At 42.4% G+C, this 103,125-nt stretch overlaps 3 protein-coding genes across 3 annotated transcripts; all 3 read right to left on the bottom strand.

Moving 5' to 3' along the window:
- Positions 1-26,529: 26,529 nt before the first annotated feature.
- Positions 26,530-38,685, bottom strand: gad2 (glutamate decarboxylase 2; the record flags this gene model as incomplete). Its single annotated transcript, XM_079234342.1, has 16 exons — positions 26,530-26,703; positions 28,297-28,386; positions 30,152-30,259; positions 31,000-31,149; positions 31,259-31,337; positions 31,427-31,491; positions 32,649-32,765; positions 32,923-32,977; positions 33,621-33,700; positions 33,992-34,107; positions 34,592-34,704; positions 35,585-35,675; positions 36,988-37,221; positions 37,867-38,025; positions 38,235-38,297; positions 38,610-38,685. 16 exons carry the CDS (start codon positions 38,683-38,685, stop codon positions 26,530-26,532), a joined length of 1,770 nt encoding a protein of 589 aa, XP_079090468.1.
- A 2,275-nt stretch (positions 38,686-40,960) lies between these two features.
- On the bottom strand, positions 40,961-65,667 carry myo3a (myosin IIIA; the record flags this gene model as incomplete). The annotated part of the gene is made up of 25 exons (XM_079234221.1): positions 40,961-41,075; positions 42,215-42,460; positions 44,654-44,694; positions 46,148-46,248; positions 49,050-49,158; positions 49,309-50,668; positions 50,746-50,869; positions 50,962-51,048; positions 51,144-51,306; positions 52,851-52,962; positions 53,058-53,263; positions 54,174-54,254; positions 56,563-56,645; positions 57,022-57,151; positions 57,597-57,746; positions 58,683-58,830; positions 59,652-59,862; positions 60,189-60,315; positions 61,676-61,790; positions 61,910-62,104; positions 63,374-63,576; positions 63,943-64,026; positions 64,238-64,342; positions 64,543-64,659; positions 65,605-65,667. The coding sequence occupies 25 exons, from the start codon at positions 65,665-65,667 to the stop codon at positions 40,961-40,963; spliced, it is 4,476 nt and encodes a 1,491-aa protein (XP_079090347.1).
- Positions 65,668-70,376: 4,709 nt separating this feature from the next.
- On the bottom strand, positions 70,377-87,362 carry LOC306750895 (myosin-IIIa-like; the record flags this gene model as incomplete). Its single annotated transcript, XM_079234374.1, has 6 exons — positions 70,377-70,526; positions 72,929-73,005; positions 76,928-77,027; positions 77,189-77,293; positions 84,730-84,864; positions 87,195-87,362. The coding sequence occupies 6 exons, from the start codon at positions 87,360-87,362 to the stop codon at positions 70,377-70,379; spliced, it is 735 nt and encodes a 244-aa protein (XP_079090500.1).
- Positions 87,363-103,125: the final 15,763 nt, after the last annotated feature.

Here is a 103,125-nt window from a genome sequence, read left to right as displayed (position 1 = left end):
ATGATGTTCCTCATTTGAATGGGAAATGGATCAATATTGTTCCAACGTAGAACAGATGGCGCGTGCATGTATGGTTTGAAGCAAGATGAGGAAAAAGTGTATTTTAAACCATAAATGGTTTTGTGCAGACTATCAATAAAAACCTGAAAAAAAATCTTTTTTACGACGCCATTTTGACTCCATAGGGCGACGTATTTTCAATAATGACGTAAGTTCTTTGGGTGTCAGGCAGTAATTTCCACGTGAGGCGTACGTGTAGGTCTTTCTAACTGTGTGGCCCCGCTCCTCCGCCCTTTTACAAAAATGGCTTTCCCCGAGGAGGAAGTGGTACACGGCGAACTTCCTGTCATGTGATGTTGAAATCGCAATGTTGACATGAGCAGCCACCTGCAACCTTAATGCTGTTTCCTGCACTCACATTGTGTCACATTGTTAGGGTCTGAAAACACAACTTCTATGGATAGTATGTGAAAGCCTCATAAGGGCACAACAAAACAACTTAAATTAAAGCTATTGCAAACTCAAAAATGCTTGATATAAAACCCTCATTATGTAAAAATTTATTAAAACCACTTAATTTCCAACTTCCTCCAGTGGTTTCACATTTTATTTTGTGCTATGACAACCGCAATACGACAGATTTCACAGTTTTGGTACAAGTCAGCTCTTTGCTCGCAAACAACCACACAGAAGAAGTAACCACTGTGAGCGTCTGATGCCACTTCCATTGTGCATTTTTAAAGTCACACAAGGGAAAGATTAGCGTCAGTAAGGTCAGCGGCTTTAAGAGGCCAAAAGCATAAAAGCGCTCATCCAGCCAAGAGAAGTCAGAGAGGGCGAGCGTGGAAAATAAACAGGCGTCTGCTGATGGAGGCAAAGCACATTTCAGTGACGTTTATAATCACTTCTTGCGCACATAAATGCATGATTGTATTCTCGTCTCCCTTCACACATCAACATTAAACTTAAGAAAGTAGCCCTACTACACTGTTCTCCATGTGTCCGTATGACATTGCAAACAAAACACAAAGGAGAACCACAGGGAAGGTGCTAATCGTAAAGTGGTGTCGTAACAACGGTAGAGGCTGTTTGTTTTTCTGAAAGATAAGTGTATTTGCTTTTCCGCTGAGAGTCATAGAAGAAGATTGATACCACTCTCATGTCTGTAGAACGTGAAGCGAGAGCCAGGAGGTGATTAGCTTAGCTTAGCATAGGGACTGGTAACAGGGGTAATAATTAGCCTGTAGAAGCCTAAATAATGAAAAAAATAAGATATAATTGTCAGTGTTAACTAGTGGGCTCAGAGGTGCTAGCTATTTCCCCCTGTTTCCAGTCTGTATGGTACACTAAGCTAAGCTAGGCTAACTGTCTCCTGGCTGTAGCTTCATATTTTGACTGATATCAATCTTATTTAACCTTCAGCAAGTAAGTGGACAAGTGTATTTCCTAACATGTTTTCTTCTTTTAAAGACCATGAATAAAAATAACTGGCTCAAGGCACTGAAAGATTACCAGGATCTGTTGTGAAATCATGCAAAAGGTTTTTATCAGCAATATTGGAGAAACTTCATAGTTGGAAGAGAACCGTTGGCTTGGCTAATGCTATTTGACAAGAGCATTAGTGATGCATAAAATGCTCGGGAGTGGGCTGAGTTTTTCCATTTCAATCGGACGAACTGGTGACAAGTGTTGACAGCAGTGTAAAGTGAGATGGAGAAAAACAATGGGATCGCTTCATTTCCCGTCAATATCTGCATTTACTGGAAAAACAACGTTTGCCATCGTGATCCTTCATTTGACTTTGGACGACGCCGCAGCCTGAAAGAAGACAATCATAAAAGTATGCCACTGTTCCTTTGCATCCTTTCTACTTTCTTTCCAGAAACCGCTCTGAAAATATGTGACGAGTCAGCATTTGTGAATAGCATTGGAAACACTCGTGCTTTGGAATCTGGCGCCGTATCAAACCTCCACTATGCATTGTGGAAAACATACCACTCTGGTGTCCGAAGAAATAAAAAGTAAAAAAAAATATTGCCTGCAAGCGACTTTTACATTCCTAAATAATCTTTAAATCTTTTTTTTTAATACATGCACATGCGTGTAACTCAAGTTTCAGGCGAGACAATGGAAACCAGACAACAACCCTGAGTGGCCGTATCAAAGCACTGCATGTTTACCATGATGTACAAAAAACTCCCTCTCTTACTCGACTCAAATATCTTTACTTACAGATGTGTTTACAGAAGTGGACGCGCTCTACTGTAAGAGAAGTAAGCACATTTGAGGGTTTGGCCGCCGAAAAACAAAGCGCTGAAGGGCAGAAAAATCAAGAATCATAACTGACATTTCGCAATACACAAGATCGTATCAATGTGTGCTGAAGGGAGTCTGTGCTCTTGTAGAAATCAAACATGGACACTAATTTCCACTCAGGTTATATTTACATAATCCTTCAATTCTTCCCCCCCCCCTCCCCTATAAAATCCCCTCTGCACATGAGTCATTGGACAGTCTGTCTAAACACACTGTGCATCGCAACGTTTTCTGGCTCGACAGCATCGAAAAACAGAAAACTGTCAACTGAAAGGTTTTTACTACAGCGGACGCTCGCAATGATACAAAGCTTCTAAGTGATTCAGTCCATTTTTCTGTGATTTAATCTCATCTCAAAAAGCCAAATGTACAAAATGTTCCTATCATCGGTGACAGCGCTATTAGCTTCAAAACAAGAGGCCAAGCGTATCGGTTTCATGTGGTTATTGAGTCATATAGCAGTCTGGAATTAGAGTCGGGTCCACCCAGTTGGAAAGAGCACATATGAACACCCTTTTTATTATATTAGAATAATGATTTATCTTATCGCTGTACAGGAACCTAATTAAGCCTTATCGCATGAGTACAAAAACATCTTGGGTGACAATAGACGTTTTGTACTGTTATAATTTGACAACTTTTAAAAGTCTGTATCTAGGAGGAGGTTTTAAATTTAAAAAAGTCTGTATATATATACGATTTTCAGTTCTGTATTATGAACATTATCTATATTATCCTTCCAGCTGGAGTGAGAAAACATGATTTTATTTGACAGATAGAGACAACAAAGAGTCGCAAAGTCAAAGTCACGCTCAGAGAGAAGCAGCCGTGTGTGTTCACCGTTAACTGAAGGTACAAGATCTAATTTAGCCGAGGTGGAACTCACCTTTTCAAATGTATTAATCCTTGTTTCACCAGTTAGTTTCAAGCTTCATGGACATCAGATCCCCCTGAACGTATTATTCTCTAATAAAGCTCAACACCAGAAAGACACAAGCGGGCAGATTAGGGTGTGCTGATGTGGATTGCATCTGTCTTCACGATTGACTTCTTCCTGCTTAATGCGGAAGTTCAGGTCTCAGCCTGCCACTGCATTCCTTCTAAAAAAGCTCAACACTTTCACAACAGTCTTGTCTGGGCAACGCTGGGCCGTCCCACCCAACATACACTGCTAACTGTTTTGTACGAGGACAGAGAAATCTGCAGTTTTTTGCTGTGACTTCCAACCATGTAGCTGATTGACAAGCACTTGAGTGTTTGGAAGAAGAAGAAAAAACAACATAAAAGCGAGGTCTCGGCGGGATCGAGAGAACGGCTGAGTCAGCAGGAGGAATGTGACGGCCTCGGTTAATAATTCACCTCTCTGAAGCTGATTTACTGCAGGTCTTTAGGCGGGAGTGGTAACACTGCACGTCACAGCGGTGAGCACCAGACTCCAGCTGAGCTCCTGTGATCTAAATTATTCTGAAATACACAGCATCACCTCTGGACACATCCATAAACTCTGAAGTATTTTGCTGTACAGTCATCTTTCCTGCACCTGAGGCGTGCAGAAGTTGCTCCCACTTACATTCAAGCTTTTTTTTTCCCGTCACTTAGAATCAGGAAGGAGTTGAGACACTGGTGTGGTGCAACAAGGTCAGTTATCTTCAGGGGGGGAACCAAGCAGAGAGAGAGCCAAGCTGTCAAGCTATGAATAGCCTCTGGCTCTTATCTGACCAGGCAGATACAGATAGCTCTGTTTATTTGCATTTCTCCTTGAGCCAACCTGGGAGGCCAAAAAAACGACATAGATTTCACATCTTTTTATTTATTTTCGAGACGTCAAAACATTCGGAAAAGGTCAAAAAGGTCAAAAAGTAGCGAGGAATGAGATTCATGATGCAGAATTATGCTGAGGAGAACAGCTTCGCCCTGTCTCGAGACTCCTTTTCCTTTTAATCTGTTTATAAAGTAAAATATCACTTCCCATTTGCATTATTTTGCTATTATTGTCCTATTCTCCCCGAGGCAGACCACCCATTCTATGGCGAAACCCTGTCATCGGGCAGCGGAGCCGAGCACCACGGGGGGCAAACCAAATAACCTTGAGTGCGTCCAAGAGCCTTCTGTGACTCGTGATGTATTAAACGAACACTCCGGGTACAGGCATGTGTCCCACCCACCCTCATTTCCTCCCCCCCCCCCCCCACCCTTCTTAGGGGTTGACAAGCAGATGGACACGGTAGGCAGCCTCCCATTAGCTGCAAGCATCTCCTGAACACGAGCACCCCGGTGCCTCGGAGGACATTTCTCAAGTAGATACGCTGATTAACGGGATCGTGGAGCTCGACAGCAAGGAGAGAGAGGTGACTTTTGTACTTTGTTGTATCTTCGCAGCCACTCTTCAGTCACTGAGGGTCCAACCGAGTGGATACCCATCAACGTGTGAGCTGCCGCTCATACTTCTCAGCACGGAGTCAACCGAGAGGATCGGTGTGCTTTTTATGCAGATGTTGTGCATTTTAAATAAAGTGAGAGCTGCAATTTTAATGCGCTACAGGTTGCAAAACAAAGCCCTACTATTTTTGTTTTTGTTATGAAGTATAGCAGAACTGCAGATGGTAAGGTGTGAGGCGTAAGAGAAAAGCACGCTTTGAAGCCATTAGTTTCCATCATATTTAATCAGAGTGCTCCAACACACCTCTGGAAACCTTTATTGAGCTGGTGTGCTCCAAAAGAACAGGGGGTGATAATGGAAACCAGTGGGCATTTGTCAAATGTACTACTGCAGAGGACAAACTGTCACAATGATGATGTGAAAAGTGATGCATTATAGTGCTGTAGTGCCCTCTGTTTGTACTCTGCTGTACTAAACGCTGCTGCTCAGTGGGTGGGTGTGGTGCAGGTCATGCTACCTGCACCACTTATTGTCTTTGTGCAGCGCTGATCCACTCTGCATGTTTACACCAGAAACATAACAAACAGTTTAATGGATTTTTTTGATTTTTTTGTATGTATAAATGCAACTAATTTAATTTTCCAAGCAGCTCTGCTGTGCTTGGCAGGATGTGTTTGCCAACATAATTTATTCAACAATAAACCAAATGTTTGTTTCTCATTAACATGAGTCAAACGTGCCTCTCAATAGAGGCTCATTTCTTCCACGTAAAAAAAAAGATGAAGAAAAACACCAGAAAGGGAGCGTTTTTTTTTTTTTTTCAGAGCAAGAGAGAGAAAGCATTATGCGCACATACATGTGTGTTTGCTTTTGGACTAGAAAATAAAATCCACAGCAGACTTCTTTACTGTCTGAGTACAACCCAACTGAATTAATGCATCAGTGGACTTTTGATGTTTGTTTGTTGTTGAAGGAAATCTTTTTTTGACTAGTGGCCGCAAAAATAATAGAGTCAAATTCCTTTCCGATATCCAAACCACATATCTTATTACTGAGTCGATCCCAGCTGAAATTGGGCGAAGGCAGGTCACAGGGAGACGGGTCACAGGGCTCATATAGAAACAGACAACCATTCACATTCACAGGCAATTTATAGCCTCCAATTAACCTGAGCTGCATGTCTTTGAACCCACGCTGAGACTCCAGACAGATGGACCGTCTGGGATCGGGGCTCGAACCCGGGGTCCTCTTGCTGTGAATTCTCAATTACAGCCACTACTCCACTGTGCAGCCCTAAGTCAAATGTATGTATTTAATACTTGTGAAATCGTAAGTCAACAGGTACAAAAACAATAGTTATAACAAATAGTTGTATTAAGTCAATACAACAAATATATATATATTAAAATTAAGAGAAACCAGGGAAGAAATATATGTCAGAAGTCAGAATATTGAGGTAATAAGTCGTCATTTTTAAGTCAAATTATGAGACAGTTATATATATTTAAAAAAAATGAGATAAGTCAAAGAAGATGTCTTTTTGTCTTTTACTTAATTTGTCAGTTTTCTCCTCTTTCTTGCCGGATATTAGCTTCCATACAGGCCTGACCTTGAAGTAAAGAACCCAGAAAATGACCTCAGAACCCACCAAACTACAAACCCCCACCACACGTCGGCCTCGGATAACCTCCGGCTGGACATGAAAATGAGAGGCTTCAAAAACCAGCTGTGCGCCTCACATTCTTGACTCCTGCCATTCTGTCCCTTCAACAAAAGCTTGACCTCTGTTGGCTCAGTGGTCTGTAAAGAGGAGCTCGGCGTTGACAAGGCCAGTATAACCAGGAGGACACTGGGTTGAGGACCAGCAGCTGTCTCAACATTCTGCCACTTTTTTTTTTTGCAACTTGGATGTCCATAAGGTCCCACAGGGACGTCTTTTGTTTCTTTTTTTAACAAGAAAATCTGAGCAAATATTTCATTTTAGAACAATTCTGCGTTCTTTCACCACAATGGGGGGATTCCTGCAAGTGGGAAGGTGAAGGGTTAATTTGTGGCCGGGGAAACCTGATGCTAATTAAGTCTGAGGAATGCCACATACTGACATTGTGTTGCAGAGCGCCCTCAGAGCGGCTCAGGCATGGAGGCAGCCGGCGGTAACGCGCGTGTCTGATGGTTTTATTCCGTACTGACAGTCGGTAAAGACAGTCTCACAGAACCCTACAGCTGAACGTAACGCTCTGTCAAGAAGTGCACATCAAGAGTCTCTTGTGTCAACTTTGTGTTCAGTTTCATCTGAAAGAAGAAGATCAGTGATGGACTTTGAGGCTCTTTTTTAGTTTGGAGATTTTTTTCTCTCCAGATTTAACCTTTGGTGATCAAAAGCTTAACTCGCCTTTTCTTTTTTTTTGCAGGCATAGCGATTTATATCACCAAAAAAAATGTTTTTATTAACACCAGTCCTGTTGCTGCTGTTGCCTTGGGTCTCACTGCGAGCTGTCGCAGAGATCTGCCGGGGGACGCACTGCTACGGCGCGGAAACCGGCGATCCAAGACCGTGCACCGGAGCGCACTGCCCGGGGAGCAGATCCTCCAGACCGCCGCGGCAGTTCAACCCCACGACGCAGGGCAGAGCGGCGCAGATCGTCGCCAGCCAACACTACGCGTACCCGAGCTCCCCGCGAGCGGCGTCGGACGCGCACCCCGCCGCCCAGCCGCCGCGCTTGCGGCACAGCGACAGCAGCAGCAGCAGCGGCGGCGGAAGGCGCATGAGAGCGCCAGAAGTTGTACCTGCAGGATGCACGGATGCGGACTGCGCCGCTCTCCTGAAACAATCTCAGCCCACTAATGACACCCGAGATTGTAAGGGCATCGAGTGCAGGCTGCCGCTGAGGATACGGCCGAGAGCTCGCGCGAAGTCCTGTGTGGGAGAGGGTTGCAGTTCGGAGGAGAGTGCCAGCCAGCTTCCTCCTGTCCATCTGTCCGACAGAGCCGCGCAGTTTCTGGGAGACTTCCCGGAGCTCGGGTACCCGTCGTCGGAACTTGGCGGCGCGCCTTTAGGTGTCCAGCTCACGTGTGACATCAAGCCAGGTCTGCTATCATCATCATCATCATCATCATCATCATCAGCATCGCCTTCTCATCTAACACTTTAACTGTTGCGTTCAGACGATTACAGGCATGATTAACTTCCCCCAAATGCCCTCTGTGCTCAATCGTGCACCAGTCTAACCACTGCGGGACATTTCTGGTTGAGTGACAAGCTTCAAAAGAAGTTGATGAATTATTATCTTGCTCTGGAAACGGTGTGTCTTTAATGTAGCCATGCATGTAACCCTTTATTGACTGTAACCCCCAAAATGGGATTACGCACAAAAAGCAAAAGGAAGACTCTTTGTTGACCTTCAGCCCAAAATGATATCAGCACAGCTACCAGAGCAGATGAACTGGAAACATGTCTGCGAGTCAGTTGTCCAGAAAATGTTGAGTGCTTTGATGTTGGTCCACAAAGGAAACTTTCATTGCACTTGCCAGTTAGGCCAATACAACAGGGCCAATGGGTCTCTTTTAATCCCTTCCTCCATGGCGGTGTTGAACAATAACAACTTGTCTGCTCACATATTTCATTTTGCATTACTTTCCCCCCAGGGGAGAACGAGGTCCCCTCAGAAGATGCCCTCATCTTGCACCTCCAGCTGGCAAAAGGGCAGGAGAAGCTGGTGGAGGCCCTGCGCGGCCAGCAGACGATCATCCGCGAGCTGCAGCAGAAGCTCGCCGACCAACAGGAGGCGCTGCTGTCCCAGCAGAGGGAGATCCTGGACCAGCAGAGGCGCATGTACGAGCAGATGGACGTGGTGAAGGCCCAGTACGGCCTCCTCTCAGACACCGTCAAGCAGGTCTCCTTCCAGGGCCTGCAGGGCGAGCTGCAGAGCTACTTCGAGAGCCACCTGGCGGGTCTGCAGAGCCAGGCCCGCAGCCACCTGCAGAAGTCCTACGCCGTGCACAAGATGGACATCGACTCAAAGGTGGTGGACGTAGTCGGAGAGGCTCACTTTCCTCAACCTCTGCTGGGTTGCCCTTCACCTTGTGGGCAGGACGAGTTCTGTGACTTTCAGAGGGACCCACCGCAGTGTGAGAAGTGCACCATGTGTCCACCGGGATTCTTTCTGATCTCACAGTGTTCTCCCACTGCGGACAGGATGTGCCAGGTATTGTCCTTTTAGAATACTGGTGTATTCACCCCCTTTTTACCCTCATTTAAAACACACTGCTGTCTGTTTTCAGACGGTGAGATTGATATCCGTACTTATCTAACGTGTGAATGGGTTTCAGCTGAAAGTTAAAGCTTGATTATGGTGGAATCAGTCAGTTTCCACACATATGACAGCAATGCCCAAACATAATAACAGCTGATTTTGAGGGTGGATGCTCACACTCATCCCTTATCAGAATAAAGCAATAATTAATAGTAAAAACGTATTCACAATGACTATTTGTATTGCAGGACAGAGATGAATGCCTTGAAGTACCAACCATTTGTGGAGAGCGAGTGAAGTGCCTTAATACTCCTGGTAGCACATTGTTTCTTTTTGGATACTTAAAACAATAATCTCCTAATTGTAGGCCGTGTGGGAAAAACAGTATTTCCCTCTGAATACTTCCTTGGTTTCTCTAATCTCTTTGGTCTTTACCTGCACAGGGGGCTTCAGGTGTCTGGGGGTCTCTCAGAGAGACGCGGGGATGGGTGTGTGTGGTCACGACTACTTCTACAACCAGGAGCTGCAGGAGTGCCAGGCCTGTTCCGACTGCGAAGGAGAGCCGGTGTCCGCTCCCTGCACGGCCATCACTGACTCCGTCTGCGGCCAGCCTTCAGAGAGCCGACTCTCCCAGTCTTGGGGGGCCAGTGTGGGACTCCCATCCGCCAGGACCTCTGGCGCCCACATCTTCCCCGGGCTTCAACTAAACATCCGAAGCAAAGAGAGAATCGACCTGCTGTCCAACGAGGCCGGGAAGGTGACGTTCCTGCAGCACGGCCTGGTGTGGTTGGATCACAACTTTGCCATAAAGCACAGCTGCAGGAACTTCCTTCAGGTGGGGATGAGGCTCAACGGGAGCCAGGAGGAGGAGGGTCGCGACCTCAGCGGCGTCCGCATCGAACAGCCGGATGGGAAATACTTCCAGGGTGTCAGCGTCAGCAGCGGAGTCGAGGTGGAGCCCAACCACTTCTTCACCCTGCTGCTGAAGAGCCCGAATCAACACTGCAACCAGAGCAAGGATCTCCACCTCTACGACGTCGCCACTCCCTCCGTCAGCCTGCTCTGGCTGTCGCACGACACCGGCGCCGTGGCCATGACGGCTCAGATGTCCCTGCTGACGCACTACCAGACCAGCTACCGCCCGACTTTCCGCGTGACCTCGGTGTCCGACCCGTACATGATCATTCTGACGCACGACAACCGCGGCGTTCGCTTCACGGAGAGCGGCGTGGTGAAGTTCGTCCTCCAGCAGGCGCTTTACTCCATGGGTCACACCTGCGTTCGAGAGGGTTTCTCCCTGATCGCCTACACCAACCGCAACGGCACCGGCCAGGAGGCCATGCAGGCCTTCAAGGCGGGCGTCAACTACAGGGACACCTCCATCACCCTCTCCGGCGCCGTCATCGTAGCCGGCGGCGACACGCTCAGCTTTGAGATCACGTCTCCGTCCCAGTGCAACATCCGCTACTTCGGGGACAGCAGCGGGATCAGCGTGCTGAGCCTCATCTGGATCCCCTCGGCGGTGTCGTCGGCGCTGGCCGCTACCGTGTCCAGGACGGGTCTGCCCTCCGGAGCGGTCCGGAATAAGCCGCTGTCGTTCCAGCAGACCGGTGCCGACACGCCGCAGGTTCGCTTGACCCGCTCCGGGGAGCCCAACAGCCGGAAGAACTTTATATTCCACGAGAAAGGGACGGCGAACATAGCCCTCAACCTGAAGCTGATTCACTCCTGCAATATCGTGAAACTCACATTGCAGCGGGTGGGCGGTCAGGGCGAGCAGGCGGGTCCTGTGGCCCAGCAGGTGTCTGGACATATGCCCGAAGGGAGCGAGTGGGCCAGCATCGGGCTGAGGGCCTCGTTTCCGGTCCAGAACGGTACGGCGGTCTATGTTACTCTGGACTGCATCCGCGGGCGAGTGAACCAGATAACACACGAGGGCGGCACTAACATTTCAATTCTCTGGGTTGCAGTGTGATATCATTGATGCCTTTTGTGGGGGAAAAAAAGACAGTTTTGCACAATATTGAATTGCAGAGCAGATTCAACAATTTACCAAATAAAGAGACACATATTTTGTCCTATTATTGTTTTAAATGTATGTTTCGTCACCTTTAGACTTTTATTGTGAAATCTCTTTTGGGTATGATTAACATACTGTAAGTACTGCTTTCGCTTGAAGTACTTCGGCTGGTTGAGCAGTGACCAATTCTGTGTGTGTGTGTGTGTGTGTGTGTGTGTGTGTGTGTGTGTGTGTGTGTGTGTGTGTGTGTACAGTGTGTATGAGTGCATGTACATACATGTGCATTGGTGCTTGTTAGATATGTATATGTATGGATGTGTGTGTGTGTGTGTGTGTGTGTGTGTGTGTGTGTGTGTGTGTTTATGTATATGTACACATTGGCATGCCTACCTTTGTATGAGACGTTTAATATGTATATCCTTCTGTTCCTGCACATATTTAACTTGTGTACTGTATATGTAACAACCTTTTTCTGTATTATATCATTAGGCATTTAAAATAGTTTAACCATTTGGGAGATGCGCTTGCACAACTCCTGGAAGACTTAAATGAGGAGATAGATTCCACTCTCAGAGGGTTAGCTTAGCTTAGTTTAGCACAAACACTGGACAGCTAGCCTGGCTCCGCCCAAAGGAAACAAATTACGCCTCCCAGCACCTCTGAAGCTCAGTAATTAACACGTCAAATCTTGTTTGTTTAATCTCTACCCAAAACCGCAGTGTAATAACATTTGCTATTTTAGGGGGGGTTTATGTGCCAGACCATTCTACCATTTTTTGATGGATTAAACAAAAAGGTAGAACAAATGAGGTGCTAGTTGGTGGATTTTCTAACCTTTAGACAGATCTAGTCTCTTTCTCTCTGTTTCCAGTCTTTCTGCTAAGCTAAGCTAACTAGCTGCTCTGGCTTGCTTCATATTTACCGTACCAACGTTAGAGAGGTATCGGTCTTCTCATCTGGCATGAAGGCTTTCACACACTGCAGCAGCGACAAACAAACAACACAAAAATGCAAAATAGTTGCATGAGTATTTTAGTTTTTGTTCACGACAGTGTACATTTTCATTATGCCTGTTTTTGACAACATGATTGGTTGATGCCATGATTGAAAAGGCAAAAACTCAGAGGAATCAACCTTTTCTCACAATGATATTCAAATTGTGATAAAATACAAAAACAAACTATCCCTTCAATGCTCTGAAGAGTCATGAAAGATCGATACACACATGCTCGGTACACTTTCATAAGCAGGAGTTGGTATTTGATGATGTTTTTGATGATATTTATTTGCCATTTATAAAACGGGACTTTTGTAGTTACTCTATAGAATACATATATTTGTCAGACATGAGAAAAGTATATCATGTATGTGGTAAAGCGCTGAATAAGAGAGTGTTGGTATTCATTAATACATGCAGCGATAGCCTCGATATTTGCACACGTATAGTTTAACAAAGTGTTATGGAATGTGCAAACATCATACTTTGTTATTCTTTTGCCTGAATGCTGTTTCCCTGTGAGGAGTTGCCCATGCATATCGTTCCTAATTGCGCCTGTGTGTGTGCTGTCCTCTAAACAATTAGGCATAATTAAGTGTTTCGGGGAGTTGGCAGCGAAGCCGTCCATGGAAATTCTTCAGATTCATTCTCACTTCATTATGTTGAGGGATTTGTTTTGTTTTCTGTGGTTGGGCTCCCTGCGCATGTCAATGCATGCACTCTTGTTCAACACCAAATAAAGTGTACATATGTTTAGCCAGACAGCTTGTTAATATTGTAATGTGTTACTTGTTTTCTTTTAGCATAATGTGAGGCATTCCTGTCTAGCCACATCATTTGACATCTAACGTGGCCTTAATTCCGTGACATTTATTTTATAGCGAATTTCTAAGATTTTACATCAAGTTACAAGGTAAAAGTTTAACATTCAGACGTTACTCACTCCCTTTAATCTCAAACACACTGGACCTCTTTTGAACCTTATTAAACAGCTAAAGGTGCCAAAATTGCAGACACAATCCTTGGAGAGTCATACACTGTATTTCCTTTCAATTGGTCTTAATCAAGGTGAAATTATTCTTCCATCTATCACCTATAGGAGAGCTGTTCTTTGGTTTAAACATAACAAATAGCCTGCGAGTCAATGAGAGGGAGAAGAAAAGGTCTGGATGTGAAAAACAATCAAATGTTTCGGTCGGCTGCCTGAATTGAAAACAGGTGTTTCAGTGGAGCAGCGCTCCAGATGTCTGCCGCTGTAGATCAAATGAGACCCGCAGCACTTGAAGAGTTTCAGAGACATCAGAGGGAGAAACGGGAAACGTGTGTGCATCGAAAACTTTGTCTTTAATTTTTTTCCTACGTTAACAATGGATCAAATGAGTAATTGTAATGTTAAACGGCCTCACTTGTCGTGACAAAGGGAGTTATGACCTAACTCTGTGTGGTTCCCCTTAGCTCTATTACTCTTCTTTCAGTTAGCCTCAGACTTTAGCTAGCCTCTTAGTTGTGTTTAGGTTGTACGGCCAACGAATTCCACTCGCAACGTCACCCACGTTCCCAGCAGATGTTTCCAAAGCCTTGATAAGTTCACCAAATGGCAGCACAACAAAGCTGCAAAGTCAAAAGTCTGGCTGCTGTTGTAAAGAAACAGTTATTATCTCCTGGAACGTAAAAAAAGGAGATGATAAACTAACATTCATCAAGTCGCCAGAAATAAAAACTCTGAAGGACAACCGTTTTCAAACCTCCAAACCTGGGACCCCTAAGTGTACCGCACATTCATGCACGTGCACATTCATGCACGTGCACATTCATGCACATGCACATTCATGCACATGCACATGTGAGCGGCGATGCACGAACCACAGACGTTTTCATCAGGACAGTACGAAGAAATATCAGATATCTTTTAAAACTAAATGCGAGGTATTTGTCGGCCTGCACCAGTGCAGGCTGCCGGCTAAATGCTCGATTCTTTAGAACCAAAACAGTCATAAAGGGCCAGAAAAGCCAAAAAGCTGATCTGAAAAAGCTCTAAAAAAGCTCCATGGAGCCGAGAGGAACTGCAGAGTCGGGTGACAAATCTCTACGGGTTCATTACTACGATCTAGTATTTCACATACATACTAAGTAGTCATGCCATCCTTTGTTTATAAAACAATTGATTGTAGCTGCTTTGATATTTTATCAGACAGGGTAACATTCATCCTCCATAGACACATTAAACCAAGACTTAACAAAAGTTTGGCACAGATCAGATGCCCAGATAAAATAATCAACCGAAGAATTCGGAAATTCAATTACTAAACGCCGTGAAATGTGAAAACACAGAAAGGTGCCTTTCTGTTGACGGCCGCATACCATTCATCTCTGGTCAAACAGAGAGACATCATTCATCGCCGCAGTGCATCTGTTGTGAGTTTGTTTCCATTCTAAAGGGATTTGGGGTTTGGAGTTCATTCAGAGCCTCTAATGAGTCCAGAACTATTACCACAACATAGCAATCCAATCCGTCTAATACGACTCCTTTTTGTGTTTATAAAGTATTCGACTCAATACTCTAAATGAGCGTCTGCATCATTCATTCATCGGGTGCATGTTGATGTCAAGGTGAACACCACTCCTCACCCAAACCCGGCCCCAGTCTGCGCCGGTGTTGACTTTAAAAGGACAAAGCCGGAGACGGACTCGCTTTAATCAGAAGCGGATGTTGCTGTCAGAGCCGAGGCCTCTTGTCTGCAGGGAGATGTTTAGACCATGTGGTCGGGTCTGATGCTGCAACCCGCCGACGTCTGTTACTCTGGCACCCGACAGCGGATTGATGGGGTGTGAAGAAAGTCTGTAATGATGTCGCTGAGTTTTTTTTATTTTTTTTTTTAAACAGCTTGTTGGGTTCTTTTGAAGATGAATTATGTATATATTCTTATACTATTTGCATTTATAGCAATGTTTTTTGTATTCTTAATTCTAATTCTAATTTATTTTACCTTAAGTTTATTGTAATTCTCTGTGAAATGAGGACCGAGCAAAATAGGTTTTTCATTGTACGGTAACTGTCTTCTATCTGTGCAAATGACAATACAAATATTTTGAATCTTGAATCTTGAAATAATCTAAAAAAAAACTGAAATTCAATCCATTGGACATTTGAAATGTTTTTATTCAAACTCGGAGTTAGAGCTAAAAACACTTACATGTTGCAAAAAGTCACATCTAAAAGTACTTTTTCCTCTTGCCATTCAAATTGAATGGTGTCATTGAAGTAAAAAGTATGAAACCACATCGTTCTGTGTCCGAAATGACATAAAACTCTTTACTCTACGAACTCAATATTGTTCGACGTACTTTAGTGTCAAAAAAAGAGTGTGAATATTTTCCAACCTCATGTGACCTAATGATGATTTGGGAGAATCATGGAGTCTGAAAAACATATTACACTTAGCTAGCAAAGCGGAATCTTACATTGAAGCATAACATTACATTACATTAAGCGTAATTAACGTTATTTTACTGTAATATTCAAATCAAAATAGCATGCTACTTGCATACTATTAGATCCGTACTCAGGCTTAGATAGTTTTAGTTTAGTTTGCATGACAAATAAATCTCACGTACTGTTTAGCATACTAAATAGCACGTTCGCGGGAAATTTTGGACGCAACCGGAGTGTCCTATTTCTTTATACTGTGATCACAGCCCCTTTGAACGCTCAAGAAATATAATATTCGGCACCACTATTCGACTCAGCATGAAGAAAAAATACAAAAACTGAGAAACAGAAAAGATCAATTATTTGCTGGCAGGCTTAAGGAAACAGAAGTGTTTGCAGCCAAGGGATCAGCGAGACATCTCAGGTTGTTCGTTATCTCTTCCCTCCATCTATCTTCCTCTTCCTCGGAGAGAAGTTTGTCTTCCTGCAAAACTCCTGCAGCCGTGTCTCCGGGTTTCTCTGTAGCTGCTCGTTCTCCATCATCCTCCCTTTTTCTTGCGCATCCGCTCATCTGTCGCACTCTCCGCCCTCCTGCCTGCGTCCATCTGTGCCGGTGTAGTTCTCCTCATTAGAGAGGTTGCTGATGCGTGAGGAAATGGGCTGGCAGGTCGGCAGCCACAAACACAAAAGTGGGATTCATATTAATAAACAGCCTGGGAAAAGTTCCACCAAAAAACAAAGTTGCCCATCGTAGCTCCTTAGATTACTCATATTTTCTGTGTTGTTGAACAGATTCTAGTTTCTCTCTGCTCCAGACTTGACCCCAGTGTCTGCTAAAGTCCTTGATCACCAGGAATGCAGCATTTAGCTTTCTTGTTCTCTTGCTGGCCTTAATCATTGCTGCTTCAAGGGCAATCCTAAAACTCCAGAGCCATGGGGATCAATCGGGCTGGGTGTGGAAATAAATACCTGTGTGTGTGTGTGTGTGTGTGTGTGTGTGTGTGTGTGTGTGTGTGTGTGTGTGTGTGTGGAATATACACATCAGTGTTGGGGTAGTTACTCAGAAAAAGTAACTAGTTACACGTTACTAGTTACTTCTGAAAATTGTAACTAGATTACTTTACTAGTTACTGCATTTGAAAAGTAATTTCACTACTAGTTACTTTACTTTCCATTTTTTTAAGCAAATGTCCAAATTAACTGCAAAGATACATGGACAAACATCATGGCCCTTTCATCACTTTATTTTCAATTTTGAATAATAATTAACTATTATTAATTAATATAATTTCCAATAATACTAATCGCGCGAGTCACACGACACTTCCTGCATGAACAATCTACCGTAAACGTCGGGTTACGAGCCGCTACTACCTTCGGTCAGAGTCCCCGTTAGCTCCCCGCTGTAGCCGGCTGGGGCTCCTGCTAGCGCTCCGTCACTTCCCCGCTAACTTCCGCTAGCTCTCCGTTAACTTCCGCTAGCTCTCCGCTAACTTCCGCTAGCTCCCCGAAAACCACCGAAGGTAGCGGGACCAGGCTCAACACCCGACTTGGGCAGAGGGGTCGCGGGCAGTAGCAGCAGCAGCGCTAGCTAGCAGCTAGTTGCTATTGTTCATGCAGGAAGTGTCGTGTGACTCGCGCGCCACTAAAAGAAAACTTTTCAGACTGGTACAAATGTCTTGAGTAACGCAGGAAAGCGCGTTACTGAGGTCTAGTAAAGTAGTGTAGTTACCAATATTTTGAGTGTAATGCGTTACTTTACTTCGTTACCTATAAAAGTAATATCGTTACTGTAATCCGTTACTTTGTAACTCGTTACCCCCAACACTGATACACATGTATATGCAACAGGGAGTGAGGCCCCTCTTGCTGTCTTCATGAAGAGGCCATTTAAAGCGCTGATGATGAATGATAGGTTGGCTGAATGTGAGCGAGAGTCCCTCTGGTGTGTATTTAAATGGGGGAGAGATGCGCTCTCACTCATATCAACTCCCCGGTGGTCCCGGAGGTTAATTGCTTTCTCCGGCAGGCGCTTACAGATTAACTATCTCACTGAATGCATCCATACAAATGACTCTGTGCATACCGCGATAAGTTGAGCGGAGGTGTGTGTGTGTGTGTGTGTGTGTGTGTGTGTGTGTGTGTGTGTGTGTGTGTGTGTGTGTGTGTGTGTGTGTGTGTGTGCAGTGCTCTGCAACAGAACACAGTGGGTGCTTAGGTAGCGTGCAGGGTGCACCGCGAGGTCGGAGAAGCTAATGAGGACGAAACGAAGTGAACCTAACAGAGAATCTTTGGTTTAAATTGTAAGTCGTCAACAAAACGTGGTAGTCCAGCATTCATATTTAAGATAAGATATTCCTTTATTAGTCCCGCGGTGGGAAAATTACATAATTACAGCAGCAGACAGGTAAAGTGCACACATAGTAAAATAAAAAACAAGTAATATAAATACACAGTAAAACAGTAATAAGAACAGTAAAGAAACCATAATAGCAATAGTATATATACAGACATAAAAATGTATTTAAAATGTATTTAGTATTGCACCAGTTGAAGTGGTTAAAGTGAACAGGCAGTTGCAACCCAGCGTGTGTGGATTTAGGTGGATTTTAAGCCCAGGAACATTTAGATTTCATATACCTTTCGTCTTGTTTTTTGTAGTTTTGGTTTGGTTGCATCATATTTGAAAAATAATTGTGAAATACCTGGTCACATGGGGACATTTCTAACTAACGCCCTGAGAATTACGCAGGTGGTGATTTACGTCCAGTGCCAACGTGCAGTGTTTTTGCAGGAGGAACTGTGGCCTTCATGTGGGGAGCAGGGAAGTGAGATTGTTGTGGATGGTCATGCATCATGTCAGGCGTCTAGTGCGGGAGCCTGCAAGGTTGTAACCCGAGGTGCCAGATGCTTTGTTTACACAGAACCGTCTGAGAATTCGGTCGTTTGGAAACTGTTTGGAAAAGGGCAGTCGCTTTAAAAAAAAAAAAAAAAAAAGACTTGGCGGATGATCTGATGAACCATCAAGTCCATCAAATTGAGCGGAAACATCTTTTCTAAATCGAGAAAAGCCTTCAGTGTCGTTCCTTTGCTCCTCTTTCTATGAAGAAATGCAGCTCTGATATAATTGATGATATTGCAGCATCTGCGCGAAACTCTTCAGGAGCCGCCATTGTTGTTTTGAACAAACGGTTGTCTCTCCGTGCTGCGTCACACACACACACACACACACACACACACACACCAAAGCCCCGCCGCCACACGCCACATCTGGAAACGATGCCGTGAGAGCGGTGAGAGTGAATCAAAACAGTAAAACCAGAATAACGACCAAGAACACACTGGAGGTGAAAAGAAGGCGTCTAAGTTTCAAAGCAACAAATCCTCATTTAGCTGCAAACTCCCGGCCTGGACAGCTGGTAGATAACACAACATGTTGAAAGAGAAAATGATGCATCAATGCGACCTCTCATGTGTCAGCTGAGCAGAGTCACCACAGTGAAATCAAACCCTAATGGATGACCTTACAGCTTCTGGGCTGACATCAGGGCATGAGGCAGAGTTCAACGCCAGCAAGTCCAACAGACACCAACATCTGGCTTTGTTTAGCCGCCACACACACACACACACACACACACACACACACACACGGTCTGTTTTAAGTCAAGATCTCGGCCGTTCATAGAAGCATGAGAATCCTTTTGGCCTTTTCTGTCCAAATGCTCTGTAAGCCCCTCTCAAGCCAGCCACCCGGACTTCACCATCTGCTGGCTGCTCATAAATCACCGCAATAGTCGGAGAGAAGAGTAACTTCTCCAGCTTAAACTTTATGACATGTTTGCTACATTTCTCCCGTGTGTTTGGACGTTGCAGCTCTTCTCCTCTTTGTGTGATCACTTGTAGGATTAGAGTGTCGGGGTTTTACAAAGCCTGTGATGTGCTCCATGTGGGAACATCTCTGATCATTGAGAGGGGGGGTCTCTGAGAAATGTCAGATCTGGTCATTTAGTCATTACTCTTTCTATTAATTTTGAATCTGGAAAGAGGAATATGTTGACGCTCTGCAGATCGAGTCGCCTGAAGATCATAGAGTCTACAGAGGTTGATTGAAATTCATTTGGTCTCATAACAGTCCAAGATTGATGTCAGGAGTACACACAGGTGATTCCTTGATGATAATTAATGGAGGATGAGCTGACAAGTCACTTTGTCTTGTAAAACTCCCCATGTAAGGACCGCTCACATATTAGCTTCAGATGTGGGCGTCTACTGATGAGATGGGTATTAGATTTGACCTTTTTTGCTGTTTTTATTTAATTTATTATATTTTGCTGGAATTGTTTTTGTCTATTTTATTATAAAATCCACTCAATTTGATTAGATTTTACATTTAAATATATAACTTAATGATGTTGCTGCCTTGCGTGAAGCACTTTGTTGCTCTACAAATAAATAAAATGTACTATTTGGTACATTGGTTCATTTATTTACCACCACACATCCTGTCAGTATTTCCACTCAACCAACCCTCTGATAAGGGATGTTGAAAACTAGCAGCTGAAGTTTGTTGAAACTTGCGTAGACTGTCATGACCCCCAAAAGAAAAATCCTCTCAAGTTTGGTGAGATGCCACTAGAGCTCCCATCCAGCGATAATGTATCATGCAGAGGATGAACCCTTTCAGTTTTGGATACTCCATCAGCTGATCCTAAAATTGAAATATTTGAAGACAAAGGTGTTGGAGAAATTGAGACAGAAAATCAGCCATTTGTTGAAAAAATTCATTGTCCCCAGAGGAAGAAACCTAATGTTTCAAGCCACCCGGCCATCTGGCTTTTCTTCTACTTGCAGCGTTAGGCCGACTTTTCAAATTATGCTGAAATGTTTGCAGTAAATATCAACGTCTAATGGCCGGAGTGCCATCCCATAGAAGATGGACGCTTTCCATTTTCGACACACTCTCAGGTCAAAGTGTCCATCCCATTTACTAAATATCCTTTGAATAATGCAACACAATCCAACAGCACCACAAACACTCCTCTGAAACAGTTTCTACAAAAGTAATTGACATATGAACTAAAGTTTTATATATATTTGCTAGTTCGTCTCTCTATGCGTGCAATATGAACTATTGCTCGTTTCAGATGTTTTGCATTGTACATAATTAGATATTATGTACAACAAAAAACACAAGTTGCACATCATAAACACAAAGATACCAATTTTCAAAGGTTATTGTATTAATTAGTATATAATCCTTCATGTGCGCCTTTTTAGTCCAATTTGTGCATCAATTTATAACATAAAATTTCATTAAAAGGAGACATAAACAACCTTGTAGTGTCCTTTCATGTCCCACTTTGCTTTCTCACCACTTTATGTACCAAATTAAACTCCTCTGGCTATGTGCCATTGTGTTGTTAGTTGTGTAGGGGTAACACATGGGAGCCACAACCGATCGACATTACTGTCGACCGGATTACATGCCAAGTCTCAGCAGCGAGGCGATGTTGCAGTCTGAAGCTGGAGCTGAAGACGTTGATGGCGGTGAACTGCGTTGGACCCCATCGTGCACAACCCCACTGCGTGGAAGCAGTTAACTGAGTGATTACACGTCATATTTGTAATGTTAAAACCATCCGCTTCCTCTGAGCTGATAGTGTGCAGCCCAGATGTTTTGTGTCACTTTTCTTATCCTATCACTTAAATAAAACAAATAGCGTAAACCCCGGTGTGGTTGTGAGTCTTTGTCACAGACGCGGCGACTATTCCCACGTGGTGCTTTCCTCTTTATCTGTGTTTGGGAGGGAAAGAGGAGGTAAAACATCTGGGAGCCTTTCACTTTGGGATGCATTTCTTTTCTTTCATTTGGACATAAAAGGATGTTGTAATCAGGAATGGTTCAGAGGAAAATCTCAGCTCATCAGCTCATTGAGGTAATAAACGGAAAATATGTTTGTATTCCAGCCACATTTGCTGGGCATGCCTGTTTTTTTTAGTAAAGGTCAAAATACTGTTGCTCCCTCATAACTCACTGGTGGAGCTGCAGTGCCATCTAGAGAGACGTTTGTAACCTGCCAGTGATGCTGCTCACAGAAATAGCACAAATGGATATTTGCAGTGCTTCTCATATCTTATTGTATTATATTTTGTATGACTTTTTATGTTTACGATTTATTTTATTTCCTTTAAGGATCCTCCTCCTTGTGAAAGTATTTCATAAGATTGTACAATATACATCTTGAATCTTTTCACTGGAGTTATTTTTTTAATAATGTGTGTGAGAAAAGTGTTTGCATCTGTACTGAATCTATCAGTATCACAATCAGAAAAACTTTATTGATCCCTGATGGGAAAAATACTTTAATACAATTCCCCTTACACATCGGCAGAAAGAAATATAGGACAAATAGAAACAAAGTATTTTGTTTGCATTTTAAGTGATTCTATGTAAAATGTTAATTATGTACATAATGAAACACCATATAATACAATATATGTAAAGCATATAAGTAATCAGGAAAAAACAATATAACCATATAATACAATATATGTAAAGCATAAAAGTAATCAGGAAAAAACAACATATAACCAATATCTTAAGAGTTAGTGTCTTCATGCATGCACCTGAATATATAATGCTTTTTACTTTTATATGAAGCATTTATATGTCCCCTGAAATAAATTTAAAAAAAGTGCATGCTATGTTTTACATTGTTCATAATCAGCTATTTTGTTAAAGGTAATTATTTCTATAAAATGTATTTCTGTAACATCATAAACTTGATAAAGATACTAGTTTTGAAAGGTTCTTGTATTCGATTGTATGTAATCATACATGTGTGCATTTTTTTATTCCAGTTTGGACACAGAATTGATGTTTTGTGGCATCAATCAATAATTTGAAAGGTCAGAAAAAGGCGACACAAACACACTGCTGACACACTTTTCATGACCCACTTTACTGTTTAAGGACCTTCTCCCCGGCTAACGTGACAAATTACACTCTTGTGGTCACGTGGCATCGTGTTTTTATCCAACAGATTGAAGGACAACAAACTTAGAAAATGTTACCCCGAGAGAAAAAAAGAAGACAACGAAGATTCCAATAACCTTTGTTTTGACAATATTTATTTCTATTTTCCCAATAGTAACATATAGTTCAGGACAAATGAATGTTTCAGAGAAGCTAGCACAGCAGTTTGCAGAACATACGATTCAAAATCATACGATGAACTGCACTCTGAGCACGAGGGATTTTAAATGTGCAACAAACGATATATTCCTGTAAGCAAGAAACCAGGGTATATATATATATATATATATATATATATATATATATATATATATATATATATATATATATCTATTATTTTTAAAGGCTAACAACACTTGCATTGGACAAGTTTTTGGACAATCAAGTCTACATCTTATTGATTCTGTTTCTCATACATCCCATAGAGTCAAGGGCCTTTCGGGGGAAACAAAACGCACCCCAAAAAGAAAGACGGTGACGTGATGGCACCGTGACACGAATCAACACACCCGTCTCAGACACGCAGAAAAACAGAACGACAGCGGGCAGCCGAGAAACGTTTGGGAGGAAAGCGCGAGGTTACGATGTCACTGCTAGAGGTATAGTGGGGGGGAGCAGGAAGAGAAAGAGAGAAAAGGTCGTACAGGTGCAGAGCAGAAAAGAGCTTTCAGAGACATGCTGAGGGACTACATACATATAGATAGATAGACAGATAGAGAGATAGAGAGATATAATGCTCTACGTTCAGAGCTGCGACAGTCTTCAAGCAGAAGAAGAAAGACAGAGGATAGAGATAGTCAGATCAAGCGCGAAGAGGATTACAATGCTTGGCGAGGTTAGCATACAAATGTTAGCATACAAAGGTTAGCATACAAAGGTTAGCATACAAAGGCGAGGTTAGCATGCGTGCGGCACGGAGAAACTTCACAGGAAGCCCAAGACACAGAGAATCACACGTAAAGGCCAGAGCGACAGTGCACTAATCTACAGGCTAAAGCTATATATGTATATACGTCGGACACTAAAGCTAATTACAGGAGCTACACATATTGTATATATGTAAATAGATATATAGAAATAGATATATAGGAGATATCGAAACAAGCTGGAGAGGCAAGGCATCGCATGCACGTGCAAAGGAAGCAAGTCTAGCAGCAGCAGCGAGAGAAGAAAATGTCCGGCTTTCCAAGACCGCCACAGTGAGATTCCTGCGTCGCTGTAATAAGTCTGACGTTGTCCGTGTCACAGTGTTTTACACCAATTTTTTTGATCTGGAAATTAGGATAAGTAAATCTGAAACGTGCGTTAAACCCGAGGCTAACCTCTGCTGGGATGTAAAACTTTCATACTGTCTGTAAAATGCTGAACAACTAAATGTAATAATTTCCAACAGACCCTTGATTCATGTCACATTCAGACTAAGTTACATTTTTAAGTATATTTCTTTTTTGTTGTTAAACATCAACTTATGAACAACAATTGGACATTGCACGTTATTAGGTCATGTGTATACTCTAAAGTGCACAACCTCCCCTTTGGAGGAAAACTAGACAATACTGGCAAATTTATACTAAGGCAACACAGTTACAAACACACTAAGGTACACATTGGCACATACCGTCAAGTATTCACAAAAACACAGGGCGTCAGAGTCAAAAATGGCTTTGCATATTCATTTAAAATCCAAACACCAGAGTCTCTTTGCAAAAGACTCTCAAGTGTTTCGAGGTGAAATCTGTCGGTTTCTTTAAAGCCAGTCCCTGAAACACGTTTTCTTTGAAATAGCTAGAAGAGTCACAAACCAAGTCAAGTATCTGACACACACACACACATGTGCACACGCGCACACGCACGCACACGCACACACACACACACACACACACACACACACACGCACACAGGAAGAAAGCCTTTTGGACAAACAGGATGAAAATACAAGTAATCTATATTGGAAATAGAGAAAATATGAATAACTTTACCTCACAAATAGTCTCTGGTTATAGGTCTTATATACACTTATGTATACACAAAGATATGTACTTAGGACATCTTGAAATACTATTTACAATCTATGATCAAAAGTGATTGTACACTGAGCGACCGTGTGGAGCAAATTGTGCTTTTCTAACTTGTTCTAATGAAAATGCTACAGAACCTCCGCTTTTTTAAATCAGGGTTCACTTTCCATCAACTAACCAGTCGACAGTAAGCATGTTTTTAGCTTAGCTAGTAGCGAACTTGATTATCGTTAACTATTGTACGCTTGAATCTTTTATTTTTTGCAGGGTATATAGATTGGACCCATACTCGAATATTGCTTGTGAATGAATAAAGAAGAAATCTCAGTTGCAATGCTAAGGGACGCTCCTCCTCCTGAATTAGTGCAATAGATGTCCGGTATGCAGTAGCTGCAAGTCTGGTGACGTTCCTCTACTCAGACAAAACACCGTTATTGTCCCGCTGCCAATTTTCTTAAAGATCCTTGATCTTTCAATAAGCACTCATCCAAAAACTGACACGGACAAATATAACTTCACTTATTATGGTACTGTAGATGAGAAGTTTCGTTAAAGTTAGAATCCTTAACATTTCGTTTTGATCGCAGAAACAGAAATGCCAGGAACAATTCGGCGCTGTGAGGACATTTTCCGAGTAGTGGCCACAGTCGGTATTGCAGGTCGTGGGAGATAATTTGTTTTGTCAAACACGGGACTTTCACCCACAAGACCGCCGTTCATGTCTCGTGGGAAACCAAGTTAACATTGACTTAATTTACCGTAGTTTTGTTTAGTAACTTCGGCACTCAACTAACGCGAGTTACCTGAAAAACGAACTTATTTTAACCTAAACTACAATCTTTTCCTTAGCCCTAATCAAACAGTTGTGTTGTTTAAACCTAACCAAGTAGTTTTGTTGTGAAAGTAAACCCTTAAAACATTGAGTCCCTTTGGTTTAGCATTGGGTTAGGGTTCATTTAACAAGATGATAAATACATTTTTTGTGCAACAAACACTTCAACATGACACTTAATGTCATCATAATTTGATTGCCTTGATTCCATTTCAAGTTGTAAAGGCGGACTCCACCACCAACAATTAAACAATTACTATAAATAGAGGCGATTTAAAACTGGCTGCACAAATGTTGGCAAATAATCGTAGCAAAAGAATAGTTTGAAGTAAAGAATTATATTAAGGATTATAACTTTACGTTACCTCTTCAATGTTGATTATTCTCATTTTGGATCATTGCATCATGTAAAGCTCACTCAGCACAGCTAGATATTCAGCCCGGTTGGAAACGTCACCCATTTTTGATTTGACGTCAAACAGAATGAGCCTTTACAACCTTTAATACACTCGAGAGAAGTGTGTATGTAAAATGAGCATAAAGTGTTGCTGCAATAATAACTTAGCATCGTTAGCTGCAGATCAAACTGTCAGAGGCTGATGAGACGCGTGATGGAGCGTAAATGTTGTGTAATTCTGATGGAAATGCCTTCTTTTGCACATATTTACTACTGACGGCCTGCTTCAGTTGATCTAACATGTGCTGTTGCTGCAATGCATCACCAGTCAGGAGAATAATGTCCGACATCACTGCTTGACGTACTATGTGCAGATGTAAAGGCAGTTGATTACGCTGAGGTAAGGTGAAGTGCTTTTTTTTTTTCTTTCTTTTTTTAAACCAGAAGTTTAAAATGTAAAGTTACAATAGAACACGACCACGTTTGGCACTTAACAACATACTCTGCAAATCAGAAATGATCCCAAAAAATATAACTCTTCCCTATTACACAAGCGTTTCATATCACAAAAAGTACGAGTTACATCACTCACTGGGCTCTACTACACTACAGGAAAGGCAGACAGAAGCACTTCTACATAGCTTTGGACCAAGTTAGTCCACGGCAAAGCTACAACACATAATATATGGATATATATCTGTAGATCTTTTTTTTTTCTTCTTCAAATATACTCTTAAATATGTGACTTTTGGAGGAAAGAGAGAGAAAAGAAAAAAGTTTACCAGTACATTCACGACAAACAATACATCCGTCAAGGGGAAAAGTACAGGAGGAGTCGGAGAGACGAGTCTTATAGATCGTGGCCGAGTCGCTCGATCTCCTCGATAAGAAAGTCGATGTCCTCGAAGGTCGCCGCGGGGTTTGAGATCACCATGCGGAAAAAGTTGACCTTGTCTCCTTGCGGTTGGTAGCTGACCATGGTTGTCCCGTACTCCATCATCCTGGCCTTTATCACTGGAGCCACCTGAAAGAGTCAGGGCATACAGTATGAAGACCACTGCAGAAACTCTTCATCATTTGTGTGGTTCATTTGAGCAGGTATATATATATATATATATATATATATATATATATATATATATATATATATATATATATACCTGACGGCCTGCTTCAGTTTATCTAACATGTGCTGTTGCTGCTATGCATCGCTGCTATGCATGGATATATACCGGCTCAAATATATCTAGAAATATGTATTTACTACAAGGCACAAAATAAACTAGATCACTCATGAAATGAGCTTGTAGGTTGCGTGCAATTTTTAAGTACTCAAATATAGTTTGAGTACTTAAAAATGTTGCTACTTTATATTTCCAGTCCACTACTTTTATTCAACTGCAAATGTTACTTAGATTTTACACTCAAAACATATGATAAACGTATTAAATCTAATGCATTGCTTGAGATTAAAGGCTCCAACTACCCTGGAGGTGTTTTTAATTTAGCTATGTTGGGAGTTTTGTGACGTCATCATGTGCTTGTTAGGACGATAAAGATGTAAATTGCCCCACAACAACAGGAGAGTCTCGAAAAATAAAAAAAATATGTTATCATGTTGCACACATTTATCCCATAAGCCCAACACAAGATCCAAAACAATAAAAAAAGAGAACACATACAGTATTAGGAGAAGGGAGGTGAGAAAATGCACTCAGCTGAATTTACAGGCCCCTCACTGGCCGGGGGCCTGTTAAGAGAAGTGAGCGAGGACTAAGTCAATAGCAGTAAAAAAATAAAAATAAAAAGCCAATTAAAGGTGTTCTGAGAAGATTTGAGTCACCGCAACCACGAGAGGTCTTAGTTTATGCAGCTATGAATGAGCACCCAAAATATTATGCAGCAAAATTATCCGTGGACAGACTAAGAATACTTCTTCCACCACTGGGGTCACAGCAGAGCAGTGGCGACTTCTGTCCTGTAGCTCTCATCCCATAATACCTCCTAATCTCTTGCAGGTGTCCCTTTGCCGTTTCTGTAAAATAATCAATCAGCAACTGCAGATTTCTGTCAAATCATTCTTTTGGCAAATTTCCAGTTATCCTTCAGAATAAGTCATGAAGTAGAAATCAAGCGCCCCAAGTTTGGACGTTTTCCTCAACATCACACTGAGTGAGCGGTCCAAACACTCGGTTTCCATGAGGCGAATCCACTGCAGTTTTATTAACTTTTTTCCAATCAAACTTTCAGAAAACAAAAGGACCTTTCTCCACTTGTCGTGCTACGACACACGATGGATGGTGGATGGTTTTACGGAGACAGAGAGCTCTTTGTGTGGGCGGCACGTCCCCCATCTGTTTGTCCTAATTGTCCATTAGTCGGCCCGTTACTCTCTTTAAGTCAGGCCTGTGATACCCCTCCCTCTGTGAGTAACACTGTCACAATGTACTAAGTGCACCTCATGTATGGCAACGCATGTATTTAATCCTGAGTATAAGTGGTCGCCATGTTGTCCCTGATGACCGGGGGGACATGTGATGGTCAAGCTGGATCGGAGTGAAACGAAAAGGTGTTTTGTTAGATATTATAGTCAGGCTTCTTATCTCGGCTCGCCCACCTTGTGCAAGTGCTTCTTTCTCTCCTCATTGTCCTCCATGTAGCGGATCCCAGGAGGGAGGTACCAGAAGCAGACGTTGGTGTGCTGAGGCTGTGGGAACACACACGAGAGGTGAGAGGAACGAACACACACACTCATGAACGCTTCAATGTTACAGACTTTCAATGTGTCATGATCATATGATTGTTTTTCCAAACGTCTGTTTGTTCAAATTAAAGCCACTACGTGTAGAATTTGACTTGACTTGTCCTTGGTCACAGGGTAGCATCAAAATCATCAAGATTATCTCACTTTTATCTTTTAAAAAATACATATTTAAGATTTTAGGGATTCTATAATCGCATGACTACAAGCAACAAAGACTATTAGCTATTATAAAGCTCCTGTATGCTATGTGTGTATTTTTTCAGTAACAATGAAGTAATTGATGTGTAATGCAAAAATAATTACTAATAGTAATAAACACACAGAAACCTGTTACCAGACTCAGTTTACCTCAAATTTACAGAGCGTTTTTGCTTTTTTTCAGCTCATTGTTTTGATGCTACGGCCCACAACGTGACTTTTACGTGCATCCCTAGTTTTGTTTCAGTCTCAGTTTGTGTCATTTTAGCAAAACACCCCACAAAGTTAGCAACTCGTAATCACTGTCGAGCATTTAGCAGCTAAAGGACCTGACATTCCTTCAGCAGTTGCTAAAACACAGCTTAAAGGAGAGTGAATATTCTCACATTTGTCGGATCGGTCAGACACACTAATGTTGCTCATATCAACTTTATCAGGCAGAAAGGTAACCTCAGCTATTGCACTGCCTTCAATTTGCAAATAAATACAAAATGAATGGAGGTTTTAGGCTGCAAGAATAATTTAGGACATGCTATAACCCCATATCCCAGAGTGACTTTAACATTGTTATTAAAAACAAACATTATTTGTAAAAAATGTAAATAATGTGTCAGTCTGTAAAAACACATATCACATTTACATAAACCGACAACTACATAAATATAGATGCAGTAAACATTCACACATATTTTACCATCGTCTTTGCTGGAAATGCTACAAATACCACAAATTAAAAACCGCAGCCTGTCGGTTTCTTCGAGGCAGAGCGGATTCTGTTTGAAGAAAGGCTTTGCACGGCGTAAACAAAATAAATCCATTAGGTGTTCCCAGCATCAGACAGGTAGCTGCCTCCTCCTCAGACATGCTCTAAATGTCTGAAAGCCAACGCAGCGCTCTTATTTTGGCATGTGAAGCCTTGCTGGAGCAGCCGGGGGTGTAGATCATTCATTACCAACATCTTGACTGGCCAAGCACACACACACACACACACACACACACTCATTTATACATATATATTCAACATCAGATGGATGTAATGGCTCGATGGGAGCTGCAGACAAGTGAGCACCTGGGCCGCCGCCCAGAAGACTTGGGTGATGACGCTGTCAGTCTTTTGTGGCTCAGCGGGGGAAACAATAAGACTTGAACCATTAAAGCGTTCACTATAAATGACTCTGGGTGTCCAAGCACTCCTCATAGCGAGAGAGTTTTTAGCTTAATAACCCCGTCGTATGTTTGGGCCGTCGTAGAGGATATTTCAGACGTCGCCCATTCATATGCATATGAGCAATTACAGGCCTCTGTGCTATTCATTAAACATAATAGCGGCACATTATACTGGCGGCTAGAGGTACAAATGGCATTCATCCAACACAAAGCAGGAGCACGCTGCGTGTCAATCAAGTCACGGAGGTAGGAGAAGCAACGTGGGCTAATGGTGGCTACTCTTCTCTGATTATGCGGATGGGTGATGATTCTTGTGGAGAGTAAAAGTAAAATGTGGACGTACTCTCCCGTTGAAGACCATCTCGTATCCTTCTCTGTCTTTGATCTTGTTGTAGAGGTAATCCGACAGCTCCAGACACTTGTCGATCTGAGCCTCAAACCCGATGGTGCCCTAAAGAAAGGAAACGTTTGAATCTGTTAGTTCTGAAACGTTTATTTAGACCAAGACGCTTTCCTTTGGAGGGCCAAAAATGAAACTTATTGGTGGTGTTTTGGGCCAAAAAACAAACATCTATTGCATTGTATTGTTAAAATACAAAATCCCTTGTGACATTGTAAATAATTTGGGATCCTACATATTTAAAGACCATTTAGCTTTTAAATTCCAGCAAAAACAGCAATCTTTATATGAATGTATTAGAAACATCTGTCTGGCTAAATCTAACTTATGGAAGAGACAAATCATATTTTTCTGCAGGAAAATTGGATAAGAATATCCAAAATGTGCATTTAATCCAGTGTGTTGGCACTGATGCATTTATCACGCATGTATAATGTGAGACAACTATGCCAAAAAGCAATATTAAAGGTGCCAAAACTAAATGCAAAGGAACATCCAAATAAAATGAACATAAATATCCACGACTTAAAAAAAAGGCAATATTCAGGGTTCAGGGTTTGACTCCAATAAAATTAGGTAAATCTTTAACTTTTGTTGATCTTTCACATAAGAGAAAAATACTTTTCAGTCACATCAAGTTTTCCATATTCTTTCCTGAAAAAATAAGTTAGGTTTAAAATGTATACGTTTGAGAATAAATCCCAGAAAACCCTTTTTGTTTTTGTCATATGACCAAAAGCCGTAACTCAAGCATGCCTATATGTAAACACGAGGCCAGGAGAGCAAACTACCTTGGCCCTCCACATGAGCCACAGCTTGAAGATGTCCACGTGGCGTCCGCACTGCATGGCTTTGTCCCCGGTGTCGTAGGAAAGGTCGTAGTGTTTGTCCTGCTGGAACAGGTAACAGGCGTGCATCTGGTTGCAGTTCTGCATCAGACCCTGTGGAATCACAAAGAACGCTTAAAATCACCTCAGGAAAGCAGATATACTCACACGCACTGTGTGTGTGTGTGTGTGTGAGTGTGTGTGTGTGTGTGTAGAGGCCTACCTCCTCTCTGACCAGCAGGGCCGAACACTGCAGAGGGACCGACATCATCTTGTGTGGGTTCCATGTCACTGAATTGGCCCTGCAGTCGGAAGAAACAACCTCGTTAGCCTCGTTACTTCAAATGCTCTCTAGCTTCTTGTCAGATTGCCAAAAATGAATTTCACTTGCCTGTCAACTCCATCCAGCTTCCACCGGTGCTTCCGGGACATGAGGAGACTTCCTCCCCACGCGCCCTGAAAGCACAGACAGACAATCGTGATCATGTGACCCTGTAAATACAACTTTAGGGTCCTTTAAAAAAGGAACTTTAAACAGTGGCACCATTAATGTATAAATGTCTTTACAAGCATCTCTGGATCATAATGTCAAGTAAATAATAATAATAATAATAATAATAATGATAATAACTTTATTTATATAGCACCTTTTAAAAACAAAGTTTTACAAAGTGTAGTTATACATAACTTAAATACCAGTAAACAAAAAAGGACATTACCATAAAGGCAATGAATACATCAAAATCAAACAAATACAAAAAAATGAGCAAATGGAATAGAAAACAAACAAATAAATACATAAAATAAACAAACAAAAACAGGGGAACAAAATAACTGCATAAAAGATCATAAATGGACATAAAAGGACGACTTCACTTAGAAGCAATTCTATAAAAATGGGTTTTAACCTTCTGAAAATACAAATCAAGAAAAAAATCAAGAAAAAAACATGGTGTAAATTAAAATAAAAAATAAAAAACATGTTAGGTATCAAATTAAACATATAAATCAGGGCTACAATAATATATAATCCCCATGTACAACCTCTAAACACAATAAATATGATTAAGGGTTAGGGCTTAAAGGGCTATGAAGTGATTTAAAATAAACTATTGATTCTGCAAGCAAGGCCTTCAAACACTCTTACTCTCATCCACAAATACACACATCCCCATGAAAGCATCAGCTACAAAGCAGCGTGTTTTCTTCCCCTCCATCTCAGCCAGTTGAGGGATGATAGATAAGGCCATTTATGTCTCTTAATAGAGGTGTCCCCCTGTCAGGACTAAATCACCTTCATTAACAGATCGAGTTCCTTCAGTGAGAGGGCCCATGATGGCAAAGTCAGGGGAGGAGGTGATTTACAGCCTCTGTTCCACTTTTTCTAATCCCCCAGTGTTAGATAGGAAATGGCTGGCTCCTATCTGGGTCAACCGCGAGCCGTTAGAGGCCAGCAGACATAATAGATTTGTCAAAGTCACTGGCGAGCTCAGTATTTCTGTGTATTCCTCCACTAAAGTCCCTCCGGTGGAGAGATTTTATTTGTTAAAGGCAATAACAGCAGGAGATGTTTATATGCACATTTCATACGAAGGTGAACTCGTTCCACTCACGTCCACGTGCATCCAGACGTCGTACTTTTTGCAGATGTCAGAAATGGCGATGAGAGGGTCGAAGGCTCCGTACACTGTTGTTCCGGCCGTAGCGCTGACAAAGAAGGGAACAAAGCCCTGCGGAGGAACGGACGGGGAACGATTGTACATGAAAGCAGCCGATGCAGCGATAACAACGCCAACGTGTTTCATCGCCACAGCGAGAGAAAAGGAGGGCTGTGCGAAGTAATATCTGCAGTATTTATAGCCGTGTTGTTAATGTGTGGCACGTTACCTTCTGTTTGGCCTCCAGTATTCTCCTCTCAAGGTCGGATGGGACCATTTTACCACTGCCAATGAAAAAAAAACAAGCTTTAGTTGCTTCTCGAGTTGGTCAATTATGTATTTGGATCATTTGCAATATGTAAATACGACATTAGAAGTAAAAGTCCCGCAGGCGAAATCCTAATTGATGAATCAATGTGGAAGCAGCATTTTGGTGATGCAGCCGGTTGAGGTGGAGCTAGTTTTAAATACTTTATATACACACATACATGATTAATCTGAGGGGACATTTTTTAAATATAAGTTCTGCAACAGAAATTATTAAATTCTTTTGGGAATATTTGAGAGTTTTACCTCTTTGGGCCACGTAGAGTTATTTGAATGAGATAATCTAAGACGTTTCGCTGGGAAAGGGCTCTCAGTTGACCCCAAAAGACACTACTTTGTTGTAAAAAGGTTGGAAACCACTGATTTGATTTATGATATTGTATAAGCTTAGTAACTACAACAAGCATATGAATATAGACCAGTAAAAGTACAATATTTCCCTCTGAATTAAAGCTCCAGAATCAGGAAGAATGTAATCAAAGCACATGCACGTTTAATGCAGGACTTGAGTAAATCCACTAAGCTCCTTTCCACCAGTGGGATTCAACTTCTAATGTTTTCCCTTTGGGTTCTAGAGCTGAAACGAGAGGCCGGCTTTACCTTTCATCTGCTTTGATGCAGATCACACTCTCCGTCCCGATGCCAAGAGCTGCTGCTCCCTTTTTGATGGAGAAATGGCTCTGAAAGATAACGGAGCGAACATGAGAGACAGATTGTGTTTAACTTATCTGGACGCTGCCATGGCATCTTTCAAATGTCCTTTATAGATGAAGAAAGTGACATATAATGTGACTCAAAACACACACTTCAGTCACAGCCACAGACTAAATGTGCAGAAAGTATTTGAAGTTGTTCCTGCACTGAAGAGGAAGATGATTTGACTTTTCATGTCAAGAAAACTGTTAAAATAGTGATCGATGCTCATTATTTGATGTTTGATTTATGTGCTGGATTGAAACACGAATGCCTACATGTTCGGATGTGAAGGCCACCAGTCTGGGAACCGATGACATTCCTTTCTCCTTCACTTCGGGGAACATCTTGAAGCGGGCCAGCAGCATGGCATACATATTGGAAATAGCACCACCTGGAGGACAGACAGGGGTCAGTGGTTTACAGCCAGTCGGCAGCACAGACTGAACAGGAAGAGTCTCGTGGGAACGATGCAGGGCTGCAGAGCCGAAGCTTTAAAAAAATGGCCGTGCATGCTTGAAATAATGACACAACGTGAACAAAACACATCCTTTGTTTACAGCGTATCGAGGGGTTGACACGGCCTCCAACTGTCCACAATGTCAAAGCCAATCACGGGGTTTGTCGTCAAATCGCGCCCCAATGATTGCTCTCCTCATCACGTGCCAAACAGAAACGCACCAGATAAATTAGAGATTGGAGGATGACGAGGTGGGGGCTGAAGTTGGAAAAATAATTTTATGCTAATTGGCTTTGAAACGAGTTCCATTTATATCATCAAAATGCAAATTGACACATTACACACACACACACACACACACACGCACACACAGGCAGTTCCATTTTGAGTGAGACGGAGAGGCGGTGGGGTTACATACCAGGAGAGAAAATGCCGTCTCCTCGCCCATCCTGCCAGCCAACGATCTCCCTCATCTTCTTCAGAGTGACGTACTCCAGCAGCACAAAGACAGGAGCCACCTCGTAGGTGAACCTGCGTTACACAAGAGACATCACATGGTGCGGGTTGGTTACACACAATGTGCCGTGACTCATCACCCCACCAAAAAATAGGGAGTAAAGAGACTTTTTTCCATTTTTTTTACCTGCAGTTTGTGTGTTTCGGGACATATTTAGAGGGGAAATTGACGTCTCTTGTAACACTAAATCAATTAAACTCTTGAAGGGTAAAAATATATATTTTGCGTTCAAAACATGTAGAATGAGTGTTGCCTGCGCAGGCTTCGCCTTCATTTCTAAAAGAGGCAATGTCTTGCCTTGCACTCCTGCTTTCGAACAAAATGTACTCTCTTTTCTTGTTCCACGTTCCACAGGCCCGAGGCTCTTTGTTGTACAGAAATCTCACATTTTCATCATCCTTGCTGCAGTAAAAAGCACATTTCCCATATGTGCCTCCTGCAATGTTTTTCCACCAACACACGGTGTATTAGCTGCAGTCATTTTAAACCACACACCCCCTCCCTTGTGTCAACAGCAGGCGTATTTTTGCAGAGGCACACAGTTGCCAAGGCTGACTCTTGCCGAGTTTATCACCACAAAAACACACACAGACAGAAATTAGCTTCAGATTAGTCAGAATTTAATTTCAGGGCTAATTTTCCCCCCTTGAATCCCCATGGAGATCCGATGTGAGGGGAAGGGATAAAAGGCAGAGGTGGGAGGAGTGCAGAGGGGGAGTAAAGGGGGAGTAAAGGGGGAGGATCTGCCTTTCATTTCAATTCACCCTTTTCATTTGCCATGATTGAGTGAAAAAAAGAAGAAGCCGCTATCAGCCCGTGCAGACGGCGGATACGGATGCACCGGAAATGGAATTCATTGTCATTATCACGATGGAGCACTGGCCACATACTCACATATTGGTGTTGGCGGTGGACGTCAGCCAATCGGCTGCCAGTCCGACCATGTCTAATCCTGTGGAGAGCTGATTGAAGTACCTGGGGTGGGCTGGAAGTGTAAGGAGAAAAAATGAGAGAAGAAGTGCACGAGACAGGCTGCAATTTTTTAACATTTGATCTGGTGTCGAGGAACATTTAAATACGCTTCCCGTGTGTTTATGCCGAGCGTGTGTGAAAGAAAACAGAAGCTGTCATCGTCTAAACGCTTTAATTGCAGCTTACAAATGCAGCTGCAGTGACGTTCGAGATGAATGCATTGGGAGTTTAGTGAAGGGTATAAACACCAAAATTGGGGTTTCCCACCTTTGATGTATAAAACAGAACACGTCACACACTGAGGAGGTTTGAGACTGAATACATTAAATGTGGATGTTTTAAAAACATAATGTGTCCTAAATAAGGTGGATGTAAAAGTCTGATTCAAGATGAATCTCAATTTAATTTATAATATAAACATAAAATGTGACACTTTACTTTTACCCTTCAAATCCAGCATTATACCAGTTTATACATATTTACTGTAATAGACAATTAATATAATGTATGTCTATGGAAAATACAATATAGTAAAAGACAGTTAATAATATAAAATGTGTCTTCATAGGAGGGGTTTTGAATGGTGACAAATACTGTGCATTAAAAATGTCCTTATTTCAGTTATGTGCTTATTATTAAATGTTTACAGGCAAGGGAGATCAATGTACAGTGTTGCCAAAAAATCTATGAAAAACAGATATCTTTGTTGGTTTTTTGGGGGATGAAATCTGTCTGTAAATGTTCTCCAGTGTGTCAGCGAGGAGAGAATAATGGACTTGGCCTATGAAGAGCGGTTATTAGCCCATTATCTCCCACTAGGTGAACCAGATTTACTGCGTCACTGCATTTATCGGTCTGGTGGCCAGGAGGAGGAGGAGGAGGAGGAGGAGGAGGAGGAGGAGGAGGAGGAGGAGGGGGAGGACACAATCATTTATATATTTTAAACACAGATTGCCTTATTCTGTCGACACTATATGCATGCTTTTTTTTGTAGGATATCCTTCATTAAACTGGGGAATAGTATCCACTTAAAAATATTTTTAATTTGCTAATTACTGATTTTCTGGTAGATTCTATCATCTGTTACATATTTTAGCTTGTCTGTGTTGTAATATAGTACCTGCACTTTATGATTATTGTATAATATATTAAATGTCTGTGGTGATTTCGACATATTTGACATAAAGACAAGCTGCAGGCCAGGCTTTAGGCCTAAATAAAACGTGCATATTTCCTAACATGCATCACTGAACCCGTTCAGCATGTTTTAATAAAAGTAAATGAAGCAGCTATGTATCAGCACGCGTCATCAGGCCGAGGCTGACCTGTCTTGATGGCGTATTTGAGCGTCGCGCGGCAGCTGATCAGGATGTCATCCAGCGAGGCCGGGTCGCCCTGCAGCTCCCAGTTGTTCATCTTCAGCAGCTCGTTCGGATAATGGAAATCAATAACTTTGGTATCCCGGTCGAAGGACTCCACGATGTAGGCCAGTAAAATATCCACGACTTCCTGCAGGAAGGTCATGGTTTTGGCGTCGCTGTCCAGCGCGGGCAGCAGGTCTGTAAGCAGCAGCGTGGGAGACATTTTGTGAGTTTTACTTCCGTGCAGAGCGGCCTCTAAGCGCCTGTTTGCATGCAACATTAAGATGCACAAGTGTAGGCCTTTTTTCTTTTTCTTTTGGGTAAATTATCCTGCAGGCCTTCACAAAAAAAGTCCACAATTCGTTACATCGTGTCTTAAAAATTGAAAGAAGTTTTTAGAAGTTTCTGCGACGTTCAACACCTCAAGAGGTTCTGCTGAAGGTGACCTCTCCGAAAAACTGCTGATACATGTTCACGTGAACGCGCAGAATATTGTAGATATTACATCAATGTATATATAAGGGTGGGGATCCATTTCATCCAAACAGGCATACGTTCTGCCATTTATTTACATTTCGTTTGCCTTTTTAATTTACGCTGTGAACAATGAAAAATCAATAAAATTACATTTAAATGAAAACAATCGGCGTAAAGTCGATTTACAACGTGTTCATTCATTTTACTGCGGGATGTTTTTCCTTTCATTTCATTTAAATGACCAACTACAAAATGGCATTTTTCTCTCTCCACTAGTCACGATAATCCAAAGCGAGGCCACGCTGTGACTCCGATGAGCCAGATGTGACAGATGTGTCTGACATGCAGCGGCATTGCTCCTTGTACCTGTTGAATAGAGGTCGGAGAAGACCAGGGGAGCTTTGGTGCAGTTGCAGGATTTGTTGCAGCCGCAGGAGCCGCAGGAGCCGGCAGCCTCGGTCTCCTCCGGCGGCTGCTTGGCGGCCGGGTCGGCGGGTTTCTCCACCTCCGGGACATTTAGCAGCGCTTTGGACGAAAAATAAAATACAATAGAAAACAAAAAAAACACATTTTTAATACCGTGGCGATGAGGCCGAGCCGTAAATACACCCCACCCCCCTCCACACACGCACACACACACACACACACACACACACACACACACACACACACACACACACACACACACACACACACACACACACACACACACCCTCCGCCGTGAGCCGACGTACCACATAATTTCGATCCAAGTCCTCCGGATAATTTCTGGGCCGCCGCTTGGCACCAAGCCCTGGCTGTTAGAGAGAAGATAAATCACATACGGATGAGCAGGCTTCGGGGTTCAGAGTCCAACTTTAAGATAAAAAAAAAGGCGCATGCAAGAAGCAAAAAAAAAAGAGCTCTTTATACGAAATTCTTGCATCCTGCAGGGTGAAACAATAAAAGCTGTAAAAGCAGATGTGGCGACTAAAAAGATTCTGCAGGCCTGTTTTTGGATGTTCATTCGGCGCCAGTGTCGCCAAACGCATCGAGACAATGCATTGGAATTAGAGAGCGCCCCGTGGTCCATCAGAGGTGCTTTGAAGACACAGAAAAAAGCCACTCACTTGTGCTGGGGCTCTGACTCCCGGCGTTGGCCCCCGAATTATCTGCGCCGAGAGACCAGAAGCCCGGTGATGCCATCGTTGCCGGTAGTTATGAGCTGCTGGAGACACGGAGACCGACAGAGCCCATCCACAGCCGACCACCCGGAGCTGTCCAACGCTGATGTGGTGCTGAATCTCAGCAGACCTCTCCGACTACCGAAAACACAGCCGCGCATCCGACAGACGCTGTATGCTGCAGGAGAGCCCCTACAAATATGAACAAAAAAAACACGTTTGGTGAAAAAGAAAAATGGAGAAAGAAAAAAAGAAAAAGGAAAAAGACGTCCACGGTGGTTTATTTGTTTCTTCTTTTCTTACAGGCGTCCACAGGTGCACGGAGCAGAAAAAGCAGCGTCCTCCCAGGAGAGAAAATCCGCAAATACTTGACCGAGTCTCCTCACTTCATATTCATGTATAGTGCTAAGAGTTCAGGCGCAACAATTCTGCGGCGAAATGTCAGCTTTAAAAAAAAGAAAAGAAAACTGTGCAATAAAAATCAAATCAAAATGAACTGCAGCCCCCCTACCAGAAAAAAAAGTGTCGTCAAATAAAGCACCTATAAGCTACAGCTGCTGGTACATATGCAGCACACGCGAGCCATGCCTAATTGCGTCCAACCTAAATTTACACGTCACTTCAAGTCATGACGAACTGCGCCGCGTCGTGCGTCGTGACTCCATCCATCCCCAACATTTTGTCCCCTGGCGCGCTGAACTTACCCTCCATACGGACACTGAATGCCAACTAATGCATCTGCCCGCCAGTTGTAGACCTATTTCTTTGGGTGGACGGCTGCTCCAAAATTGCGCGCCTCCGGCGGAGGAAGCAAAGAGCAGACTTCTTCAAATACACGAAAGTGCGCGCGGGTCCCTCCTCTCTCCTGCAGGGGCTCGTTACTCCAAAAGTATTTATTACTCGTGACTGCTTCACTTGCTGCAGTTGATCTTCACCTCAAGTATCGAGAAAACCATGATTGATATCCAATGTTTTGTCATATACACCCTGCAATGAGATGGACACTGTACATTTTGATATAGGCTAAGGTAAAAAAAAGAAAAAAAGAAGGGATATATCAATTGAAATATGAGTCTAATTCCACAAATTATCAACTTCAATTTACAATCAAACACCGTTTTCTTATCGTTTAGACATGAATGAGAGCAAACGCCTGCAGGCATGAAAGCTATAGCCGGAGCCACCATCTGTGATGATTTATGAATGCAATCACGAACAACCGTTTAATGACACAAAGGACTCATTAAAATAAACTGAACCCTTTGGCAAAGCCTTGTTGATCCCGTTATATTTGTGTATGGAATTATATACAGTCTGTGATCTCCAAAGAGGCCGTACACTGATGTTTGTATATTTATATTTCTTTCTGATATTAATAGTTTTCTAAAAGCTCTTTTTCCGGAAGTTTTATTTTTATTTCATTTTCAAAAGCAGCAATATTAGTGCTTCTTTCTTTACCTATCCAACATAACTAAGTACACTTGATCCTCCCTTGCTGTCTGTGTTTCATCTGGGTGTGTTTTGGATGTCTGTGGTTTCTGTGCAGTCAGCATGTTGTTGGGGATTCACTAACGCTCCCTGTGGGGGTTTGCTCCTTTAAAATGTCACATAAAAGGTCAGTGGTTGAATCTCAAAGCCAATATGAAAAATACTACATAAAGCAGAATTTACAGACGCTGGTTTGATATCAACATGATACAGCTGCTTCTGATATCTTTCTTTTATGAGTTAAAGAAGATGTATATACTGAGATTCATTGAACATCACAAAGAATTTAATATTTTTTTCATTTAAATGAACAAAACACAGATTACAGCAGAGGAGAAAATGTACATTTCTTACAATTTTGACAACAGTGAAGCAGCTTTTAAGAAAGATACATTCGTCGAAATGGGTTGAAATGCAAAGTATTCAAGTGTAAGAGCATGGATGTTGTATTTACATGATATATATATGTTATACAGTTATAGTTGATGTTTAAGTGGATATGGACATCCTTCATGTTTGACCAAAAGAAACTGATGCAGGCAAATGAGCTAAAGTAGAATGACTAGCTTACAAATCACATAAATAAACCTTCATTAACAGTTTTAAGGGTAAAACATTTTATTATTTACATTTACTTTCATCCTGTTTGCATCAGTATGACTTATAATCAATGCTTTTCATATACGTGACTTATCAGTTGTTTTAAGAAGCTTAGATGCATATGTTTTACAGCATGATATGATTATACATCGCCATATTCAGATTCTGATAGATTATGAGCCAAATGGTTGAAAAGTCCAGTTGTGTGGTCAGTACTGTTTGATGAGCCTTCGTCTCTGGGAGGTCTTCCTCAGCAGGTGTCTGAAGTCAAACGGGTTGTCGTCGGTTCGACTCTCTGTGGAGGGCATTCTGGGAAGTGAGAGCCTGTGAACACAACACAAGAGACCACAGTGAACACAAAGACAGAGGGAGAGGTAGCAAGAAAAGAAGAAAAGATAACGAAGATAATGAAACGATTCACGCCCAGGAGAGAGATTTCATATTGTTTATCCTCCCCAGCCATCATTTATCACATGTGTGGGCTGTCTGAGTCAGTGCAGGCGGCAATAGGAAAACAGATGAAATATGTACTTGTATTTGTCACTTTGACCAACTGGAGTGTCGAAGGCAAGTGTGGCTTTTTTGTGGGTGAAAAGAGCTGATCTGTAAAGAGAGAGACTGATCCTGACAGGTGTGAGGCTACAATACACAACGTGTGAGGTCCTTCCCTCTGTGTCCAGCATTTAGCAGCAGGTTTGTGAAATCCACCTGCAGTCTTTAATTCAAGGTACCCTTAATCAATATTTTCTCTTAACAAGGTAACTATATTTTCTACAATGTTATCATGTTAACTCAGTTTGTTCCATCTTCTAAATGCATTAAAATGTTTGCTTTGAACCAGGCGTCAACCTCCGGTTCTTAAAAGTGAAGCCCATGTTGAAGTGCATAAACCTGCATTCTCTCGATTGGCCATTAGGGGGCGACCCCTCTGGTTGTATAGCAGTCTATGAGAAAATGACTCTACTTATCACTTGATTTATTACCTCAGTAAACATTGTACAAACAAATCTCTATTGTCAAGCCTTCGTCAATACAACATAATGTGGATTTAGTAAATTATGGTCGAGTTTAGAGTCAAATAGAGCATAAAGTGTGGTATGCTTTAGGGCGGGGCTACAAGGTGATTGACAGGTCGCTACCACGCCGTTGTCTGTGTGTTCGTCTTAGAACTTCAACCCTTTCAAAGTTATTTGCAATGTTTTGGTCATTTTAAAAATGTCTTATTCAGCGTCATACTTAGCTCAACAAAAAAACAAGATGGCCAACATAACAGGATATTCTGGTGCTAAACATTGTTCTGGGACACTGGGCCTCCTAAACAGGAAGTTGACTCTCCGCTGCTTTTCAGAGGAGCTGAAATTAGTAATCGCACAGAGAGGTCAACATCTATGACCTGTGAGTTATGAATCCGTTTCTCTGATCTTTTTTAAATCAAACACACACCGCAGAGGACGAGGACACACCTGTTGTTACACTCAGGTGTGCGAGACTCGGGTTCAGTGGCGGCCCTCTCTCTGGTCGGTCTGCTGGCAGCAGCCGGCGTCTGCTCTGTCGACTGCCTGCCGTCCATGGAGCTTCCCCTCACGATGGTCGGCCTCCTCTCGGGCACGCCGGCGGGTGGCGAGTCCTCTGTGGAGATGCAGGGCTCAGACCTGCTGGAGGACAGCGTCTGGTAGTAGTGGTCATCCATCTCCAGCAGCTTCCCTGGACTGGAGCACAAAGAGAAGGGATGCAGACAGGAAGACGCACACCCTTGCAAATATATCTGCAATCGCTGGTTGGTCAACTTTTTAACATATTGGCAAAACCCTACTGGGGTCAATGTATAGTTAGACTTGGGTTGATATCTGCAGAAACCTGAAGTTTAATCTCCCTGTTTTTACGGATTGCTCCTTTTTCAGGTACACATGCTCTCTAGTTATTTGTTGATGTACTTTCTTCAAAAGTGGGTTTTGCTGGTCATTTTGAAAACAATTCTGACATTAAGAAGATAGAGGCTGAAATATGCATTATGCGTCTGACATACATAGTTATAGAGGAAAGGCTAGAACAGACAGTGTCTGCTATGTAAGTTATCAAACAGCATCACGATACGGCTGAACCTTCGCTCTGACCTCCAAATGAACAGAAGTGAGAAGAATAGTTTCCATGTGGAGATCAATACGGTTCACACACTACTAATATACGTGATGACCGCTATTGGAAATCAGTGTCTTCGTGACGACAACGCTGCAACATTAGAAACATTTTTTTCCAGTAAACTCTCGATGATCTCGTTCTAAAGTGGTGATGAGTTTGAGGCTGGAGTTGACCTTATAAGCGTAGCTCTAGATTCTACTGAAGGCTGATGAAGCATGATGGATGTGCTGCTCTGGGGATGAAATGAACATTTCCCCTCCATTGTAATTATCCCATTTTCTCTGGCTGAATTACTACATTTTACCAGCCAGACGACAACCTCCGGTTCTGACAAGTGAAACCGATACACTTGCATTCTCTCTAGTGGCCACCCGGGGGCGACTCCTCTGGTTGTAAAGAAGTCTATGATAAAATGACTCTACTTCTCTCTTGATTTATTCCCTCAGTAAACATTGTCATCATATTGTCTCAATCTCTAGTTGCAAGTCTTCTTCAATACAGCATGATGTCCATTTAGTAAACTATGGTAATTTAAAGTCAAACAGACCATAAAGAAGAGTATGATTTGGGGTGTGGCTTAATGTGATTGACAGATCGCTCATCAACGTCATTTCACTGGATGCATAAAATAGTCAAGATGTCGACGACCGTAATCCAAGATGTCGGCGGCGATTTTTCCTTCAGCGCCATCACGAGGTTGACATTTGTGGTTTTGAGAGAAATATCGCAACAACTTCTGGATGGGTTATTATGAAATTTAAATTCAGACATCCATGTCCTCCTACTGAATGAACTGTAAGAGCTTTGGTGATAACTTGTATATGAACATGTTTCCCTTAGTGCCACCATCAGGTTAAATATTTTGATGTGCCCAAAACTTTAGCTTGTGACTTAATAGCAGGTAGAAAACAGAAATGTAACAGATCATTGCTTTACTATTGGCAATAAAATATAAAATCTGTGGTTCTCTATCACAGTATCTGATTAACTATTAACCTATTTCTCTCTTTGCACGCCTTTACTCCCGTTTCCTAGCATCTCCTTTGTCTACTCCTCAGTCCTCGGTCCTCTCACCGCCCACCCTCTCCCGTCTCCCCTCCTCCTCCTCTGTCAGCTTCAGCCAGAGATGCTATCTTTCCTGCTGACCTTCTCATCCTTAATGATGCATGTAAACTGCTCCTGTCCATCGCTGGCTTTATTTATCTGCTTACAAATTATTACCCTTGATGTGCAGTGTGTGTGTGTGTGTGTGTGTGTGTGTGTGTGTGTGTGTGTGTGTGTGTGTGTGTGTGCGTGTGTGTGCATGTGTGTGTCTCTTCAGACTGCTGTGATAAAGTACCCTGGGCCCCCTTCTTGTTCAGCACAGCCCTATCGCTCTATCTTCACCCCCGCACTCTGGGCGGTATACGCTCACCTTACATTTACATGAACACACACACACACACACACACACACACACACATCCACGCACGCTCTCTCTTGTCGCCTATTTAGCAATTTATATCACACCTTACCTCCACACTAATATTTCTGATGCCTGACATGAAATGTAAGTATATTTAGCGAATGCTAATTAATGTCACGGAGGACGCGTTGTAGTTCTGCAGGTCGTAAAGTTCGGACTCAGACGCCATCCTTATGCCGGCGCTGAGCGGCAGTCATTACTCCTGCTGGTGCCGGGCAAGCGGGCAGCGGGCCAACCTCTTAAAAAGAGGAGCGATAGGTTGTTGAATTCAGGTTGAAATAGGAGCGGCCACACTTACTCCTCTTTCCTGGGCTTGCGTTTATCATCCTGGACAGACCGCTGGGTGGAGAGAAACAGAGCACAGATAACCACATGTCAATCAAACGCTCGTAATCTCCGTGTTCGGGAAAAGCAAAAGAAAGTGGTTTTAGAACAGTGGTTCCCAACCTTTTGGCTCTTAACCCCGGTAAAACAAAGGCTGTTTGGCCCTTTAAAGGCTGCATTTGTTTGCAAGTTAACAAAGACTCGTGTTCTTCATGCTAGCAGCATCCAGGATGGACTCTTATGCAGTTTTGTACCGACGTTCATGGTTCCCAGAGGAGGAATCCTAGTGACTTTAGTGATGTTCTGACGTTTCCTCTAGAGTCCTTGACTATTAGACAAATAGACAATGTTACCATGCACATATTTTCATTAGAAAAGCTGTATGGAGACAGACAAATTACAAAAAAAATTCAAAACAAATTAAGAAATTGCACAAACATTGTTTTAATGCTCGCTGGAGGTTGTTTTTTGACTCTGTTAATACGCTAAATGGGATATGGAAACGTCTTTGCCAAATTTATTCTGACATCGTGAACATTTAACTCTCATGACTGAACAGCTGTTTTCTCGGATATTCCTGTAACGTGCGAATGCTTATCTTTGTCCTCAGACAACATGAAACGTGTATTTAATGCCAAAACAAGCTGGCATTAAAACAATATTACACTTATAGTTTTGGGACTTTTACTTGATGAAACTTTAGCTTTTTCTTGAGTTAAAGTCAAGAAAAAAAACATGACTTTATGAAGATACTGTATTTATTTCAGCATATCCTGTTCGACTCATCTGACCCGTTGGAGGTTTGTGAAGCGATACTGGGAACCACTGTTTTAAGATGTTGTGTTACAGTTATTCATTTCTCAATTAATAAAAGAATTTCTAAAATATTAATTAATTGCCTTAAAGATCTTCAGTGAATTTTGCTCCAATACATGTGATCACACTTGGAAGTGAGTAATCAAATAATCATCTGGTCAATCATGTTCAGAAACAATAGTGCATAACACAATTGTCATACTCTTTCTGTTATTAATTGATTCAATTATTGACTAGATGCATTATACTGTATATAACTACATCAACTAAATAGAAGTAACAGCATTGTAAACAAACCTTAAGTGCTGCAAAAAGAGCAATTTTGTGAGGAGCTATTGCTCGCTGAAAACATGGAACATTGAACATAATTACGTAAGAAGAACATTGAATAAGAAGCATATACAAAAAATAGAAACTGCTGAAGAAATGTATTTGTCAAATGTACAAAAGAAACTCTGGAACATACAACTTTGTAATAGTCCGATATATCTTGCTTTTGGAACATATGAAGGCAAAGAGTACCACAGGAAGAAAAGAAAATGGCCGATCAATAGAGCATTGTGGCAGCCGATAGCCGATAGACGTCACGTGGCAGCTGTCAGCACAGCTTTGTGACTAACTATCTAAAATCGTTCCTCTCTTTCTGACTCACATGAATCAAGTTGTAATAGGTGGAGTCCTCTGGTGTGTTCAGGGTCTTCGGCTGCTGGGTCCTGCGGGGGGTCCTCGACTGCCTCTTGTCAGCTGCAGAGACTGTTAAAGACATCGGACAGTGGTTTAATGTTGACTGACATAATGGTTCCTGTTGGAGTGCAAAGGACCAGACACTAAACTGAAAACTAAACCTCAAATACACTTTTATACTTCTGCAATATTCAGTTTATTGTAGCTTTTAACAAAAGCGGTCAGATTTTTGTTTTAGGTGTATTTGGCTGCAACAACCCTTTAAGCACCATGGCACCTATATAGGTGAGGCAGAACTGAAACTTCTACTTAAACATATACACTGATATTTACACATATGAACAAAATCTCACATGTGTACCTTTTATTATAACACCAGAATTATTCCACTAGCCCTAGTGGTTGCAGAGATACACCCGTTTTAGTTTGGGTATGTTATTTCAAGCAGAATCCTAAAAAATACCTTGGTTTTTAAAAGGTTAAGAAGTGTAAAAGTGTCTATATATATATACATTGAGAGTTTAGAGAGTTTATGATTGGCCTGCATGCATTATGGGAAGCTGAGGTTCATATTAAAGAGGGACACATATTGTTCTACCTTTTCTGTAATGGATTTCTCCCAGTGTGGACTCGAGTTCACCACTGTTTTTTTTTTTCATAATGTAAAATGCTCTTTGTTCGTACAAACAAAGAAAAAGAACGATGACGACAAACTGATCCAAAGACATGGAACAAATTTGACGTTCAGAAGCAAGCAAACCTGTCTCTGTAAGTGGGATCCAAAAACACACCTGCATTTACCACTTATCGCCAGAGGGGGCGCCAAAGAGAACAAAAACGGAGATCTTTGAGATTGTGACTTTTAACAACAAGATGTGACGTTATCTGGTGTTTTCTTTCTTTTACATTGTGATGAAATTTAGAAGAGGTTTAGAATATTTTTTTTCCAAATACATTTAAAAAAGCACAGCATCACTTTAGTGGCTGATCATCATGATCACACAGCGCCAGAGTGGTGAGGTCATAACAACCGTGGTAGAGGAACTATTGAGTGCGCTGTGGCACCACGCTGACCTTTGACTCTGCTGTGCTTATCTAACTGCCCTCCACACATGCTGCAGTTAACCCTAAGGCCTGCCAGTTGGAAGTTTCCAATAGAGATTATGTGAAACAACCTTTGACACAAACAAAGTGTCCTATAACTTTGCACCGATCCACATCACAGTGATTCCCCGCATTGTACTGAACATCAAGAGAGCGGCTGGGAGGCTTTTCATGCATAACACCTCCCATACCGTCGTGGGTGTGTTGCAATCTATCATATTTGTCGTGACCGTTAACCATATTCCTCTTTGGGCATGTGAAGTGCAATTATTAACATATTACAACGACCTTTGCTTGTTGCTCATTATCAATCAGTGTTCACACAAGAAGAAAACGGCACAGCGATCCGTCATGTGCAGAGGCTTTCAGGTAAAGGAGGCGAAAAGTTTGTAATATCATTGAACAATTTCATCTAAAAGGTCATTCTGCATTGCTCAAACAACGTTAAGCCGATTTCACACACACGCCCTCTTATTAATTCCTGCCATAATTGTTGGAAAACGCTTGCTCACAAAACGCGACGTGACATTTGACGACCTTTCCCAGTGAAGAACAATGGGACCGGCATCGCTCTGCTTTCATTGTGTGCGTCACAAATGATTCTGATGAGGTTTATTGTGCCGATGAAATTTACAGTTTATGACTGTTGATGGAGGAAATGACCCAGTGGGGCTGGAAAGTGTAATTTAAATCGTGAGTTGCAGTAACCCGCTGGAAATAACACAGATAATTTATTCTGCTTTACCTCAGGCGTCGTAATGCGCTAAAGAAAAGCCTGTAAAGGGCAAACTCTGTGTGGAGTAGTGTGTGTGTGTGTGTTTGTGTGTGTGTGTGTGTGTGTGTGTGTGTGTGTGTGTGTGTGTGTGTGTGTGTGTGTGTACTGTTTCACTCTTACGTCTGTGTTTTCCATCAATATACAATTAGACAGAAGCAGATCTAAAACTGCATGTAAAGAAATTTCAATTAAAGATAGTTGGACATTTTAGGAAACATGAATATTTGCTTTCATGCGAGATGAGAAGATCAATAATCACCCTGCTTGTTTGATTTTAAGCTAGCAGCCAGGAAGCTTAGCTTAGCATAAACACTGGAAACACAAAGATGTATTAAGCCTACACTCGGATGGCGGAATTAACACGGCTAAGAAAAGGCAATCATTGATATTATTACATAATTATTACATTATCCTCTCAAGACACCTGAACCCACGGCGACGGTGACATTTTAGCTGCCAGCTCCGTTTGGCTGAGACGTTGAACTTTCAATTTGCCGTCTCCCCGCCCGCCGCTCGCCACCTCGAAAGCAATTACACCTATCACCTGTGCAAATCTAATTTAACTTCTGATGACACGTCGGGGGAGGGAAGCGCTTGACTTTCCCGGGTCTTCCCGATCCAATCGAGGATCACGAGGGAGAAAAGACATCAACTTGTTCTGTGAGAAGACGGTAATAATACCTCTGCATCTCCACACACCTTTAACTTTTAAAACAATAAATACTGAACAAGCAACCATTCCTGCCTCAAATCCTGCATATTTACAATCAAGGCTTTTGTATTTGACAGTGGTGAATGATGGATAGAGCGAAAGAATAGATAAATGTCCTCTTCAGACAGGCAACCTGTTTTCCTTAATTATCTGATGGCTACAAAAAAAACAAGAATGCACATTAACCTCGGGTCAATCGGCGGCAACTTTTCTGAATTATATGTATTTCTTTATAAGTGTTTTTTCTTCTTCTCTCAGAGCCAATCTGGATTATCTTACTTGATTGGTGACTCCGAGGAGCGTAGCCATTGATTGCTTTTCCTCTCACAAACATGCCGTTGCTCTCTGGGTTTGATTGATGGGCCTGGATGATCTCATTCAACTTTTGCTGCAGGGCCACGAAGTCCTTCGACGTTTTTGATACCTGTAGAAGAGATTTTGAATAAAAATAAATATATATATATATATATATATATATATATATGCGGGGAGGGAAAAAAAAGAAGGGAGCAAAACAAAACGTGTTAAAGGACATTACCTGTTTGGAGAAGCTCTCCAGTCGGGCAGCTTCTGTCCGCGCTGTTTGCTTGTTGACCTTGAGGTTCTTTCTGCCCTTGTAGCCTCTGAAGTTGCTCTGGATCTTCACGGCCGCCTGCTCCTCCTCCAGCCTCTCTCTTTCTGCATCCGTCTCCTCTTTATGCTCTATCATCACGTCCGCAACATCCAGGGCCTCCTCCTCCTCGGCCTCCTCTTTGGTTTCCTCTGCCGCGTCATTGCCGTCTTCTCCCTCTGTTTTATTTTGCGTCTCTCTCTCCGCTTTCAGTTTCTTCCGGTCCCGGTGGCCTCTGAAGTTACTCTGGAGGACCGTGGCGGCTTTTTCCTCGTCCGGCCCTCCCGAGTTCTCCGCGGAAGCATCCGGCACGGATTCTGGCACCGGTTCTTCCGTCGGCTCGGCCTGCTCTTCTTCTTCCGTCGGTTCTGCCGTTACTTCTTTCTCCTCCGTCTTCTTCGTCTTCTTCGGGATCTTCCCTTCCTGCTCGAGTCGCTTGCGCTCCTTGTGGCCGCGGAAGTTGCTCTGAAGCACCACGGCTGCTTTGGCCTCGTCTTGGTCTCCTGAGGAAACATCTTCCGCTTTCGTTGATTCTTCTTCCTTTTCTGTCGCCCCGATGTCGACTTCCTCTGCTGGTGTTGGTACTTTGGGCGGCTCTTCCTCACCCGCTGCGCTGCTCGCTGTGGGCCCTTCCTCTTCGTCACCAGTGGGACTTTTTGCTTTCTGTTTCTTAGCTGGGATCTTGCCTTCGTCCTGCAACCTCTTCCTCTCTTTGTGACCTCTGAAGTTACTCTGGAGGACGGTGGCCGCCTTGGTTTCTTCTTCCACATTCACAACCTCTCCTCCTGCCGCGTTTTCTTCTCCATCCTCCTCCTCCTTGTCCTCCGCCGGCTTTGCATTTCCAGCATCTGGTACCTCGATCGCCTCTTCATCCGACACTTCTGTATGCTCGTCCTCTTCTGGCACCTGTGTGTGATCGCTGTCATCATTCTCCTCGGCTTCGTACGTGCTTTCATCTTCGTCGTCGTTCCCCTCTGGTTTATCGGCCGTCTTCTCCTCCTCTTTGCCGGCTGGCTCTCGTCCACCTTCTTGTTCCACCACTGCATCCGGCGGCAGCTCCAACTCGGCCCCGGCCATCGTCTTTTTTCTCTCCTTAAACTTTTTCCGCTCTTTGTAGCCCCTGAAGTTGCTCTGCAGGACCACGGCCGCCTTCGTTTCATCTCCCTCGTTAGCCGCTCCGTCGGCGGGAGGAGGGGGATTTTCTTCCCCGGTGAGCTTCTCCGGTTCAGGAGTCTCTTCCTCTGCTTCTTTCAGGGCCTTCTCGGCTTTCTCTTTCTCTTTGGCATCCCTACAAACAACAACTTGTCAAAAAAAAACATGTTTTTTTCAGCGTTTTATTTTTTTAAATGTCCTCTCTTTTCATACCGTTTTCTTTGGAAGCTTCTCCTTTCCTTGTGGCCTCTGTAGCGAGCCTGAATCTTGGTTGCAGCTTTGTTCTTCTCATCTACCAACTCCTTGTATTTCTTTTTCGCAAGATAGCCCCTGCAAACTGAAGAAGGCGACAAGAGAAACGTAAACCAATGCAACACACACAACCTTATATCGCGTTGGACGTCTGTTTCCGCCTCAGCTTCTTCTTACCAGCCTGAAACTGGACGATGAAGGCCTCAAACTTGGCTTTGCTTTTCTCGTCAGCCGCCCTCTTCCGGACTTGATGACCCCTGTAAGCTGGAGAGCGCGAATCAAAAGCATGAATTGGCATGAAAAACATAGGGATAGCTGCTTGGTGTTCCAGTGGATAACAGAGTGAACGGTTTATTAACCTGACTGCAGCACCAGAGCGCTCTGTTCTCGATCCTTTAATAGCCGCCGGTACCGCTTGGCTCCCATCCAGCCTCGGACGTAAGCCTGCAGCAGGACGACCCGCTTGGTGGCCTGCTGCACCATCAGGTTCAGATGCTCCACGTGGTAGTACTTCAGGAACACCTGAGAGTAGACACACCCGAGACGTGAACTTATCAACGCTTATCAGCTTATCAACGCCTGCAGAATCCAAAACTTATTTTAAATCACTTCTTAAAAAACATTTTTATAGAATTGCTTTTAAGTGATGTCGTCCTTTTATGCAGTTCTTTTGTTCCCCTGTTTTTGTTTGTTTATTTTATCCATTTGCTCTTTTTGGTTATTTGTTTGGTTTTGTTGTATTCATTGCCTTTATGGTATGGTCCTTTTTTGTTTCGATGTTGGCATTATGCTTGACTATGCTTTGCTTCTTTGTAAACTCTGTTTTTAAGGTATTATTATCTTTGATCTGTTTTACTTGTTTAGTTACTAATACTGCATTGGAACCGCAAGTTGCATTGGTTTCTAATGTAAAGCAAACATACATTTGTTACATATATTTTACTACATTATCTATTTGCGTCTGTAGATTTCTCCGAAATTTACCAAAAATGACCACTAGATAACGCCTCATTTGCAACATTTCGGGAAACTTGTAATCCAAAAAAATATTGTCTTAATGTAAGTAATCAACTGGGGAAGTTTCATAGTGATATATATTAGTTAAAATATTTTACCCTATTCACCTGTAGTGTCTTCAACTACATGTATGGAATTCTACGAAACATATATTTAAAGGTTGCTCTCATAAAATGAGTTTTTTCAGACTCTGAGCCAGATATCTTCACTTCAGTATTTACTATACATCCAGCAAACCTTCCAGTGTTTGTTCATATATTATCTGAAAATTAGCACATATTTAATAAAGATACTATAATATAATATTTGCATATTTCAACCAAGAATTTCAGAACACTTGAAATTACAAAAAACTAATTGCCACTAATGCACTGGAGAAGTTTCATGGAGATATATTTCTGTTAAAATGTGTCCCAATGTTCATCTGCAGTGTCTCACAAGCTTGAATCTGAATTATATATATATAAGATGAAAAGAGCAAGTCGCCTCCTTCCACTGAGGTGGCACTTTTTTCAATAGAGTTCAGTGTGGCATTTAATAATATCCTTTTCTCATGCAAACAATCTCACATGTTGTACAATAAATTGGTAAAGTCGTGGATCGTTAATGAACTTCACGCAGTCCTGATTTTCATAGCCTCGCCTTCATGGCTATTAAATGAGATTAGGGAATCAAAACCAGCTCAGGTGGACCTTGTGTTGGCGTCAGTGGTATTGGGAAACCAGTGGGAACCCATCAAGGGAATGGCATGACGGTCTGTCGCTGTTATTTTTGTAAAACCCTTTTTGCTGTACTTCACTTTGGTAAATCTTGGCCCCACTTTGCTGCTCAGTGACACTTCCATAGAGACTTTTCTTGCTTGAACCTGCAGGTCTTGTGGCATTCTCCCTCTCACTGTTTCCAGAATGCGACAAAGAATAGAAAACCAAAGGCTGCAAAAGAGACCTGTTCCTGCTCTTATTGCTTAAAAATTAAAATATAGTATAATATAGTATAACTAACTTGATGACAGGCCCGCAGTAAAAGCGTGCAAACTTTCCGCTACTCACCTTGGTCTTCCCCATGGCCCAGTTCTCCAGCATGGCCTTCTCCAGTATGGTGGCGCATGTTTCTTGAGTCACGGGCGGCTCCTCGTGAGCGTGGAACGCCACGATGTAATACCTGTAACGGTCAGGCTCGTCAGCTGGAGCCCTGATACGTCTCTCACACACACACACACACACACACACACACACTGATTGCCTCCTTCTGCTGACCTCTTGATGAAGTTGGCGAACTGGATGCGGTGGGAGTAGCCCTGCCTTCGGATCTTGGCGGTCTCCAGGACGCCGGTGTACCGCAGCTGGACCAGGACTTTCTCCCGGTCAAACTTGTTGGCTTGGCGGTCGTTGTTCGGTTTGATGCAGCGGACGAAGTGAGGCTGACCCGCCACCATCTTGGACAGCAGGTCCATCAGAGAGTACTAGAAAGAGGGGAAGAGGTGCTTCACTTGAGTATTTCCATTTTAATGCAACTTTAAACTTTTACATCACTACAGCTCAGAGGTATTGTACTTTAAACTCCACTGCATTTGTCTGACAGCGTTAGTTACTTTCCACATTACAATATTGTTAAAACATATTCTCATCCAAATTTGTAGATTTTCTATTTCTGATGAAGGATAATGCTTTCTTTTATGTGTTGAGTAACTTCTCAACATCCACATTAATGCAGCAGTAATATTAATCTAGAAACATCATATATAATAATAAAACATCATATATAATAATAAAACACTGACAGGGAAGTACATTTAGTTTTATATTTAAAGTAAATTAAGCAGACAATACTTGCATATTTTTACTTCAGTACATTTTTAATGCAGGACGTTTACTTGTAGAGAAGTATTTTCACAATGCAGTATCAATTATTTGTATTATTATTATTTTATATAATATAATATATTATAGACGCTGAACTCTTTTAAGACTGGCCTAAAAACCTTTTTTTTCAGGAAGGCATTTTTTACTTTTTGTTAATTCATTGTCAGAGATTTTTTATTATTATTATTATTATTATGGGTTGCTTTAACTATATTTTAACTATGTTTTTATTTGTTTTACTATATTTTGGCTCTGTGGCACTCTGAGATTCTTTTGAAGGAAAAGTGCGTTACAAATTAATTGCATTATTATTATTATTATTATTAATTACATTATATTATTAAAAAGACATAAACATACAATACATAACCTTGAACTGAAACCTATAAGGCAACTTGCTAAAGGGTTTCTGTGACGATGTTGGTCAGAAAAGAGAGATCTGTCCACAACACATCTGCACAAAGAAAGTCCCTGAAACCTAAACGTGAAGACTTGGGTGAGGAGACGTACTCTGAAGTAGGAGGCCACCGTCTGAGTCCTCATGTTGGTGGTTTCTCTCGGGTGGCAAGGCGCGTCTGCAGGTTCTCCCGGCTGAACAAACAAACAAAGCTGGTCAGAAATGCACATAATTCATGGCCAACTGTATGTTTCTCTGCAGACATAAAGCTTGACAAACTACTTCACGAGGCGGGAGGGAACCTTTTAGCCAAGCGGGTCGAGCTTGAGCATAAGAGGACGACACAGACTTAAAGTTAATGCCGAGTATTAACAACTAGTCACATCTTTAGAAGGTCACATTTTAAGCTTTTTATATCTCCTGTTGAAAAATCACCAATCACCGTTTGCATTTGCACTGTGTCATCAGGAAGCAAGCGTTTCTTTTCAGGAGCGAGCTTTAAATCCCGAGAAGACTGCAAAAGAGACGCAAAGATTGATAGGAATCAAGTGTACCATCTGCATGAATACAAGTGGTCTGAAGCTATAACTTCAAAATCAAACAATTTGCTTTAAAACTGCTCTACTCAACTATGTGCGAATAAAAACAGTCGAAAAAAAGACAACACAGAGTGCTACGTAAATATAAATATACAAATGTATTAACCTGCACATATTTGGTAACATTTAAAAGGCTCCACGTCTAATTCTCAGCGCCATCACCCCGAGGGGAAAGCAGTTTATAGCAAGCCGTCAGCCCGAAGCTCATTGGGCCTCTTAAGAGAGAAGCCTTTGATGAGCTTTCCCTCTAACTTATGCAGATGAATGGAAATAGATTCAAGAACTCATCAAACACTGTTCATTAATGTAGCTACTGTCAATTGCTTTTAGGTGAGCAAATTGCCTCGAGCCCAACATTCGGCAGTGCAATCGAGTTTAACGAAATCCACTCAAGGAAGGATTTTATTTGCCCGTTGGCAACAATTGGACTGATTATTGAATGCTTTGAATGCAAAATTGAAAGTTTTAACGTTTTTCTCAAGGAATCGCTTTAAGCCGAGACACTTCAGGCAAAAACATAATTGTCATGCACTGGTCAATTTATATATATTTATAGTCTATATAGACAAGTGGAGAGGAAACATAAAAAATGCACATTAAGGTATTTATTATAGTTTGTGGAGTTCTTCTAAATTCACGAAAAGATAGCATTGGATAATGTCTAATTTGCATATTTAAAAATAATATTTCAACAAACTTAACTAATAAACTCATGCAAAAGATAAGTGTCTTCATGCAAGTAATGAACTGGGGAAGTTTCATATTGGTAACTATAAGTTTATTTTTCTTTTACAATGATCAGTGTATTTAATTTTATGATATTTATACAAAATTGTATTTCTAAAAACATGGCTAACAGTATTTTCCTATTAATGGAGCGCTCAAATGAGATAATCAAAGAACTTTGATTAATATGTCACCAAAATTAAACAAGAATTACGGTAATATTTAATATTTAAACATTTCAGAAAACTGAAAAATGGTCTTACTGTCAGTATTCAACTAGGGAGATTTAATGATGATATATATTTATTTGTAATATGTTCTATCCCCTTTTCACCAGTAGTGTTTTTTTTTATTCATTTTGAAAGTTATTTGACTAAATGTAGTTTTCAGCGTGAGGCCTGCTGCTATAAACAGACGTTTATGAGTTTAGCATCCTACAGGTTGCACACATGCATGAGCACAATAACATGCACACGTATGTATGATACATAGAGGGACAACTAGGGAAGACTGTTAGAGCCAGGGTGTGTTTTGTTTTTGCATTTTGAGAATAAAGTCGAAATATGTTGAGAAAAAAGTAGAAAAAAACATTCAAGAGTAAAGTTGAAATGTTGAGAATAAATGTAAAACGTAATCAATTAAACTCAGCATTAGCTCAGAAACTGACATTTCAAAATAAAAGGGCCTGGCTAGAAAACCCCTCTGTAGAAAATACCTATTTTTGTATAAACTGTAAAAAACGTACGCTTGATCTACACAGGATGCTGCTGTCACTGACTCTAATAGATATACAAAGCACTACGTTTGTATCTATATGCACATTTAAAGGAGATCTAGAGGGAGGAGAGGTCAAATAAAACCTACACTCAAACACAAACTATACGGAAATATGCCGATTACCTCGCTGAAAGAGAAAGAATTGTACAATGTTAGCACTCCCATCTTTTACGATAAGAAATGCAGAGACAGAGATGTGGAGAAAAAGAAGAAGAAGAAAAAAGGTTAGAATAGAAGAAGCTGTAATTACAGTTGAAGTGAACAAAAATAAAACCTGGAGAGACAAGAGAGGCTGAATTTTAAATCTGCTAGTGAGAGAAATAGATTGAACAACTTCTCAGGGGGAGTTCTTGATGAAGAAGACGATGCGGGGATAATGTGGAGACGGGGCTGTAAGTACCTTGGCGAAGGTGATGGTGCGTGTCGGGGTCCGCGGGCTGCGCATTGTGTTTATGCCTTTACCCTTGGTGTGGGCAAGGTTGCCTGTGGAATAAACAGAGAGAGGCTGAGAGTCAGTGAGTTATTCATACGGGTCGGATTCATCCACAGGAATGCGATTGAGACAGGAAACTGTGTCAATGGAGTCCAGTCGTAGTTCTTCTTATATGAATGAAAAGCTCCATACGACAGCTTTAAGACTCTTTACTATGTGATTATTGGCTCTGTGATTCGATTATAACGGAGCCGGCCGCCTGCTCTTCCAACAAAAGGATACTCGTGCTGCCAAGGCCAGCTTTTTACAATAAAAGCCTGGCAGTCAGGAGAGGAAAGCCTCGCTAAAATAGGTCACAATAGCCTGCTGCTTTACTTTGAGGCCGCATTTAGTGCCGCTAAACTGAAGAGCTTCTTTCCCCTTTACCCGTCTTGGTGAGGGGATGTGTGACGAGCTTGCGAGTGAGCTCGTTCTCCGACGACCTCAGCAGCAGGACGATGTCGGCCGGCAGCATGTCCCTGTTCTTGGCCAAGAAGCCGGCGGCGCTGTAGATCACCTTTAGAGTTCGGCAGGGAGGGAGGATACAGATGTGAAGGCCAAGCTTCGGTTTAAGAAACACATTATGAGAGACAGATTTTAGCTACCTTTCCAGCGTAGTGGTTGATACCGAAGCCAAGGTCAACCCTCTTTGGTCTCCAGAAGCTTTTGGTTTTCAGGTTATCTTCGAATTTCTCTAAAGTGTCCAATAATACAAGTTATTCATCCCACCAAACCAGTCAGACTCCGATCTCTGAAGTTAATACAAGTATATGAATTTATCTAGAAGTGGTTATAGACCTCGCAATATAAAATACATCCGTTTCTCTCGGGCACTTTCCCCAAATAACGAGGTAACAACACAGGTGCTCAACATTCAAAGTAACGGAGAGATCGTGAGACAGGGAGCGTTGCGTAACCGGTGGATCCACCAAAGAAGAAGAAGCTGCCGGCCGCTCACCTACGAGGGTCTGGTCGGTGGCCTGTGGGAAGCGACTCTCCTCGTCCAGGAGGGAGAGCATCCCCATGGGCTTCTGCAGGAACAGGTCCAGGAGCGGCCGGTTGTCCTCGTACTCGATCATCCGGGCGTCCACCTCCTCGTTCAGGTACTCGTCCTGCACACACGGGACAGCATTCATTTTAAGGTTCTTGTCTTGTTATTGATTAAACGCTGATATAGACGAGTTCGATCAATTAAAAAAGGACTGAATGTCGGCGTGTGAAAGCGCCCATCTTTCATTTTATGTTCTCTTTATTTTTCATGTCATGTTTGAAAGTTGAGAAAGCCTAAACTTAAGACATCTCACATCATTACCAGGTCATCAGACAAACATTAACAAGCCAAAATAAAAGCCAGAATGTGTTGAGGGCAAGCTGAGCCACACTGTATATTCAGCTAACCTGATCACACGGGTTGACTGACTCAACATTACTGAGGACCTTTTATTCAAAGAGGAAAAGGACAAAGTGGGAACAAATACAAAATCAGGGCGCTTATTCGAGCACGGCGCTCACGCTGTGAGGCAAACGAATCCGGAAATCTGGAAACATTCAGGTCAATGTGCTCCAGTCAGGTGAAGCTTATTAAAGCCGTAGTCCACTACATCCCCCTATGCTCTGTGTATACATGGGCAGTATAGGGCGAATGTATTTCTGGGCCTGGTGCCAACAATACCCAAGAGTGAGATTTAGTCAAACGCTAACTGTCTTCAACTCCTAATTGACCCTCATTGAGGATGATTTATAGCTCCTCTCTATGGGTGAGACCAAATCATTTAACATTAGCAAACCATTCTCTGCACCCCCGAGGCGAAACACCCCCACGAGAGCGCACAAAGGGAGAGTCGCCAACCTCGCTCTCCCAGTAAATAAAGACAGCAGCATATTTTACCGCTGCCATCTCTCTTAGAGCGCGGAGTGACAAATGAAGTCATGTTATCACTATTTAGATGGAAATGAGGTAGTTTCAAGGTGAGAAATGCACACAGAGTGCTGTCCAGGAGGGACTCGAGCACTGGGAAAGTGTTCTAGGGCAGAAACAGAGTCTTTACTTGTTCCCAAGCGAAGATGTGCTGGTTGAAGTAAAACTGGATCTGCTCGTTGGCGATGTTGATGCAGAGCTGCTCGAAGGAGTTCTTCTTGAAGTTCTCAAAACCGAAGATGTCCAGGATGCCGATGTTCAAGCCCTTCTCCTCCTCTCTGGAGGGGACAAGGACGGAAAGTGTCTTTATGGAAATGCATTTTAAAAGTCTGGTTTGATTCCACTGCAGTCTGGCAGCATCTCAAATGTATGTCGGTTATTATCATCCTGGAAAAAAACACAGTGGTTAGACACAATACAGATGCACCTATTACATTGTGTCCATCCTCACAATTAGTCGACACAAGCAGTGGTTTCCAACTTCTTAGCACCTGACCCTCAAAATATGGAATGTTCTATCTACAGGTTGTGAAATATTTGTATTTAAATATGTTTAGACGTTTTTAAAAAAAAGGAAAAAAAAGATAAAACTCTTCACAAACATAAGTTGGGTTTGCAAAAGTTGTTCAGCTTTGAGCTAAATGCTAATGCTAGCTTTCTATAATGCTTACAATGACTATTATGCTAATGTAGAGCAGCCATTGTACTAGCATACCAACGTGCTAACATGTTACTAACACAGTAAAGCTAGTGGGGATGTCAATAGATTGGCTGCTATTTGGTGATAAAACAAAGTATTGGACAAATTAAATCTGTCCCAAGAGGAACAGATGATATGTTAGAGGATCACCAAAGTCATTAGGATCAATCTTCTGGGGCCGATTATCTGTAAAAAAAAAAATATCATGGGAATCTAATAGCTGAGATGTTTCAATCAGGACCAAAAGGAACTAATAGCTGCTAACATGGCTAATAAACATTAGTGTGTAAAGCAACGATCACATCGGTTTGGCACACTTTTTCCTCCGTAGTCCTCCTGAGACGACCTCAAGCTGCATTCACGACGGCCAAACACACATCACTCTGCTGCTGGTCTCACCCGAGCTGGTTGTCGGGCCGCAGCAGCGCGTTGATGCGGTTGACGATCCAGCTGAAGAGGCGGCCGTAGAGCGCCTTGCCCATGGCGTCCCTCACCTCCGCCGCCTTCTCCACCGTGTTGGGCCGGACGATCGTCTCTCCGCGGGCCACGACGCAGTGGGAGGTCAGGGCTTCCTGGAGCTCGTCTGAGCGGATGCACAGCAGCGACGCCACTGAGGGGACATTGGAAGAGGAATGTTAAAAAGGAACGTTAACATTTCTGAGGTCGAATAAATGCAAGAAAAAAAACATGCAGGGTGTGCGAATGTGCAAGTGACGAAGAACTTCTCTTCATAAATCACAAATCGTATGAATAAACTTTATCTACGCAGCTCTGTTAATCACCAGTCAGCAAAAAGACCTCTAAATTTAGAAAATATTTGATGCCTCTGCACTGATGGATAACGTATTTCAGAATAAAAGTTTGATAAAGAGGAGAAGAAGAGTGAGGGTGAGGAGTGTCGGAGAGGATATTCAGACGCTCTCTCTTTCCTCTCACCGTTCTCCAGGACAGAAACGTTGGAGATGTCGCTCTTGTCGGTTTGGTGCTCCGAGGCGACCGGAGAAAACTCAATGTCGCCGGAGTTGAGGATGGCGGCTAGAGTGCCGTAAACACTGCCCAGCTCCTGCAGGAGAGATGAGACAGTGAACAGAGTTTTTAAACAGAATGATGTCACGTTAATATCAAATAACCTCCGATACAACCTCAGGTACTGGAATATGTAATCAAACAGAGACTGTACTGTACTTTACTATTTCATTATCTATTATTAGTACTTTAATTTGACAGGTCATGTTGGAGTGCAGGGATTTTTTTTTTGTCAGTTCCACTGTTTTCTAATGAATGTAGAAAGTCATGCTGAAGTTACTGTCGCTGTCCAGTAAGGCCCGTTTCTCAAATTCAGCGAGCTTAATATTAACATTTTTGCCTGTCCAGATATCAGTGGTACAATTTTGCATAACTCCTGCACATTAATCCTTATTAGTGTCTGGAATTAGCAATTTGTACACTCCAATATAAACGTTTAGATGCAATTAGGGCTCCCAATTGGGAGCATTATGGATGCTAATGGTTCTACCACTCAAAAATCTCAATTCAAGCACTGTAATATTTAGTTTAATATTTATATTTAAATAGGACAATTAAATGTATAGAGGATGTTTACAGCCACAATTGCAGTGGTTTCTTTGAAATAAATAGACATGCTGGTTAGAGTGAGCTATGTTAGCTTCTAAAAGCTAAAAGAACCACACACAAAAAAAGAGTGCATTTTACCAAAGCTTCATTTTATTGAGAAAAAAAAGATTTATTAAAACTAACTTTATTTATATAGCACCTTTTAAAACAGAGTTTACAAAGTGCTCTGCAGAGAAGCAAAGCATAGTCATACAAAAATTAACATACCTTAAAGGCTATGAATACAACAAAACCAAACAAATAACAAAAAGGTTTTGTTAAAATGCGATCATTGAGCACCGAAGATGAAAGACTCATATAAAGTAACGTTTTCATTCATCCGTGTGCTCAATCAATATAAAAGTCTCCTAGAGGTCAGAAAGTGTCTGAACATTTCAAAAATAGATAACCTTTCCTCAAAGATCATCTTCATACACACTCATGCAAGGCGCTCTGTCGGAGAGAGGGCTGTTCCTCCAGTGCTGCCAACTGATTACAGGATAAGTGTTATTGACGCGCGGATCCCAGAGGCAATCAGTTCTCCGGGCCTCATTAGCCTCCACGATGCCATTAGCTGACTGCCTACATGTGCCTGTAGCTTCATGCTCCACCACGAGCAATATAGTGGACCTAAGGAACGACTAATACTAGTTTTAAACGGCATCTATTAGATTAGTATACTTGCTTCACGTTGTCTTTTAGTTATACACTGACTTTCATACGTTACATGTATACCACAGGAGTGTGTCTGTATGAATGTTAGCATCAAGGTTAAGGCCAGTAATTATTGCAGTAGTTATTTTGTCTACCTCCAGGGTGAATCCGATGACTTTGAAACACTGCTCCACCGCATCAAACTGCTCCTTGTAGAAGGTGTTGCTCACGATGTCAGGCCCTAATTTAACGTGCTCGTTCATCAGATACCTGCAGATCACAAAGGAGACGCAGAGACTGTGGGTGTCAGCGGGGAGTAGGACGTCTGCAGCGTGAGGAGGAAATAACAGTGTTTATTAAAGAGAAGCGCAGAGCAACGTCAAACCCACTTCGGTGTTTTGCTGTCGGAGAGCTTGTAGTGGGCTAGCTTCTTCCTGTCGGCCAGGCCGGCGTAAATGTAGTAGAAGACGTGGAAGTTCCTCTCCCCTCTGTGGAGACAGACAAAGACGGAGCTCGGATATTCAGGTCGGAAAAGATCGAGGCTTGCGATGTGAGCCACGTCACTCTTTTTGAGAATGCCAGTCCTGTGGCGCAAATATAAGACAACGGAAACCAAGCATGCTAAAAGATAAAAAAGCACATTATTCAATGATATTCACCAATGTTTTCTTATTTGGGATTGATAACAGAATCTACGCGTCTCTAGATCAGACTAACATTATAAATGCCAATAATATTTGTATCCATCCATCATCTGGAACCGCTCATCCCATCCAGGGTCGCAGGGGGCTGGAGCTGATCGGAGCTGAAGGCAATATTATTATCATTTATAACATTTATAATAATTATTTGTCTTTTATTTGACAAAGCATTGTTGTTTTTTTCTTCTATGTGGACCGCCGGGGCTTTTACCTGCTGATTAGGATCAATCAGCGCGTGCTTTACATTCTTTGAGGATAATGGTGTCACGGTGTTGGGTTGTTTCCTGTTTTATTTTGAAGTCTGTGTCTCCTCTGTGTCCCTGCACTTCCTGCCCATGTGATTGTCTGCCTTGTCCCTGATTGTTTTTTATTCCAGTTTTTTTCCTCTGCCTGTTTTTTGGAAGCCTGCCTTGCTTTGTTCGATTATTAAATTCCCTTTACTCTTTACATCGGCGCATGGGGTTCTTTCTCCGGCGAACATAACAAATGGGATTCCTGCAGTTTAAGAACACGACAGGAATCCAACAGAAATCTTCTTTCTGAACAAATTTAAGAAAAAACGTAGGAATATATCGGCGAATAAGGCCTATATGGACATCGTTATATTTGTGACTACATTGTGTGAGGTTAGGCGCTCCACAGTACTGACAACAGTAATACAATGTCAGCTGAAGCTCTGCTCAAGATGCATTTACCTCCAAAATGAGTACCCAATCACATGCAACAGAAAAGTGTAGCTACACTCAATGCTTGCAGCCAAATCAAACCCTCTGAACCGTGTGTCTGTTTTCTAATGGAATACTCGAGCCTGCCTTTGAAGCTCCACTACGAACACGAGCACAAATCTTTGATCAAACAGGAAATAGGCTCGCCCCTCCACTTGACCCGCTCCACTCCCCAGACACGCGATAAGAAGGAAAGATCGCCGTGACTGAAGTGCAGGTTGACGGCAAATGCCAGCGCTTTCAAATGGAGGAGTGGAGGTGTAAAGAAAGTCTATTACACGATGAACCCTGGACAGCAGGAAGAGAAAATAACCTTCTTGGAAATGTTCCGTTAGAAAACGTACAGAGACGAGATTTGAAGTCATGCAAATGTCAAATGAGGTTTATAGTGGTAAGGTCGCGCATAAGGGAAGTGAGGTATATTTACACTGCCTGGTGGATGACCCTGGATTTCTCCAGCAGGTACTCGGATATCTGCGCTCCGACCACCGTTCCTCCGCAGGTGAACTTCATCTCCAGGTACTTGCCGAAGCGGCTGGAGTTGTCGTTGATGGCGGTGCAGGCGTTTCCAAACGCTTCCACCAGACTGTTGACCAGCAGGATCTTCTCCTGCAGCGTCTGATTATTGGCCTGAATGAGACATTATTCCGGATAAGCAGCCGTGAAATGAATAAAGTGGAAGTAATAATCCTACTGTCAAGAAATGCCTTTCTGCCATGTGCCTTTTCTATTCCATTCAAGCTATTTCCATCAAAAGTGACACCGCCGCTGCTTATTTCCGACTCTGAAAAGAGGGAATTGAAAAGGGACTTTCTTTTTTCAGCTGGGTGGCTCATCATGACTGGCATCAGCTGGAACCTCAAATCCACTGATCATAGGATGTTCAAATTGCCTCAAGTGCGCTTCATTTGGCTCACATTGGTGTTCACAGTGAGGCATGTGTTGCACAGATCCAATGCAATGTTAATGAAACCTTGTAGGTATTTATGGACTCACCTTTCCAAGAACTGTCAGCTGCTGTACCAACAGATGAGCGCTCTCGGTTTTCCCAGCTCCGCTTTCCCCGCTGATCACAACGCACTGCACACGGGAAGTCACCGAGATTGTTAAAATATTTACAACCTCTAACTGACATTACACACACATACACCTCTAATACTAACGCAGCCACTATTACTTTCACTCTATTAAACGAGGTGATGGTGTTTGTTATGTGACACCAAATGCTACGACGACAAAAATGCTTTTTTTCAGGATGCTTTAAAATAATAATCCAGCGCTACGACAATACCTGGTCCGTATTATACGACACCATGGACTGGTAGGCGATGTCCGCCACAGCGAAGATGTGTGGTGGGTTAGCCGTACGCTTGGCTCCGATGTACATCTTGGTGTACTATGAAGAGGAGAGGGTGGATCATTTAAAACATGCACATGAATGTACAGGATGTGGAAGACAATAAACTTTCTATTTTGCAGGTGAGGCTTGACGGGACACAGCAGACTGAGGAGCTGCAGAGGCACTAATGAGATATGCTCGGCTACATTCGGTGCGTTAGTGAGCACCGGGTTTGAGAGGGAAACACAGAAACAGACCTGCGGAGTGTATATCTCCATCTTGTGGAAGGGATTGACCGCGATGAGGATGTCTCCCACACATGTGTAGATTTGATCTCGCCCATAGCGATTCTGGAGCTGCTCTGTGACGGTGTTCTAAAAAAAACACACACACACAAACGGGTATATAATGTTGAGTAAACCAGATTGCATCGTCACATTGTTGCTACAGATAACAAGCGGCGCTTCAGCTTATGTCCTGACTCAGGTTCGAGGCCTGTGACGGCGGTTTGCGTCGATGTATTTATTATCTTCACGTCAGACGGTGATTCATTCTCCTGTATTCACGTCGCCGGGACAGGTGCATCAACAGCAGCAGCAGCAGCACCGCCTCCCTTAATACCGGCACAGCGCCTCATCTTGAGGGATGGCTGGAAATATCCGCTGGCAACTGTAGACTGATTGTTTCATTCAATATGTCAATGCAACGCTCAGATGTGATGAATCGCCTCTCAATGCTTTTCCGTGCAACAGACGCTGCTGCGCAAAAAAAAATATGATGAATGTTTGAGTTAAAAGCGAAGGGGAAAGGCCTTGGATTGTGTCTATATAAGTACTCTATTGTACAAGTAGCATACCTTGGATGCAATCTTCACGGCTGTATCTTACATAATAGATCTGCATGAAAATACTAACTAGTTTCTATAGAGTAACATCTTTTCCCGGACGTAAATGTAATCATTGTGGCCAATTTCAATTTTGATTGTATCACACTATCTTCATGAGGAGATGGAGATTGCTCCGTTATTATGGAACCATAGATGCAAATTTTCATTTTGCTTTGGTAAAAATACGGAATCCTGATCTAAAAAACGACGTCTCTCCTGTGTTTATGACTTAAGAACCGGTGAGAAAAAGGTTTGTAACATTAAAAAAAAACAAATAAAACAAATAACATAGAGGAATGGCACTTTTTTTAGGTCCAATTCATGCTTTCAGGCTCTATTGTGTCTACTGGGATGATCATAGCCAAGTCGTGTTGTTCTGTTATTGAGATAAACAGTGTAGTTGTATCAACGATCAGATTGTCGACTTTCTCACCTCATCGAGAACTTCGAGGGTGGCGAGGTCGTCCACCTCATCGGGGTCGGTCTGTGTCTTCATGTGGCCTCCTCTCTTAGTGTGGATGCGTTCATGCCTACAACTCACAGAACCCACCAGCTTTCACTGAGCAACGCATGTAACGTAAACACGGCGCACTAAGTAATGTACATTATTTTCAATAAGAGCACACACTGTTGCAGTGCATGGTGCTGCCAGGGGTGGCACATCTTTTCACTTAAAACAATGTAAATACAAGCAAAACTTCAACTAGATAACAACCTAAATGTGAATATAATAATAATACTAATAATGTGGAATTTCCACTTCTCCTGCCAGACTCCAACCGGTGGTTTCACCAGGTGTAGGAGGCCAGAAGCCGACTGACATGAACTTAAACTACGTCTTATAAAATGTTAAATCTGCCTCCTGTGTCCCATTTAGGAAGAGCCACAAGTATCATCTGCAAAACAACAACAGACCAGACCATTCATTAAAGTATTTTCCCTTACAACCTCCATATAGTAGAGGAACTCTAGCAGGTCTCCATCATTTTAAACATTTAAAGGAAAGATTTGACACTTTTTTTTATGTAGATGTCCAACCAGTGCTGATGGTAAATGAAGTAAATTGAACCAATACATTCCTCAGTATATTGACCGAGAACGCTGCTGTGCCTACGTGTACCAGGATGCATTGCGCACACGCTTCCAACAACCAGGGTCCCCGTCGGCCATTTTTGCAGTTTTTGCATCCAACTCCATCAACGTCAAAGCTGCTAAACTGAGCTTTCTCGGTCAATAGAGCATGCAATGAGGAATGTATTGCTTCCATTGACTACAACACTGGTTGGACATCCAAATAAAAGGTCCAAATAAAAACTTTACCACTAAATATGTAAATGTTTACTGTGCCACATCATTATAAATTTGAGCTAAAAGAAAGCTGGAATTATGTGTTTCGCTTTGTTTGCTGAGTAGCATTTTATTTTAAACTGCAGTTTCTATTCTGTCCCATTGTCAGAATAAGTTTGATAACATCTGATTTCCAGCCGTCGTTTGGTGGTAACGCTCCACTGTAACTGACTACAGCAGATATCCCAACCTCAGTTACACAACGGCATCAAATGACGATGCAAAAAGCAAAAAAAGTGACAACAAGATTCACAAGACAACGATGTTGAGGATGGCCGGTTGGCAGCATGTGACCAATCTAAAACCAGCCCATGTAGTTGACTGCAAATACATGTGGGACCACAACTACAACAAGCTGTGACTCAACACAAAGACAAAACCTACCATCTACTCCTACTGTGGCATGTATATCATATAGGCATGTGTTACCTGTCAGTACTGTCTGTGCTTCTGTCTGTCTTTCCATGATGGCTTGAATGACAGAAATAGGATTAACATTTCACGACCGTACGGGTTAAAACACACCTTCTGCGTTTTGACTCCTGTGCACTGTGCAGCCTGCACCTGGAGGAGTGACGCTGCAGCAGGACTGAGCTGTTGTCTATGCTGGAGTGACAGGGCTTGTAAAGCATCCAGCAAGGAGGATAATTTGGATTATACTGTCTGCAAAAGCTAAGCTGCGTCCTACCATGTCAACCCCACTGACAGGAAGGCTCGCAGACTACGTTTTTCTTGGGTTTTATTACTAAATCTATCACAACACTTCATGGCGTGTGAGTATTCTGCTCATACTGCTAAACAAATGGGAGATGTGAGACTTTGAATATGTCACAAATGCATGTAGAAATGTGAGATTGGGGGGGAAGGAAACATACACACAACTACAGTTAAGATAGTACCTTGTTTTATCAATGACTCCTATTTGCTGGTTGAGATCAATGAGTTCGATCAGTTGTTTCCGTAGTATTTTCTCTCTGCCGACTTTCTGTTTGATGAACACGTGCTGCAGCAGGTCGAGCACATTTGGTCTCAGCTCAAAGTCCTTAATCAGACATCTGAGGGCAGGAAGAAGAAAACGTGGAGGAGGAGGAGGAGGACAATGAATTTCTTGGATTCATTTTCAAAGTGCGCCTGGCTCTGTAACCTCAGTGTAAATATGTATTATTCACACAGGCGTAACAAACACAATGGCATCCACACTCACTTGCCGATGAAGTCATTAAAGTCGTCGGACCAGAGCTCCGGCTGGTGGAGAGTAGGCGGAGGATTTCTGTTAAAGGAGGGAATGGAAAAGATAAATGGAATAGATAAGATGAGATGGGATTCACGCAGGCGGGCCGGAGAACAAAAGGGCCGAGGCTCAGAGTGGAGCGATGGAGGGAAATCTTAACTATTCATCATCGGAGGACGTCCAGAGGCGTTTCTGCTGAGGCATGAGGCGCTAACAAACGGCGCTCCACCTATGCAGCTGGGTGGTATTGACACAGCAACAGTCAGTAACACCTGCTATCAAATACATAGCCAGATGTTAAAAGCTTTAGGTTTCTCCTGTGAAGCTCTCAAACAAGGGGTCAGGCCTCACTGCCGGCCAAACAACGGAGCTAATTGCTGTAATTCCACGTTCCAAGTACCTTTTTTTTTTACAAGAGGGTTCCTGGCAACCACTGGGGAAGTCAATGTTGCCTGCTAATGTACCGGGGGCCTCGTTCACGTTGGCTCTGACAGCAATAAATCGGTCTAATGAGAGGAAATGCATCTCCTGTTTAGCACCCAACACACCCAATATAGACGGCAAATGCATTCAGAGTCTGTTCTGCTAATTCTGTGACTATAAGGGTTTTTCTGACGAGTAAAAAAAACTGGGTGTTTAAGAGAAATTATAACTATTGAGAGTTTTTAATTTCCTGGATACAAATATCAGGATGTATTGTACTACTTGAATCATGTTTATACAGCTCTTACTGAAGTTAATTATTGTATTTGCCCCTTCATACATTCCCTCTGTAGAGTATGTGAGGCAAATTCAAATCTTCTCGTTTGCACATAATGAAGGATAAAAGTTTAAACTTTTACACGTGTGCATAATAAGAAGGCCACTATTTAATCTTTAACCTGCTCCAGTTTGACACCTTGAGCAGGGATTTGACTTCTGCACACACACTTTCATCCCAATCCCAGAGTCTTTGTTTATTTTGACTTTTTTCACTTGTAAAATCTTTCTCTTAGTGACTCTTTGTGACTTATATATACATATAGATATATATATATATATATATATATATATATATATATATATCTATATGTATATATATATATATATATATATATATATATATATATATATATATATATAGATATATATATACATATATATATATGTTGTATGTGAACATACAGTACTGTGTATACATAGGACATGGTATCTGTCCAAATGCAGTGGACATAAATGTTATTTTGAAACATTACATGTCATTTTGTAGATGACTAAAAAGTGACAATTGTGATTTACCTGCCAAGCTGCATCCACTACTGGTCCCTACTTCTACAGTTAAAACAAACACTGTAACACTGCATGTTGCTGCAGGAACACTACCAGTGTATATTGTGTGAAGAGAATATGATTTTTTTGTAAAGCTACACTGTAAAGAGCAGCACTAAGGGATGCATTCAGACATTGTAGAAAACATAGAACATGAGGCTTGTCCTTGACGATGCTCTGTCTCTACTTGGTAGAGTTTACCCTAAATTAAATGAGACGGGGTGTGTTTGAATCAATGCCCTCAGCGTCGCCGCTTTCCCCCGACTGCTTGACGAGTGAACCCCGAGCAGAGAGAGGAGGGAAGTGAGGAGTGTGAACAGACAGCCTGAAGCTCTGGCTGCAGCAGTCACATAGATTCAGAGGAAGCTGTGTGACGTCTCCTGTGGAGCACGACCCCCAGAGCAAACACACAGGACAGCTATGTCACAGGAGCTGTGTGTGTGTGTGTGTGTGTGTGTGTGTGTGTGTGTGTGGGAGCACACCGTTTCAGGGCATGTGATGGACAAAGTGCTGCGCCGGTAGGAGCACAGCGCCTGTAAGTGCTTATGCAGCTCTGGAATCCGGAGACGATAAACAATTACTTTTCACCTTCAGCCCATTTAAAAAACGCACAGATTAGGGAAAGTGTGGCTGTGCTCTCAGCCTCCACACGCAGGATGAATGGGAATAGCGGTTTGTGTAAAAGCCATTTGACATAAAAATACTGCACTTTGTCTGGTGTCAGTCTGAATAGAGAAGAAAATCCCTGCTTTGGGGAGCAGGAGGCGTCTTTTGCTACTTTAAACTTCTACTCCAATACATTTTGGAGGCAATTATTGTTACATGTCTTGTGCAACTTGTATTACTTTTGCAGATTCATATTTTTCAACACAAGATATAAATCAATGAATGCATTGTGTGATAGAGATCCAGCTACCCGGCAGTATAGAGAAGCTGAAATTGGTTCCACCTTCACAAGCTGCACCATTAACGACGGTTACATATTTATTGCATCACTATTTTATTGTTTAGTTGCTTTTTGGTACTAGGCACCAACATATATGTTTATGTTTTTGATAAAAAAAAAAGTGATTAGTGGTTTGGTGAGAGGGACAGATGGAAAAAGGCAGGAGAAAGAGAGGTGATGACATCCGAGTGAGAAAAACTCAACAGGATACAAAGACTCAGTCATTGATCTTTGGCCATCAGGTCATTCAGTAAAACATAAGTGAAGTCATGTATTTGTGAATCAAACTTATTTGCCTAAATGGACAGAGGCAGGGTCAAAGTCACAGCCCCCTGATGATGACGATGGAGAGCTGCGTAGGTGTGACGAAGGCTCACCTGGGTATTTTGAAAAGTGCTCTCATGGGGTGCAGTTCGGAGAGGGGGGGGTCTCCATCGCCCAGCTCTATGCCGGTGATGCCGAGGGACCAGACATCACAACGAGCATCGTAGGTCGAGTCCAGCTGCTGCTCACACGCTATTACCTGCAGACGGAGACGGAAAAGAACCAACATTTTGTCACAAATTTACAGTATTACTCTAAAGTAAAGTAAAGTAAAGTAAAATCTCTCTCTCTCTACCCCAAAACAACAAAAGACAGTATGTTTCTGGATAAAGGTTGTACAGTTTGGGCCCACTTCCTTACTAGGGAGTCAATATTCACGTATTGTTAGTGATTTATTTGTATTTTGTAAGACCGTGGATGCACGCCATTAAGAGAACAAAATCTATATCAAAACATCAAAGAACCCCAATAAGTGTAACAGAGCACAGCCAAAGCTGCAATCTCATCATCATCTGCCTCGGGCAACACACACACACACACACACAAAAGCACACACACAAAAAAGCACACACACTCTCACAGTCGATCATCAATGTCCTGAGGGCAACATGGTACGCAATCAACAATAGGAATCATCTTTGAGTGGGAGGTATGTGTACACACACACACACACAACACACACACACACACACACACACACACACACACACACACACACGCACACACACATGTTCACCATTAATGTCAATTGTCTGAAAGCAATATCATTTGTATTCCAAATCCCCAATAGGTATGTACTTATGTAAACATACTAATCATTACCAGATCACTCATAATAAGACATCCTGAAACACAAGTGTACGCACACACACACACACACACACACACACACACACACACACACACACACACACACACACACACACACACACATACTTTATCTTGGAAAACACAAGGAAAGTCATACCAAACATAAGAAAAAACTATGGTAAATCAGCCCTAATATTGACGATTTTGAATGACATTAAATGACCAAAATATCCCCCAAAAAGTCAAATATATACTTATGACACCTAAATCATCAGTCTATAAAGTCAATAAAAATATAGCTCGTCTAAAATGTATAACATTGTCCAGATGTGACACAACTTACCCCACAACTCGGTCATTAAAAAACGTTTTCTCTGCAATAATAACCATTTTCTGTAATCGATCCTTGTTTACAAATCTCTCTCCTGGCATCAACAAACCTTTTGGACCAAAGACGTTCTCGTCTCGAGAGTCAACCCGACAAACATCTTACACAAATGAGATTAAAATCCGGACCGCACACGTCATGTATATTCTAATGCAGAATTTGCACGGCATGCAAAACCTCATGTAAAAGTGTCCATTTTGATTTGGCGAGTAAAGCGGCGAGGTTCGCCTGTGACGGACAAATCAGGGCACAAGGTGGAGGAAACACAACCAGAGGAGAACAACTTTAACAAGAGGCCGCTAATGCTTCATACAGCAAGGTTATGGTGAGGCAGTTAATAGGAAATTAAGGGACAGTTATGTTCATGGCTAAAAGAGACATTGTATTTTTTGTATTCTAAGCATCCTTCTTCGTCAAAACCCGGTGCCTACAAGGATATTAATCAATTTCTGCATCTCACTACTGCATTTTATTTCTATTGCATTTTATTTCTTAAACTGCACTCAACTTTCTTCTTTTTTTTGGTTGCTTTTTGACAGTTTTTTTTAATGTTTTAATGAATGTTCTTAATTGTTTTTAAATCTTGTTTTCTTCTGCGTTATGTTTTGATGCGTTTAATAGTTTTATGTGGAGCACTTTGAATCACCTTGTTGTTGAAATGTGCTATACAAATAAACTTGCCTTGCAATGTACCACATATTTTCACATATTCAGTCGTTCTTTTCAAGAACTGTGAACTTGACTGTGTAAAGAATTGGGTTGAGTTCCCCTTTAATTGCGAGGCAGCTTCGGTCCTCAGCATAAACATTAAGTTGCACTACACGCACTACACCATGACCTTTGAACTCTTTCTGTCCCACTTGCTATATATAAAGGGGCAGACTACTTCCTGCACTGGCAATACACAATGATAGTCTGTGCATCAGAATCCTCAGCTATGTCATTCCTTTTAAAAATGAGCCTCAGTGCTCGACTATTTGTAAACCAGAAGATAAGAGGCAACACACAGACACTTCCCTCTTTTGTAAGAAAAACACTCCCAAAAGGACAAACTTTGACAAAAAGAAACCCTCCAGTCAGATGAATCAAGAACGTCAAGCTGAGAGACCCCTTTATATCACCCCTGACACAACGCTGGAGGAAGTTAGCTCCCATAAAAAGTAAAAGGACACACAGGGGATGTGAGGGGATCATTTCTTGAACTGCCAGTGCACAGAGCTGTTATTAGACAGGAAGCCAAGGATGGAGGCCGTCCATTCCATTTGTCTTTTCATGCACATTGTGTTTGACAGTGTTATCTCTCTGATGATTATTAACCGTGGGCCCACTGGGATCTGCTCCAGGCTAATGTAGTGGAAAGAGACGAGGCGGCGGGTGCGTTTATAGGCTGTTTTTTACTGTACCTCCGGAGCCATCCAGAAGGGAGTTCCCACAGAGGTGTTCCTCCTCAGGCGGGTATTTGTCAGCTGGGCCGAAACGCCTGCGGGGAAGAGAATACACACTTTAGCCGTGCACTCAGGGACAATTTGCACCATCTCAGTTGCTTCTGGGACGACGTTTTTTTTTTTTAAAGACTGGCTGGTAAAAGTGATGATCTGTGAAGAAGGAAACAGCGAACAGCGGGGTGTTTCTGAATGGATCCCAGAGCTCCCTCGTATCCCACTGATAGAGCTGTCTCTATAGTGACAGGGAGGAAAAACAAAACACACACATGGACAGAGAGACATCAAACCCCTTCAGATGATAGATTGCTTTGAATTTCAAATTCTTATGTGACTGCAGGTTATCTTGACCGGGCATTTCAAGAACAACATTTGAATACAATTCAGCTGTGAACAGCACGAGACATTTCCCCGTCTCTCAGAAATACATTGTATGAACCTGGCTTATGTTAGCTTTATCATTCATACATATATTTTGCATATATATATAAATATATATATAGGACAAAGTCATGTTGCAACAATCAAGTCAGAGGTAAATTCAGCATGAATGAGACAGCAGAGAGCCTGCGTCTCCTTATGTGTGTGTTATTGTGCGGTACAAAGCCTGACAAGGAACGTAGTGACCCACAATCGTGTGTTCAGTCCAGTCCGGACAAATCAACGTTAAGCCACGCGATAACGTATCCCAGGGCTCGCTCCGCTGAAGCAGCAACCGGGACAAAAGCAGAGCCTCCAGGCAACAGCGGCTTCCAACAAACAAAAGGTGATCTACTGATGCACGACATGCCGCCGCAGAACAATGACTTTGCCTCGGAGAGCATGTCGTGTATTGTTCTGCGCTAATCTGAGCCGCAGTTTCTGCAAAAATGATATTCTGCAGAACGCACTGTGAAGGACATAAAGGGCTAATTTCTGAACATGCACCAGTGACGGTTCATAGACGTGAACATCTAAAGGGATATTAGAAACATGTGCAGCACGGGATACACATACTGTATGTGCATGAGGCTGTAAAAACACAGGCTGTCACCAAACCACCAAAACCACTACACAGAAGCACTTCAACCCGCATTAGTGAGAACAAACCCGTAGTCCGACACAGACGTCGGCTACGACACACATAAGGTATAGAAGCGTGTGAGGATACAGACACACAAAGAGACCCCCATTAAAGCTCTCACAGCCCCTCTCTTTCCACTACATTAGCCCGGAGTGGAGCCTGGTGGGCCACACTTAATAATCATCACAGAGATAACGCCGTCAATTAGAATATTCATGAGAGACCCATGAACGAACGGCGCCTCTCATTCTTTCAGTTTTTATTTGGTGGGGGTGAGGTGGGTCTATGTCTTTGCTATTTTGTTTCTCTGCCTGTGATGAGTCACTGCGGGGGCTTTATCTCCTCAGCTGCTTAGCGTAGCGCGCACCCCCTCCGCACCAAAATCCATTAATCGCAGCGTGACGCAGTGCCGTCGTGCAGCACCGAGGCGGGAGCGAGTCGCCTTTTTTTCCGTCACTCTGCAAGTTTCTGTACACGCCGGGCTATTTAAAAAAGAATAAAAACTCCCGCTTTATTTTTCCCTCCATTTCTGACGGCGTCACGGCCGATATCTGATGGGAATATCAACTGTCAGCGACGTTGAGGCTCGCAAGCGAGCTGTATCAAAAGATGTTAAGTCATTTTTGTGCCTCTACTTCCAAATTCTCCAGTCTGCATGGACTTAATTGGGAGATAACTGGACAGGAAGTCCACGTCTTATCTGCTCAGTTCCCCGCAACCTCCGTCTCAGATGGATGACATGACATTTACCAGGTGTCACGGAAAGCTGACAAAATTCAGATCTTTCCATGAAAATGCATGCCTGATGTTCCAATTTCTTACTTTGAGCTAAATGCTAACATCCACATGCTCTCAATGACAACCTCATCCTGTAGTGAACATGAACGTCCGTACCAAAATGTCTCATAGTCTTCGAGATATTTCACTCAAAACTACAAACGTGAACTTCATGGTGTAGCTGGATCAAAAGTCAAGGGATCACCAAAATCCTTGTGGCTCATCCTCTGGCCACCATCGATATTTGTACCAAATTTCATGGAAATCCGTCCAATACATTTGTCTAAACAACAACAAGATGTCAACCTCATTGTGCTGGAGGACGATTTAGGAGATTTTCCACATCAGTAGGATCCTCTGGGGATCATGAACGTATGTAACATGAATCGAGACACCTTTTTTTTCAGGTTCAACTTCCTCGTATCATATCAGAGTGACATGATGCTGCTTTTGGCGTCATATTGCTACGTTTATTCCTCCATCTCATGATCTCATGTGTCTTTATTGGTGCTTTGTCCACAGTTAAGCATTCACTCCATATTTCATATTTCATTATAAGCCCCACTGTTCTCTGAATGGAGAGAATGTTGCTGATGTTACTCTCCATCCCAGCATGCATCTGTTTTGAATAGTCAGCAGAAAGATAAGAGCTGATGAATATGCGAACATGGAGGCAGAAACCTGGTTATATCCGCTATACAGCAATGACTCTTAGGTGGTAGAAATGAAGGCAGCAATGATTTATTGGTGATAATGCAACAATCTTTAATGTGATTACTTCCTATCTGGTTTCCAGGAGCTTCTCTCGAAGCAACATGGTGAAACTTGGCAATGTGTGTATGTCATAAATATCTTCCTATCTTAGAGAGTCTTACTTTATCTGGAAAGCAATATACTGAATGAGCTCATAAAATGTATTTAACTTTAAGTTACAAGACAATAGTTCTATGAAATTCTAAAATTGTGTACATTTGATGTTTTTTGTTTCAGTACTAAATACATATCTGGGACAATATCTTCATTTTCCTAGATTATCTAACCCTAGAAAAGACCATCAGATTGCCACTCCTGTCAAGAGGGACTTGTAAAGCAGTTCAGTGTCCGTCTCAAGGACACTTTTGAAAGCTCAAGCGACGTGGCTGTCCATGGATCTGTTGAAAAAACACAATTTCTTTTGTCTGAGTTTCAGTTTTATTTAACAGATTGTGTTACTTTCATCGCCAAAAATATCAGAGTTTTCTAAATCTACAACTTTAATCTTTAACTTTAATAATTTCTTTTCTTTTTGCATCTGCATTGGCTCTAATACGCAGTCGTACACATCACCAGATGTAGACATCACAAAACATCTGGGACGTTTTGGAAAGCACAGGTAGAACTGCATCTCGAACTTTTTTAATTCTGAAAGACCTCAAGGCTTCAATTCCGAAAAACTGGCGCAATAAACCGGCGTTGAGAATCTCTGGCAGCCTCGTGAGGAGGAAGAAGCTGCTTTGAAGGCTCCGTATGAGCTTCTTCACATTCACATATTAAGTGATTCCATTAATCCCTCTCCTCCTCCTCCTTACATAAGAGCTGTGCACTATGTGCTTCATGGTTAGAAAAAGGCTTTTAAGAGAAGCCCACAATTAGCAGACTGAATGCAAACCTACACACATGTTGAGTGGGGATTTTACTTGTAATGAAAACAGGCAGCAGGTTTTTCCAGCAGGGGTGAGTCATCCCCTGGAAATAGTCAGAATCACTTTGCCTATCGTGAGCCTTCAATCCAGGAACTACGGCCGGGCGGCGCGGAGCGCCTCATTTGGTTAAGAAAAACCCCAAAAAACAAATCAGCGCAAACAAAGAGCGAACAGCAACAATGGCCGCCGCTGTCTCCCTGGGAATGTAAGAGATGGGTCGTAATGGAAAAACATAATCGTATGCCACCTCGTCGGGTTGTGTAAACGCATCCCAACCTCTCAAGGAAACTAATTAGGGGAACAATTTATTTGGCAAGCGGCTGAAGGTAATGGATTTGACCCTCTTCTGTTAAATAGAGCCACAACACGATTCTCACTGATTAGAGGAGGATAGTAGAGAGAGAGAGAGAGATAGAGAGAGAGAGAGAGAGAGAGTACCAAAATCCACGAGTTTGACGCCTCCATGTGTCGTCAACAGGATGTTGTTGCCTTTGACGTCACGGTGGATGGTCTTGTGGATGTGCAGGTGCTGGAGGCCCTGTGGAGAAAAAAAAAAGAGGTTAACAGCTTTTTCTGACAAGCACCTGCCTGCAAAATGATCCCATTTAAGCTCTTTTCATTGGAGCGATGTGTTCAGTGGGAGGTTGTTCTGTGGAGCTCTGCAGCGCGTCATTGTCTCGTTCAAAAGGCCAGACGTACCATGAGGGCCTCGTGCAAAATGTAGGCAATAATGGCTTCATCCATTCGGTCTCCCCTCTTCAGCATGCCTTTAGCCAGATCTGTCACAGAGCCGCCACAACAGAGCTGCAACAGAAGAATAAAAAACACAAAAAAGAAACGGAGAAGAATGAGCATAAACTCAACATGAGTCAGCACTTATATACAACGCGCTGAAATCTGGGACATCTGAGATTCCACACGGAGGATGAAAACGTCTCGATCGTGAGATTTCACAGTGAGGAAAGAGATGCTGGAAGTAGTTCTGTCAATCTGTAGCGGCTTATCTTCCTGCGGCAGCTTAGCGAGAGGCGGCAAAAAATAAGAATAAAATCGTGTCCACGAGGAGAATGTACATTTTGTGTGCAGGGTTTAATCTACGCTCTGATGACGAAGCAGGGTAAATATTAAACATGCACAAATCATCTTCAAATGGAGGACACCCTCTTATGTTTCCAGACAATGAGCAACATTTATAGTATAAACGACACCATTTATAGGACAGCCTTTCACACTGGAAGCAGCATGAACACAAAGAAAAAAAGACAAAGAAAAACGTTTGATTTTGTTTTCTCCTGGTTTCCTGCGTCTAGATGTGGACTCCACCGTCAATAGCGGTCCCTCTTGGAAAATTACTGAAAATTACCCACTAGGTTGCCTTGGCGACAACAATAACCCTTAATTTGGGCCTTTCTTTGAGATGCCGGAGGTAAGAGGCCAGAGGTACGCAGAAAACACGACGCTCTAGAGATGTCAATCACAGCTCCCGAAGGGAAATCATAGATTTGTAAACACATAAAATATATACATTAAACACACAAACGCCTCTTTTTCCTTTTGTTTTGACCAAAAAAAGGCTTCGCAAAGCCGCCGTCTACATCTTTTTTATGTATTAAACACTTGTTCTTGTATGATTACACTAATTTTCCTGCACTTGTAAGCTGAAAGCTTAATTAGGCAATAGACATGCAGCGGCGTGTGGTTATTTAGGATGAGAATCAGTTCAGTCCCCCGCAGCGATCACACGAAGCATCACGTGTCAGAAACGATTCATAATAAATAACTTATACACCACCGCATTGAGACTACTATAGGATGTTTCTATTCACATTGAGAATGACAGCGCAGCATGGGGGCTTATGGTGCAATGTTTATTTACCTAAAATGATTGAAGGAAACAGGGCAGTACATTTTGTCAAAAAACATTGCATAATGGGAATAGACAAAAAAAGAAGATATATTACTATTACAGCTCTATGAACCTGATCTTCTGCAATCCTGAGGGAACAGAAACGTGCTGACTGGTACAATATTGCGTCATAATACAAACATGTTTGTGGCTGTTTGCCCAAATCTCCAGATAGGGACCCATTGAGTTATTTCATACTTCCACCTGCATGTTGTGCACAAAGTGTTTTGTTGCTGCTGCAGCTAATTGAGCTCCACAGGAAGCTTCTTCAACTGTACTACTCACAACGTACAGTGAACCCTTTTTAAAGAACAGAACACTACATTTTGTGGGTTTTAGAGCTGCAAATACATATCATTATCCTTACTAATTATTGCATTGTTTTTTTTTCCACACTCAATTGATTGATGTATAACTGTTTAGTCAATAAGCTCTCAGAAAATAGTGAAACGTTGAATATGACATCCAATTCAATTGTGTAAACATAACAAAAATAACATTTAATTTACAGTGATAGGAAACAGTTGCCATTGTTTTTCTTTTTGTAGTTGTTTTGAGTCTCTTTGCGGTCATTTTATGTCCCTTTCTAGTCATTTGTATCATCTCTGTAATAGTGTTGTGTCTCTTTCTCATTACGTTGCATCTCTTTGTGAACATGTTACGTCTCTGTGGTCATTTTGTTCCTATTTGTTGTAGTTTCTGTGTCTCTTTGAGGTTGTTCTGTATCTCTCAGTAGTTGTTTTGCATCTCTTTGTGATTGTTTTGCATCTCTTTGTTGCTTGTTTGGTTCTCTTTGTAGTACTTTTGTTTCTCCTTGCAGCCATTTTGTGAGTCTTCGTATTAGCTTAGCGTCTCTTTGTGGTCATTCTGTGACTTTAAAGAAGAACATCTTACAGACACTTCAAACAGAAACCCGCAGGCCCAGGAGCCATATATGAGCACCTGGGCCTCATATATGATATATTCAGAACCACCACACCCAGCACTAGATGCTGAGAGGGAAGCAAGTCTTTGACCTTGACGAAGCGATGGCATAAGTTTTCAACATGGTGTGTGTTTTCTATCTGCCTCTCGATCTACCCATCCATCAGGAGCCCAGAGGACTGTTGCGGGATGGACGGCTGCATCTCAGCTGCCACATGGGGAGCTTAATCCTCTCTCTCTCTCTGCTATCAAACGTGCAGCTGAGCAGAGAATACCGCCAAGGCTCGGCAGACAGCCCGACAACGAGCCGCGCCCTGACGTCAGTCCACATCACCGCTGCCATATCACCTGTCATCATTAAATTACACTGGGCAGACAGACGAATCCATATTAATGAGAGGCCCGCTGCCCTGGATTTAACCGAGCTAAACGTTAGCGCTCTCACCTTAGCCACGTGCCTCGAAAGTGATGCTCAACACGAACATTAATTATTTCAGATGTGGTGAAGACTCACACTTCTGCAGAGGGAAAATGACATATGAAACTTCCGAGCTGGTCTGATTTAAATCTTGATCGGGTTAAAGAGGATTTCCTAAGCTTTGGGTGCAGATGTTTAAACACAATTAGTGTGAGGGTTGTTTCTCCACAAGCATCACACAGACTAAACAAAAGCGTAATTCCTATCATTCGTCACACCGTTAAACTATGATGGTGATTATTAAGTCGATGAGGATGAACAAAACAGCTGAAGAGTTAATAGCTTAAGACAAATTGATCTTGAATATCCTTGAATGTCAAATATGGAGACTCAACAGCAATTCCAATGGATGCCATTCACACACTATAAGGTACTATCCCAAATATAGGATGCAAAATCACTGTTTGCAACAATTAGACTAACTCTAATATTGCTAATAATTATTATTAGGCCTGCCAAAATTAGAATTTTCCACCACAGATTGGCTGAAAATCTAAATAAAAAGGTCTGATCCATGTCTTCCATCTTCTTCTTGGATGTTTCCCGAGTTTTTCCACAATACCTATCGTATTTAGAAAGAAAGAACTGAATACATTGAATACCGAGTGGGATATTCTCCATTACAAATGAGGTCAGGTGCTCGCTTAGTCATGTAAATCAAAGTAGACGATCAAAAGACGTGTAAAAGACGCGGATGAAACAAATGTAAAGATGAAACAGACGGGGCTGCCCCTCTGACTCAGTGAGGAGAAACCACAGGTAAAGCACACAGGTGCTGACTTTTCAGTCAACTATCTTTGATGTGTGTTTCCTTGCCAATATAAATATAAATTGGGGGTCTTATCTGCTGCCTGATTACTGGACGTATGCGGTTGCATCGTGTCTGCGGCCCTCAATAATCATGCGTCCTCTCTGTGTGAGTTACACGCTGGATCTCCTCCAGGGAAAAGCACTGCTAGTGTTACTGCGGGGTTCTCGTTTACACCAGCACAATAGCTGAGCTGTGTCTACTTTCTGGCAGCCGTTTAATGAAAAGTACAAACGGCGAATAACATTGTAAACCTCATTGTCAATTAATGGAGGTCGAGGTTGCGGTGCGAGGGCCGGACGAGTCGGGGACGGAGACTAATGAGGGTAAAGGAAAGCAGCGCGGGTTTATTTTGGACTTTTAGAAGGTGGTCGACGCAAAAAAAAGCTATGTGGTACAATGAGAGAGGACGAACAAACAATGCCTCTGGTGTAGACGGAGATTTAAGTGGAAAAAAATGGAAATGCTAATGGTTGTATTTTGGTTTGACTCTACCAGCTTTGCATACTTTGCACGGCTTTCTTACACTTCTTCCTCAGAGATACTCAGGCCCTTTGTCCAGTGTTATATTCCTGAAACAGGACTTTACTTGCAAACTCCAAATATATCTTGTGTTTTTATTTATTTGTATCACAAACATTTAGATTTATCTCCCAGCTGAAAGGTAAATCTGTATACAAGCTTTCATTCATCCCAAGTCCTGACCAGTTCCCAAATCACAATGCTCCTATTTGCCTTTAAATTATTCTGTAGGAGCCATTAGACACACTCTGAGTGTGCTGTCGTATGGCTTGTTATTCGGCAACGATTCTCTTCAGCCGCTCTACCGTAGCGGCGTGTTTAATGTGGTGCCTCAGAGACAGTTTAACACGAGCTTCCATCTCTGCAGAGAAACTGGAACTCTTAAAGATGTCAATGCAGTTGTGGTCCTGATAAAAGCCCTTCATGCCCAGTTACTTCTTCCATTTCCCAGTGGCTGAGCCCATTACTTTTTCTTTTTTGTTAAATATATTTGCAGACAGTTTTTCCTGTAAATAACTCTCTGTTAACATCATAGTTCGTCTCCATAACTCATAGTTTGCTTTTTTTAGGATTGTTTTAGCATAGCTGTTTTTAGCATAGCTTTTTTAGATTTTTTCTTTCGATTTTTCTTTAGCATAATTTTTTGAGGATTTTCAATTACTTTTAGCATAGCTTTTTGAGGATTTTTCATATCAGCTCCAAAATGACAGCAATACATTTTAGTAAAGTATTTGTTAAAAATGGTGATGATGCTGGTGGTGTGATAACATATTGAAAAAGACGAGATATATGTTCTGCAAAGTCATTAAAAATATCAGACAAGCATGGTTTCACATCAGAGATCCGCAGCTTTTGGCCAAATGTAAACATCAGCTTATCCGTATAAAAGTTAACACCTAATTACTGCTTCTACTAGTAGTATTATTTACAAATGGTAGTAACAACGAAGCAGTAGTACAAGAACTAGCATCTCAATTCTGTCAGTCACCAGAACTCAAAATGCAATATCGGCGCAGAGCAATGCCATTTCAATTCATCATTATTGTATTTTTGCATCATGAAAGCTGGGATACATCTTTAAGATGAGCTTTTAAAGGTTGCACTAATCAGTGGCCTTCATTTAGCGAGGTCTCTGGGTCAAACACTGGAGCTCCCAAATTAAATGCACATCCAAATCTGTTTTTTATTTCCAATTAGAGAATAAACGTCGCTCCATCGTGGCTATCTTTGAAGTACGTCTGCGCTCTCTGGGAGCAGGAAGAGGCCGTCGCACATGAAAGCCGGCTCGTCTCTGCCCCGCATCCGCCATCATAAAGGAGCTGCACTACAGAGGCAGAGCCAAAAGCTCTCAGACCCCAATAAGAGGCTAACAAAGTAAAGGATGCAATTTGTGTGTATTCTGTTCATAATGAGCGGCCTGCTGTCGGTGCAGTGCAGCTCCTCTCAGCAGAGCTAAAGGATGGGAAATTACAGTTTATAAGGGAGAGGACAGTAACCATGGTGAATGACCGCCTCGCCGCCTGCTTTCCTGTCTCTTCACTGCTAAAAACCCCATGTGCATCTACTTCAGAGAGCACACACACACACACACAGCCACTTGCTAAACTGTCAGGCAGTGATTTTCAGCCTCAGGATTAGCCACCAGATTTGGACTGCTGGCTGCAGATTTCTGCAAGGGATTTTTTTTTTTTTAAATGGAGCAAACCACAGAGGAAACAGTCGAGTTCTCTCAGCTTTGCTACTCTGTTTACTTCCTGACACCAGATTTGTATTTTTACTCAAAAGAAATGAGTCCTGACCGATCCACACAACAAAATACTCACTAACTATCACTACCGCGCAAAATAACAACTATGTGCAGCACATACAGGTCTTTGTGTTCCTGTGATAATGATTCTGCGTCTTAGATTGTATACTTGATATGTGAGAAAAGTACGAGTAGATGTGACCACTGCAAAAGGTCAGGAGAAAGGACGCGATGAAAAGGGAAAGAAACACAAGCTGGAGAGGTGAAAACTATCCACTGGGTTGGCGTAACAGCGCTGCTGCTGATGCAAAGCCCACTGAGCTTGGATTACAGAAATATGGACACTCTGTTCCAGCACCGCTGTACCTGATAATGGAAGAAGGAACCGAACAAAGAGGGACACAGTTGGTGGAGATGTATGTTTTAAGGTGCAGTCGGAATAGCTTCAAAATGAATAGCATCTTATTACAGGGAATGCTGGAATCGCAAGATGCACTAAATTAACACTAATTAACACTAAATTAAGTGTCGCGGATCACCAAAGCCTTTGGGGTTCATCCTGGTCTGGGGACCATGACTGTCTGTAGCTGACAGACTATTGGTTGCTGAGATATTTCAGTCTGGACCGTGGAGTCACGACGGAAGGGTGACTAAAAATGTCAGACGTTGCCCATGTTTACTGGACCTCTCCAGGTCTGTAGTGGTCTGGATCAAAGCAGCAACACACAGCACACGGTCAGAGGGCCCCACATCCCCCCACCGCGAACACGTTTCCTCCTCTGAGGTTGACCTCCATTACATGTTGGTCAGGAAGTCGACATTTGAAAAAGGTACAGCAGGCAATGAAATATGAGAGATGGAGAGTCTCGGGTCTTAGAAGCTTTTTCTTCAGATGTAAAGAAAGCAGCAGCAAGGTCCCCTTGAACTGTGACAAACTATGGGCTGCAACCGAATCTCCATTTTTTTATTTGACTGTTCAATACGAAGAATCCGCTCTTTATTCCTTCTTTTTTTAGAGAGAGAATATCTGGCAATCTAAAAATCCATTGGTTAGATCATGTTAGATTTAGATCATAATAACATGGTCAAATCTGTCCCGACACAGCTTCATAATAAACCAAAAATATTTTTACAGTTTTACACTCCAACAAGTGGGATCAGTGCTTTCTGCACCCGGTCGCTGACCCTCACCGGGTGCATTCCCTTGGTGGGCATGCACCTCGACCAGCTCTATTCATACTTATACAACCAATGTCTTTATGATTAAATTGATTACAGAAGCAGAAAACGTCTTCATGGCCTCTAAAAACAGAAAAAAAAATCCAATTCAGCAACTTTCATGGAGGAGCCATAGAGAGCCTTTCCTGTACATAGAGAGCCTTTCCTGTACAGTAGGTGCAAGAGTATTGCATCCTTTCGGTTACAGCCTGCAGAACCACAGAAATCAGCAACCGGACACATTTGTGCCTCTACTACTGCAGTGTGTTATCAACTAATACACTGCGACAGTCCCTGTAAACAGAAATCCCTGCTCTCAGCAGGGTGCCCTTGTCACTCGAGCTAACCTCCACCCCCCCCAACACTGCCACTGTTGTCGGCCTGTGACCAAATCCCCCAGGTGGCCTATAAGTAAACTCCCAGACTGCCCACGCCGGCTAAACCTGTTGCGTAATCCCTGGCCGTACCTGGTGGCCGCTGCACATACCTGACGAGACACGCTGTGTGATGTACGGCCAGACCTTTAATCTGCTCTTATACGCTCATTGTCTGACCCATTAAGCCACAGTATACAGTGAATGCTGTTCGTCTAATATATGAGCCGTGGCGACGATATAGTGGCTTTTAGTGGTCCTACCTCCAGCACTAGCCACAACTGGTCTCCACACTTCACATCCTTCTTGTAGTACATCCCGTAGAATTTCACCACATTGGTGTGGTCCGACAGGGCTTTGAGGATGTTGTACTCCGCTTCGATCTCCTCATCGATATCCTGGGAAACAAGGACAAGGAGATCTGTTAAGACTTTGCACGCTTACAACCGTGTTTCCTTTTTGTGATGTTTCATGCCAGAAGATATCCAGACATCTGATGGTGACACCAGCTTTGTAGAATAAAGAAACATTTTTGATGAGAAGATTGATAACACACTTATATCATTACAAAAATAAAAGCATTTTATTGCCTTTTTTTCCCCTGGTTATAGTCTTAATGCTAAGCTAAGTGTCTCTTGGATCCAGCTTAATATTTAACACTTATAACAGAGGTACAGATCTTCTCCTCTAACTCTAGCCAAGGAAATTAATAATGTCGTTAGCGCTCTGTTGCTGCTCTTTAGGACATTTAATGAAGTCTCCATCACTGACTCTGGAATTTAATGTGGGTGAAAAGGGCAAATCCTCCGAATAATGGTAATTATGGAATACTTTTTTTTACTGAATTTCGCAGCCATACTGTCTGATTAAGGCCTATAAGAAACCTTTCTGATGCATATTTCATTTTAAACATACACAAAACTATGTTCACGACAGACACAAATTATTCTGTGTTTCATGTCTGTGCCTCTGGATGATGAGGAAACATTATTATACACTTATATGTAGAGATTTCCAGGAATTAACTTATTTGTAAGGGTCAAGTAGGGTCACTGCAGTGGCAGTATATGCAGTAGTACTACATATTATATTACAACCTCCTTAAAACAAAGCCTGGCGTTCAACCAAAGCAATTTTCCCTTTTCAAACGATTTACCTGATAAAAGGCTCCAGTATTTAACAAGAAAAAGAAAAAGTGGGACAGAAAAGTCCAAAATAAATGATTTTGTGCAAAAGAAATATTGTTTCCCCGGTGATTAAAACGATGGTAATGATGGTGCTCACAGGCTAGTGGTCTGTGGATAATCATTCTTCAATAATGAGAAAGTAACAAATTCACAATAATGAGATTGTATAAGCATGAAGGCTGAATCTAATGGGACATGGCTGCTCATTAGAGCTGCTAAATAAGCCATAAAGTCCACTGTACCTTCAAAATAAACGGAGGAGTTACAACGACACCAGAACATGAGAGCAATGAGCCAATTCAGTCTTCAGTCAAGAAGAGAAGCATGGTAATAATATAGAGTATGGAAGCCTCAATTATTGATCTTTTATCTGAAAATAGTGACCTTTCTTGATGGCTGTGCCTCTTGCCTCGTAATGTCCCGTAAGTGGTATATCTTGTCACTGTAGTAAATAAACTCTGCTTTTACAGGATGATGTCTCTGCTCCGTGTCAAAATGTTCTCGCTTTAGGCAAAATGTTCCTCACACTTTTGCATCGGTGCCAAATGTGTTTTGGTTCAATGCTAAAACAAAAACCTGTGCACGCAAAAAGAGTCCAGAATTATCAGGGATAATAATAAGTATCCATGATAAATCCAACTGATGATGATCAATTAATCTGATTCAATTCCACCATTTAAAAAGGGGTGTGTCCTTTCTGGGAGGATGGGCCTCAGGTCGAGCCCTTTTGTTGTTAACTACTTGCACGTTTCTCCAGTCATTTTGATGCAATACTGATTGGAATACACTTGATAGAAAAAGCCTAAAATGTAATATAACACAAACTCTTGGGAGACTTAGTTATCTCTTGTTGACTGCAGTCAGCTTCACGCTTGTGTGTCTCCACCAACCGGTCAGGTTGCAGTTTACGTCCATGTTTATCCAAAATGTCGTCATTTTATCCTCTTAGACATTTTGGCAAATCTGTCATCATGTGTGAATTCTTGAGCTATGGCCAAACCAATGGGTTTTGTGAGTTCACGGTGACCTTTGACCCCCAAATCATTTCAATCAACTTCGTCCAGGTGGGACGTTTTGCTCTGAATTTGAAGACCTTCTCTGCAGATCCTGAGATAGTATATTGTAATATATTAGATATAGACGTACGGAAGGATCTATAGATATATATAGAGACAAAGAATTATTAAATTGAAGGTATGAGGGGAATAACAATGACTTAGCAACTGAAAGCAAACCATAAAGGTAACAAACTGCAAGAGAAACAATTGTGGGCCAGACCCAATCTGTGTTGGTGTCTCCATCTTTAAATATACAGATGCTATAAATGTGACAGATAAAGGGTCACAAGGCAGTAACTTGTCGGCCCTGTTCCTTCACCAAAGGCATAAACACACCACAAGCTCACAGCTGCTTTAACAAGCACCGACTACAACGCGTGCATAGCCTGCAGGGAGGACAGCCTCCAAAATATCACCACGTGAAAACACTTCAGTCATTTAAACTGAAATACGATCACGCTCCAGAGAAGGAAGTCAACTTACATGGATGGGATCCAGGATCTTTACGGCCGCTTTGCTTCCATCCAGTTTGTTGAGCACCTTGTAGACTTTCCCGTAGGTCCCTTTCCCGATGGTCTCGATGATGTCCCAGGCGTCAGTGGGATCTGGAAAGTTGTCGAAGACAATCGATTTCCCTGATTGTGGAAACATCTTCAGGAGAGATCTCCTACGAAAGAAAAGGCACATGGGTCACGGTTTGACGGAGGAAGTGGCAGCTGGCGGGGAACCTGCAGTGTGCAGGCTGGTGTGCTTATTGATGCATAAAAGCTCAGCTGCAGGAGACTTAAAGCCCAAATACAATTCCACAAAGGAAGACTGCCAACCAATGGTTGCCACACCTGAAACTGGGATTTTTGTTGGGATTTTGTTTCATAAAAATACACTTATTACCTTTCTTTAGATTCTAAATGCAATACTCCATGCACTTCAAAGTGTGATACATCCCCACAGAGTGTCTTCTATTAACCAACTTTACACCCTGTTTTTATCTGAAAGGACTCACCATCTGGGCATATTACATTACATTACATTTCATTTAGCTGACGCTTTTATCCAAAGTGACTTACAATAAGTGCATTCAACCATGAGTACAAACTCAGAACAACAAGAATCAAGAAAGTACAATTTCTTCAAAAACCCAAACTACAAAGTGCTATAAGTAAGTGCCATTTAAGTGCTACTAAAGTGCTACTTCCTTTATAGAAATATAGTATATAGCATTTCTAGGCAGGCTAAAGCATTTAACACATGACTAGGTGCTGGGTGCAGATACATGATTATTTAGGATAGAGTTCTGCAGAAATGAGTCCAAAGCATTTTTGCACTTCCTGTTTCCTTGGCTTGTAGTCAATGCTTCTTTTACTATGTTTTGTTGGTTAGATGTTTGAAATAAGGTCTGTGGTTAACACAAGCGAAATGGGTTTTAACTGTTTGTTTTTTAATACATTAGTAAATAACTTTCTTGTGAATATGTACATGTGTTAAAGAAGGCACGTGGCTTTATGTCATGGGAACCAGTGTGATGCTAAAAAAAAGTCATCCATGGTGACATCCAGGCGGTTTATTACTGGAATATTCAAAATGCAAGATAAACACTGATGCATCATAGTAATTAGTTACTTATTTTTTTAAACAGAGTATCCGAACACCTCTTGATGTACTGTTCTTTTCTGAGCGAGTTAAGCAGAGTTTCAATTTCAAAATAAACCATCAGTGTCCCCATATTGCACATATCTTTGTGCAGTTGGACTTTTGTAACATTTGTCACACAATGGTTAGATCACAACACAATATTAACACAAGGTTATTAAATGCAATAAGAGAAACAAAGCAGGATTGTATCTTTGCATTGAAATGTGAGAAGGAAAGTCATCATGCAAAGGAAAACCCTGCTAAATCCTTCACAAACGCACTGTTCATTAACCCTTCAAGATCAAGATCCCGGTTGCTACCCTCGTAGTTTTTCACAGATAATTAAAGCCGTGACAAAAAGCAGAGTACATGGAAACAAACTTACATTGTTCATTGAACAAGACTTGAAACATTTTTGGAAAAATAGTTAATCCACTTCTGTGCAAAAAGGTTAGCATGGCAGCAGTGGTGGTCCGGCCCGGCCTCGACTGTGAGTGTAAACCACAGAGGAGGAGCTAACGCGAGCTAATCTCACTAGCAATTCCCCCCGGCTTCAGAGTTGCCATTGGAAACCATCTCTAAGTGGTAGAAGATACGACAGGATTAGCGGGAATTAGTCACTGCGGCGGCGTGAGCCTTTCCCCATATAGACGCCCATTCATACACAAAGGAAAGCTGGTTAGAGGGCCTAAGCGCATAGCGCTGCAGAGGGCCACTCCATTTATTGCCAGTGCTCACTTTATTTATGTTCAAGGGAGATTTACCTGTCGGATTCACTCCCCAGCTGCTATTTTATCTTAACTAGTTTGGATTACCATGGTGATATGAATCCTTTTGATCCACATTGCTGTGAACAAATCACTGCGGAGCAACATAAAACTGGCACACACACACACACACATTCAGATATTATCAGTCATCGTCTATGCAGAGCGATTAGCCTCCTGTTCATGAGCATCCATGTGGTACTAATTACACTCATGTTCGTACTTAATGTACAGCGCAGTACTAAGTAACCTGCAGACGTCTTCAATAATGCATCGCTGCCTCCATGTGTGACAACATGCCGCGACACATGAGACAGGAGGGCGAAACTGAAGGACTCGCACTGGACACCTCCAACGGGAGCACAGGCCGCGGGGAAGTGACCCCTTAGAGGAGCCGGTTACCTAACCGTGTCCGCCCTGCAGCGCTGGCGGGTTGTCACTTTTAGTCAGTTGGGTAAGGGGAGTGTCGTAAAGTGCAAATTATGAAATGCACATGAATAACTGAGCATTTATTTAATGTGTGAACAGAGAGGTGAAGTTAAATCACATTGTTTTACACTGGAAACAAAAGATTAACTACATTTGAAAGCGTAATCTCTGAACTGAGTGATGTGATAGTGGAGGTTTGGCCGCTCTTCAAGGAAACAGAATATCCCATTTGGCATCAGGGGGACACCCGGCGTGGATTAATCCGTGACGCTGACGGGTGGGTCAAAGTTTCGGCTTTACCTTGGCACAAGAGTGCCGGTCTACGAGCCAAAATAAGCTGACTCGCTGGAGCAGAGTGAAAACTAGTGGAAGATAAAGTCTTCTGATTGGGTTTGCCGACATAAAAACTGTAATAAAGTATTTCTACAACATTCATTACAACACGGGAATCTGTTCAGGGCGAGGACATTTAGAAATACTGACATGTTTCAGATTTTTGTGGTAATGAACATAACATTACACCGTCTGTACAGATTTAACAATATGATGATTCAATAAAAAATCTAATATTCACTGACCTTTGATGGATGATGTTGAGAAGGAAAAAGCAAACAGAGACACATGGATGGTACAAGTAAAGAATAGATTTAGACACGTACAAACATAAAGAACCAACGCACACCTGTGTACAGGTAAACACACACACACACACACCTGCGTACAGGTAAACACACACACATACACACACACACACAGCTGCAATGTGCTGAGCCACTCCCAACATGTGCAAATAAGGAATTCAAATGAGGCAGCCATGCATTAACTAGAGCAGCCAGGTAAACATGCACTCGTTTTTTTAAGGCCAGCAAAACAAATATTGATATACAAGTTTCGAGCATTCGAAGCTAATCTAGTGACATAAAAGGGTCAAAGGTCATCGTCATACTTACTCTGCATGCGTTTACATGCTTGAGTATCAGTGTAGTTCCTGCGTGCCCCAGAAAACTCCTCTATGTATTACATCAAGAATAAGGAGCACAATATTGCGTAGCATGCCACAGTTACCGGGCTCACGTAATTAGTTTAAGTAATTAGTTTTAGCACGAGGACGTCCAGTTGCAGCCGATGAGCATGGTGGCGTCATAAATTAGCCCCGTGGACGACAGGATAACAACAGGCGCGTGCAGCGATGCGCGAGGAGCGAGTCAGGTGCGACGGGCCGTGACGCGGAGGAGAGCTCTGCCTCTCCGTCGGTCAGCGGTGTCCCGTTACACCGGGGCCCGCGGGGGACGGGGCCGGAGCCGGACCGAGAGTTCAGCTCACGGGGGACTGTCTGGGGTCATCTAATGCTCGGCTCAAACACACTCAGAGAGTGTGGGATTGAGCTTTTTTTCTTTTTTTTTTAAACATCAATAATTCATAAATTGTTGGCACTTTTTTAGGGGGATATTTGTGAACAAACCTGGCAACCGCTGGAAAGGTTAACAATAAAAACAGACCTGTAAAATAGTGCTAACAGTCACTACTTCCACACGTGTTTAGCTTGCTAACATGTAAACTGTTAGCAAGGTGACCACTACTAAACACATATAATATGGCTATTATGGATTATTTTTTCTTCTTTACTGTTTTACTGTTTATTTATATTATTATTTTTTTATTTTATTATGTCTCTCTCTCTGGTGTGCACTGCTGCTGTAATCCTGCAATTTCCCCACTGCGGGACTAGGATTATTTTATTATATTTATATATATATATAATATTTTTTTAGACGGAATAGTTCATTTGTTAACTAACCTGTTAATTCACCTCAAAATATAATATATGAAAAGTCATTTTTTTACTGTATGACTGACTTTAAGTGTTGATCAGAGTAACGGCGCGTGGAAAGATTTAGTTTACACTAATAGTACCTGTATTAATATAATGTTAAAATGTGCCCCACCACATTCTTTGACAACCTCTTCGTGTTGTGGAAAAGTGAGATTTCACGCAGTTATGAATTTCGCATCAAATTATTGATTCTGCTCAAACTGTCAGAAACTAATTGCTCAAGCGGTGAAGCTGTTAATTTATCCGACAGAGAAACAGATGGCACAGTGATTGTTTTCCCCTAAATACTCAGAATCACGTAACCAACAGAGAGAAACATCTATTGTTATCCAACAAATCATATTAGACTGGTGTATTCACCTCATTGTTGCTGCACCAACTCAATCAACTATTTGTATTCCACATCTATATATATATATATATATACATATATATATGTATATATATATATATATATATATATATATATATATATATATATATATATACATATATATATGTATATATAACAAAGCTGAAGGTACTTGATCCTTTAGAATAACAATATAAACGTACATTTAGTAGTTTTCTATTGTTTTGGCTGTCATTAACGACAACAAAAGTCCAGTTTAACTTCATCAATGTGCAGTTAATATTATCAGATATGTTCGTCTCTTCTCATGTGTCGAACTGAATGATGCTTTATGTGTCGTTGGGAAAGTCCAGTCCCTTCTACTGAAAACCAACCCCACTGCGGTCCAGTTGGTCAGTCTGTTGAAGTCACCTTTCAAGCTTATGTCGTTTCTGTCCGGTTCAGCGGAACATGACTCCAACTTGCAGGAAAGCATAGCAGTTTGAACTCTTTTTGGAGGCCTCTATAGCTGAAATATTGATGGCAGCTGCTCGTGCTGTGCTTTTTTTTTTGCCTTTTACCTCTGGAATGGGACTGGAGGCCTATTGTTTTGTTGTATTTGTTTATTTTATTTGAGTTTGGGATCTTTCCAACTTCAGACAATGCTGAAACATCTTCAGGTTCAGCAGAAGGTCGTTGACTTGGTGTCTATCTCAAATGTAATGAGATGCTTCTCATATCTTAACAAGAACATAAAGATCAATTATGACAAGAAAAGTGCAATCCTGATAGCAGGAGTCATAGAGGCTAGAGAGAAATTACTGACTTGTTTTTTTATTTTCACTGAAAAGAAGAAGAGGAAATGAGAAGAGGTAGAGGAAGACACCCTTCAAAAACTCTGTCAAACAGATGAGGAGAGGATGGATTTCATTTTTAAAAGAGGAACAGCAAGTCCAGTGCTTTGACTGTGCCATGAAGCCTCATCAATCAGTCGGCTTTGGGGCCCCTGGTAGCCAATAATAAATCTCGGGGCCAGTGATGTCTCTGTCCAATAAAAAAACGTATCACCGCTCTGTTTCCCCTCCGCCTCCTCCTCTCCGTCTGGGAGGAACCCCGCGTGACTTGAGTGTGGCTCCCTCGAGCACGTCCTCCAGGCTCGGGTGACGGCAGCAAACCAACCTCATTTCCTGCTCCGCTGCTTTACAAATGGCTCCTTGAGGCTGAACCATGACCAAGGATGGGGGATGCACTGATGGCCATAATATCAGTATGATTAGAGCGGGCAAAGGTCCAGCTCAGTGCGCTGACTGGACACGCCTCCTCGCCTCCTGCTCCGCTATTTCACCAGCTTGAGAACAGAAAGATACAAAAACTAAATTATGATTTTTGATGATCATTAGTTTTATGGATGGCGATGCTGGCCAGTTGGTTGCTCCACCCCTTTAGTCCAGACTGAATACCTCAACAACTATTGGATGGATTGCCTTGACATTTTTTATCAGATCTTCATGGTTTCCAGAGGATTCTAGAGATGTTTGTAATCCCTTGACTTTTCCACTATAGCGCCACCATGAGGTTAACATTTGTGGGCTTTTGTGAAGTATTTCTACTACAACTATTTGATTGATTACCCTGACATTTTAATCAGATATTCATGGTCACAAGAGGATAAATTGGGGATCCCTTGACTTTTCCACTATAGTGCCACCATGAGGTTAACATTTGTGTGTTTTTAGGGATATATCAACAACTATTGGATAGATTGGCATGACTTGGTGCATAGACATTTCTAGTGCACAAGAGGATACACCCTTCTGACTTTAGTGATCCCCTCACTTTCCTTATGACCAACAGCAGGAACAAATGTTCCCTTATCCAGTTAGATATCTCAACTTCTACAAGATTGATCGGCACAGAACTGTAAAATGTCTCAGCATCTATTGGATGGATTGTCTCAAAACGTGGTCCAAAAATTCCCGTTCCCCTCAGGATGGATAATCAATCATTGTACGTTAGATTGTGAGCATATTCGCATTTAGCTCAATAACCTTTGCTGGCTTGCTAATATCAGTAAAGACGCACTGTGGTGAGAAAAGTATAGATCTACTCGGGTTATAGCCCATCGGAGTAGAAAATGTTTATTTATTATAATGAAATTTTCATGCGACAATCACACTGCAGCAAAACAAGTTTAATATCAGGGTTGTGCAAGAACTTCCTGATGAGTTCACTGTCTTCACAAAAGTCTGCCTCTCTTGCCACATATGAAATATTGGATGAGAATCCACATGCCGAATGTGTGACGCGTTACATAAGCAGTTAATAAGCTTAATTTCCTGACAGGTAACCTACATAGTGCTCTGCTGCACTGAGAGCTTCTCACCCACTGATCTGCCGCCAGTCTCAACAGCGTGAAGAATCATCCTCTCTGACTGACACGGCAACCAATGAGATATCTCATCTTACGAAACGCATAAGATGTCTGCAGGATGGAATAATCCTTTGCACATACTGTACAGAACTGTACGTCCTTCTGCTTTGATGTGCTTTTTTTAGTCTCCTCATTTCATGCGTGTTTTGACAGGGGGAAAAAAGCACAATGATTCCTGTAATTTTAACCAAATTAAGCTTGAAAATGTGATCTATTTCCATACAATAACATATTTTCACTGATGATTTGGATGTAAATCTGTTGAAAAATTATCCAAACTAATATTTTAGTCTCTCAAACACACACACACACACACACACACACACACACACACACACACATACACACACTTGTGCAATCTGACGGTGCACAAAAGCTGATTTCCTTTTTCTCTGAGATGCACGGCTCTTGTTTAAATAATAATCTCTCAGATGAACGTCCAAAGCTACTGGAAGACATTAAACACAACAACTAAAGCCAGATGCTTAGATATCAAATTAGCTTCAGACAGATTTAATGAACAAAGTGTCTTACCTGATATTAAAGTAGCTGGTATGAGACATGTTTTCAGACCGACTCCGACGACAAATCATTTATGAAATGTGTTAGGATTCAGAACAGTGTAAGTGGTTCAGGACAATTATGTTGTTGAAAATTAAGTGGCACTGGAATGACAAGTCTCTTCTAGCCCACTCACTGAACCCTGCCTGCATTGCTATTACCAGCATCTCTGCATTGTGACATAAACAAAGAAAGTGCGGCTTCAGACAGAGGAAATCAACATTCTATATGAAAGCATAAACTTGGCTTTAATAATTATGTTACACGGTGATCATTGCCCGAGCAAAAACGCTCCAAAGATGCATTCAAGAATCGATTTTTCTTGGTGAAACTGACCTTGACTTCACATTCACGCTGCACAGTGAAAGAAAGATAAATGTTGTTGAAATAAAAACTGGTTAGCAGTCCTTCGCCCCAAGTTGTGTCACTTTAAAGGGGATGAAGATTATTTGCAAGACTTGCTCATCTGAACGCGTTTGACAGCGTTTTTGCTGCAGTGGTGAAGGACAAGCAGCAGTTCATGAAGGTTGATTGATTGATTGATTGATAAGGGAATTGATTAACACAGTCCCTTTGTGTGTGTGTGTGTGTGTGTGTGTGTGTGTGTGTGTGTGTGTGTGTGTGTGTGTGTGTGTGTGTGTGTGTGTGTGTGTGCGTGTGTGTGTGTGTGTGTGTGCACATGTGGGAATCGATATCAGCCTTGATTTCGCCCCACCGGCTGGACCCTGCTCCGTCCTGCGCCGCCATTACGAGGTTAATCCGAGCGCCGAATGACTTCACTGAGGTTGCGTTTGAGTTTCCTCATCGCGTCCCGCACACCTAAATATGCATCGGCCATGAATGTCGCCACTCAACTTAAAGCCCTCGGCTCAAACGCCTCTCCCCCGTCCGCTTTCGTTTCCACAATGCCGCTTCAACAATTCACACAAAGGAGACAACACTAGGCCCTCGCCCCCTTTCCTTCGCCCTGCTCTAATCAAATGGCCGTAATGGCACGTCGGTGTCGGAACGCAATCAGGCGAAATCAGAGATCACTTCAAGGAGATTTAAGGAGCAACGATTGTGTGCGATTGTTGATGCAGATCAGCGGACGGCCGGCTGGGTCCTGGGCGCCCGAGTCGACTCCCGTCTGTGAGGACTGATTGAATAAGGCTACTGATGAGGCTATTGTGGCCGTAGCTACGTGGTGTGAATGCCTGACAGGCCCGTGGCGCTCGTCAATGACTGGCTGCCATTGTGGCGATCTGCTGGGCCGTGACTTTCCCAGCTGTGGTAGAGAGCACATCATGAGCCACTTAGAGGGATATGGGGATTGTGCAGTTGATAGAAGGATCGGGAGGATGTCATTGGCACAACTATATACATGCATGACGCTCCATTTTGACCTGACAACCTTCGTCATGACAATGTGTATGTGAGTATTTTGGGACTCGTTTTACATTGCACTTTAATGCTGCGTTAGAGGAGGAGTTACGTGAAAGCATTCTCATCCATCTTCCTTTTTATCTTTATTTGTGCAGAGGACAATGCAGTCCAAAGCATTTCACCTTGTTTGCTTTTTTTTCTTTTTGTTTAAGCTGCATGAAGGCAAAAATGCCTTGAGGGGAAATTGGAGGGGTGGGAGGGGGAAACAAACAAATGTTTACATAAATTCATTCAATTTGATGCAGCGGTGAGGAACACAAGCTTGACTATATAATCTAACTGTGGGAGCAGTAGCGTAGGAGCCTTGGTGTGCATGTGATGTTAATGCATTTGTTGCAGGTTGTGTGATGTGGGTCGGCTGAATGACGTTGTATTTGATGTTCGTAGTGATGTATTTATAGCAGCCTTTGATATAACAAAATCTGAATTCACATTTAGACGTCCGTAATCTTAACACAGGGCTTCTTTGTTCACACCAGCACCCTCTGCAGCTCTGTTGATGTCAATGTCACCTTTCCAGTGTCATTCAATTTGTGATGAACTATTTGTGTTCTGCAACAGTTTCACAGGTGTTTTGTCATAATAAAATGTTTACCCGACGATGGTGCTAGATGAGAAATTACGCGTTACCCAAAATGATGACGAAAGGCCTCGAGGGTCAAAGTTCAAGGTGCCATGTTCTGAGAGAGTCTGTCCCAATTGGATGCAAACTGCACGCAACATATGAACTTGGGAAGGGCAGCAGCAGCATGTACTAAGTCTATGTGTCTGCTGGGAAAAAAATGATTCATCCAATAGGGGAACATGAATATTTGGCATATTTCAAAGCAATCTATGCAGTGATTGTCGAGACATTAACTCAAAAGGGTCACGAGGGCGTATCATCTGGGAACCACGAACGTGATCCTCATGGCAAACGTCTGGACCAAAGCAGTGGACGACTGACATTGAGATCGCGTTCATTGCAACGTTTCTATCCAAAGAGCCGGGGCCACCATATTGTGTTGAAAGAAATCCTCTGGCGCAGGTAATTCATTAAGTGCACAAAACACAACATGAACAACAAAGTGCTTCCAACCTTTTCCCGCCCACTCCTCTGCCGTCCCGCATAACCAGCGGGGCACCTGACGTCCCAACGGTGACTCATCACCGAAGAGTTTGTCCTCCTCCCCGGTGGAGAGGAGTTGTATAACTCTCTGACGCACGAGGCCTCTGTGGCTCTTCAGCACTCATTCCTCTGCCCAGATTTCATGAGTGCATATGTCTGTGTGTGGATGAACAGCACTTGCCAAAATATTGGTAAACTATTTGTTAGCTTTCAGTGCACTTCTGTTTTTTTTGTAGTGCTGGAATTCTCTGAGGGAGCAAACATATTGAACACTCTGATAAAAACTAAATCGGCTTTTGCTCCATGTGGCTGCAGCACATGGTTTTCCATGTTTTTTCGGGCAGTGCTGCCAATTTTAGCTGAGACTCACAGCCGCGGGCAAATACATTCACACCCCAATACAAAACTGCCCTAACACAACAGAGTGCACAAAGTATTTTGCAAAAAATAAAATAAAAACTCAATGGTTGCATGTTCTGTGATTCTGTGAAGGAGCAGGGATGTGTGAGGACAACAGAAAACCCAGCAGTGTGTAATTAACATCTGTTATCATAATAGAGGTCAAGTAGAGGAGAATACACAGAAAAGCCCAGCTTTCCCTAATTTGGCAGAATCTCTTCTTCCCAAAATGAAAAAATAAATAAAAAAATACAACCAGGCTATACCTCAGATCCTTTGCAGAGACAAAGTGTGTGTGGCCTGCAATCACCATCATTATCCAAAGCACATCTTTCTCTCTCAGCTCAGACTCGATCACAACGATCGCGGCAGACAGGCAGCGTTTCCCCTCCAGCCAAACCTCCCATCTGTCAGTGTTTCCAGGTAATGTGACGGCTCTGATCGTCGGCTAATGCATATTTGAGTCATTTCAGTCTACCACTCTCCCTTTATTTCCTTTACTTTCACTTTCTTCCTTTCATAAACCCTGAGAGAGAGAGAGAGAGAGAGGGGGGGGGTGGGGGGGGACCCACAGAACTGTGACAGAATCATCAGGGTCAAACAACCTTCTCATGCTGAAACACACCAGGAAATAGACAACACCGAGTCGAGATTGTGAGTCTTTTACACCCCGAGTTGTGTGTCTGCCTGAATCCAGTCGGCTTCAAACAATTTTGTTCTTCTTCTTGTGTGCAAAAGATTTGTCCTGCGTCACTAGGCGGATAACCAACAGGATTTTGAGGGTGGGGTTGTGTTTGGGGGAGTTGAGAGGGGGGGGGTCCTTCATGCTGTCATCTTGCGTATTCTTCTACGTCACATCCCATCATCTCCTCGGTGTCGGTGGTTGACGTCGCTGTCACATGAGTTTGCTGGTTTCTGTTGAGGAAAGAGACAGAGATAGAGAGAGAGAAAAAAAACACGTGACTTTTCTTATTTTCACAGGTTTGCCTTCCATCTTTGGAGGTTGTCAGAAAATAAATTCATAAAATGACCCGACTACACATAATGCTACCGCAAAATATATACATGCAACCGTTCAGAGCCCACAGCACACAACCGTTTATCATTTGTTTTGCTCTTGCATCTCCCATGAGGCACCGCTGTCAGTCTGAGGACACCTGGGGGGGGTAGGGGGGTTTAAAAAAAAAGAAGAAAAACAGCCAGTGCCTCTGACCCTGAAAATAGATGTCGTACCAGCTTTACATATTTCCAACAGGGCAGAGGGACCAGGCCATGCAGGTGCTGCACAGAGAGATAGATCCACTCGAGTGCAGAAGCTCGGCTCTGGCTCGCGGTTGATTATTGCACTTGTTAACGTAATAGCACTTGGACGTGGACGTGTAGGCTGAGTGCAGCCATCTTGTCTCTGCAGGAATAAAATCACGCTCACGGCAAATCACATGGCGACATGACGCCCCCACCCCGACCGGCTCTATCAACCGAAAGGGTCCGTCTTTGCCCAAATGTGCTCAAAGGGAGGAGATGAGGTTTGGTTTATAGGGTTCTGTTTGCTAGATTCCCCCAGAATACATTATGCCCCCCCCCCACACACACCTTCTTGCCTTTAAGCTTGCGAGACTATTACCCAGCAGCCCCCAGTAAGTTCTTATCAGTGGCAGCCAGATGGAGCGCGCAACAGCAATACCTCAAGACTTGTTGATGGAGCTGCGCTGGCAGAAAGGCCGTCATTGTCGAGCGGTCCAGATCAGCATCATCTCTATTTTATTGTAATTGCCCAGAGGAGTCTCATTAATGACTATCATTCCACTGGCTGTGTGGACAGCTTGAAGGGTTGACAGAAACAGCGGGGTGAGCATTGTGTCCGAGGAGGTTGGCGTCCATGTTTTCCTATGCATGTCTCAAAATGCATGTTTAGAGAGTAATAAGAGGCACCCTACACTGAAGTGGAAGCTCTCTACTGTTAACCCATCAGACCCCAATCTCATCAGGCAAACTGTGCACAGAGGTGTGTGTGTGTGTGTGTGTATGTGTGTGTGTGTGTGTGTGTGTGTGTGTGTGTGTGTGTGTGTGTGTGTGTGTGTGTGTGTGTGTGTGCGGGTGTGAACTGGATGCAACACTGTCCGCAAGCTCGGGGGAGCGTGCTCCACAGGAACAACCCCGTGGTCTCATGCACTAAATGTGCACGAGGATTATATATATATATATATATATATATATATATATATATATATAAATATATATATACGTATATATATATACGTATATATATATATATATATATATATATATATATATATATATATATATATATTTATTTATATATATATATATTAGTTTTAAAGCTGTTAAAGAAACTAGGATTTTGGTTGACACAAACTGTTGTTGATGTCCCCACCAGTGATCTGATCTCACTGCAGAAAAAGGACAGGAATAGTCCCCCACCAGTACGCAGACTCCGACCCCCGCCTCAATTCAACCACAGGGGGAAATACCCATAATGCACTACTTGATGTTTTGGGATTGGCGTTGCATTGCTGCTCTGACCCACTTCTTTTTTTTTTAAAACAGCAGCGAGCAGGTTATTTTAAGATTGCATTAGGACCGAGGGCGAAGGAAAGGTGAAGAGACATGAGGTCACATCAACTGTTCATTTTTTGGGGGGAATTTAAATCTGTCCGAGCCTCACTCAAAAAGCATGTGCTTCCAAATGCACCAAACATTTGAGTAACTCTGATGACTACTGGTGTGCCGTCATGTCCTTTTAGTTATGATGATGTCATTTTTGTTGTATGAGCCTAAAGCTTGATCCTGCCAAAAACACCCTGCAGACTTACTAACGATATGAATTTAATTAGCACGGACCGAACTTTAAAACCAGACTGCCTTCAATGTGTTGCCAAAACAGGAAAATATTAATAAAAAGAAACAGTTCACAATTTTGAGAAATACACAATCATTCACTGTCTTTCTGAGAGTTAGATGAGAAGATTGATACGACTCTGATGTTAGTAAACATGAAGCTGGAGCTAGCAGCCAATTAGCTTAGCACAAGAACCGCCTGGCTCTGTCTAATGGTAAATAATCCACCAACCAGTACCTTTAAAGCAGAGCCGGGCTAGCTTTCCGCCCTGTATACAGTGTTTATGCTAAGCTAAGCTAAGAACACTCTGGCATAGCTCAGCACAAATAGTGGAAACTATAGCTCCAATGTGTAAAAAGGACACGTTGTGGTTTTACGGGTGTTTTTGTCTCCACATCTTTACATGAACATAATCATCCAGTTCATGTATATGTCCTTTCAGTATTTATTTCTTTGCACTATTTGTATAATTTACAACTTACAGAACATGTGACTTCATTTATTATTTCATTGTTGATTATTGGTGCTTTTTTATATATACACTATTTATAGTTACACCTATTTCTCACTACATGTGGACATCCCTGTCTTTTCTTTCCCTTCATGTGACTGGCTCTTGTTGTCCTTGTCCCTCGCTATTATTTCTATTTCTGTGTAAATACATTGTGCAGGGATGGAAAGAAATCAAATCCCTTGTATGTGCATGCGTACAATTTTTTTGATTTTTTTGTCAAATGAAGGTGTAACGACACCCAGCTAGACTCGCTGTTTATCTGATGTTTCTAGTCCTTGTGATAAGCTAAGCTAAGCTAAGCTAAATGACTCCTGCTGCAGCTCCACATGAGTCTAATAAGCATATTTCCCCCCAAAAAAACAATTCCACAGGGCAAACATAAAAAGAAAATTGGTTGACACACAATATGCCCGAGGAGATCAGTAATTGTGAAAAAGTGACATTAAACTCAATGGTTTTCAAGCCCAGAACTATTTTCCCCAGAGAGCATAAAATCAATTGAGGTCTGAGCTCTTTTTCTCCAGAACCGGCCCTGTGATGCTTCACATAATGTGTCTGAGGCGTTTATTACGCAGCAGGTCTGGACCACACAGAGTAACAACAAAACATTTAAACCCACCAGTCCCAACCCGTTTACTTGCATCATTAAGAAGGTGATTGGTGGTTATTACAAGCCACTCTGTGTGAGAACGTCCAGATGCTCTTTTTGTCAAGGTCAGGATCAAAGCTAGACGAGTGGGAGGAGGAAGGAGGGGGGGGGTTGTACCCATCGGGTACTTGAGCCTCCGCAGTGACGAGGCACCTGCAACCAGGAAAGACACAAAATGGAGTCCCAGCTGGCTCCACACACACCAGTGTGAGTCAGAAAAGGCCGGGGGGGGAGGAGAGAGTGCTTCAGGCTCGATTAGGCCCCCGTCCCATCTCCATCTTCAGCTCTGAGCTCCATCACGCCGAGTCATTAACACCAAATTCACAGCTGCCACTCTGGGGCGTTGGCAGGTGGAGGCTGTGCTTTGCCTGATTTTTCTTCTTCTTTTTTTTGCGGCATGCTGACCAAAATGAAGCAGCCGTAACCTTAATAACAGCCTGTACTCTACTCTTTTTGCTCTCTTCCATTTGCAGAAAACCTGTCTTCACATCTTCGCTGCTTGGTGACGAGGAGAGCAGCGCTGACGTTTGCATGCACCAAGGAGGTGTGAAGAAATGAGTCCTGGCAGAGGGAGAAACACCCTCTTCTACCTCCAGCATGCACCTGTCCCCCCCGGCTGCAAACAGGCGGAGGGGATAAACCTCAGGTCGGCCTCTGCTGGCGTGAAATGTTTCCACACTCTCAGAAACTCCAGCTGCTTTTTTTGTTGATTTTGTTTTGGGTGAACAGATGAGACGGTAAAAAGAGGAAGGATGAAGAAGAGATGGCGGAGCGATAGGTAATGAGAAATGACTGAATGAGTTCATAGCAGCAGAGGGGGAGGAAGGGGAGCAGAGGGATTGGGATGTGAGAGTGAAAGATAAGCAGATAGTGAATGGAGTTGACAGTGACAGAGTCCCATGCAAAGATAAACAGCCTGGGTGCAGCGCCCTGTAATGGCTTTGCACGAGTCATTTGTCACTCCCGTGTGTGAAAAGCAACCAGAGGGGGGAAAGCGGCGGCGGCGCTCTGCACCGACACTTACCGTTTCCCCCGAGGACGTCTCGGCAAACTTTCCCATCTTGTCTACTGGTGCGGCCCACTCCTCTGGTCAAGAGACAGAGCAATGTAATACCGCTGTCCCTCACGTTTCAGCTCTCAGGAGACAGAAGCGATATGTTTTACTTTCGGGCTCCTTGTCGCCGTCCTTTGAACTTGTGACCCTCTTTCTGAAAAAGGTCACAGATTCCATGAAAGGTCACATGCAGTAGCGCCACGTGTAAAACACCGTCGGATACACAGAAGAGCGACACGACTCACTGGAATATCTGTGTGAACAGTGTTTTCATTTGTTGGCAGCTCAGAAACATTATTAACACACGCTTTCAAACCGCTCGCTTCAATTACAGCATATAAATCACAGGATAGTGTCAAGGAAATCATTTTTTCTCAGAACAGAAAGTTACACCTCCAACTAAAAAACAAAGTGCCGGGA

Source organism: Taurulus bubalis (genome assembly GCF_910589615.1).
Source record: "Taurulus bubalis genome assembly, chromosome: 18".
NCBI lineage: Eukaryota > Metazoa > Chordata > Actinopteri > Perciformes > Cottidae > Taurulus > Taurulus bubalis.
This window is presented reverse-complemented; position numbering and strand designations above follow the sequence as displayed.